The sequence below is a fragment of the Homarus americanus genome, unplaced genomic scaffold, assembly GCF_018991925.1.
Source record: "Homarus americanus isolate GMGI-L3 unplaced genomic scaffold, GMGI_Hamer_2.0 scaffold59232, whole genome shotgun sequence".
NCBI classification, from domain to species: domain Eukaryota; kingdom Metazoa; phylum Arthropoda; class Malacostraca; order Decapoda; family Nephropidae; genus Homarus; species Homarus americanus.
This window is the reverse complement of record NW_024717214.1, coordinates 6,786-150,964: the sequence shown is the minus strand read 5'-3', so window position 1 is coordinate 150,964 and position 144,179 is coordinate 6,786. Positions and strand designations below refer to the sequence as shown.

Genomic DNA, 144,179 nt, shown 5'->3' with positions numbered 1-144,179 from the left:
TGATGATGACCCCCACCCCCCCCCTCCCTCCCCATTTTATCTTCCCCTTTGATTAAACACCTTAACACTACTTACCTGAGGGAGAGGGTTTAGGTTAGGTTAGGTTCATCTTTAAAGTGAGAGGTTAAATCTCTTCTAGGTTATCGCTAGTTTGTGATTATTATATAAACTGGTGTTGTATTATTGTCTATGGATGAATCGTTGATGGGAGTGTTTTAGTTAAGGTACCGAGATGACTGTCCATCAACTGGCCATGTCACTCAACTCTATTGTACGTACCTGCCATCACAGACAGATCCTCGCTACGCATTGTACGCTCCTGGTGGGGTATAGGACGGCGTTCTCTGGGTATCTTATTGTTTACCTTGTGTTCCTTCCCTTGTAGAACTGAATTAAACTCAGGTAAGGATGAATCACTTTATTTTACTTTACTTGTGAGTTTTTGTGTGGCGGGAAATGATACAGGTGTGTTGTGTGAAGCAATTAGCGTTGTATCGTACGTTTGGCATGTAGGTAGTGGGGCACCACCTTCCTTGAACCAATCAGGGGTTAGTTTACACTGAGATCGTGTGGAGGTAAGTCTATGACCGACATCCTCCCGTGACACCTTGGCATTGTCATGTGTTTATCATAGAGATTGACTAACGTAGACACCTTCCTACTTGTTATCACCTGGGAAGAAAATATTAAGGTGGACGAGCGTGGGAACCTCTCATAAGTGTGCGGAAAACGTATCCTTGAACATTTAGTTTTTCTGGCTAGTGAAACGGTGCACTTTGGTGTGTGGAGGAGAGAGAAGGTGGACACGCGGATGCACTTGACGGCGGTGACTTGACGTGCGAATATAAAGTATTAGCCTTAAGTGGTGTTCTATAACCTGTTCGTCTCACCTAGGTGCTAAAGTCAGGTGTCACGTTGTCATACTGTGTCTAGAATTTTTAATCGGAGGCCACCGAAGCATAGTGAACCTTAAGTTTATTTGTTATTTTATTTTTTTATTACCAGGCGACGTGTCATCTCCCTCAAGTGCGAGGTGGAGTAGTAGTGTTGTCACTCCCTCACGCACACAGCTGCTGCTCAAGACCGTAAACAGGGATTGTTGACAAATCTAATTTTTTTATACTTTTTGACGACTGACATGAAACACTGTCACGCTGATGGTGTTAATGCTAAACGAGTTTGTGTTCGTCTAGACAGCGGGAGCCGGACATCTCGTGACGATTGTTGTTAACTAGACTAAGAAGCCTCGTTGGGTAACTTGGCTGTTGAGTTGTGCTGAAGACAAAACCCTTCAGTGTCCCGACGTCAGGCCCTACAGCAGCACCTAATTTCCCTCTAAAGGATTTTGGAAGAAAATTTCTTCCAAAATCCGAGTAAACTATCAAGTCACCCGGATGATTTTGAACACAGCGGACGCCAGTGAACAGGTAAGGCCATCATCACGTGTACTGTATATTACCTATTACCTGCGTGTGTGTGGTACCTGACCTCCTTTTAAGTTGTGAGGTGAGGCCACAACACGAATATAAATGTGTGAATTACTCTCGACAACAACAGCAGCAGCACCACACCATAACAATAACACCGTGTATACTAGTTGTTGCCGTGAGACAAAAACAAGCTTATTGTCTGAGAAGTTACGTCATCGCATATTTAACGCCATTATCATTAAGGGTAACTGACCACCTACAGATTACACACCTCGGCTTATTCCTTGGTGACCATACACGGAGCTCTATAGTGATTTGTGTATAGGGAGATAAAACCCAACAATAATAATAATACTAAAGCTTTTTCATCGGACGTTTTTATTTTTCGATTTTTTTTTACTTTTCGATTTCACTTATGTGCAATTTTTATCACACAAAGTGGTCAGGGCTTTGAAGTAGAAGGCAAATTGTGGAGTAAAAACGCACAAAAAACTGACGAAACTAAACCTTACGAAATCCAACGATTCAAATATCAGTAAACATGTCTAACCTAACCTAACCTAACTAAAGAAAGAAGGACCTGACCTAACCTAACCTCAGGAACCCCCCTTCCCCTTGTCCCGGTGTGTAAACCTAACAAGACAAAAAAATGGAACCCAAAGAAATCAAACTGAAATCGAGAAGTATAAAAACCCGACGAAAACGCTATGTAACAGGTGAAATAAGCTGAGGTGTTTGATCAGAGTGCGATACTAACCTCACGAGCTGTCAATAATCCCCCGGGTCATAAGTCGTTAACCCTCATCCTCGTTCTCATTGGATCGTTAATTGACCTTGACATGTCCTCTAACCCCCCCTACCTCCCCCTCTCACCCCTCCTACCCCTGGACGCTCCCCCCCCCCTTCCCAATACGTAAGGACACCTGAGTGTATGCTAAACAAACAGATATTCAAATCTTCATTAAAACACAAATCTTGAAAAATAGCCCCAATGATAAATAGCTCCTCCCATGAAAAAAATAGCCCCCACCCCAATGATAAATAGCTCCTCCCATGAAAAAAATAGCCCCCACCATTCTTCATGTAAAACCCAGTAGCGACGTGCCATATAACCCGAGGGAGGGAGGGATGGGGAGGTGAGGTAAGTACTGAAACAATTAAACCTCGACGTAAACCCATGACGCCTCTGTGGTGTTCAGGTTACCTACCAACCAAAGTGCCCGCGTAACCAGAGCCTTAATAAGTAAAGGAATTGTGACTCATGTTAATAGGTGGAGCCAGTGAGTCACTTGATACCAATGCATGCCAACCACAGGACTCCTAGTCGACCCTACTGAGGTGTGCCACCCTTGTATAGCTACGCGTGTGTGTCCAGCGGTTCTGTATACTCGTTGACGGTTTAATCATTAGTTAGATAATTATTCATTAAACTATACAACATTTTAATCTCAATTTTTTTTGTAAACATCATTTCACGACTAAATATTTCTTGTAGTTTATCCTTGGAATATAATATCAAAGGAATTATTCGTGTGGAGAGAGAGAGAGAGAGTATCCTTTAATTCACGTTTATTTCACTCTCCTTTCTGTCCACAAGTTATCTACCATTTTCTTTTATTATTTCCCGTTTCTCTCTCTCACTCCTTCATTCTCCATCGACTGTTGTTCTCTTCTACATTAGTTATCAACCATTCTATCTACTCCTTCCCTTCTCCTCTCTCTCCTCTACCTACACCAATTATTCAGTATTCACCCAATTATTCCCTCCTTCACTATTTTACCAATACAGTCAGATACCGGCGAGCTAACTGATAACGACGGAGAAATGAGCAATAATCTGAATAAATATTTTTCAACAATTTTCACCACCGAAAATTTAAACATGATACCCGAGGCACCGACTCTATACAGAGATAGTGAAGAAAATAAATTAAGCGAGATAGTAGTGACTAGTAACGATGTTAGTAAGCAAATAGACAAACTAAAGCCTAATAAGTCACCAGGTCCCGATGAGTTATTTGCCAGAGTATTAAATAAATGTAAGGAAGAGCTTAGTATGCCCTTAGCAAAGTTGTTTAACATGGAGGATAGCGAATGTAATACCGATTTTCAAGAAGGGAGATAGATCACCATCCTCTAACTACCGACCAACCAGTCTTAACATCAATTGTAGGCAAATTACTGGAAGCAATCATTTCAAAGTCTATTCGAAACCACCTGGAGAAGCACAAGTTGATCAATGATTCCCAACATGGCTTCGCAAGCGGGCGTTCATGTCTAACTAATCTATTAACATTCTTTTCATCTGTTTTCGAATCAGTGGACGAGGGGCACAATTATGATGTGGTATATCTCGACTTTTGCAAAGCCTTCGACAGAGTCCCCCACAAAAGACTAATAAGAAAAGTGGAGGCTCGTGGCATTAAATGAGATATTCTAAAATGGATTAGGGCGTGGTTACAGGACAGGAAACGGCGAGTGAGCATTAGCGGCACTAAATCCCATTGGAGCAACGTCACTAGTGGAGTTCCCCAAGGCTCACTACTTGGACCATTATTATTTATTATATACATAAACGACATAGATATCGGCGTAGACAGCAGCATAAGTAAATTTGCTGATGACACTAAAATAAGGCGTGTAATTAAATCTGACGATGATTCCGCAAAACTACAAGAAGATTTAAACAAATTTTTCGACTGGTCTGAAAAATGGCATATGAGATTCAATGTGGACAAATGTAAAGTACTCAGTAGAGGAGGTGTAAACAGGGATACCAGATGAACAACGATGTTATTGAAAAATCCGATTGTGAGAAAGATTTAGGAGTAATGATAAGTAGGAATCTTAAGCCAAGTAAACAATGTGTATTTGCTCGAAACAAGGCTAATAGAGTACTTGGGTTCATACAAAGGAGTGTTAGTTACAAGACTAGCGAGGTCATCTTAAAACTATATCATGAGCTTGTGAGACCCCACTTGGATTGCGCAGTTCAATTCCGGTCACCGTATTACAGAATGGATATAGAATCCTTTGAAAGAATTCAGAGGAGAATGACAAGACTAATCCCGGGCATTAGGAACCTTGAGTACAGAGACAGGTTAAAGCTTCTTAATTTGCACTCCGAGAGACGTAGAGTGAGGGACGATATGATCGAGGTGGATAAATGGAAGTCAGGGCTAAACAAAGGGGACATTACAAAGGTACTCAAACTATCCAACCAGGAGCGAACTCGTAACAACGGTTTTAAATTAGAAAAATTTAGATTTAGGCGCGAAATAGGTAAACACTGGTTTGGAAATGAAGTAGTGGACGAGTGGAACAAGTTACCAAATATCATCATTAACTCGAATACGATGGATAGCTTCAAACAGGTTGGATGGATATATGAGCAATAGGGGTTGGGTGTAAATGGGACTGCCCAGTATGGGCCAATAGGCCCGCTGCAGTTTCCTCCATTCTTAAGTTCTTATCCTCTCCTGCTGTGACTGGCCGCCCAACAGAGTGCACCACGTTCCCTTGTATGTACTGTATACACTCGGCTGTCTTGTATGTATACACTCGAGGTCATGTATGTAAACACAAGTGCCTTGTATGTATACACAAGTGCCTTGTATGTATACACTCGGATGTCTTGTATGCATACACTCGAGGTCATGTATGTAAACACAAGTGCTTTGTATGTATACACAAGTGCCTTGTATGCATACACAAGTGCCCTGTATGTATACACTCGGGCGTTTTGTATGTATACACTCGAGATCATGTATGTAAACACAAGTGCCTTGTATGTATACACAAGTGCTTTGTATGCTTACACTCGGGGCCTTGTATCTATACACTCGGGTGTCTTGTATGTATACAGGCGAGGCTTTGCATGTATACACTCGAGGTCATGTATGTATGCACTCGAGTGTATTGCACACACACACACACATACACATAAAGATAACAGGTTGGTGGTCAGGAACATGATTGGTTAGGTTAGGTTACTGTGATGAATCGTAATCGATTATTATACCTTGTAATAAATAAGAGATCCCGTACATAATGTTGTTTACCTCAGTGTGTTGACACGTGTGGAGGCACTTTTCTTTTTTCTACACCTTTCTTTTTTTCTCTATTTCTTTCATATTTCATTTTTTCTTTCTTGTCGTTTCTTTTTTCTTTCTTTCTTTCTTTCTTATCCTTTCTTCTTTTTTTTCTTTTTTCTTTCATTCTCCTTTCCCTCTTCTTCCTTTCCTCTCTTCTTTCTTAAATCATAAAAAATATCAAGTTCGTCTCCACATTAATAAACTCACACAGGTGTTAACAGGTGTGTGAGCCTAGCAGAAGTGCATACGACACCTGTAGGGGAAATACTCACATATTTTGCTCACTGACAAGGCTAATTAAGTGAAGGATTGATTAGTATTTACCTGAAGGCCACTGTTTTTTTTCACATACCTGTCCTGGGTTACGTAATGTCACACCTGTCATGCAGGAGGAGGAAGGGTGGTGGATGAAGAGGGAAGGGAAGGGTGGTGGATGAGGGGGAAAGGAAAGGGTGGTGGATGATGAGGAGGAGGAAGGAAGGGTGGTGGATGAGGAGGAGGAAGGAAGGGTGGTGGATGAGGAGGAAAGGAAAGGGTGGTGGATGAGGAGGAGGAAGGAAGGGTGGGTGGTGGTGGAGGAGGAGGGAAAGGGGACGGATGGTAGGAGTAGGGAAGAGGATAAATATAGGAATAGAGTGAAGGAAAAGGATGGATGGGTGTATATAGCGAAGGGAGGGATAAAGGGGAAATTTAATCTCCTGGTGAGGCGTAAATGTAGCTAGCAGAGAAGCTCCTTGTGTTACCAGAGCATCTGTAATACCATTTTCAATGACCTAAGAAATCAGCTTATGAGTTTGGTAGTGAGGGAGAGGGGTGGTGGTGGTGGGGAGGGGTAGGGAGGTGGGAGAGGGGAGGTTTTAAGAGACGTACCTGGTCCATTTTAATCTCACTTTAATGGATAAGGAATCGTGCTTGATGGTGGGTGGGGGTGTTGTGGTGGATGGAAGAATTTGATCTCGCTCTTGAGGGATGGTAAGGTCATTTATTTACCTACCTAACCCCCTCCCCCCCCCCATCGAGAGGAATAAAAGCCATTCAATCTCACTGGAATGGATAGACAATCGGCCAGGAGAAGACTAGAGGGTAGGGGAGGGGTAGCCTGTTTTTTTGTTAACGGGGAATAACCCACCTGGGCACAGGTCACTGACCCACATCGGGGCCTGTTTGGCGAAAATGTAATTGTAATAATAATAATAAAGAGCCATAAAGAAATACAAAAAAGAAAAAACAATCAAGAGTGAGAAACAATATATGTATGTTGTGTTGTCAAAGTAAGAGAAACAATTGAAACCCTGCAATTGCGTGTAAGTGAGGCAGAAAGCCAGATCAGCAACCTGGGACTTGGTCACAATTTTTGTGATGCCATATAGCAGCAGGGTCTACCATAAGACAATATATTATGCTTCCAATATCTTCCCAGGCGGTAGTACCTCCCTGTTTGGTAGCTGCCTATTACCTGTATGGTGAGGGTGAACATAAGAATGGAGGAAACTGCAGAGGGCCTATTGGCACATACTGGGCAGTCCCATTTACACCCAACCCCTATTGCTCATATATCCATCCAACTTATGTTTGAAGCTATCCAGCGTATTTGAGTTAATGATGATATTTGATAACTTGTTCCACTCGTCCACTACTCTATTCCCAAACCAGTGTTTACCAATTTCGCGCCTAAATCTAAATTTGTCTAATTTAAAACCATTGTTACGAGTTCGCTACCGGTTGGATAGTTTGAATACCTTTGTAATGTCCCCTTTGTTCAACCCTTTGATGTGTGGTGAGTGTATGGTGGCGGTGGATTGTATGGTGATGAGTGTGCGGTGGATTGTATGGCGGTGGGGTATAGTGACTGTGGTGGTGTGTGGCGGTATTGTGTGAACTCTACAGTATGTTAGTCCCGTTTACATTGTGTTCACCAACTACACAAAGGTAACGGCACAAACTTGGGCAAAATACACAGGAGTGGGCAAGAGGGCAAAAGACATAAAAGTGGGCAGACTTCATTGACACTGCCCAAGGGTACTGAGTCGCGTCCGCCTGAGAACGTCATCAGTCTGGCAATCGGTGACGTCACCCTGACCTTACCGGCGAGGTCAACACCAAGAGGCTTTCCGCAGGTGAACAGTGACGTAGTGGATCACCTGATGAGTCTCCATCCCAGCTTATTTCACCTGAGGAATAACCACCCTAACACTATTTGGGGAGAATAAGGTTAGGTTAGGATGGCTAATCTATAGGTGAAATAAACTGGGGGGAATAAGCTTCAGGTGAATCAACGTAATAATAAGCTGGCATCCACCTGTATGTGTGTCACCTGAAGATTAGCCCCTCCAGCTTATTTTTATCCTTAGAATTAACCACCGTAACGCTAATCTAATCCCATCTAACCTCTTCTTACCTAACCAAATTCCCCGAGACAGAGTTAGTGTTTAATCATCAGGTGAAATAATCTGAGGGGGGGTAATATTCACGTGACTTTCCTAGTTATATAATGGTGGGTGAAGGTCGGGGACGTCTGACTAAAGTGTTGACAAGAGTGTTTAAGATTTCTGACCACTCTGTCGTGTTTCGTAGCTCTTGCCTTGCCCTCCCTGCCCGCTGCCTCTTCCCCTGCCTCCAGCTCTCTTCCCCTGCCTCCTTCCTCCCGCTCTCGTGCCTCTCTACCAATTTTAATTTCGCCTTCAGCTCTGAGGATGATCGCCTCTTGACCAACATTCTCCCCCTCCAATAGTTATTAGTAAGGGCTGTGATCCCCCCTCCCCCTAGTCCCCCACTTTCCCCCCTTTCCTAATCTCCCGTTCACTCTCCTCCTCCTCTCTCCTTCCCCACCACCTTCTCACTCCCCCTCCCCTTACCTTTAGTCCTCTCCCTCACCTTCCTCCCCTTACTTACCATACCCTTATTCTCTCCCCCCTCCTACCTCACCGTTCACCCCCTCCCTCAAACTTCCTTCTCTCCCCAAACTCACCTTACCATCCCTCCGTCCCGCACTCACTTCACCTTCCTCCTCCTCCACGCCTTCCACCTCCTCCTACAGGTCCCCAGCCGTTACCAACACCTCTTCCCTCCCTGACCAGATATCTCTCCTCCTAGTGACAGGCCTGGCACTTGACATTATTCGGGACCTGCAACACTTTGCCATAAACAGATGAATTGTACCGGGAATTTTCCTCCCACACACTCATCATTCTGTCACTTTATGTAACTTGCTGATAAAGCCCATGACCCGTCAGGCTTTTACGCCCCTAATGCACGAGTCATGAAGGCAAGCATGAACTACGCATGCTTCCCAGATGAGCACTGTAAACGCTTCTGCGCTTCACCTTGCACAGGATGTAAGGGGGTGCCCGATAAACTAGCCACCTCGCGGGGCAAATTTCTAAAAAACCCCACTCATTTCCCACCACACCCTCCCTCACCTTCAACCCTCCCCCTCACTCCCTGGTCGATCAACACCCTAACACAGGTGAGCACTTCTGTTAAGGCCTGCAGCAGTGGGAGAGCAGGAACACAGCACAACACCCTAACCTAAAGACTACATAATTTCGATAGCCGCTCCAAGAAGTATTACTGTATGATGACAAATACAATACACAGGAGAGAGAATGATAACGGTAGATGTAAAGGAAATCGAGGTTAAACCCAGAAAGGAAAATAGATATAAAAATAAAAAGAATTGGGTGTATATTGAATAAGAATGATAAGTATGATAATAATAACAACAGTTGTTATATTGTACTAAATTTTTTTTTCTGAGAACTTGTAGCACATACCTTTGGACCCTAGTTTTAATAGGCCCCAGTTCTAAGGGGCCCCAATACCAATAGTTAAATCAGGCTAAGAATCCGACTAGACGTTCATTTCCTCGTGGTGATGGTCGTCGTCTACCTGGGTGGGGCAGTACACGTGTCCACTTTGTTACCTGACATGTGGGGCGGAGGTGTGTGCGTGGCCGGACATAGGAGAAGCTTCGCTTTCGTCAGGTAGGTCTCAGCCTAGGGTCATATTTAATGAGTTTGTCCAGGTGTGTGAGGTGTGGTGTCTCTCTCTCTCTCTCTCTCTCTCTCTCTCTCTCTCTCTAAGTGTCTTGAGGAAATCTTGCTCACATTTCTTACTTCATCTTTAAGATTCTGTTTGTTGACACTTTGTGGTGACTCTAAATGCACTTATTATCTTCAGGTAGACAGTGTGTGTGTGTGAAATAATAATAATAATAATTAACGATTTATTGAAAAAGTTCTGCAGCCCGAAGGCTGAAAATATACTTTGGACATAAATGACTTATTACATACATTGGTGGTTTAACAAAAGCCTTCATTAGAGAAAGGTAAAGGAACATACAGATTAATGTAGGTGTTGAACAGCAGCCACGTAGTGTAGGAACTCCCTCCCAGATGGTGTTAGGAGGGACCCCACGTGGTGTAGTAGTTCCCTCACAGATGGTGTTATTAGGGACCTGACGTGGTGCAGTAATTCCCTCACTGATAGTGTTATATGAGTGAGGTTTGGTCCCAAGCCTTCCTATCGTAGACGGATTAACACATCGCTGGTCGTTGTTGGGGCTCACGGGCAGTTATCACTGGGTACCTGGAACCTCATGGTGTGAAGATTAACTTGGATACGACTCGGCTGTTACTGTTGAATTGAATTGAAACAGTTTATTTACCCAGAAAAACACAGATACGTAGTGGATAATAATAACAATATTAACATGGCTGAGCCAGTTGAGAACCTGAGCTCTCTTTTAGGCATCTGATATATACTATACATTTATCTCAAGGAAGTATAATGTAACATTTAGTATCATCTGGAATAATACAATAGCTTGGTGGTAATAAGAACATCTCAGAATGTTACCACGGTTATCACTTCGATATTTATTAATTACTGTATATGTATTTATTATTATTTTTTTAGTTTATTTATTTATTTATTTATACATACGTAAATTACAGTGGAATTGAAAAACATAAGTATAATGGGGGAGCAGTACAACATGGGTTGTACAGTAATAAGGTTGAACAAGAGGACAGAGCTGTCGGGATTATGCTTAGTTGGCAATTATGTTTATTGCAATGGTAATTACTTATCTATTTACATGATAATTTCCGATAAAACGGTTTTGATGGTACAATAAAAGCAGGTACTATAAATGAGTAGGTGTTACAAGAAATATTAATACTTAGACAATAGATATTTGAGTTGTTCTCACTGACTTAATCACTGTTCACCTCTGTTCAACACCGGTTCCATTCCTTTGCTAAATGAAATTGTAACTTTTGGCGAGAACTTGATATTCCGGTGGGGAGGAGGGTTCAGGGGAAGGAGTTGGTATGGGCCAACTTAACAGTTGACCTGGCTGCTCCCAGAGGAGCGCCGGGTACGTCTTGACCCTTCGGTGGTCAAGGATGTGTGTGTGTGTGTGTGGTTGTTCTACGATGGATGGTAGTTGGATGACCTTAAAGGAGTTGTGGTGGTGTTGGTGGTAAATTTAATAGTGGTGATGGAGGAGATGGCGATGTTGGCAGACAGGAAATGAGGGAAGGAATGGAAAGTGGTGAGGGAGGATGCCATGGTTGGAGGGTGATGGAGGAAGGGAGAAAGGGGGAGGGAAGCTGTCATTGGTGGGGGGTGATGGGGGATGGATCAGCAACAAGAAGCAAAAACTTAAGGTGGCTCCTGACTGATGGTAGACAGCTGCCGCCACACCCCCTCCCAACCCCGCCCAGCTGTGTACACGCCCCCCAACACGTCTACCACGCCTCCCCCAACCAGGTCCAGCACGCCCCCTCTATGCCTTCCGTAGATACACGTCCCTCTCACACTCCCTCCTCAATGTGCTGCAAAGACACCCCCGCCAAGCAAAGATATTCGTCCTGCACGCCGCCCCCATGACCTGCACGCCCCCAAGACCTGCACGCCGCCCCCATGACCTGCATGCCGCCCCAATGACCTGCATGCCGCCCCAATGACCTGCACGCCCCCCAAGACCTGCCCGACCCTCAAGACCTGCACGCCGCCCCCATGACTTGCCCGACCCTAAGACCTGCACGCCCTGCCCGACCCCCAAGACCTGCATTATCCCTCGTCCTGCACGTCCCCCAAAACCTGCACGACGACTAAGACCTGCACGACCCCCATGACCTGCATTCTTCCTCGTCCTGCATGCCCCCTCATCTTGCATATATACACGCCCATGTTATTGCAGGACTGAGTGCCTACGTTTTGCTTGCTTACATAACTGGTTTACAACCTCCCCTTACGTCCCTTAATCTGATGGTGTAATAACACGCCCACACCCACGCCCTCCGTGGCTGTACACCCACGCCCTCCGTGGACACCCACGCCCTTCGTGGCTTTACACCCACGCCCTCCACGACTACACACCCATCCTATACGACTGTCGGGTGAGCCGTGTAATTCGTTAGTTTCAGTGCACCACTATCCTTACAGTGGCGCCCTGGTTACAGTGGCACCCTCGCTAATGATCCTGGGACTCCCACCGGGTGCCACAAGTTCCTGAGTGCCACAAGGTCCCAGGCCTACACCGGTAAGGATGACGGTGGTAGGCTGGAGGTACCCACTTCCGCCTCCACTCTGTTTCTGCCTCCCTTCGCCCTTACCGTCTCCCCTCCCCCCCAGCCTCCGCCGCCGCCACTTCCACCCACCGCCACCACCCCTCAGCTGCCGCCCCCGCCACCACCCTCTGATGAATGTTGATGATTGACCACGGCGGCAATGGCAGTAGATTGATGACGTATGATCCCATTTTGACTGTGAAGAGCTGTTTCGCTTCGTCTTTTATATATACCACACACACACACAAAACACAGACGACACACACACACACACACACACACACAACACAGACGACACACACACACACACGACACAGACGACACACACACGCACACACACAGACAAATAGATAGATGGAGAGATAAGTGGAGAAGGATGCGATTAATGCTCAACTGCAATTATTGAGTCTAGTGGGAGCAAAGTCTCCATCCTCTCTCCCTTCCTCTCATGATGTAAGAATATGGAGTGGTATGTGTGTGTGTGTGTGTGTGTGTATGTGTGTGTGTGTACATTGGAGACACGAAATCATTGAGGAAGTTGAAGTGGGGGGAGGGGGGGGTGAGGTGAGGGGGAAAGGAAGGTTGATGATTAAGGACGGCATTAGCGTTATGTTGCAAGTTCCTCTGCTGATAATGTACACTGCCCCCCATCCCCACCCAACACCACACTTATAATGTATGTATTGTTGCATTAGTGTGTGAAGGGTGTTGTGGTGTGTTATGTGGTTTATTTTGTAGAGTGTTGCGTTTGTGGGGGGTATTGTGTTCGTGTGGGTGTATTGTGTTCGTGTGGGTGTGTTATGCATGTTTAATGGTTGTGTTGTGAGTGTGTTAGGGCTGTGTTGTGGTGTATGTTGTGTGTGTCTCTCTCTCCTTCCTCCACTCCCCCTTCACTCCCTCCTTCACTCCTTCCTTCACTCCTTCCTTCTCTCCCTCCTTCACTCCACCAACAGGTTGTGCTCCACTACCTCACCTGTCACTCTACCTGTGGGAGGGGGGGAATCAAAATCTGTTTAATAAGACCTGATATTTTTTGACTTGACTCCCACGTGTTGAGGTGTGAGGTGGTAGGTGAGGGGTAAGGTGGCTGGTGAGGAGTAGGTTCGATAAAGTTCGGTTTTGATTAGGTTTGGTTAGGTCAAGATAGCATTTGGTCAGGTTATAGGCATCGTTGGGGGTGTCTAATCTTCCGGTGGTCCTGCTGTTGTTGTGTAGGATGTGGTCACGTGGCTGAGTTGTTTTCCTTCTTGATAAGTTATGGTCTCTCACGCTCCACGATAGAGGTGCCCAGTACGCAGTTAGGTTAGGTGCGGTTTAGTTAGGTTACGCTAGGCTTGATTAGGTAAGGTTAGTATAGAGTTGGCGTGGTTAGGTTAGGTTAGTATAGAGTTGGCGTGGTTAGGTTAGGTTAGGTTAGGTTTGATTAGGTAAGGCTTGATTAGGTAAGGTTAGTATAGAGTTGGCGTGGTTAGGTTAGGTTAGGCTTGATTAGGTAAGGTTAGTATAGAGTTGGCGTGGTTAGGGTAGGTTAAGTTAGATTAAATTCGGTTTATTTTCATTGTGTTAAGTTTAGTTAGGTTACATTAGGCTTTAGATTAATTCAATGATCCAAAAATCCAGCAATTTAAAACCAAACTTAAAGAAAGTGAGGACAAACGTTCATCCAATCCACGACATTTGTTTTGTTTACTTCATGACGTAACGTATAGAGCTGACCAATCAAGTAAACTCTTATCTCCTTATATTATACTGTACCCGCTGGAAGCATCAGTGTCGCAAATGTATCTGTTATTGATGATAGATTTGTGTATGTTTTCTCTCTCTCTCATTGCCTCATAAATAACGGATATGTTAGCTAGACTTCAGGGCTGCCAGCGAGAGCATCACCCAGTATGTATCTGTTTGCTATAATCACACTAGGCACCAAAGACTGGCCTTGTGGGACGCCCGGAAGCTCCCTCCCACAACACGTCTTACAGGAGAAACTGTCTTGTAATCCTGCCGCCGCTGTGATGTTGTGATGCGAGGGAGGATGGGGGGAGGGGAGGTCATCAATATGCTACACACTGCCACATTATCACCTCTCCAACACCCTCTTTCACACCCCTACCGGAGAAACACTAGATTCAGCATGACGCTGGTGATCGGGGAGGACAAGGCGCAAATGGTGTATGCATACTAAATCTGAAGGCAACATCAACGGGTGAAAGACGGAAGGGAGGATTTGATTGTGTATGAGTGCACTTAGAAACAGTTGGCCCAGGAAATTGGCTAACAATGTGGAGGTGAGGGGGGCGATAGATCAAAACTAATTACCTGAAAATTATATTACCTCAACCCAGCTTATTATTTCACCTTGAGATTAACCACCCTAACGCTACCTGGTGGGTTAGGTTAGAGTTTGAGCGTTTAATTAATTTTCTTCGGGTGAAATAAGCTAGGGGGCTAATCTTCAAGTGATCCATTAAACCCACTATAACTCTTACCTGTGGATGATGATATAAATGGGCAGGTGTGGTCGTTGGCTGTACACACCTGTGAAATATTTAGTAACACTTGTGAAACGTTTGCCAACACCTGTGTACATCTGAGACGATTACTAACACCTGTGAAACGTTGAGTAATACCTGAGACGTTTAGCATCATCTGTCAAACGCTTGTCAAGTTCTCAACACCTGTTTAATTTTTGACAACACCTCATTACAACGCAACGAACTCATTTAATTCTGTCACATGATTCTGAGGAGGAGGAGACGAAGAACTTGGTCATAAGTTTTGCAAAGTGTTACGTATAAGATGATGATATGCATTACCTGAAGATTAAACACCTCCAACTTATGTCACCTTCACGATACCTGGAGGTTAAGTTAGGTTACCTTTAGATTAGATTGAATTAGATTAGGTTACGTTAAGTTAGGATTGCGTTATGGTGTTTAATCGACAGATGAAGTGAAGCTGGGGCGTGTGATCTTCAGGTGATCCTCGAACACCTGAAGATTATCTCCCTTATCACTGCCTGGGGGATAGGTTAGGTTAGCGTTCAGTTTGCATTAAGTTAACGTTAGTATAGGTTAGGTTAGTGTAGGTTAGTGCTAGGTTAGGTAAGGTTAGGTTATTCTTCATTTGATCCCCCTAAAACACCTGAAATACGCTGGTTTGTATATTGAGAACATTTATTTACAAGTTTAAGGGAAAATTAACAAAACGGTGGTAATAACTGGTTTTGGTAGAACTTTTCCCAGGATTATTCTGTTACAAGAAAACGTGACTGAATTCTAGGAAGGTAAATATTGCTTGGGTGGGAGGTATGGGTGATGTTGGGGGTGAGGGGGTTGGAGGGAAGATAGAGGAGGGGGGACAGGGGAAGCGATAACCTGGCGGTGCCAACAGAGAACAGGGAGGTACTGTACGATATGTTTTCCCACCTCCTCCTCCTTCCAGAGTATCGCACGAGGTCAACATTCCTCCCGGCAGCCTCCCCCCCCTCCCTTACCACCCACCGACTCCCAACTTCCCCTCCCTCTCATTCCCACCCGCAATGCATCCCTCCCCCGCCTCCCCTCTCCCGGGCAGTCACCATAAAATACTAATGCCCGGACACCAATTTACTCGGATTCTTGAGAGCGTCTTACTTCTACCGAGCCTTATCTCTTGGGAGGTATGGTTGAGAACTAGGGTTTGCCTTCTATCTATCTATCTATCTATCTGTCTGTCTGTCTATCGTATGAACATAAGAATGGAGGAAACTGCAGCTATCCAACGTATTCGAGTTGATGTTTGGTAACTTGTTCCACTCATCGACTACTCTATCCTTCTGTTCATCCATCCTATTACCACCTAACCTAACTTAATCCAACCCATTCTCTCTTAACCTACCCCCCCCTGCCCTCACCTAACCTAACCTACCCACCCCTATGCTAATCTATCGTCACCTATCAACATCTATCATAACTTACCTTAACCTAGCCTAATCGAACCCAATCTATCTAGCGTAATTTAGCCTAACCTATTCTAACCTAACCCAACATAAACACAACATAAATGCCAAATCGCAATTATCATTATCGTCATCATCATCATAATCCAGTACTAAGAGGTAACTCATCATATTCAAGGGATTGTCATCATACTGAAGAAGTTAAACCATTGTACTCAAGGTGTTTTAGTCATCGTACTCAAGGGGTTAAATCTTCGTAATCACGGGGTCAAATCATCGTGCTCAAGGGATTAATTCATAGTACTCAAAGGGGTCACACCACATCATCGTACTCAAAGGGTTAAATCATCGTAATCAAAGGGTTAAATCATTGTAATCAAGGGGGTTAAATCATATTTTTTTTAAGTGGTAACCGAACCAGAGAACTGAAACGAATATACTATGAATGTGTCCACTTGTTTTCCTCACGTTTATCATGAAGGTAATGGCAGCGTCTAGGAATGCGTCACCAATCATCAGGTCGCCAGAGATTCTTGATTGGACGTGACCTGATTTGCTGACCAGTCTGTCCTCTAGGAAGTAATTTGAGATTCGCTGACTACTGCTACATCTTCTTCTTCTTCTTCATTTTCTTTCTTCTTTCTTTCTTCTTCAGTCCATCGTTAATAGGATATGTGATACCGAAGGAGGAGGAGAGGGAAAAGGAAGAAGTGAGGGGGAAGAAGGAGGAGGAAAAGGGGAAGAAGGAGAAGGAAAAGGGGAAGAAGGAGGAGGAAAAGGGGAAGAAGGAGGAGGAAAGGGGGAAGGAGGAGGAGGAGAGGGTGGAGGAGGAGTGTGTGGGAGGGGGGGAACTCTCGGGAATCAGCGTTTACAAAGTGACTCAATTCCAAAGATGAGATCGAAATAGACTGCGTCGTATCAGAGAGAGAGAGAGAGAGAGAGAGAGAGAGAGAGATACTAGTCCTTGAGTTTCACCGACTTAAAGATAATTTATTCAGTCCCTTTAATATGAAATCAAAACAAAAAACAAAATAACCTCTTCATAAAATCTTGACCACGTAGAGATGGGGGACTGGGGGCTAGGTTGGGCTGGGCTGGGCTGCACTGAGGAGTCTAGTGGTATGTTCTCTAAAAACAAAAATAATAATCCAAACTTTCCCCTACAATATAATGTGGATTTAAGTATAAAGACAAATCCATTACAAGCTATACGTAACAAGCTATAGGCCTACCACATTGAGAGATAATAGAGAGAGGCCTAGGGTCTTATTCTCTCACTCTTTCATTGTATCCCGTTCAGTATTTTGGCGATGTCAGATCTGAATTGTTTTCTTGCTACTCGAGTTGTTATCTGAGGACCACCACTTGGGGAAGCTGCTGCCCCTTGTGTTAGTGAACTGGTGACCGAGTGATGGTTAGTAACGTAACATTGAGGGGTTAGGTTAGGTTAGGTGACCGAGAAAGAGTCGTGTGTGTACTGAGTCTCCAAACTTCATCTTGCTTCAGATTCCTGTTTACGTATTATAATTATCATAAAATCTAGATACCTTAATTTGTTCTGTGTTATCTTCTTGTATCTGTAATGATGTTTACAGATTAATAGAATGAGACTTATTGATCCACATTCATCACAGATTAAGCTTTGGTTAATTCCCTGAAGATTATTCCTAAGCTTATTTCATCTTCAGATTAACAATATTCTGTTTGCCGTGTTATAAGGTAAGGTGTGTGTGTGTGTGTGTGTGTGTGTGTGTGTGTGTGTGGTGTGTGTGTGTGTGTGTCGTTGTTGTTGTTATGTTGACTGTCACTACCTGGGTTGGAGGATGTACTTGTGACCAGGGGGGGCGGAGGAGAAGTTTTGTTCCTGGGTGGGTCATTCATAATGTGTCAATACACTTTGTTTGTATGGGATGGTTCCTCTCCATTGTTGTGTTGTGACCTGTTCTGACTCTTCTCTCTCTCTCTCTCTCTCTCTCTCTCTCTCTCTCCTCTCTCTCTCTCTCTCTCTCTCTGTCACAACTTATTGAGTCGAAGAAGATACACGAGATGTAAAGAAACAATGGAGATAAGGTTGATCATCAGATAAAACAGAGAGGGAGCGTTAAAGTGGAGCTGATAGAGACGCCTTCACCAGAACTTACCCAAATCCAACATAGCAAGGAACTGAGGGCCACAACAGGAGCCGCACTTTGGTGGGGGAGTGTGAGGAGGGAGTGATGCTACACAATTACAGTACTATTATAGCACCTTTAGTACACTGAGGTACTTGTAGTAGATGGGAGAAAGGAAAATAAGTAAGAGGAGATAAGAAATAATTGAAGGAGTAACGAAGGACGGAGTATAAATATTAGCGGTGAGTGAGGGGCGGGGGGGGGGTCGATTCCACCCCAGGCAGCTCCACTACACGCACCGTCCAAGTGTACAAACACCCAACTTTGTACCCACTTTCATCCACTCAATCCTATCCTCTTGTCGTGTGGTATGAGTGAGGAAGAGTGGATGATAGTGGAGTGAATGAGTGAGTGAGTGGACAGTGATACCGGGGATGGGAGAATCAGATGTGGGAAGTGACGGAGGAATGAGAGGAGGAAGGAAGATAATAAGGAGGAAGATTGGGGGAGCATATGAGGGGAGAGGGAGGGGAAGGCGGTGGGGGGAGGAAGGGGGGTGGGGTTGAGTTGCGGCGTTGTGGTTGACTGTGTTGCACGCCCGAGTGGGTCCGAAGGGGAAGTCTCTTAACTCAGTACACTCTCATTTGTGGGGGGGTGGAGATAACTCTTACTGTGTTACATCCACGCTGTTCCCGGGGTGTCAGTGCCACTTGAGGTGTGAGTGCCAAGATCACACAAAGGTGCCTCTTAAACAGTAGGGTAAGGTAGCAGACGTTGCCCCGGTTCCTGATGAAGTAAAGTTAACACACGTAAAAATTTTTAGTTCAGTCCCAGACTACATACGCTTCTTATGTTAAACAGGAAGTGGGTCCCAGAAAAACAAACAGAGGAGGAGGTGGAGGAAGAGGAGCAGGAATAGGGTGGGAAGAAAGAGGAAGAGTAACAGGGAGAGGAGGAGGTAAGAAGACAGATGCTAAAACACACACACTCCCGAGAATACTCCAGGTGAGGGAGTGGAGGGAGGGGGGGGTCTCCTTCCGGGGGCTCTGCAGGCCATATTTCCCGTTCATACAGAGTCTTCCGGCTGGCCGATTACAGGAGTTCCTCTCGCTCTTATGTCCTGCGCTGGGTGGTGTAGTGAGGAGGAGGAGGAGAAGGAAGCTGTGAAGGAGGAAGAGGGTTGACTGCTATGTGGAAACGATCTAAATTGCTTGACTTAGAGACGGAAATAAACTGTATTTATTGCTGACTGTTGATGTTACCGGTAACTGTTGATCCTGACTGTTAATGTTACCGGTAACTGTTGATCCTTTATTGATGTTACCGGTAACTGTTGATACTGACTGTTGATGTTACCGGTAACTGTTGATATTACCGATAACTGTTGATACTGACTGTTGATGTTACCGGTAACTGTTGATGCGACTGTTGATGTTACACCGGTAACTGTTGATCCTGACTGTTGATGTTACCGGTAACTGTTGATATGACTTGTTGATGTTACCGGTAACTGTTGATACTGACTGTTGATGTTACCGGTAACTGTTGATCTGACTGTTGATGTTACCGGCAACTGTTGATGCGCGACTGTTGATGTTACCCGGTAACTGTTGATATTTACCGGTAACTGTTGATACTGACTGTTGATGTTACGGTAACTCTTGGCTTTGACTGTTGATGTTACCGGTAACTGGTAGTCCTGGCGTTGATGTTACCGGTAACTGTTGATCCTGACTGTTGATGTTACCGGCAACTGTTGATACTGACTGTTGATATTTTACGGTAACTGTTGATACTGACTGTTGATGTTACCGGTAACTGTTGATACTGACTGTTGATGTTACCGGTAACTGTTGATCCTGACTGTTAATGTTACCGGTAACTGTTGATCCTGACTGTTGATGTTACCGGTAACTGTTGATACTGACTGTTGATGTTACCGGTAACTGTTGATACTGACTGTTGATGTTACCGGCAACTGTTGATACTGACTGTTGATGTTACCGGTAACTGTTGATCCTGACTGTTGATGTTACCGGTAACTGTTGATACTGACTATTGATGTTACCGGTAACTGTTGATACTGAATGTTGATGTTACCGGTAACTGTTGATACTGACTGTTGATGTTACCGGTAACTGTTGATACTGACTGTTGATGTTACCGGTAACTCTTGATACTGACTGTTGATGTTACCGGTAACTGTTGATCCTGACTGTTGATGTTACCGGCAACTGTTGATACTGACTGTTGATGTTCGCTGTTGATGTTAACTGTTGATGCTAACTGTTGATATTAACTGATGATGTTAACTGATGATTTTAACTGTTGACGTTAACTGTTGATGTTACCGGTAGTAGGCAGCTACCAAACAGGGAGGTACTACCGCCTGGGAAAATATTGGACGCATAATGTGTGGTCGACCCTGCTGCCATATGGCATCACGAAAATTGTGACAGGTTGCTGATCTGACTTTCTGCCTCATTACACACAATTGTAGGGTCTCAATTCTTTCTCTTACTATTGACAACACAACATACATATATTGTTTCTCACTCCTGATCTTTTTTCATTTTGTGTTTCCTTATAGTTCTTTATTATTATTATTATTCCTCACGGACATTGGTGCCGCCTATTATTCAATCGTCTTATTAATATGGAAATTTTGAGCGAAAAAAGGAAAGGTTCTACAGGTATCTACAGGTAGGGAAGCTTCTACAGGTATCTGCAGGTAGGGATGGTATATAGATAGGGGCGGGTTCTGTAGGTAGAGGGAGGTCCTACAGGCAAGAAAAGTTTCTACGGGTAAGGAAATGTTCTTCAGGTACGACTCGACAGGTAGGGGGAGTCTCCAGGTGTGATTGGAGGGTAAATGGTACTTACATTATTCACGGAAGAGGCAAGGTTAGTGGTATTGCATTATCATCAACCTGCAATCTGATTAAGGTCAAGATTGGCCATTACCATATCTCGCAATGACATTAGCTTGAGAAAGAGTGAGAGAGAGTTATCTTAATTTTCTGCTCTATGCTTTCCCTTCCTGCCCAGAACGTGACATCCTAATCCGCCCAGTGTGTATCCAGTCATACTGTCTCGTGTCGACACAGGTGAGCGGGGTCATCTATACAAACACATCTTGGAGACTAATTAAGTCTCTCTCTCTCTCTCTCTCTCTCTCTCTCTCTCTCTCTCTCTCTCTCTCTCTCTCTCTCAGACGTATTGCCTCACTCTGCCATAACTGAGGGATTTTTTACTTAATTTAGCGTAAAGTGCGTCTGGCCTTTTGGAATCTGGATTGGTGTATGTGTGTGTGGTGGTGTATGTTTCTATCATACATACATACATACAAACATACACACATACATACATACATACATACATACATACACACGTGATAAATAATAATACAAAAACAGTATTTAAAATAATGTCTTTTGTTTACATATTTATTTACCCTTTCTAATGTTTGTTTTCTCTCCTGCAGGTAAATAAGGGTGAAGGTCCCCCGTCCACCAGCAAGATGAGTATGACACTGTCTTCACCCAATCTCCTTCAGCTAAGTCACCTCCGAGGCTTTTTCTTCTTCTGGGAGACGACTTTATGTCCTAGTCATTCTTGGGTGCACCTTACCTTACCTTAACCTTACCTTATTTTACCTTATTATACCTTACCTTAGCTTATTTTACCTTATCATACCTTACCTTACCTTACTTTAACCTTACCTTACCTTATTTTACCCTATTATACCTTACCTTACCTTACCTTATTTTACCTTATTATACCTTACCTTACTTTAACCTTACCTTACCTTACCTTACCGTACTTTAACCTTACCTTACCTTACCTTACCTTCCCTTACCTTACCTTACTTTAACCTTACCTTACCTTACCTTACCTTACTTTAACCTTACCTTACCTTACCTTACCTTACCTTACCTTACCTTACCTTACCTTACCTTATTTTACCTTACCTTACCTTTACCTTACCTTGCCTTACCTCACTGACTGAATGAGATATGTGTTTCCCCCACTTGACAACCTCGACAGAGAAGTAAACATTAAGGGGTTGTAAGGTTGTGACAGGTAGGTGTTATTAGAAAGCATTACCTGTGGTTTTCATTGACGCCTACCAGTGAAAATTGACAGCTGTTCCGTCGAGCTTGGGGGGGTGGGTGGGATGGGGTGATGGAAGGTAGAAAGGGAAAACGGGAGAGGAGGGAAGGGGAGAAGAGAGAGAAGAGGAAGATGAAGGTTAAAGAGAATACGGGGATAAATAAGAAGGCGAAAGAGAGAGGGAGAGAGAGAGAACAAGATAGGGTAGGGTAGAGGAAGGGAGAAAATAGGAGAAGAGAAAGAAATGAGAAAGGTTAAGGGAAAAGGATAATAAGAGAAGAGGAAAGCGAAGACAGTAGAGGAGAAGATCAGGAAGATGAGAGGAGGTAAAATAAACAACAACAGGTCACGTAAACAAACAAGATCTTCGAGAGTACACAATACTTTCACTTCATCCAGGTATGGTGGAGGGAGATGACTGTAAACATTACCCATTGTATCTATTGTTTATATGTGTTTGTACCTTAAGACACCTTCTGTTTACCCTTGAAGGTTGTTTATACTCTGTGTGGGTGTGTGGTTTAGGTGTGGTTTATTGTCCAGGAGTCGTGGTTTATTCGTCTCGTTATAGAGATTTGATTTGGTTTAACAAGTTTGTGGGTAAGATTGAGAGGTACAGTTTTGCCTCATGTGAGTCGTTCAGTCATGCAGGTGTTAACACTGAGGGTGCTGTCACTGTTCACAGGACTGTCATAACCTAAACTGTCATAACCTCCATTGTCATAATCTAGACTGTAATAACCTAAACTGTCATAACCTCCATTGTCATAATCTAGACTGTCATAACCTAGACTGACATAACCTCCATTGTCATAATCTAGATTGTCATAACCTAGACTGTCATAACCTCCATTGTCATAATCTAGACTGTCATAACCTACACTGTCATCTTCTAGACTGTCATAACCTACACTGTCATAACCTACTGTACACTGTCGTCACCTACACTGTCATAACCTACACTGTCATAAACTACACTGTCATAACCTGACTGTCATAACCTAGACTGTCATAACCTCCATTGTCATAATCTAGACTGTCATAACCTACACTGTCATCTTCTAGACTGTCATAACCTACACTGTCATAACCTACTGTACACTGTCGTCACCTACACTGTCATAACCTACACTGTCATAAACTACACTGTCATAACCTACACTGTCATAACCTACACTGTCATAACCTACACTGTCATAACCTACACTGTCATAACCTAATCCGCTCTCTTAGTCACTTAAAAGATCAAGAAGAAATAACCAAAGTACAAAGAACTTGAGTGATCACTGGGAGGGAAGGAGGGAAGGAGGGAGGGAGGGAAGGAAAGAAGGAGGGTGTAGTGTCACGTTGTTATAATGGCACCAGGCGGCGGATGGTCACGGTGCGTCCCTTCCTGGTGGTCACGGTGATCGGGGCTCCGTGCCTGGTGAAGCGCCAACCAGGATTACATTCACCATTGTCACACGGGGGACACGGCTGTAGCTCCTCCCCCTTTGTTATGGTAATTCTTTAAGGAAGACGAATATGCGTGACCGAGCCCTCTTGTGTTACTTGACCTGGTGACATCACGGTATAGGGGTTTGTATACCGAGCGCCACTGTAGGCAGAAGACGAGCGCCAGCAACGTCTTGTCTTCCTTGCTGCCGTACACATCTTCATAGTGTTACTGTTATATATTTTAGAACACTGGAGAACAGACGTCAATCACTGTTAATGTTTTATACTGTCGTTGTTCTTATTGTTCTTATTGTTAAGGGTATAAAAATTTACACCTAACTCCTATCACTCATATGGCCATCCAACCTATGTTTGAAGCTATCCAGCGTATTCGAGTTAATGATGATGTTTGGTAAACTTGTTATATCACCTGTGTTTAGCCCTGACTTCCATTTATATACCTCTATCAGGTCGCCCCTCGCTCTACGTCTCTCGAGGGAGTGCAAATTAAGATGCTTTAACCTGTCTCTATACTCAAGGTTCCTAATGCCCTGTTCTTGTCACTGTTTTTGTTCTTCTTTTTATTGTTACTACTGTTGTTCTTGTTGCTACTGTTGATGTTGTTACTGTTGATTTTACTGTAGTTGATGTTGTTTTTGTTACTGTTGTTTTTGTTACTGTTGTTGTTGTGTTTTATGGTTCCAATCCCTTTAAAGGTAGTGTTATCAGTGTGTGTGTGTGTGTGTGTGTGTGATCGTGTCCTCTTCCTTAATTAACCTTCCTTCCTGAATGATGTCACTTCCTTCTTCCTCAGTGTTATCATCCCTACTGACCTCCGGCCTATATAAGGTTAGGCCAGGTCAGGTGTACACGTGGGCTGTGTGTGTGTGTGTGTGTGTGTGTGTGTGTGTGTGTGTGTGTGTGTGTGTGTGTGTGTGTGTGTGTGTGTGTGTGTGTGTGTGTTCTCCTTCCGTCTTCCCCCTGTCCTATTCCACTTATCCACTGGGCGAATCAGGAAATATAGCCACTCCAAATAAATACAGGAATTAGTAGGACGTAAGAGTGTACAATAACCGTAGGATATATAAGAGGAATAGCGAAATATCCTCGAAAACTCACTCACTCATTCATCTCTAAGTAATTTTTCAAGATGGCGGTAATGTTGATGCAAGACTTTAGTTTGTTTTTCTTATCTCCTAGATTCTGTTGTCATTGTTTCTTATATTTTCTTTGTTTTCTTTATTTATTCTTTGTTTGTCTCTTCCAGTCTTTTTCTTCTGTTCTCTTCTTGTAGCTGTCTCCTCTTTCTTCGTCTTCTTACTTCCCCCATCCCTTATTTTCTTCCTCTTCCATTTCTTCTTGACCTTTCTCTTCCTCTCCATCTTTCCTTATTCCTCTTTTTGTTTTCCATCCCTTCCCTCCCACCTTTCATCTTGTTTTTTCCTCTGTCGTCCCTTCCTTCCCTCCTCCTTCCCTCCCTCCTTTCCCTCCCCCCTTTCCTTTCCTCCTTTTGACCTTCTTCAGATCTACAGGAGGTATAGGGAACATGGACTACTGTATCAGGACCCTCCGTCAGATCGACTTCCTGAACCTCTCCTGCTGCTTGTGGAATTTCTATTGACGTAGACATGACAGATACACGTAATACAAAAGCTATTTAAAAAAAAAAATGAAATAAACTCGCGTCTTCTGTGTGGTAGAATGATGGGTAAAGCGTGGAATGTCGCGTTGAAATGGCAGACAGGAGTTGAAATATCGCGTTGAAATGGCGGACAGTGTTGCCTTAGGTTGAAGTGACCTGTTAACTGGCAGGTAGGGATGAGAAGTCGTGATGGATGGAACACAGACGCCTCACCTTGGTAACCCACAGACTCAGGTGTTATGAAAGAGAGTGAAAGTACCATAGGTTATAATGAATACTGAGAGGCGGCAAGTAACAACGTTTTCTTAATTGACAAAAGTAACAACGTTTCCTTAATCTACAAACAAAGTAACAATAGTTTCTTAGTTGACAAACAAAGTAACTGTTTTCTTAGTTGACAAAATAACAACGTTTCCTTAGCTGACAAACAAAGTAACAATGTTTCTAATTCGACAAACAAAGAACCAATGTTTTCTTGGTAGACAAACAAAGGAGGGAGAGGAGGAGGAAGGGGGGGCAGTTGACTGGCTGCCTCGTGGGAACCGGTCCAGTCTAAAAACATGAGAACTTCCTCCACCGCCATTACCACTACTACCATCACTACCGTTACCACTACGACCACCATCACCACTACCACGACCATCACCACTAGCACAATCCCGGGACCACCACTACCACTGCCCCACCACCACTACCAACACACACCGGGCCACCACCACCACTACCACAACTATAACACATATCGGACCATTACCACCACCACCACCAAGGTCTGACGCCAAAATATATTCCTCTGAGATGAAAGGAAAGAGAAAGTACTTTTTGTTATTTTTGAAAGTTGTTATTTAGTGCTTCCAGACCTTACCTGGTGAAGCAAGATAATTATTACGTCAGAACACCTTGGCCTGTCAACCTTGGCGCTCCTCCTCCCCTTCCCTTCACCCTTCTCTATCACCCCTCTTTCCTCTCCTCTGCTCCTCTTCACTTTCACCCATTTCTTCTCCAATTTATCCTCTCTTATCTTCCCCCTCCTCTCCCCTCTCCTTTGCTCTCCTCCCCTCATCTACCTCCCTTCCCCTCTTCCCATCAGCCCACCATTACCATCAACTTCCCCTCTCCTCGTGTATGGTGGTGGTGGTGGTGGTACTTCTGTGGTGGTACTTGTGTGGTGGTTTAGTGAAAGTGCACAGTCATGCGATACTTCACCTCCCTCCCTCCCTCCCTCCTCCTACCCTCCCTCCCTACCCTCCCTCCCTCCTACCCTCCCTCCTACCCTCCCTCCCTCCTACCCTCCCTCCCTCCCTCCTCCTACCCTCCCTTCCCCTCTCCCTCTAGTTCAACATCGTCACATATCACCGGGTTTTATTGCCAGCATCACCCACGTGTTCTGATAACAACCTGTACTACTATTCGAGACACGATATGACCTGTAATTAGGGTGTTCAGGTTGTGGCAGGTAGTGTCTGGCTCACCTGGATTTTATCTGTTCTGTGGAGCGTTTGTTGTTTATCTTCTCCCCCTCCTCCCTCACCATCACCTCCTCCCCCTCACCATCACCTCCTCCCCCTCACCTCCTGCCCCTCCCCACCATCCCTTATTATTATTATTATTATTATTATTATTATTATTATTATTGTTTTAATTTAGAATAGTCGCCCAGTCTAGTGCCCCCCCCTCACTCACTCACTTAACGAACTAAATGAATGATAGAGTTTTCTTAAATACTTCGTCGTGTTAAGGGAGGTGGAGGAAGGGAAGGGGTGGAGTGGAGGAATGGGTGGGGGAGAGAGAGAGGAAGGAAGTAGGGGTGGGAAATGAAGGAAGGGGGATTGTGGTGGGGTGGCTGGTATGAGTCTCTCTATTGATTAAGATGGACCACAATGGGAGAGAGAGATGATGCTGACGACAGGTATCTCTCTCTCTCTCTCTCTCTCTCTCTCTCTCTCTCTCTCTCTCTCTTACACACACACACACCAAGCGGAAGGTCTAGGGTTCTGATTGTAGTGGTAGCAGCGGTGATGGTAGTTGTGATTGTGGTTATGAGTAGGTGGGGAGGAGATTGATATGTGGTTTGGGGGGTGGTTGGTTGGTGATAACGATGGTGGTTGTGCTTCTTTAGGTGGTAGTTGTGGTGGTAGGGGTGGTGGTAGTTGTGGTGGTTTTGGTTATGAGAAGTGAACTAAAATATGTACAGTATATACGGAAATAGTTGGATTAAATTAGGTTAGATTAGGTTTTATTGAGTTAGTCTTCATTAGGTTCAGGTTAGATTATCTTAGTTAAGGTTAGGTTAGGTTCCGGGTCCGTGTTTAATCAACGGCATCTGTAGAGCGGAGGTGACGGTCACTCCGGCACGGCTGACCAAGTAGTGGACCCACGAGTCTGTTCGTGGAGGAGGAGGAGGAGGAGGAGAAGAAGAGGAGGGGGAGGAGGAGGAGGGGGAGGAGGAGGAGAGGACAGAAACGTTTTAATTGATCAGATGTAGGAGTCGGGTAATGCTGAGGGAGGGAATGGTGACGGTGGTGGTGATAATGGTGATGCAGATGGTGGTGGTGGTTGTGACTCAGATGGTGGTGGTTGTGACACAGGTGGTGGTGGTTGTGACACAGGTGATGGTGGTGGTGGTAGTGATGCAGATAGTGGTGATGATTATAGTGACACAGATGGTGGTGGTGACGCAGGTGGTGGTGAACAAACTGGTCTAGTCAGGTGGTCCAGGAAGTAATGGTCGCCTTCCTTTGTGTGTGTGTGTGTGTGTGTGATGAATTAAACAAAACGCTCACAGGCAGACCACTGGATTAATGTCAACAACAGAGAACAAAACAAATTCACCTGAAACTTAACCCCCCCCCTCCCCAGCTTATTGCACCAGATAAATAAACACCCTAAGACTACCTGGGGGGTTAGGTTAGGTTAGCTTGGTTAAGGTTAGGTCAGGTTGGTTAGGTTAGGTTAATTTATGTTAGGTTAAGCTAAGGTAGGTAAGGTTAGGTTAGGCTAAGTTAGCTTTTGGTTGTTTAATTATCAGGTAAAAATGAGCTGGGTGCTTAATCTTCAGGTGATATAGCGTACCTGGGTTGATGAAAGGTGTGTAAGAATAAAGGGGAAATATACCTTCGTTACTGGAGACATTGTGGCTGACCTGACTGACTCACCTCACGTAAAACATAAGCAAATACGTTCAAATATGGCGTCAGAATTATCCAGAGACTAACCTTGACTAGATACGTTTACTTGGGACCACTTAGGGGATAAACTGACAGAGAAACTTTACCGTAAGTAAGACAGTGTAAGTAAAGGATAAGTGAATTTACCTTCGGGGAGCACCAGTGATTATTATTATTTTTATTATTATTGTTGTTGTTATTGTTATTATTATTATTATTGTTATTATTATTATTATTATTATTATTATTGTTGTTGTTGTTGTTGTTGTTGTTGTTGTTGTTGTTGTTGTTGTTGTTGTTGTTGTTGTACACACTACACTTGATGTACAGTGATGAATATTTATATAACATTTCAAAGGAAAAACACCAGCTGTGTGTTGCTGTCAGTTGACTCATCATACACACAGATGATGATAGCTTAGGTGTGTGTGTACGTTTATGTATTAATCTTTGTGTTATTGCAAATAAAAACACCTATGTATAACACTCTTATGTAAAACACACACACACACACACACACACACACACACTTGATAACATTGTTGCATAAGAAAATAATTTAAAACAAGTCGCTTAAAAAACATTATATAACAATATTGTACTATTAAAATACAGTAACAATGTTGCGTAAAAAACACGACCCGAGCTTTAACTCTGTGTACAGTACGATGGTTCTTTTAACCCTTTGATGATGGTGGTGGTTTTAACCCTTTTTGAGGAATGTTTTTTTAACCCTCTAGGGGACTGTTTTAACCCTTTGAGGAATATGGTTTTAACCCTTTGAGAACTGTATTTTAACCATGTGATGGCGATGGTTCTGACCCTTTGACGACGATGGCTTTAACCTTTTAAGGACGAATATTTTTTAACCCTTTGAGGACGATAATGTTTAACCCTTTGAAGATGGTGGATTTTAACCCCTTCTAAACACTTGGTCTTACGTTCTCAAGGGACGAAAATCATCCCCTGGCGTTCTTTAAACACAAAACTGTGCTCTAGCGTTTTGTAATAGCACGGACACATGCCCAAGGGTCCTCAAGTGACAAAAACACGTGCTTTGGCGTTCTCCTTATTAAGTTATGACCAAAACGAGCTGCGAAAACTTCTGGGGCACACGACGCCATTCACAGCCGATTACACTTCATCAGAGTACCCTATTGTGGCCCTGTTCTGTGTAAAGTGGGCGAAGGGAGGGTGGTGAAGCTGTGGGTGGGTGGTGAGGCGGTGGGTGGGTGGTGAGGGGGTGAGTGGTGAGGAAGTGGGTGGGATTTATGTTTCTTGGTCTTGGTGAGGATGAGTGGGGAAGGGGTAGAAGAAGAGGGGGAGGAGGATTGTGTGGCTGAGTTAGGTCTTGACACTGAGGGTGGTATCACTTCTCACTCCCACGTAGGACAGAGGTTCATACACAAAGAAATCGATCATATTCATTAACAGTATATATAGATCAGAGTCATGTGGGTGATGTCACTGTTCACTGCCATATAGGACAGAGGTTCATATACAGTAGAAGTCATATTCTATTTGACGACTAATCAGTGTGGAATAGCAAATTTTGGATACACAGCAAGAATGTCCTCAAGCACTCCTGATTCAATGTAGTATTTACTCGTACATAGTTCATGATACAATAAGCCAGGTGGCCTGAAATCTTGGACAGTGTCTCCTTCAATAATATAATGTTCAAGTGTATGCTTTAAAGGTTTATCACAAAGTTTACCTGCTGAGTGTTCCGGTATGGGTACAGCGTTACTAACTAACCAGATGTGTCTGTATCCTAGCCTAATTCTGGCCACGACTACATCACATTGTCTGGTTCTGTCCTTGTGCTGACCATACCGGTACCTCTTGTCACAAAAGAAAGGTGGAAGAGAGACTAGAGGGAGAAGGGTGGAAGGGATAGTAAAGGGAAGGGGGGTGGAAGGGTGACAGTGAGAAAGTGGAATTTAGGAGATGAGTGATGGTGAGTGAGGAGGAAGAGAGTTAGGGAGAGAAAGGAGAAGAGAAAGAGAGAATGAGTGAGAGGGAGGGAGAGAAGGAAGAGAGTGAGTGAGAGAGAGAGAAAGAAGAGAGTGAGTGACAGGGAGGGAGAAGAGAAAGAGAGAATGAGTGGTAGTGAGGAAAAGAAGGAAGAGAGAGTGTGGAAGAGAGGAGGTAAGACCCGTGTGAATAGGAGATGGACCTTCATTGTATAGTTCCTGTAACTCATGCTCATGTTGTGATGATGGCGATGAGGGGTATTGGTGGTTGTTGTGATGATGATGATGATGAGGGGTATTGGTGGTTGTTGTGATGATGATGATGGTGATGAGGGGTATTGGTGGTTGTTGTGATGATGGTGATGAGGGGTATTGGTGGTTGTTGTGATGATGATGATGATGCATCTCATTGATGGGAGGGAGAAGGAGTAAGGAGGGTGTTACTAGTGATAGCGATGACGGTAGTAGTAGTAGTAATAGTAGTAGTGATGATAATAGTTTTGGAGGAGGATGATAGTGCAACATAATTGAGAGTGGAGGAATGGTGACAATGATTGGAAACGATGGTGATGGCAGTATGGTGTTACGAGGCCCTTGTTGTGGAGAGAGAGAGAGCGAGAGAGAGGTTTTGTCACTAGAAACTCATTAACCAAGATGCTGTATTGCATCAAGATCTCATTATTAACATACAGCAATAAAAAGACTTTTGTGTAGGTCATGTCAACAACCTTTCAGTCATTTATGTCCCTGAAGACCTGCATCGCCTTCGTCAGGATAGAAAATACGGTGGTTGAGTGGATACAATGCTCAACTTTCATCCTAAAGATTCCTGGTTCGACCCCAGGGACGCTTTCACAGTTAATCTAGCTCGAAACGGCTACCTGGCTAAACTGTTGGGGGAAATGATGTGGAGTGTCGTGTGTGGAGTGTCAGGCGTGGAGTGTCGTGTGTGGAGTGTCAGGCGTGGAGTGTCATGTGGCACCCAAGGCTTATGGCACGGAGGTAGCTCACTGACCTCTCATCTTTGTACTGCAGTAATCCTCTTACGTGTTTAGTATCTTCACTGTACTGCGTCTAACACAAGGTGAGAGAGAGAGAGAGAGAGAGAGAGAGAGACAATAGCACAATACCTGGTCGTGAAGTTGGAGGGATGGGCTACCAGCTGATGTGTGGACTCTCACTATAGTGTCGACCCAAAACAAATGGTTTCCAGTTACATATTTTCAGGGTTGGGGGTGTTGCAGCTGCTGGGTGTATTATTGAGGGTGTTAAGTCAGCCGCCACCGGTACACCCAGGCTTACACTTCCACCCAACTCTTCTATAGACCTTGCTTCCACCCAAAAGCTTCCTGGAGGTGTGGTTGGGTCAGTTCGTGCACCTAGTTGGCTGAGGTACATGAGCACGACTCGATCAGCACTTTGTTGGAGTTTCTTGAAAGTCGTGAGGTGTTAAGGCAAGTCAGTGGTCACGGTTTAACTTCATCTGTATATGCCAATTACCTAAGTTAACCTAACCTTATCTCCCCTAACCTAACCAAACTTTACTTTACCTAAACTAATCTAACCTAACCAAACACTACGTAATATAAGCCAACCAATATTTATATCACTTAACCTAAGCCTAACCAAACTTTACCCAACTTAAGTTAACCTAAGCTAATTCAACCCACCTCAACAGAATTAACCAAACGCCTCCTGACATACTTCCCGTCGGCCAGGCAGCGCACACACTGAGTATGTGGTAGTGGGTATGTGGTGGTATGCATGTGGTGGTGGTAATGAGTATGTGGTATTGGGTATCTGGTTTTAGGTATCTGGTTGTTGGTATGTGTTAGTGGGTATGTGGTGGTGGACATGTGGTAGTAGGCATGTGGTAATGAGTATCTGGTGGTGGGTATGTGGTAGTGGTCATGTGGTGGACAGCTACGGGAAAAGGAGTGTACCCTGTATGACGAGATCATATTCTCCCTGAACCAGCTGGTGGGCAGACAAGTTACCTGTACCCACCTCTGGCCCCGCACCGCCATCTACACACCTGTATCTGAAGTAATTGGCGTCGTCTTGTGATATCACCCTAACGAGATCATGGAGTGAAACAGGTGTCTGGGGAACCCTCGGTAAACTAACGGACCACCTGAAGATAAAACCCCCAGCTTATTACTCCTGGTGATTAAACACACTTAACAGTACCTGAGAGGGGGGTAGTGTTAGGTTGTTTGGAGGGGGGGGGACGACTTTCCCTATACCCTGCTGAGTACACCCTCATCCTACACGTTGTTATTGTCTCCCTGGCACCGCCCACCGTCACTTCAGGGTGGTACTGTACACGTGACACTTATAATTCCGCCCCCACCTAACCCCTCCCACACGGTTAAGCTCCGCCTATTATACGTAGACGTTACTGAAGCTCCGCCCATTATACGTAGGCGTTACTGAAGCTCCGCCTATTTCATGCAGACGTCAGTTATGTTCTACCCACGACATGTTGACGTCAGTCAGACTCCTCCAACCACATGCTGAAGTCATAAACCCCACCCATCAAATGTCCACGTCATAAGCCCTGCCTACCACTTGTTGACATCACTCCAAAAGCCCCGCCTACTACACGTTCATGTCACTTAATATGGTCCTACCGTTACATGGTATAACGACATAAGCCACGTCCAATATAAATTAGATTGACGTCACAACATAAGCCCCGCCCTTTACATATTGACGCCACACCGTAAGCCCCGCCCTTTACATATTGACGTCACACCATAAGCCCCGCCCTTTACACATTGACGTCACACCATAAGCCCCGCCCTTTACACATTGACGTCACAATAAGCCCTGCCTTTACATATTGACGTCACAACATACGTCCGCCTTTACATATTGACGTCACACCATAAGCCCCGCCCTTTACATATTGACGTCACACCATAAGCCCCGCCTTACACATTGACGTCACACCATAAGCCCCGCCCTTACACATTGACGTCACACCATAAGCCCCGCCCTTTACATATTGACGTCACAACATACGCCCCGCCCTTTACATATTGACGTCACACCATAAGCCCGCCCTTTACATATTGACGTCACACCATAAGCCCCGCCCTTTACACATTGACGTCACACCACATATTGACGTCACATAAGCCCCGCCCTTTACACATTGACGTCACACCATAAGCCCCGCCCTTTACATATTGACGTCACAACATACGCCCCGCCCTTTACATATTGACGTCACACCATAAGCACCGCCCACTGCTCCCTGAGGGCCTTCCTTCAAGGATCAAGTCATACACTCTGGCCTGACAAAGGGACACAAAAGAGAGACTTGGGTGACCTTTACCTTGCCCCGTTATTCTTCAGCCTCGTAACAACCCAATTACACTTCTTATTTTAGTCATGGTTAACACGTGTCAGCAATTTGTTTATATACTGTATATATATATGTATATTCTCAAGTGTGTTATATAAACTTGCACTTTACAATTAAATTTAATTATGATAAAGACGTAGGCATTTTTTCCCTTACATAATAATGCGACTCTCATTCCAGTAATTAAAAATAACTCCGGTAATGAACAAATATTTTATCTGAAAACAATTTTTAAATCTTCATCATAAAATTCTGCGTTATTCTTGGTACTGATCTTATCATTGTAGAAAAAAATGCTTGATAAATTCTTGAGAGTAATTATGATTTGAGGGGAATTTTGTTGTTGTTGTTATTTTGTGACATGACTTGTACATGTTATTGCTGGTGGTGGACGTCTAGTTATTATTATTATTATTATTATTATTATTGTTATGACCTTGAACGCTAAGGAGATGAGAGTGGGTTGGTGGGGTGACACACACACACACACATCTGTCAGAACATTAAGCGGTCTATTGGCCGGTGTGGAATGTGAGGTTGACATTGCCTTACTGACAGCGTAGAAGGCAGAGTGGAGGAGAAGAAAGAGGGGTAGAAAGGAGAGGGTAGAGGAAAAGGGGAGAAAGAAGAGAGGTGAAGGGAAGGTGGAATAGGAGAGAAGCAAGAGGGAATAAAAGGGAAGAGGGAATAGAAAGAAAATGGAATGAAGGAGGAGGAGAGATGGAGTTTATCTAGCAGCTCTCCTCTTCACCATTTGGGCACCAGAGGGAGTACTACAACGTCCGTGTGTGTGTGTGTGTGTGTGTGTGTGTGTGTGTGTGTGTGTGTGTGTGTGTGTGTGTGTGTGTGTGTGTGTGTGTGTGTGTGTGTGTGTGTGTTTACTGGGGGAACAAAAGGGGGTGTTTGTTTTTACGTGTGAGTTGTGAGTATAGTGTTTGTCGTATACAAATATGCGTATCATACATAGAATATACACATGCAAACGTATACATGAATACATAAATACTTTACAATCATATAATTACGTGTATATATGAGTTATGGAGAGAGAGAGAGAGAGAGAGAGAGAGAGAGAGAGAGAGAGAGAGAGAGAGCATTTGACCTTTAAATTACTGTAAACGCACATTAATTCATATATACAGGTGTACATAATCATCAGTACATAAAGGTGTGCATAATTAGTTTTTTTTGTATATATGTGGGGATGACGTCAGCAGTATCAGGAATAGTAGTTGTTGTAGTTTTGTTGTAAATCCTGGCAGTTGAAGTTCTCTAAATAACAACAATAACAACAACAACTACTACAGTAAAAATAATAACAATAATAATAACAATGACATCAACAGCAATAGGTTTAGGTGACGTTAGATTAGGTTAGGTTAGGTTAGGTTTTGCTAAGGTAGGGTTAGATTATGTTATGAAAGGTTTTACAGGAGCACAAGTGCTTCTTACACCTGTGTACTGCGATCTCTCTCTCTCTCTCTCTCTCTCTCTCTCTCGTGTCTGTTGGCATTCATCTCTTCTCTTGCTTACCTGTTACCTTATTAACCTTATTTTTTCACCTGTTCTATTGCTCACCTTTCCATCTTTCACCTGTTATCCACCTACTGTTTTTCATTCTCCCGTTAACCTCCTGTTGGCAACGGTAGTGAGGCGATATAGTCATTTTATAATGCTGTTTATATATATCATGCTAGTCTGGTGGGGGGCGGGGGATCTAGGTGCCTCTCGGAGTCTTCCTACCAACACAACATTTACGAGTCAACCTGTGGGGCGAGACAGGGTAGGGTAGGACGCTCCATGACCTTGATCTTTTAGTTATGTTCCGAGGTGTAGGGTTTTCTTCCTTAAGCCTATGGCGTCTACCTACATGTTGCTTTGATTGTAGGTAGTTGGGATTGTGGTTTGGTGTGTGGTTGTTATCTATAGTGGTAGTTGTGGTGGTTTGTAGTGATGGTTGTTGTTGGTGGTGGTGGTGGTGGTGGTGGTGGTGGTGATAGTTAGTTATTATGCAGTAAGGTAATGTTAATAGTTGGTGGTAGTCGTTAGTGATGGCACAGGTTGACGGTAATAGTTAGTTATGGTGGGTATGGTGTGATAGTGATGATGGTGGTAGACGGATAGTTATTATCAGTCATGGTAATGGTAGTAACGATGATTTTAAAGGCTTTTGTTACTCTCCCTTTCTCTCCCTTCCTCCATTTCTCTCCCTTCTCCTCCCTTACACCCCCTCCCGTCAACAGTGCCTCTGAGGGTGCCAGCTTGGTGCCACGCTCCTCACATTCCGTGTTTATCGCCAACAGGTCACCTATCAACAACTCTTAATGTGTGTGTGTGTGTGTGTGTGTGTGTGTGGTGTGTGTGTGTTTCTCTCTCCCATTCCCATAGCTACACAAGACAAATAGGACATCTGTGGTTGATTTTATCGTATATGTAAACAAACATTAGCCTTGAGTTGCGTTCGAGTGACGTCATATGAATCCAATAGAGAATCCGGCCAGCAATCCATAAACAAATGATACACGGACGCCGACATCACCTTGAGCCTCGGTATGGTTCGCCTGTTTATCAATTCAAACCATACATGACCACAAAACCATTTATATTTCAGGCTACACGACCCGGCCAAAACCTAACCCAACCTTACCATAATATAATTTATCTTAACCTAACTAAATCTAACCGAATCAAACTAGAACTTAAGTTATCGTAACCTTACCTTACCTATGCTAACGTAACCTAACCAAACCACAACCTATCCTAACCTAACCTAACCCAACTCAACATTCCGACAGTAACAGTAAATAGCGTATGAACTAGCTGTATAACACCTACCAAGTACAAAGTCCAGTTACCAGACTTTGTAAAATAAGTCCTATGATAATTATTAGTCCTCGTGTCAAGTCCAGTGAATCTGTGTGGACATTTTCTTCAAAGTCCGTGTGAGTTTGAAGTCCCGATAGTCCACGGTAAGTCCGAGTTTCAATTAGGTTAGGTTATGGTTAGGATAGGTTAGAGTTTGGTTAGGTTAGGTTTTGGCTGGTTACATGCTGTACAAGTGTTACAGTTTTAGTAACATTGATAAATAGGGTACAGCTGTGTTGCAATTGAGTTATAGAGTGTTACATGTACAAGTGTTACAGCTGAGTAATCTAAGAGTTACAACAGTGTTACAATGGTGGACAACAGTGTTAACATAATAGTACATAGCATTATAGCATTACATGGTGTACAGCAGTGTTACAGTGTTACATAGATAATGGTATACAGCAGTGTTACATGGTATACATAGTGTTACATGGTATACAGCAGTGTTACACAGTGTTACATGGTATACAGCAGTGTTACACAGTGTTACATGGTGGACAACGGTGTTACATAGTGTTACATTGTGTACATAGATGTTACACGGTGGAATATAGTGTTAAAGCTGAGTTACATTGTTACAGGATTATAAATCTCGTTAGTGAGTGTTAATTAACCAGATTGTCTCTATTTACAGGTACGTGAGGGGAGGGAGACAGGAATGAACACCTCAGGTAAGACGATTTCTGACATCATCAAATCTACTATTGTCTTAAGAGGGGTGACGTCGCAATTCAGGTGTCGTCAATGATTGGATATGACGACTGCAGGATTGATGTCATTACCGCAGTGTCGTCACAGATTATGTACCCTTATAATTGTCTGTGATTAGTGTGAATGTCTATTGTTACTTCCGTACAACAAGATGAAGGCGCACTTATTACTTTCGTTCGTTGGTATTTTGTTATTGTTAAGTTTTCTCTTTTTTATATTGTTTTTCTCTTTATTTTGGGTTTTTTCTCGTGATTCTTGCGTTTGATCTATATTCTTACGTTTTTCTCTTTCTTCCTACGTTTTTCTCGATATTCTTAGGTTTTATTTTCGTTATTCTTACGTTATCTCTTTATTCTTATACGTTTTCCTCGTCATTCTTACGTTTGTTTTCGTTATTCTTACGTTTTTCTCTATATTCTTGGGATTTTTTCTTTATTCTTATGTTTTTTCTCGTTATTCTTACGTTTTTATAATTATTTGTGCTTTTTTTTCACTTTATTTCGTCTTTTATTTATTGTTTATCGTTTATCGAGTGTCTGTTGTGGTGTTGAAGTTGTATATCATTAGGGCGAGAGAACACCTGGTGGCAATTAGTTCCATGTCAGCTTGAGGTAAATATCCGTATGTGCATGACTTTGCCCCTCCTCCTGTGATAGATAGATAGATAGATAGATAGATAGATAGATAGTAAGAAAGATAGATAGATATTCTTATTATATATTCTGTCAGTCGCAAACACCGGAAATTACACAAGCACATATACAAGGGATTTCAAAACTAACTTGAAATACGGTAAACAAAATCTAAGTAATGTTTAATATCATCTTGCTCTTTGTTTATGTAAGCTTGCCAATGATTCAGTGTTAATATAAAGAAATATATATGTTATCTTGCGTTTTCTTGATTTGTTAATAATTTGAAAGCATTAAGCAACTGTATTAGATGTTGTGGTTTGTATCGTACGGCTGGCAGTAGAGTTTCAGGCCGCCATGGTGCTGCCGGCAGAACTCTCTCAGGCCTGTTATGTCGTACAGTCAGTCAGTTGCCGCCGAGAAGTGGTATTTGGGGGCGACTGCAAAAGAGAGAGAGAGAGAGAGGAATTTGTCTTCGAGAAATAAAAACCTTTTTTTTTGTATAAAGGCTTTATCTCACTCCATTACCTAATGTAAGAAAATGTATGAATCTGACAAGGCATATCCAGCAGTCTTGGGGGAGGGAGTCATTTTCTCTATCTCTCTCTCACTTTCCCTCCTTTACCAACCCTCTCCTCTACCACTCACCCTCTCTCCTCTATCCCTATTCCTTCCTTCCTTCACCATCTCCCTCTCTCCCTTTCATCCACCATCCGTCTCCCCCCCCCCTCCCTATACGTCTTTCTCACTCCGCTTGGAAGAAAGATTTTTTGTGTGAAAGTTATGAACTGAGATACAAGTCTGCCCCATCCTGAAGACAATTTTACAGACAGGAATTTTTACCCCACAAACATTATTTTACGGGACTGATAAGTGAGTAGGGTGTGTGTGTGTGTGTGAGGAAGAACTACAAAGGTGAGATTGACAGGTAAGTGACGTCTACCATAGTGATCAGTCGCCATAATGTAAACAACAAAACAAAGTGACTCGCCATATTGTAAACAAACAACAAAAACAAAGTGAGTGGACTCGGATATATACAAACAAAACAAACTGGTGCATTAATTTAACACCTTTTGAGTACGATGACTTAACCCTTTGAGTACGATGGCGCAACCCTATTGTACGATGGCGCAACCCTTTGAATACGATGACTTAACTTAACCCTTATGAGTACGATGACGTGTCCTTTGAGTGTGATGACAACCCTTTGAGTACGATGACTTAACTCATTGAATATGATGACCTGTCCCCTTAAGTATGATGATAAACCCTTTGAGTACGATGATAATCCCTAGAGTACAATGATATCCCCTAAAGTATAATAAGTTACCTGCGTTAAGTACATTGTTGTGTAGTGGGGGGGGGTGAATCATACGCCTGGCAGTGCAGCGCCTCGCCTCTCGGTGGTAAAGGAGAACAGAATTAACGAACATCATCGGGAAATCATATAATATCAATAAGTTAGTTGGGAAAGTTAATACAGCTGACTATGTGGTTAATATTATATAAATTAGATAAATAAGACTGATAAATAAAAAAGAGATCAAGTATATAATGTGAATGTAATGGGGTCGTTCCCGCCATCTCTCTCCTCACCCCCGTTGTCTCTCTCACCCTCCCTCCCTCCCTCCCTCCCTCTGCGTATGTTAATGGTCTACATTGATGTTTACGGGGACCCAGATTTATACAACAGGTGAAGTCAAGAACACAATGATAAACAGATACGCAAGAGTCCGGTGGGGTGTGGAGGCCAGCTAGGCAATGACGTCATGATGAACGCGCGGTAAATTTAAAAGAGAGAGAGAGAGACTAAGGGGTGGGTGGGGGGTCGCTATCACCCTGTTGTTGTGTGCTGCTGTGTGAGGGGTTGAAAAACATACTTATTAATTATGTCGTCTATAAATCCATATTCTTTTTTAGCGTTTGAATCGTTTTAATAAGAATTGAAGCTGTTAAAATATTTTGTTTATTTATTTTTTTCATGAGTTGTGTTTTAGTGTAAGTTATAAACATTTGGTGGAGTGTGAGGTTGTGTGGTATGGTGAGGATGGTGGTGTGTGGTATGGTGAGGATGGTGGTGTGTGGTATGGTGAAGGTGGTGTTGTGTGGTATGGTGAAGGTGGTGTTGTGTGGTATGGTGAAGGTGGTGGTGTGTGGTATGGTGAAGGTGGTGGTGTGTGGTATGGTGAGGATGGTGGTGTGTGGTATGGTGAAGGTGGTATTGTGTGGTATGGACTATGGTGAGAGTAGTGTTGTATGATGAGGCTCTTACCGTTATAACTTTCTCCCGTGTGCGTCTTGGGATATTCTGACTGCAACATACTGTCCACCCAACCTCCTTTTAAGACGCCAGGAGGCAACATGGCCGATACTGCACGGGACTACCTTCATCTACCCTCATTATAAAGTTAGGTTTACCAATTCACGAACCAACGTTGACCTTTAGTACATGAGGCGAGTGATGTAGTGAAGTTACGTAGCTACTGTCCCACCGCGCCTCCTCCCTTCAGCTGAACTGATAGATGTAGATGGCAGTGCAAGAACAAATAGTGAAAATAGTAATATATTGACGTTAATGGATGTTTTAACCACTAATAAAATATAATCACCTGAAGATTTACCCCCTCAGCTTATTTTACCTGAAGATTAGACACCCTAACGTTATATTTGGCGGGGTTAGGTTAGGTTAATTTACAGATAATCCCAAGTTCTTTATCTCCATCATAGCCTTTACGTTCCGCCTTTAAGCAACACATATTTATGACAGCGGTTAATGGCGCCCCCAAGTGGCCAGGTTTAGCTTTAAGCTCGTGTAAGCTGGACCCGTCAACAGAGCGGGAGAACTGCTGACTGTAAACAAAGATGACGTCACAGTTGAAGGCCTTTCCTCCCTCTCTTCCTCCTCCTCTTTCCTATCACTAGTATTCTTCTTCTGTTCATCCTTCTCTTCCACGTCTTTGTCTTAGAGGAGGAGGAGGAGGAGGAGGAGGAGGAGGAGGAGGGGAGTTCAGGAGCAATGTCCTCTCTGGGAAGCGACAAAAGACAGTGATTTTAGTTGTATTTCCAAGGGTGTGTGTGTGTGTGTGTGTGTGTGTGTGTGTGTGTGTGTGTGTGTGTGACCTGACCTAGCCAGATTAAATTTTCTCTGGTTAGGTTAGGTTAGGACACACACACACACACTTTTAAAGCATCCATACAAACAAAAACATGCTCATAAACAAACGCCTTACAAACACAAAGAAACACATCCAAACACGCCCTCTGCTTACAAACAAATGCAAACACACCCTACACCTACAAACAAACAAACATGCTCTACAAATACAAACACAAGCAAACAAATTACAACTACAAGCAAGCAGACAAACACAAGGAAACAAACACCAGCAAACAAACACCTACAACCACAATCAAACAAACACAAACAAACAAACATGCTTAACTCCCAATCAGGAACTATTACAAATGAAAGAGTAGAAGCGGAGCTAACGGTAACCTTGATGTGTACGTTGTTGTTTATATTAACCTTGTGTGTGTGTGTGTGTGTGTGTGTGTGTTGGTCTCTCTCTCAGCTAAACCCAGGTCCAGCCATTTCGTCTCCCCATAGGTATGACGTTAGTTAAGCGTTGATATAGTGGGATAAGGTGTTGGTGTGACGTTGGTGTGACGGGGGAGGAGGAGAGGGGGGGGGGTGTGTTGGCCACGTGCTGATAAAATAAATGTATTGTATTTTCATTTCTCACTTGCTTACCCACACACACACACACACGAGGCAGGACAGTGTGGTGAGGTTGTGTGGTGAAAGTGATGGTGAGAGAGGGTTGGTATTAATGGTGGTGAGGGAGGGCTGGTGTTGGTGGTTAAGGGGTGCTGGGTGGTTCAACGACCTACCACTAACTAGCTCTCGGAGTGTGACGTCACGATGATTTTTGCAAATATTGGTTGACAAACTTCATGACCTTCCTCACCTGATGGCGGATTAATTAGGTTAGGTTAGGTTAGGAGTGACGTTATTGGACTTAGGGGGTCAAGACGGCCTGGATGGAGGAAGTGGAGGAGGAAGAAGAAGAGATGGAGGAGGAGGTGGTGGTCTGGGTAGTGGAGGAGGAGATCTGGGTAGTGGTAGAGGTGTAACTGACTGTGTTAAGTTACGTGTTCACCTCACCAGTTGTGTCTCATCTTACGTGTAGCTCCTCACCAGAGTTACTTGAGAGTCCAGGACGATTTGTTTCTTAGGAGGAAATGCGTTTTAAAGTTTTCCCCTCCGATTGTGAGGTGTTTCAGTTTGTTTCAAGGCGTTTCAATATGATTTAGGGTGTTTCAAGACGTTTCAAGGTGTTTCAATATGTTTTAGTGTGTTTCATTATGTTTCGATACGTTTCAGTTTGTTTCGATACGTTTCAAGATATTTTAATATTATCCGTAATACAAAAAATATCCGCCAAAGGACTTGATTTTTTTTACGTGATATAAAATATTCATCAAAGACTTTTTTTTCCGTCGAACAGAAATTAATCAAAGGGGATTTTTATTTTTCGTAATACAAATTAATTATTCAAGGATCTTTTATTTTGTTACATAAGTTATTAATCTAACAAAAGTTTTTTTTTTAATAATAGAATTTATTTATTGGCCTTTGTATATTTTTTATGTATATGTAATGGTGGGTTATTATGGTTGAGTCATGGTGGCGTGTAATGGTAGGTTTTTAGGCTATTATGATAGATTTATGGTAGATTGTTATGGAAGACTCGTGATAGAATGATGGTATTTTATATGGTAGATAGTTAGGGAAGATTCGTGGTAGATATTATGGTAGAATGGTGGTAGATATCGTGGTAGATTGTCAACATAAGTGAGTGACAAGTGGATCCCATAGGCCTAACGACCTCATAGAGACAGAGTGGCCGGTACTGGATTAAGGTGGTCACTGGAGTAAGGTGGTCACTGTAATAAGGTGGTCACTGGAGTAAGGTGGCCACTGGAGTAAGGTGATCACTGGTAGAAGGTGGTCACTGGAGTAAGGTGGCCACTGGAGTAAGGTGATCACTGGTATTAGGTGGTCACTGGAGTAAGGTGGTCACTGGAGTAAGGTAGTTCACATATTTTTTTTTTGTAACCAAAAAAAAACGAAACTCAAATATCAAACATAAAAATCTGCATCTTTATGTTAATTTTTATTCCAAACTGATAAAGAGAAGAGTCGAGTCTCAGTGGAGTTTTGCTGCCCTTTGGAACACAGACATCACGTGTGCTGTAACTCAAGGGGCGCCTTTCCAAATGATACATCGCTATAAACTTCCTCTTCAACTTATGCGGAAAACTTGGGCGTAACGACACTTGAGATGCGTCCGTGCGTATCTTTTCACTCCAGGGGTTGATGTGTGTTATGCTTCTGATAGTATTCGGCTTCATTTTCTTCATCTGACGATCATCACGCACAGGAAGTAGTGAGTCAGGAGGAATATTGTGTTTGTGTAAGTCAGTCAGTCAGTCTCTCATCTGTGTACTGCGCATTAGTGTACAATATTATCGTCCATGGTAATTTTTCTAATACCATCGTAAATGTTAAAAGTTATCACCCGACAGTAACTTATAATGATGATTGTTGTTTGAACCACGTGAAGTTTGCCCCCCCCCCCCCTCCTCATCAGTTTATTTCACCTGCTGATTAAACAAACTAACGCTTAGGTTCGGTTTCGTTCAGTTATGTTAGGTTTGGGAGGTTAATGTTCAGGTGAAATAAGCTGGGGTGTGTAAGCTTCAGGTGGTCCGAAGACGCTTTTAATTTATATAAAGATATAATGGACGGAGGAAAGAGACTAATGTAACGCTTGTTGGTGAAGGACTGTCCCCTGTCTGTCCCGTGTTCACCTCGCGTCCTTGACTGTCACGTGGACGGCATCAGACTGTGTGCACCGTGCTTCCTTGACTGCCACGTGTACGGTTAGTTAGATTACGTATCTAAATACCAAAGGAGAATAAGACGTTTGACAGGCAAGACCTCCGTCCCTCCTAAGACAGTCACACGGATTGTCTCATGTCGCGCCGCTCACGCACGTGTCAGGGTAGCTGACTAGTTTGTTGACAGTCACAACTCTGGCATAAATAATAGATGTGGTTTTTGTTTACGAACCGGCCACGTTGTAGGACGCCATACGCCGAGCAGGTCTACTGTGCGAGATTTTCATGAGACCTGTGTTGTTGTTTTGGGTACCTCTGGCAGTCACGTGAACTATGGTAGAGGGCGGGGTGTGAATCGTACGCCTGGCTGACCTGGCCATGCATTATTCACAAAGTTACTTAGCCTTCTTAGCTTGTATTATTATCATGTGAATAGCAGCTCCCTTTAAACACAATTTTGACGAGAATTTGCATAGTATGAGGTGCACGTTTTCCTCATATTTCTCACACGAGAGGAGTTTTAACGCGGAGTTCTCTTGGACGACGTGAGGAGAAAGCCTCTCGCTCTCTGGGCCATTGTTGACTTCCTCCCGCCTAATAAAACAAAAGTCAACAGAGTCCCCCAAATAAGTTATCGTTTAATATCACCAACATGTTCCTTCTCTCTTCGACACTGAACAGAAGTCACTCCGTAGATGGCCATATGGTGAAGAATACAAACGTAAATATAAAAGTAAATTCAAATTCAAATATTTATCGTCTTAACTTTACCAGACCTTACCCGACAAACCCCAACCTCGATTTAGCAACACGGGCAAGGTTAGGTTAAGTTAAAACAATAAGCCCTTCTCTTAATTTGTGTTACCTTCTTAGTGCTCGCTTTTGGAGGGACTACGGACACATTACTGAAAGACAGATGCCAACAAACATTCTTCTTCACCACACCTACTCAGCCCCCTTCACCACACCTGTTCCTAGCCCCCTTCACCACACCTGTTCCTAGCCCCCTTCACCACACCTGGTCCCCACCGCCCTCATATTTACAGCCTCCCCCAATTTCTATATCCAGGTGAGACAGAGAGCCTGGCTGTTACCTGTCTGTGTTGGAGTATTGGTAAGGGTAGGAGGACCTTGTTGTTCTTTATTATTATTATAATTATTATTATTATTATTATTATTATTATTATTATTATTATTATTATTATTATTATTAGTTGACATTTTCATATCCATATTATTAGAGTATTGTTATTTCTTGGTAACACGTTTTGAAAGACTAATAATCAGTATGGTGATAATTCTTTGTATTTTTATATATTAACATTGATCATAATAATTCGTAGATAATTATTATGAATGTAATATTAGTTTTATTTAATTTGATTTGTTTTCTTGTGTATAAATAAAGGTTGACTACAGCAGTTAGTGAATGTCGAGATATTCGTTTGAAACTTAGACCTGAAGATTAGACACCCTAACGCTACCCGGGGCGTTAGGTTAGGTTTTTCAGAGAGAGCTCACTCATAATGCACAGTTATTTAATTCTCCAATCACTAAGTCTTTTCCAAAACTAAGCCTTTAATCTGTATTATGAGTGGTCAATATTATGGGTGGCATCAGAGCCAACAGGCACTGGACACAGCGGGGTCACTGCCAACAGAGAGGGACGGTTGGCTAGACTAATCGTGTAACAATTATGTTTGACAGGAGTTATAAACACATCACCAAACCTCTCTGCCTGTGTGCGTGGAACGGTTAAACCCTGGTGTGTGGGCGGCCCCTTATGCTACGACCACCACACCTGCGATTACCACCACCATTACCACACCTGCGATTACCACCACCATTACCACACCTGCCAATACCACCACCAGGTCAGGGAGTACGTTTAACCTAAAACGAGCAGGTCTGGTGAGAGAGTACACACACACACACACACACACACACACACGCTCGCTCGTCGCCCCTCCAATTAAAAAATGAGTCAGGAATGTAGGGAGTATTGCCAAAACAGACATGGTGCTATGGATGGGTCTTGTTTTTATTGGGTTAACTCAAACTTTTTACCCACACCACAGTAAACGTCGCATATTTTGGACTGGGTAAATTTGACTCCAGTATCCACAAAAAGTTTTTATTTTTTAGTTTGTTATTATTATTTTTGTGACTGTATTATTATTATTACTGGCGCTATATTTAAACGTTTCGTGAGAGAAAACTTTTAAAAGGGGAAACTTAGATATTTTCTTATTCTATGGTGAGTCGTCGCATATTTTCTAACGATTGAATTTATCTATAATCAGGTTTAAATTAGCGTGTTTGATCATCAGGTGAAATAAGCTGCCCGGGGTGTTTAACCTACTGAATGGAAGAGGTTTATCTTGGCTGAATAAAATCATTTGGTGTAAGTCGGAATAAAATATCAAAGGGTTAGTATTTTCGTGATACCTTATAAATTACTTAAAAAACACATTAATGACTCGGCGAATTGAAGAATGGAGAAGAGACATTGGTTATGTTAGAAGAATATTGTGAGGGAGTGGACCAAGTAAGGAGGGTGTGGGGAGGAATCACTGAGGGGAGGGAGGGTGTGGGGAGGAATCACTGAGGGGAGGGAAGGTGTGGGGAGGAATCACTGAGGAGGGGAGGGTGGGGAGGAATCACTGAGGGAGGGAGGGTGGGGAGGAATCACTGAGGGGAGGGAGGGTGGGGAGGAATCACTGAGAGGAGGGTGTGGGGAGGAATCACTGAGGGGAGGGAGGGTGTGGGGAGGAATCACTGAGGGGAGGGAAGGTGTGGGGAGGAATCACTGAGGGGAGGGAAGGTGTGGGGAGGAGTCACTGAGAGGAGGAAGATGTGGGGAGTTATTAAATGCGTGTAACTATTATCTTTAGTAAGGAAGGAGGGAAGAAGGAGGTTGGGGAGGTGATGGGGAGAAGACATGAGAAGTAGTTAGTAGGTAAATATTATTATGACTGCGTGGTGGAGAGAGAGAGAGGTGTGTGTGTGTGTTGTTGATATATGATTGTACGTTGGTGTAAATTAGGGTGACATGGGAGGGGTAGTCTGACTAAATTTCTATGGGTCGTGTGCCATCGGTCTGTGATGTGTGGGTAAGGTGTGGGCGAACAGTATAGGTGGGACTATCGTGGGCGGCGCCGAGGATAATATGGGCGCGTCAACATGGGTCGCCCACCCACCAGCAGTGAGCACGAGGAAGCAGATAGGCGGAACTAGAGCCTGGTCGACCCACCCGGAAGTGCTGACTCATTCTCTGACCACACCTACCCGACAACACACACCTACCCGACAACACACACCTACCCGACAACACCTCTGGACAGGAGAAAACACCGTACCCATTTAACACACTGTTTACACCGACGGAAGAAACCTGTTTATATTAACCAAAGTCAACACTACCATCGATAGCCTCAGTAATGGCAAATGACAGCTAGGCCCGAGTGAAACCAGCGTCCCGTACAGAGCCCCGTCTAGTGCCCCGTCTAGTGCCCCGTCCAGTGCCCCATCCGACGCACCAGGCCATCAAGTTGCACAAGGGGAGTCTGGCACTATCGGCACCGTCTTCTGGGGCCACAAAACAAACAGATGAGTCTTTTCCTTGACATTATCTCCTCACAGCCACAGACGACATACTGGATCAGTCGTCAGTGGGCGTATTCCGCGTCAGTGACTGGCTCCTGGGGCGGGCTGTAAACGGCGGTGTGGTGCAGGAGACGGGGGTTGACACCTTGTTGACACCTGCAGGTCCTAAGACAGATTTTCTCACCTCTGTAACTTACCTGTTGTTGACGCTGTTGAGACATTGTTAACACTGTTGGGGTACTGTTAACATTGTTGGGGTACTGTTAGCACTGTTGGGGCACTGTTAACACTGTTGGGGTACTATTAACACTGTTGGGGTACTGTTAACACTGTTGGGGCACTGTTAACACTGTTGGGGTACTGTTAACACTGTTGGGGTGCTGTTAACACTGTTGGGGTGCTGTTGGGGTACTGTTAACACTGTTGGGGTGCTGTTAACACTCATTAGTGATGTTAACATTGTTAGTAATTGTTAATTGCTAGTGCTGTTAAGATTGCTAGCACCGTTAACACTAAGTTAAAGTGGGGATGTTAAGACTGCTGTGTACTTGTTAATACTTGTTAGCAATTGTTAACACTGTTAGTACTGTTAACACTGTTGGGGCAATTGCTAACATTGCCAGTACTGTTAATCAATTGCTAGCACTGTTAACACTGCTAAGTACTGTTAACACTGGGTTGTGGGGTGATGTTAACACTGTTGGGGTACTGTTAACACTGTTGGGGCACTGTTAACACTGTTGGGTCATTGTTAGTACTGTTAACACTGCTTGGAACACTGTTAACACTGTTGGGTCACTTCAGCTAGTACTGTTAATACCTGCCAGTACTCTGCTAACACTGTTGGGTTACTGTTAACACTGTTGGGTCACTTCGTTGGGGTAATTAACACTTGCTAGTACTGTTAATTAAGTTAGTACTGTTAACACTGTTGTGCTGCTAACACTGTTGTGGGCACTGTTAACACTGTTAGTACTGTTAATTGCTAGTACTGTTAACACTGTTGGGGCACTGTTAACACTGTTGGGGCACTGTTAACACTGTTGGGTCACTGTTGGGGTACTGTTAACACTGTTGGGGTACTGTTAACACTGTTGGGTCACTGTTGATACGATTCTCCGTGTGCTGTTGGTAGGTCAGCCTAACCAAGGTCCTTGAGCCTAACTCACTCACCCGCCCACTCATCCACTCACCCGCCCACACACCCGCCCACTCATTCGCTCACTCTCTCAATCACCCACTCACGTGCCCATTCATTCTCTCACTCACCTGTCCATTCACTCGCACTACCTCGCCCACTCATTCTTTCACTTACTCACCCAACCACTCGTTCACTCACCCACCCACCCATTCATCCACTAGCTCACTCACTCGTCCCATTCAGCTACCCACTACCCACTGTCCACACTCAGCCACCCACCACCACCTCGTCCCACTCCAGCCACACCCACCACCACCTGTCCACCTCACCCACCCACTCACTCACTCTGTCCCACTCACCCACCCACTCACCACCTCTGTCCCACTCCACCCACCCACTCACTCACTGTCCCACTCAGCCACCCACCACTCACTGTCCCACTCACTCACCCACCCACCACCTGCTTGTCCCACTCACCCACCCATCCACTCACTCGTCCCATTCAGCTACCCACTCACTCACTCGTCCCACTCACTCACCCACTCACTCACTCGTCCCACTCACCCACCCACTCACTCACTAGTCCACTTAATTATTTGATTAACTGAACATTTACAAGATAACTGAAGAGTCGTTTTGACATTTAAGACTCGGTTAACTTTTGTATTTAAAGACAATTAAGTTAGGATAAGTTAGGTTAAGTTCGGTTAGGTTAGGTTAGGTTAGGTTAGGTTAGGTTGGGTTAGGTTAGGTTAGGTTAGGGTAAGTCAGGTTAGGTTAGGTTAGGGTAAGTCAGGTTGGGTTAGGTTAGGTGTTGTCAGGCTAAGAAGAAGTTGTGCTAGGTTAGGCCAGGCTAGGCCAGGTTGCTAGGGTTAGAAGTAGTAAGTCAGTTAGGTTAGGGTAAGTCAGGTTGGGTTAGGTTAGGTTAGGTTAGGTTAAGTCAGGTTGGGTTAGGTTAGGTTAAGTCAGGTTGGGTTAAGTTAAGTTAGGTTAATTAACAAACTTAATCTAACCTAATCCCCGCAGGTAGCCTCAAGGTTGTTAAATCATGAGGTGAAATAATCTAGGAGGGTAAACTTATATAAAAGAAAATTACAAATATAATTTCCAAGGAATTTTCACTCTATACCAGAATATAATTGAGAATAAACTTGGTGTTAGAGTATAATGTTTTCTTTATTTATTTACTGATTCATTGTTGAGAAATAATTCGTTTGTAAGGGAATATAATATTTAATGTGTGTTTAAATACCCGAGTCAGATTGAAGAGCTTTGAACGGTATCGGATAACATGATGATTTGGCAGGCTAGTTTATTTTATCTGATGGTTAGACACCCTAACCTAACCTATCCTATCCTAACCTATCCTATCTTATCCTAACCTATCCTATCCTAACCTATCCTATCCTAACCTATCCTATCTTATCCTAACCTATCCTATCCTATCCTATCCTAACCTAAGCTAACCTAACCTAACCTAACCTAAACCGTGAAGTAGTCTCTGGGTATTTAATTCCACACTCTATACCGAATTGACCACCATTAGTAGGTTCTCAAGCAGTTTTCTCTTAATAGCCATTAAATCCGACTTTAATGTGAGGTATAACTTTGTAATCTTAAGTTATATGTGGATTTTTTGCGATATATCAATATTAATCGAACATTCGTATGAGCCAATGAGCTGCAAGGGGGGCGGGGCTTCAGAGTCTATCGCTGTCAGGCAAAAAAAAAAAAAGTCTGGAGTTTATATTTCTTCAACAGATGAATCACTTAATAACCTAACCTAACCTAACCTAACCTAACCTAACCTAACCTAAATTGGGACATTGGCATCGATAATTTGACCAGGCCGAGAATGATGGTGGAGGCGGCAACTTTTCCTCACTACAGACAACAGCAACACAAGTACATTGACTGTAACTCTGGTAAACTGTTCACTGTCCTTCAAACTTTATCAAGAGATTGTAACTGAAGCCCGGGAGCCTACAATACCTACACCTGACCTAGCCCGGGAGCCTACAATACCTACACCTGACCTAGCCCGGGAGCCTACAATACCCACACCTGGCCGGTACCCACTTTTCGATTGCGGCATAGAATCAGTCCCTCGTGAACGGTAGGTCAGAGGAATGCGGAAGGAAGAGTAGGAGGAGGAGGAGGAGGTCGATGCTTATATGTCCACCATCTCATAATGCATACTCCAATCTTGCCTCATTTGTACCGTACGAGGAAGTGGCGGCGTGTAAGACCTACCAACTGGTGTCTCCATTAGGTGTGTTATGACTCCTAACCAAAACACACTATTGAGATCATCTGAAGATTGGACCCCAGCTTATTTCACCTTACGATTACCCATCCTGACGGTAACCTAACCTAACCCAACGACCAGACCAGGGTCCACAATCGTCATAATTGCGGCCGGCTGTTGTTAATAAAGTTAAGATAAGGCTGCTTAACACTTGACCCAGCAAACATTTGATGTATCTCTTTGTAATACTGGGAAACATTATACCTGGCAGCTGACAATACATACAAGTACATAAAATAATTGTAACGAGGCATTTAAACCCATCCACGCCGGTCAACGCCTCTCACGACCACATAACGTAAGGTTGAGTTAATGAAGGAACATATTGTGGGGAATGTTGTGGTAGGGAGGGGTGGAAAGGAGGGACAGGTGATAGCGAGGGAAGAACGGAGAGGTGGGAGGAAGAAGAATGGTACAGGGGAGGGGGGGTAGAAAGACAAAGAGGAAGAGATAAAAGGGAAGGGAGGAAGAGCTGAAGGGAAGACAGAAAGAGAAGAAGGGAGTGACGGAAGGGTGAGAAGAAAGGAAAGGAGGAAAGGATTGATGGATCAAGAGCTACCACCTTACCACTACCCTACCACCACCCAACTACCACCCAACCACCACCCTACCACCACCCTACCACTACCCTACCACCACCCTACCACCACCCAACTACCACCCAACCACCACCGTACCACCACCCCACTACCACCTATCCACCACCCAACCACCACCCAACCACACTCCTACCACCACCCTACTACACCCAACCACTCAATTCCCACCACCAATCTCTACCACCACCCCAATACTACCACCCAACCACTACCCCACCACCACCCTACCACTACCAATCTCTACCACCACCCTACCACACCCCATCATCAATTCACATCATCTAACCACCCACCCAACCACTATCTCTACCACCACCCCTACTATTCACCCCTACCACCTCATCACCAGCATCAAAATAAAAATAAAGTAAAAATCGTGAGAACCTAACCTAACCCAATGTGTGTGTGTGGGGAGGGGTTAACTATATATACATCGTGTCTAATCTATCTATGTCATCTGTCTAATTTATTCATATGTATATCCATGTATCAGTGTCCAAAATAACCGTCATCTGAAAGAAAAGGACAAAAAAATAGTAAATAGTAAATAAAAAATGATAGAGATAATTAAATAAATGAACAATAGCTAAATAATAAACTAAATAGATGTTAAGAATTTATTAAATCAACAGACCTTCACGTGAGCTTGGAGTAGTTAGTGACGAACACGTAACTTTTAATGAGTTGGTCCGTTTGGTGAGTGACGAGGTGGTGAGTGACGAGGTGTGGTGAGTGACGTGGTGTGGTGAGTGAGGAGGTGTGGTGAATGACGAGGAGGTGTGGTGAGTGACGTGGTGAGTGAGGAGGTGTGGTGAGTGATGAGGTGTGGTGAGTGACGAGAAGATGTGTTGAGAGTGACGAGTTAAAGAGACCAAAAAAATTAAAAGAAGAACTTCACAAGAACAAGTTCACCTAAATGCTGTGGCCATCTTCACACACACACACACACACACACACACACACACACACACACACACACACACACGTCTTACAGATTCTCATAATATTTTGGAGGGAAACTTTTTGTTTTCTTTAGGGAGGAAGAGACTACAATTTCTCTTCTTCCTCCTCTTGAACGATAATCCCTAAGAAGAGGAAAAAAAAAAGAGTTCTTAAATTTTAATGTTGTTGTGAATGCATAGTTAGTTGGTTAACGAATGCGATGTTGTTTTGTTTACACACATAGATCAATCATTCCCCTTATCATCATAATATGGGATGTCATATGGAGAAAAAAATAAAATCTTAATGGTATTTTTTTGTTTAGTTATGAATGCTTATTTCATCTGTTTGTGAATGTTTGTTTTTGTTGTTACTGTATATTTGTCAATGAAGTCTTATTATTGTTGTTTGTGAATGTAATTTTTTGTTTATATTTAGAGATACCTCCTCCCCCTACCCTCTTCCTCCTCACCCCCCTAGCACCCCCATGAGAACTGGAATGAAATCTCACCCTCCACCCAGCTTCCTTCCTTCCTTCCTTTCCTTTCCTTTCCTTTCCTTTCTTTCCTTTCCTTTCCTTTCCTTCCTTTTCCTTCCTTCCTTCCTTCCTTCCTTCCTTCCTTCCTTCCTTCCTTCCTTCCTTCCTTCCTTCCTTTCATCGCACCCTCTCCACTTCCATATCTCCGTTCTTCTCTATCTTTCGTCCCTTCACCTCTCCTTCCCTTCTTCACCTCTCTCTTTCTTCCCTTCTATCTTTTTCTTTCTATCTCTCTCCAGTCACTACTTTCTGGGTCTGTTTCTTCCAGGACCCCCTAAGCCAGGTGGTCCCTCGTGGTCTTTATATTTTCCCCGCCATAAAGACCCCATTTAAGGACCCTCTATTGGTACATACATCCAAGACCCCTTTTTGCGTTGGGGAGGAGCTCTCTAGGACCCGTCAAGTCCTTTTAGGTTCTAGGCTCCTTAAGGAAATCTCTGAGGACTATTACGTCAGCCACATAAGAACTATTGGGGTGGTCCTATTTCCCCCCTGAGAACCTGCATAGGATCCTATAGGACCCCCCCAAGAAATCCTGTAGGACCCTCTGTGACCTTGAAATCTTATAGTACCCTCCTGTGTCTCTGTAAAAATCCTGTAGGACTTTCTCTGACGCTTCAAATATCCTGCAGGACCTATAAAAAACAGAACCTATAAAAAACAGAACCGGGACTTCCCAATCCTTGAGGAGGTCTGGGAAAGGTGACCATATTGGGTTTGATTACAGGTGTGTACGGGGGCTGTCAGGTGAGGGGGAGGTGACAGGTGTACACGGTGACTGTCAGGTGAGGGGGGGGGGATGAGAGGTATACACGGTGACTGTAAGGTGAGGGGGAGATGAGAGGTGTACACGGTGGCTGTAAGGTGAGGGGGAGATGAGAGGTGTACACGGTGGCTGTAAGGTGAGTGGGGGATGACAGCTGTGCACGGGACTGCCTCATTTGCGCTTTGGAATCTCAGGTGTGCCCGGAGCTCTCTCAGGTGTGCACGAAGCAGGTAAGTGAGGTTGTGAACACCTAGAAGCCAGTAATGATCTTGTTGACCATGGCTTTTTGACGCTGACCAGTCCTGTTACCGTTGTTGCTTTGTGGAGTTACTGTTGTTTCTGTTGTGTTGTTCTGTTGGCGTTACTGTTGTTTATGTTGGCGTTACCGGTACTTCCGTTGTTGGTGTGCTGGTGTTACTGTTGCTTTGACATTATTTTGACTAACGGTACTGTTGTTACGTTAATGTTTATGGTTGTGTTACGTGTTCGTCGTCACATATCAAGGTGTTTGTTTGTTTATCTTCCGGTGCTCTGACGTAACTACCGACACCACCACGTTAGGTTAGGTTAGGTTGGATGTTCTGGTCCTGTTCAAGAGAGAACTGGATAAAAATCTTCAGCATTGCTCTGAGAAGTGCATTCCCCTCTTAGATATCCAGTTTACACCAGGTAGATGTCAGGAGGAGTTCAGGAAGATTTCAGGTAGTGTATGTTGTAGGGAGGGAAGGGGAGAGGGAGGGAGGGAGGGAGATGGAAGAGGGGGTTGGGAAGAGAGATGAACGGAGGGAACCGATTGTCTTGATTGTGAGTCATTGTGTGAGGGGGGGGGGGTGGTAGAGAAGGAGCAAGAGGATTTGGCAGGGAAGGAAGAAGGTGTGGCAGGGAGGAAGGAGGAGGTGGGCAAGGAGACGGGTCTGGCAGAGATAGAGGAGGAGGAAGATCTGACAGGGAGTGAGGACGAGGGTCTGACAAGGAGGGAGGAAAAGGGTCTGGCATGGAGGGGGGGAGGAGGTGTGGCAGTGAGGAAGCAGGAGGGTGGAATAGGCAGGCAGGTAGGGAGGAAGATGATGTGGCAGGGAGTATATGTCTTCTAGGGAGTGTTTCTAATTTAGTTATTATTGAAGGGAAGATCAGTGATAAGAGTTAGGAAGAGGTGCTGTTATGATCGCCTGAACCAGCACCCGATCAAGCGACAGACGACACAAATTGACCCCAAAATGTGTAGGGACTCGTACGTAAACTTGGTGCGTAAGACAAAGGAAGTTCTAAGTATTTACAGTTTATTATCGTAATAATATAATAGACGGTGATGCCTCCCTCGTCTATCACAAAAAAAAATTGATTTATCTTTCGTAAAGTCAGACAAACATGGCGATATATATAAATTGGGCGACTCCCGTGTTGAGCGTCTCGCGTGGGTTTGTTTATGTTGACATCACAGTTTGGGGACTTTGACGCACTTATGCAGACTCTTACATCCTCGCTTTTAAATATTTACTTTTCCTTATTTTTTTATATATAATATTTACTTTATGCGTAGCTGTATATTATATTTACCTTTATGTGTCTGTAATATTTCATAATAACGAGAATTTTGTTATTATGTTAGTCGTTTTGACATCTGGTGAGAAAAAATAATTCACATTGTTACAACTTTTGCATATCATGGAAATATATCTCTTTTTTTTTCAAGTTCAATTAATGACGCAGATGTTGATTTATTATAATATTTGAATATTTAACATAATAAACAGAGGAAGCTTCAAGAATTCAAATATTTTATCATTGTGTGTACAGTATATTGAGCAGAACAATGGTGAGTGGGGGGTGAGAAGGGTGAGTGGGGGGTGAGGAAGGTGAGTGGGGGTGAGTGGGGGTGAGGAGGTGAGGGGATGAGGAGGGTGAGTGGGGTGTGAGGGGTGGGGTGAGGGTGAGTGGGGATGAGGAAGGGTGAGTGGGGGGGTGAGGAGGGTGAGTGGGGGTGAGGAGGTGGGGTGAGGAAGGGTGAGTGGGGGTGGGAGGTGAGGGGGGGTGAGGAAGGTGGAGTGGGGGGTGAGAAGGGTGAGTGGGGGGTGAGGAGGGTGAGGGGGTGAGGAAGGGGTGAGTGGGGGTGGGGAGGGTGAGTGGGGGTGGAGGAGGGTGAGTGGGGTGAGGAAGGGAGAAGGTGAGTGGGGATGAGGAGGTGAGTGGGATGAGGAAGGTGAGTGGGGGGGTGAGGAGGGTGAGTGGGGGTGAGGGGGTGAGAGGGTGAGTGGGGGGTGAGGAGGGTGGAGGGGGGGGAGGAAGGGTGAGGGGGGAGGAGGGGAGTGGGGGGGGAGGGGGTGAGGGGGATGAGGAAGGGTGAGGGGGGGTGAGGGAGGGTGAGTGGGGGTGAGGGGTGAGGGTGAGAAGGGTGAGGGGTGAGGAGGGGAGGGGGTGAGGAGGGGTGGTGGGGGGGAGGAGGGGGGTGAGAAGGGGTGGTGGGGGTGAGGAAGGTGGTGGGGGGTGAGGAGGTGGTGGTGGGTGAGGGGGGTGAGAAGGTGAGTGGGGGGTGAGGGAAGGGTGAGTGGGGGGTGAGGAAGGGTGAGGGGTGGGGAAGGGTGAGTGGGGGGTGGAGGGTGGAGTGAAGTGAAGGAAGGTGAGGGGGGTGAGGGAAGGTGAGTGGGGGTGAGGAAGAGGGTGTGTGAGGGGGGGTGGGGAGGGGGGTGAGTGGGGTGAGGAGGGTGAGTGGGGTGAGGAAGGAGTGGGGGTGGGGTGAGAGGAGGGTGAGGGGGTGGAAGAGGGGGTGAGGGGTGAGTGGGAGGTGAGAAGGGTAAGGGAGGGGGGAGATTTCAAGGTTTCATGACGAGTCCAGGTGAACAAGGCTTTAAATAAGAACATAAGAATGGAGGAAACTGCAGCGGGCCTATTGGCCCATACTGGGCAGTCCCGTTTACACCCAACCCCTGTTGCTCATATAAGCGTCCAACCTATGTTTGAAGCTATTCAGCGTATTCGAGTTAATGATGATATTTGGTAACTTGTTCCATTCATCCACTACTCTGTTACCAAACCAGTGTTTACCTATTGACCTGTACAACACCAGTAACACACACACACTTACACTTACACATACACCACGTGATGCCCCTCATAACACCATCTGTGAGGGAATTCCTACATCATCAGGCCCCTCATAACACCATCTATGAGGGAATTCCTACATCATCAGGCCCCTCATAACACCATCTGTGAGGGAATTCCTACATCATCAGGCCCCTCATAACACCATCTATGAGGGAATTCCTACATCATCAGGCCCCTCATAACACCATCTATGAGGGAATTCCTACATCATCAGGCCCCTCATAACACCATCTGGGAGGGAGTTCCTACACTACGTGGCTGCTGTTCAACACCTACATTAATCTGTATGTTCCTTTACCTTTCTCTAATGAAGGCTTTTGTTAAACCACCAATGTATGTAATAATTCATTTATGTCCAATGTATATTTTCAGTCCTCGGGCTGCAGAACTTTTTCAATAAACCGTTAATTATTATTATTATTTATTATTTATACACCGTGAGTCTTCGTAAACAAACCTTCACAGTGAGGGAGTGTGACCACCCAACACGGCACTCGGTTACTCCCTGCGGTGTGTTGATGATGAGTGACGGGTGTTTATCTATCTATCTATCTATCTATCTCTCTCTCTCTCTCTCTCTCTCTCTCTCTCTCTCTCTCTCTCTCTCTCTCTCTCTCTCTCTCTCTCTCTCTCTCTCTCTCTCACACGCTCAATAATTATGATTTTTCCCAACAGGTCCAGCCTAAACATAGATGGTAGGCGGTGTGAGCATATTTATCGTGAGGCTGACCATGTTTAGAAGGTCGTGGGGGAGTGTGTACAGAACTGGGTGAACAGACAAGAGTTGCATCACACTGGCTGGGCTGGCTGGGTTGGGTTGGCTGGGTTGGGTGGCTGGGCTGGGAGGCAGAAACGACGAATAGGAGGTGAAGGAAAGATTCAGTGGTGATAACAAATGAGGGAAGAGGTGGAAACAATGAATAGTAGACAGAGAGAAGAGACAAAGGGGGTGGGGGGAGAGAGACCGTGTTATTGTGTTGTAAACGACCAGAAGATTGATGTTTGTGTGAACAGAATTGCTTTTTCACGTACCATTTATTTATTACACGGAGCAGGAGAAGGAAGAGGAGGAGGAGAAAAAGAGGAGGAGGAGGAGGAGAAGAAAGAGGAGGAGAAGGAGGAGTAAGAAAAGAAGAAAGAGGAGGAGGAGAAGAAGAAAGAAAGAGTAGGAGGAGGAGGAGAAGAGAATGTTGTTGATAACTGTTTTGTGGACGGGGAAAAAAAGCAGGATATTAGAGTTAGTTAAGCGGAGGACGGACTGAACTCTGAGGTCAACTGACACGGGGAGAAGGGGGGTAGGGGGTAGGTCAGCTAACACGGGGTAGGTGTAGCTCAGCTGACACAGGATGTATGGGGTAGGTCAGCTGACACAGGGTAAGGCAGAACACTTTACCAACAAGGCAGGTTGGGCTTTAAGCGGCTCGACTTACGTTTATCACTCTTCGTTGATTTATTACTGAAGTGTTCTGCTCTCTGAAGCCCGTTGGACGAAAACAGCTTCATACATGACGCGTACAGTGATGTCCCCTAAGCGATGATCACCACTGTCAACATCTAATTCAACCGGCAGATTATCCAACTGCCTCAATCTCCGACCCCCACAACAAAAAATTCTTCGTATGCAGATCCTTGGTCAGAATGTCTACTGGATAGGGGACAGTTCCACTTCTCTCCAGTGTTCCTCTGGCAGGTGACGCACAGTTTCCAGTCCATAATCTGGAAATAAAGAGAAACATTATTAGCCACTTTGTTGATTGTCATGTTACTGTGCGTAGGACGACATGTTATCTGCAAATAAGAGAGGCATCAGACAACTCTAGGGTTGTGCACCATCGCCTTGATCATCAGAATAAATATATGTAAATTGAAGTTATTATTCGAAGCCGTTTATGGGTGATGTAACAGTCTGCAAGAGAAAATGACTTGTAGACGAGACAATACCTTAGGGTAAAATTAAAACTTCAATAACAGACCAGAGGATATAATACGTAATTCCATATATTACCTTTTAAACCTTGGTTGACATGAAATGATCTCTGGGGGTCATATGGTTGACCCCACCACTCTATACCTCGAAATAGAAAAGTTTTGTCTTTGAAAGAATTTTCATTTAACACCACCACGGCCCCGTTGTGGGTCGGTGACCTGTGCCTGGGTGGGCTGTTCCCCGTAAAAAAAAATCTTTGTGTCAGTTTATGTCATAGTATGACCCTGAATGACCTCTAAAGGTCAATTTAGTGACAATTTGGAGTTAGGTTATTGGAGCACCTTCGGATTCGTGTTCCTTTGGTCAAAATATATAGGATCACGTCGAAAAACTGCGTTTCACAAGTAATAAAACAAACGATGGCGCCGCCGACCCTATTAGGTTAGATGAGGTCGCTAGGTTAGTGTTTAATGAAACCTGTTCTTTTATCGGTTATATGTGCAGTAATCGTCCAAACTGTTTCAATATCAATATAGACGAGTAAAGAAAGACGAGGCAACCCTCTAATGCTCCCTCCCCGTGAGAACCTGTCTAGTCTACCGGACTGTACAGTTTAGTTTTGTCCCCATTTGTAGTGGAGTTCACAGGGTTTTTCTCAACATATCTTGATAGAGTCAGATAAGTGATCACTTTAAGATTGTCTCCTCAACCGGCTTATTTCACCTTAACATTAACCTAGCCTAGCCTAACCAAACCAAACCTATCCTAACCTAACCTAACCAAACTTAACGGTAGAGTGGATACAGAGCTCGCTTCCTGTTTTAGGGGTCGGTGGTTCTATTCCCAGGCGCTCCCAGTTCACCCAGCTGTAAATGGGTACATGAGTTTACAGTTTGGGGAAGTGAAGGTAGCTGAGTGTAATACCGGCCGTGCTGCCTCCTTGTGTACCGAAGGCTTAGTGTACAGTGTGCTGCATCCACACCTAACGACCAGACATGCCTTTGGAACCCACTTTCACTTCCACCACCACCACCTCCTCCACCACCCACCTCCTCCTCCACCACCCAACTCCTCCTCCTCCACCACCCACCTCCTCCTCCTCCACCACCCACCTCCTCCTCCACCTCCACCTCCACCACCACCAACCTAATTACTCCTCCTCTCCCACACACCAGCCTTGAATGCCTGTATCGATCCAGCCTCGAGGGTTAGCTTGCAATTAATGGCAATCCTGCAATAATTTTGTTGTTGTGAATATTCGTATTTTTTCTGTACATGAGAAACATCTCTCTCTCTCTCTCTCTCTCTCTCTCTCTCTCTCTCTCTCTTCTCTCTCACCATTCACCAAGGGATTACGGTCATGTGGGCGGATAAACACCTTCGCCATACACGTCCACCCCTGTGTGTGTGTGTGTGTGTGTACACTCTTCATTCCTCTTGTCCTCAGGTTAATAAACTCTTGATGCGACTGTCGGAATGTTGAGCTGTGTAAGGTCAAAGGGAGGGCGTTCCAGGGGGTCCCTGACCTTTTGTGACCTCTAGAGTACCAGTGACCTCGAGTTAGTTCTAGAGTACCAGTGACCTCGAGTGACTTCTAGAGTACCAGTGACCTCGTGTGACTTCTAGAGTACCAGTGACCTCGAGTTAGTTCTAGAGTACCAGTGACCTCGTGTGACTTCTAGAGTACCAGTGACCTCGAGTGACTTCTAGAGTACCAGTGACCTCGAGTGACTTCTAGAGTACCAGTGACCTCGAGTTAGTTCTAGAGTACCAGTGACCTCGAGTGACTTCTAGAGTACCAGTGACCTCGTGTGAGTTCTAGAGTACCAGTGACCTCGAGTTAGTTCTAGAGTACCAGTGACCTCGAGTGACTTCTAGAGTACCAGTGACCTCGTGTGAGTTCTAGAGTACCAGTGACCTCGTTTGCCCATTCTAAAGCGTTAGTGAACCTTGCTTTACCCTTATTGATTGACGAAAGTTTTAAAATGTCGGCCATGTTGAGTAACTAAGGCAAAGGTTTTTCGTGACTTAATTCACATTTCTCAGTTTGAATTGTTTTTTCAAGCTTAAACCCATGACGCTTTAGCATTTTTCAGCTTAGTCATGATGTTTCAGCTGTTCTCAGCATAATATCAAGATGTTTAAACGTATCTCAGCTTAATGGCTATGGTCTTAAAGTTTATCAGTGGAAATTGATCGCTTCAACAATTCTCAGCTTAATGTCGTTTTAATATTTGTCATCGTAAATTCATACAGTTTAAAATGTTCTCATCTTAGACTAATATACTATAGTTTCAACTCTTCTATTCTTAAAATGATGTAGTTTTAAGTCTCCTCAGCAGAAAGTATTGACGTTACAAAATTTCTCATCGTTAATTGATGTAGTTTCATCCTTTCTCAACTGAATATCATAACGTTTCAACATTTCTCAACGTAAAGTAAGGTAGTTTTAGTATCTCTCAGCACTAATGTGGCATACCTGCCTGGTGACACTCACTCCATCTGTTATCAGTCTATAATATCTCACAGCAGCCGATTGTGGAGCAGCAAGAATCTTTGTTTACATGTGGCTTTTGTGACCTTGACAGAACAACAAAGGTATCCTGTGACCTCGATATAACAACCAGATTTTCCCGTGACCTCGATAAAACAACCAGATTATCCCGTGATCTTGTGATGAAATGACGGGAGAATGGGAAGGAGAGATGGAAGGGAAGAAAGAAGAGGGGGAGGAAGAATGAAGACGAGGAAAAGAGGATGATGATGGAGAAGGAGAAACAGAAAGAGGAGAAACAGAAAGAGGAGAAACAGAAAGAGGAGAAACAAAAAGAGGAGGAAGAATAGAAGAAGGTGGAGGAAGAGGGAAATGTGGAAGAGACTGAGGAATAGGAAATGGTGGAGGAAGATTAAGTGGAACAAATGGAAGAATAGAAGAGGAGGAGTGGGACCAGAAAGAAGATGGATAGAGAGAGGGATGGTGAGTGGTCCAGTGGAGGAGGGACTCAGTGAAGCTCACCTATGCCTCCCCCAGGATGTAAACACCTAGAAAAAGTGCAAAAGAGGGCATGCAAGATTATTCTCTCCCCTTCCTACTCCACATATCAAGAAGCGCTCAACACACTGACCCTTTCGACTCTCACTGACCATCACACGGCCTCATCTGCAAATTTGGTAAGAAGCTTCTACACCATCCCCGACACCGGCCCCTACTACCACCTGAGATCCCCTGTCCGAGAATTGCTGTTCGACACCACAACCGCATCCAGCCCATACGTGCAGATCGAGAACAGCCCAGTCCCAACCAGATGTAATAAATCAGGGACACACACACACACACACACACACACACACACACACACACACAGAGCGAGTCTACCCAGCTGCGAGGTTGTTTTTGCGGGGCGCTGTAGACCCCAGAATTATTATTTTTTTAACCTGACCAAAATCATGGGCATTTTAAGGCCATTTTAAAGCCATGTGCACTTGATATTAAGAGATATTCTGAAGTTAATAGTAAATGCTTTTTACTATACAAAAATGCTTGAGTACAATACTGCATTAAAGAAAAGGTATTGAAATTTTTTGTTAAAGAGGGGCGGTCCGGATCCCCAGCACCCTCTTGGATCCGCCCCTGGATACATACATACATACATACATACATATTTTGATAGATTGATAGATAGAGTGAACTATGACCTTAGTGTAGCAACAAGGGTGTCGACAAGCTGTTGTTGTTTATGTGACAGGCCGGGGGTGGCCAGAGTGTCAAATATAACATTACCATTATCGTGTGTGTGTGTGTGTGTGTGTGTGTGTGTCTGTCTGTCTGTCTGTCTGTCTGTCTGTGTGTGTGTGATGTGAATGTCAGGTGAATCTGTGTGTCTGTCTGTCTGTCTGTCTGTCGTGAGTCAATGCAAAATAATAGAAATCACGAAAGAGAAGAAGAACGCAGTCAGATGCCAATGAAGAACGGAACAAGAATGTCAAGGGTTAGGTGAGGGGAAGGGGAGTTTAGGGAGGGGAATGGAAGGGTACCCAAGGGGAAGGGGAGGTTAGGTGAGGGGAATGGAAGGCTAGGTGAGGGGAAGGAGAGGGTAAGTTAGGGGAATGATGATGCTGAGACCCCATTAAGTCCCTCCCCCCACCAAAAAAGTCTTATAGGAGAGGCTTAAGACTGTTCAGGTTATAATCGGACTCAAGTATAATAACCTCGAGATATTAAGAACTTTCTGAGTCAGTTATACAAAGTTATACAGAGTAATACAAAGTGACACACACACACACACACACACACACACACAGAGCGTTATAAGAAACCAAACAGGATTATACAACGCCATTCAACATACACAATACAAGATCCAGTATTATACAGGATCCCATACAATAGTCCCCATTGTATAAACTACTCAAGGGTATCGAATGAATAAGTGAATTAGTATTGACACTTTGGGTAATTTATCCTCCCATGCCACTTATGGTGCGGGGGAAGAGGGGGACGGGTGTTACAGCATCCGGGGGTAGTGGGGGGGGGAAGGTTTAAAGCACATTTCTCGGACGGGAGGAGACAGGCACCCGTCTTAATGTGTCTGTCTTGTTGTTGTTGAAGTAGGAAGGAAAGAAAGACGGAAGAGAAGGAGGAAGGGGGGGGGTGGTATTTTGCTTACTTTGGGAGAGGACAGGGAGGGAGGAGGAATGTCTTAGGGGGGAAGGATGAAGGCAGGGGTTCAATGGAGAGAGAGAGGCGTGGGGTTGGTCGGAAGTTCTATAAGTGTTTGTTGATGTTGGTTGCCTTAGTCTAGTTCACGCCTTATCTTCCTTATCACTACCAGCTCTTCTTCCTTCGCTCTCTTATTACCAAATCCATCTTTAACCTCCTTGTACTGCTGTCTCTCTTCTCTCTCTCTCTCTCTCTTCTTATTCTTCTTTGTTCCCATCCCTTCCTCACTGTCTCTCTCTGTCTCTTACGTTTCCTCTTTCTTTTGGTTGTGTCTGAAGGAGAAGTAGTGGTGGTGGTGGTGGTGGTTGTTGTTTTGCTGCCCTGCCAGACGTACGGTAGCATTTGTTTATGTTTGGATTTTGATATTGTTATTGATTCGTGGTGGTGTTGTTATTGATGTTGTTGTTCTGTTATTTTTTTGCGCTGGGTGTGGGTGTGTGGGGGGGGTGGAGGGTGTTGCTGTTTATGTTGGAGGTATAGTGGTGGTAATGATGCTGTGTTATTTTTTGCTGCTACTCATTGCTGTTAATGCTGTTGTTGGCTCTTGCTGTTTTTATCATCGTCTCCCATCAACTCTGACCTTTTCGGGACAGTCGTGATTGATGTATGCTTCCTTCTCCTTCTTCTTCGTTACTTCCCTAAACTAAATTCCCTTCTCTTTCTTCCATCTCTCCTCTTCCCCATTTCCTTTGCCCCCTCCACTTCCTTCTTTCCCCCCTTTCTCCTCCGCCTTGTCGTCTTCCATCTTCTTCCTAGGACATGGGGGGCGGGGGACTGACAGTTGTGTTGGATGGAATGAATGAGTAAAGGATCATGTTGGATGGAGGAAGGAAGGAAGGAAGGGAGGGAAGGAGGGAATGTGTCGTTTGAGGGAAGGAGGGTGGAATCGTGTGGAAGGAAGCAGATTCACGTGGATGGAGGGAGAAGGGAGGGAAGGAACAGGAGTTGAAGCAAGTAGACAAGTGCAAACAAGACTGGTGGAGGTGAAGGGATATGTGGCAGAGGAGGAGAACATTTTGACGTCTCCCACGAGTAGCTTATCCTTAATGAACTCTTGTGCCAGACATACCACACACAGCATTCCCCGTGAGGACAACCCAGTGATCTAAACCAGTCACCTCGGAGGAACTCGATACAGCCGTCTCTAAAACAAAAAACAAAGCTCCTGGCTACACGGGCATCACCAAGAAGGTCCTCAGCCACATAAACAACCCGGCCATGGAGAGACTGAGAACCACAATGAACATCTGCCTGGCGTCGGGATACTTTACAATTCAAAGAGGCCATTATCACCTTAAACACAAAAAACAGGGTGGAAATCATGTTGCACCATTAAATTACAAACGGATCGCCCTCTTCGATGTATCTGGAAACTTTCTGGAAAATCTCATCAATGATCGTCGGAGAACTTAACTAGAAACGACCAAGTGGTAAAGAAGTCTACCACCAACAGCGATAACCCCTGGCATGTGAGAACAGAACCGCAGCGAGTGGTAGCCAATGTAATCCAACTCTCCGTGACGTCGTGAAGGCGGTTGATAAAGTCTGGCATGGCGGTGTAAACTACAAAATCAAACTTCCCTCCAACATCGAAAAACTACTGCACAATTTTCTGGATGGCAGGAATATTAACTAAGAGCGGGACAACACACTCACTAGCGGAGTGTCTGAAGGCAGCATCCTCTCCCCTACGCTATCCATCATCTACACAAATGACATCCCACCTCCTACCAGATTAGGAAACGAGGATGTCATGTATGCAGTTGACTTTACTCAATTAGCAACACAGCGAGGAAAATCACGAGCACTATAGGTCGACAACAAGAAGCGGGATAAAGAGAAGGTGAGAAACTATGAAAACAAAAATGGAAAGACCTAACCTCTTTCTAAACTTCTTCAATTTCCGAACTATTAACACCTTCTGCTTCTGCCCAGTAGTTTAACCTAACACACACCAGTAGTTATAAGATATGGTTTAGTGTCTAGTACCTTGGGTCATATATGCAGTTGAGTGTTTAAGTACTCAGCGACCTCACACACCGGACTGACATTTTCAACTGAAGTGTGTCCGCGAAAATACAGTTGTCAAGTGCTTTGCAATCGATAAACACACCTTCAACCTCAATGTCGAAAGTTGTCTGTGATATTGAAAAATGTGATAACTGCTAAGGAGAATAACTTTCGTATTGTATTTGTGTGGATTCCGTCCCTTGTTGGAATTAGGAATCATGACCGTGCTGATAGACTGGCCACTGAGGCATGTAAGAAAGAAAATGCTGACCGTGACCTTGGCTTGTTCAATGCTGTACAGTACTTAAAAACACACAAGTTAAAATCATGAACTCTGATCTAGAAGAACTGAGAAATGACCAAAGGCAGAACCAGACAGTGTGATGTTGAATTATACTAAGATACTATTGAATGTGACACTAACAAAGACCTTAGGCCACCTGGCTTATTGTATCATGAACTCTGTGATCACTACATTGAATTAGGGGTGCTTGAGGACATTCTGGCAGTCTATCCTAAATTTGCTAGTCCACACTAATTAGTCTTTAAATAGGATATAACACTAATGAATATGACCTATACTATTATCGCCTCTTGTGTATGAACCTCTATCCTGTGTGGCAGTGAACAGTGACAGCATCCTTAATGACAACACCTGCATGTGTGAGCTTCTTAGAAAAGGCAAATTGTACCTCAATCTTACCAATAAAGTTGATAAACTAAAATGAATATGTGAAAGGAAGGCGGGAATAGTCATATGGAGGGATGGATGGAACAGTAGTCATTGGGAGGGAGGGGGGCAGGTAGGAGTCGTGTGGAAGGGAATTTTTAGTTTAACAAATTTATTGACAAAGCTTGGACTACAGTTTGCCTATTCTGAGTAATTCAGTCAGGTCTTGACACTGAGGGTGGTATCAAGAAGAGACGGAGGGAGGAGAGTGTCGAGTTATGTTTAGCCCCGCCACAGTTCCCACGCTGGCCTGGTCCGCCTCACTGCCCGCCTGGTCTGGCAAGGTATCACATGACCTATCTGCTGCTGCCGTGGACGCTGGGTCATGTTGAGACACGCCCATTGGCCACGCCCCCACACTTCTTCTCACACCACCCTCACTTCTGGCCACTCTCCCGTCACCCCTCTCAACACTTCCACACTGCTGGCCACATCCCCATATCAGTGGTTATCATCGTATTTTTCTTGGAGTACTTTGGTGTGTGTGTGTGTGCGTGTGTGTGTGTGTGCGTGCGTGCGTGCGTGCGTGCGTGCGTGCGTGCGTGCGTGCTCCCAGACGACTCGTAATCTTCACGACAACAAGACCGAAGTGTCGCATTTCTGACCCGTCGTCGCCCTCTTTCCATTCCTCCAACACTGTGTCTCTCCACCACTCTCTCCCTTCACCTCTCCGTCTTTCATTCCTCCCCTCCTTCTCTCCCTTTCCCCTCCCTCTCTTCCTCTACTCTCCCCATGATCTAGGTGTTCGAGCTCTGCACCCGTCATCACCCCCCACGACCCTTCCGATCTCATTCAAAGTCCTATCTTTTCCATCCACCTCCACCACGACCCCCCCTTCCTCCCATCTCCCCCTCGACTACCATCTTCCACTCATTCAATCCATCCACTCTCTCAGTCCATGCACTCAATCCATCCACTCACTCAATCTATCCATTCACTCAATCTAGCCACTCACTCAATCCGTCCACGCACTCAATCCATTCACTCACTTAATCCATCCACTCACTCAATCCGTCCACTCATTCAGTCCATCCACTTAGTCCATCCACCCACTCAATCCGTCCACTTAGCGTTATCAGACAGACGCTTAGGTAGCCTCCCTCCACACCTGACACGCGACACCTGCCTCAGTAATGCCTTAGATTATTTAGGTCACGTGAAGATTAGCCCCTACCCAGACCCCCCATAAAAACAAGACCCCCGTTAGCTTATATATATCCTAACCCATCCTAACCCCTCCTAACCCATCCTAACCCATCCTAACCCATCCTAACCCCTTCTAACCCCTTCTAACCCATCCTAACCCATCCTATCCCATCCTAACCCATCCTAACCCACCCTAACCCATCCTAACCCACCCTAACCCATCCTAACCCACCCTAACCCATCCTAACCTTACCAAACCTAATAAATCATAACCTCATAAAGTTCAGGTTTTATTGATATCCAAAATAAGCACCGCCTACCGATATGACGTGTCGTTTTGTGATTGGATTATGTAACAATATGCCCAGTGGAAGCAAAATTTAGTTTATTAGAGTACTTCATTATCTGTTCGTTTTCTAATTAAAGTGTTGTGAAAATGATATCGTTAATGTAGCATCATTATGCCAGATAATGTAGCTGTCAAATGGATGAATACAAAACACTCTAATCAATTAAATAAAAATCAGGACTAAGGCTGATGAGAGATGTTTGCCTGAAAAGTCACACAGTGGTGCTTACATTCGGAATCATCTGGACTACGATGTAATGAACAAGATTATCGAAAGTATAATTACTGTAGATAAATTGGGCTCGTACACTGTAGTTTATTAAAACTACACCATAAAAAACACAAGTCAGAGCTAGAATGAGGAGCTGTGCTTATTTTGGACAGCAATAAAAATGAACTTTCAATCTTTCCGTAGTACTCATTGCGCGGCTCAAGGTTCACGACGACTTACTTGCGGCTCTCGAAAAAAAAACCACTTATTGTATATGTAAAGGCTACAACAAGCAGTGTCTCTTAATAATGTATTACGTTAATTTGCGGTAGATGCGGCGCTCTCGATGAATGTGTTTTGCCAAAGTGAATAGACTTACTAATTCTCCACTCTCATTTCTATTACCCAACCCATGTGGTCCTACTTCTGGGCCCACTTTCCCTTTCCCTACTTTTGCGTTAAATTCATCCATTATAATCAAACATTCATCATACTTCACGATGTCTTTAGCGTTCTTTAAACCTTCGTTAAAATTTATTAATAATTCATCCTCACTATCATTTGTTGGCGCATAAACCTGTATTATTACCAAATCAATGAGTTTAGCATTAAAATCGAAAAAAAACTCTAACACGGCCCAATATTCCTTTACACTATAGCTAACATAACCTAACTCTAACCTATTCTAACCTAATATAAGGCTACCCTAACCTACCCCCCCCACCCTATAGATAGCTTTAGGTGTTTAATCATCAGGTGGTGGGAGGCCAAGATATTTCTTTACACAGTTACCATCGGAATAGAATAGTCTACCATTATTTTACTCCTCTAGACCCCGTCATTTACCGAATTGGGGGTACAAATTGGATTTAGTTGAAGGGGGAGTTAAGGGGGAGGGGGTAAGGGAGCCTGCTATATCATGCTGTTATTTGTATTTCTGAAATTTATCGAGTTGGTCCAAATTTGATTTCTGAATTTTTTTAATTTATTTTTTAGATTTTTTTTATCCCGTTTTCTTTAACTCGACTTAATGGAGCACGTAGGGTGATGATAACCCCCTAAAATGAACCACCCTTAAAATGAACCACCCCTAAAATGAACCACCCCTAAAATGAACCACCCCTAAAATGAACCACCCCTAAAATGAACCACCCCTAAAATGAACCACCCTTAAAATTGAACTCCCATCAAAATAAACCCTTCATATGTCCCCCTCATTCCCCTCCCCTTAACCTTCTACCTCTCTTCCCCCTTCATCCCCCTCTCCCCCTAATTTCCATCCCCTTCTCCTAATTCCCCCCTTCCCCCCTAAGGCAGGTCAGTGAGAGGAATTGATCAATTTTTGTTTCGTCACCTGCTAGTTAGTGTAGGCGACCACCTGCCACTCCACCTTCCCGTGTCTGGCTCTGTGATTCCACCTCTCCCCTCCCCCTCCACCACTGATCACCCCTCCACCACTGATCACCCCTCCACCTCTAAAACCTACATCAACTGGCTGTAGTGGCGTATAATGGTGAAAGTCTGATTTAGCAGTGTGTAGGTGCCGTGGCATAGCGGCGTGTAGACTGACTGGGGGGTGGAGGTGGTTAATGGCTTGGTGTAGTGGCGTGTAAGATGTAGTCAAGAGCCGTTACTGCTCCATAACGAGCCACATTCCAATATATTTTTTTAACAAGCACGATAACTTGAGCTAGTTAGGTGAGGTTAACCCACACACCCCGAGGACCTGCTAATGGTGAGTGGTCAGCAACACACACACACGCAGTTCCTCCTCCAAAGATGCAAACGTGTGTGGCCAGACATATGGCCACACACTTGAATATTACGTACTAGACTGTGAGAAAATAGAACCTTTTAGGGACAGGTCCAAGCACAGTGTGTGTGTAGTGAGACGGCACTTTATCTCTGATGGCAACGTAGCTAATATAACAAGACTCTATCCACTTATTGCACCGAGCAGCTAAATCTGTTCATATATAGAGAACTAAACACACAATGGACACCCACTAAAATTTATTCGGCTCCCTTACGGCGTGATACAATATTACACGAGTGCCGAATAATTTTTTAGTGGGTGTACATCAATGCTTCTCCTCATGCAGATGTGAGTAACATTAAATGCAAAGTGTGTGGCTAATCTGTACTGGGAATATTCTGTAACAGTGCCACAATATCCTGACCACTGGGGTCTGATAAATACCCTCTGTGACCTCTGCTATGTAACCTTTTTCTGCTACCGGTCACAGGATGAGTATGGGGTGCACAATAAACTAGCTGTTCACACACACACACACACACACACATACACACACACACACACATACACAGTTTCTCCACCCACAAAAAAAATGCCTGCGTGCTTGAGTGAGTGAGTGAGTGAGTGAGTGAGTACGGAGGCGACACAAATCCTAGAACACGGTTACACAGACGCCTCAGCCTCCTGCAGCTCACCCCAGGAAGGGAGATGGACCGTGTGGCATGGCACTCTATTGCCCCGAGGAATAATATTTTGAGACCAGTGACCATGAGCTTTGTTTATTCTGGTCAGTCATATTGTACACACACACACACAGAGAGAGAGAGAGAGAGAGAGAGCACTTTTTAACCTAACCTAAATTAATCTAATCTGACCTAACCTAACCTAACCTAACCTAACCTAACCTATAACCGTTACCATTAGAACCAAAGTACTAATGGGTCCTTATGTTAATGGCTCTCAATCTTCAAGGGTAGGTTAGGTTAGGTTAGGTGTAGGTTAAAAATAAAGTTGGCTTAGCAGTCTTGTTCGTCACTTGTCACTCTTTTCCCCCTCACCTCTCCCCTCCCCCTCACCTCTTCCCTCCCCCTCACCTCCCCCTTCCCCCTCACCTCTCCCCTTTCCCCTCACTTCTCCCATTTCCCCTCACCTCCTTCCCTACTCCCCATCCTCCCTTTCCCCTCACCTCTCCCCGTTCCCCTCACCTCCTCTGCCAGCTAATCTCTCTTTTCCGGGGAGAAGGAATGGGGAGGAGGGGAAGAAGTGAGGGAGAATGCTGTAGGAGATGCTTAGTATTGTGGCCAAGCATAACATCTTACCCCTCCCCTCTTTTCTCACCCTTCCTCACCCCCTCCACCCTTCAAACCCTTCCTCACCACCCCCTCCCTCCCTCCCTTCCTTCCTTCCTCATCCCCTCCTCACTCATCCCTCCTCCTTCCTTCCTTCCTTCCTTCCTCCCTCCCTCATCCCTCACTTCTCCATCCCCTCACACCTCTCACCCACACTGCCCCTCACCTCTCACCCACACTGTCCATCACCCCCCCGTCACCTTCACTCTTAACCCCTCATATCCTCCCTAGTGGCTGGTAACGGTGATAAGAAGTTTGGATTTACACACACACACACACACACACACACACACACACACACACACTCACTCACTTGGTCTCAGTGTAAGAAGTCACGTACCAGATCTCAATGGTGTCTCAAGTCATTTTTATTTCTGCTTCTATAACAAACTGTCTGTATCTTCAAAAGTGTACATCCAAAATACCTCTGACTCCTCTCACTGTATCCACTGTTCACAACCCCTACACTTTAATAATAATAATAATTGAGTTAAGTTGTCATACAGGTTTATATTTGGATAAGCGTGTTAATAAACTATGCAGTTATACATTTCTGCATGAATATTGACAACGTAAGTACGGTAAACAGTGAAGGGAGACCGTGGGGGTATACAGTCCAGTGTGCCGAGACAGTGTACAGTAGGTAAACAACAATGGTAAAAAAGTATAGCAACTTGATTAAGGATAACTGACCAAGCTCCCAGATGCTTATTTCCAGGAGGGTCCTTTGCTTAGGCTTGTTCTTGGTCTCCAGTCAGTAATAGTATGTTTACAGAAGTAATAGTGAAAGTTTATTTGATAAAACTCAACAAACATTACATCGCTCTTGGACCACCCGCCTCACATTCTGTGGTTTAATAATATAGTAACTCGTTCTCTTCTCTTGTTTTAGCTTCATCTATTATGTATTTCTTTGTTTTTGCCCTGAATTACTTAATACCGTAAAGGGTTTTGATGTGGTCTGGTAACTTGGTCTAGTCTATTATAACAAGAAAGAAGTGTTTTTCGCTTGATCGTGGACACTTAGGTATTACCATATGTTCACTCCCTCTTGTGCCCTGCCTGTTCATATACCTTGTCCTTGCTAAGGTTGATGTTGATACTCAGGGCACAGTCCACTGAATATTTTGTAAGCGTGGTTCAGCCTCAGTTGCTTCACTATCCGCCACACTTAACACGTTTAGTGATTGAATTTTAGCTTCTGTGTCAGGGCAGAGTATCATGACGAGCAGGAATAGTCCAAGTGATATTGTATGAACGCCAAACAAAGGGTCCTACAGGCATCTGCTGAGAGGAATTTAACACATCTCTATAGATAATTTTTAATTACTTTTTAACTATATTTATCTACGATTAATTCGCCGGATAAACAAGAGCCAGAGTTAGTCCAAGATATTTCACTGAGGTTACAGATTTGTTGTCTATGAGCCACTGTTTACATGACTCCAGTTAAGATAACTCGTTAACTATATCATTTGCATCTTTACCTGACATTAAAAGAGCTCTGTCATCAGCATACAGCAAAAGCTTACAATTTACACTAATGGACATGTTGTTTACTGACACAGGGAGAGCAAAGGTCCCAGGACTACTCCCTTGTGGGACTCGACGGGTGATGACTCAGTGGTATTTACAACAACAATCTGCTTCCTGTTGCTTAGATATGATATAAACCAGTCAACAGACCCAATGCCAAGAGCCTGCAGTTTTTCACATAGTATATCAGGATCAACTGAGTCGAAGCCTTCTAACAAGTTTAGTGTTACCATGTCTGAGCTGTTTGGGATCTGATGTAGAGGCCGACACTGTACTCGACTCTTCATTTCCCCAACATGCACAATTAGGTGTTCATTACAACTGGGTAACTAGGGCAGGAGATAAGCCCTTTATCCGTGGTCCACCATACCATCACCACAGGACCACAGTGGACCATAACATCACCACAGGACCACAGTGGACCATACCATCACCACAGGACCACAGTGAACCATACCATCACCACAGGACCACAGTGGACCATTACATCACCACAGGACCACAGTGGACCAACACATCACTCCGAGTTATATATATCGCGGTACAGTGTTGGTGGACCGGACAAGAGACAGAAGATGACAGTATGTTTGTGTTTCTTTTTCCACCGCCAACACCTTTGTCGGGGGATTATTACCCCTACCCCAAGACACCCCTCCCCCTCCCTCACTCGTGTGGCAGATGGTGATGGGTGGCAGCAGAGATGGGTGGTTGGAAATAGTGGGTGGCAGCAGAAGATAGGTGGTAGGAGAGGGGTAGCACTAGGAGGTGGGTGGCAGCAGAGATGGGTGGTAGGAAATAGTGGGTGGCAGCAGAGGATTGGATGGCAGGGGATAGTGGGTGGGTGGCAGGAAGGAAGCATCTTTACATATAACTAGCTAACATTACCCAACCCAAGAGGAGAGAGTGTCATAACCCTGTAGTCACCTCCTGGACCAGGGTTACGTGAGGCCTCATCGGTGGTTGTAAGAGAGACATTTCATGGAGCCTGGAAGTATATTGGCCATATCATATAATACTTTGGTGATTATAGATCGTTTATTAACCATTTTCATGCAGTTCTCGCACTTTATTCTGGCTATGGCCGTAAAAGGTTGAAGTCAGACCCACTGGCTTATAGGCCATGAGATCCACAGTACCCGAGAGATGCACCTGCACCATCCTCCTCCTCACAAATCCTTCCTTGTATATCTTAGCTGACTCATGTCCCGTCAATGGCTTAAATTAATGCCCGTCCAACATGACTTTTATTTCTCTGTCGTAAAATTAGCGCCAGCATGAGTTATCGACACCGTCCAGACTTACCCTCCAAACTGCTTGTCACTGTTCTCTATACCTAACGACCTTTCGTATACCTTGTGGCAGTGGCGATGTTTTATTATTGTTTTTAAATTAATATAGACCGGATGAATTGAATATTAATCCCCAGGGTTTTTTTTTCACCTAATCCTTATAAAACCCCTAACGCTACCTGTGGGGTTAGGTTAAGGTTAATCTTCAGATAGAATTAACCTGATTGTCTATTCTTCAGGTGATTCCCTCCAAACTACCATCAAGAAACACATTAACCGAACACATCAGTTTACACCTGTGATCATCTCCCCCATTCCCTCACTCCACCCCAGGAACCAATTAATATGTTAAGGTGTTCTAATGAGGTTATTACACACCTGTCAATCTTCTCCCTCTACCCGGTGACCTTAATCGTGGTTTTGTTCGAATTTTTCTAATATATATAATTTTTTGCACTGTGTATATTATTTTTAGATTGTAATTAATTATATTTGTGTATTTTTGTGTTGCCAGATTGTGATGGGAGGCATTAGGACTGGGTGGGGCCCTATTAGGACTATTAGGACTGGGTGGGGCCTATTGGGACTGGGTGGGGTCTATTAGGACTGGGTGGGGCCTGTAGTGGGAGGACTGGGTGGGGCCTGTGGGACTGGGTCATGGGACTGGGTGGGGCCTATTAGGACTGGGTGGGGGGACCCTATTTGGACTGCAACCTCTTAAATATTTGCCGATATGTTATTTTTACTCTAAGTGGCAGCAATGGAAGAACAAGTTAGATCACTACCTCCCGTCTACCCCCCCTCCCTCTTCCCCTCCTCTTCCCCCCCCTCCCCTCTCCCCCTCCTCTTCCCCCTCCCCTCTTCCCCCCTCCCTCTCTCCCTCCCCTCTATCCCCCTCCCCTCTACCTCCCCCCCTCTCTCTACCCCTCTCTCTCTCCCCTACCCCTACTCCCCTCCCCTACCCACTCCTCCTCCCACCACACACGCGAGCCAATAAAAACAAACAAACAATCACTTCTTTATGTCTAATTTTAGGAGAAGGGAATAATAATAATAATAATAATAATAATAATAATAATAATAATAATAATAATAATAATAATAATTCCTTGGTAAAAGCTCATTGGTCCGTTCTTGTTAAAATAAGGATATAGTTAAAGAGTTTGTTTACTTTCGTTGGACCGTAATGAGCAGGAACTATCATGCCGCTTCATAAGATCATTCAAGGTAGTGTATGTAATTAGTGAATCTCTACAGGTGCTTCGGTAATGAACACGCCTTGTTAGATTATTTTTTAGTAGAGGTTCAATTTAGTATCTAAGTTTGGGTTATGTTAGGGTAGGTTAGGGTAGGTTAGGGTAGGTTAGGTTAGGGTAGGTTAGGTATATCCCGGCACAATTCCGGTATATTAGGCTGTATGATGGTCCAGGATGTTAGTACTACTTACTCTTTTGTTTAGTTTTCGTGAGAGACGGATGCTGGTATACCTCGGTTAATGCGGTCTATTTCTCGGTTAACGGAGTCTATTTCTCGGTTAACGGAGTCTTTCTCGGTTAACGATCTATTTCTCAGCTAACGCAGTCTATTTCGGGTGTTTGAATGCTCATTTGACCATCATCTCTTGAAGTTTATTTTCGTATCAACAAGTTCAGCTTATTTTAGTCTTTTTTTTTTAACAATAGCCGCTGTTGATCGATCTCGCTCCTCGACGTCTATTTGTAGTGTTTGGACTCTCATTTGATCTTCTTGTTGTTGTTGTTGGGATTTTGTTCCGAGTGGTGAGGGGGCAGACCACAAGAGAGTGTTGTTGGGTGGTGGTGGTGTAGTAGTGGTGGGGGAGGTGTTATTGGTAGACGGATGTATCAGTGGTGGGGGTGTGTTGTAGGGGGTGTTGTGTTGGTGGGGTATAATGGTGGGGTGTTGTGTTGGTGGGGTATAATGGTGGGTGTTGTGTTGGTGGGGTGTTGTGTTGGTGGGGTGTATTTTGGTCGCTACTCCTCTTATAACGTCAGTCTTATAGATCTATTCATGACTCGCCATCACTGCTTATAATTAGATGCTGTGTTTACCAAGGTTTGAGAGGAGGGTCTCTCTCTCTCTCTCTCTCTCTCTCTCTCTCTCTCTCTCTCTCTCTCTCTCTCTCTCTTGATCCTGTTAATCACCAGGCTAACCTAACCTATACCCTATACATAGCGAAAGATTAGGTAAGTTAGGTTCAATTACAGTTAGGTAAAGTTAGGGTAAGTTAGGTCAGGTCAGGGTGTTTAATATCAAGGTAAGATGAACTAAAACAGGAGTCATCTTTTAGTGATTAACAAGTGATCGCGAGCGCCTTTGTGCCCAGTGAAAGTTTGAACGTTCATGCTTGGCTAGCGTACAGCGAATGAGGGTGCGCCAAGTCCGTAGACTTGCATGGTTAATTAGGGTGCGCCAAGTCCGTAGACTTGCGTGGTTAATTAGGGTGCGCCAAGTCCGTAGACTTGCGTGGTTAATTAGGGTGCGCCAAGTCCGTAGACTTGCATCGTTTTCCGTCGTAAATAAAATGGTTAATTAATGCCTTCCTAAAGAAACCATCGACATGGGACCAGGTTTGTTCCACTCTACGAATTTTTTGCGATTTTTCCACTAAGTTTCATGAAAAACGATTGTGCCGTTTCGGCTGCCCAGAACAGACACACACACACACGCCTAGTCCTATAGTATATTACATATTCCACCTTGTCTGGGAATGGATGAATGTACTTACTTACTTACTTACTTTACAGCCTAATAGCCCCCTAATGTGTAATGTGATAATAATATTCGTCGACAACATTTGTTTCGCGTCTGGAGTAACATAGCAACACCCTAACAGAGAAAGATTCATGTAATTCCTGGAGTCTATATTTACGGCTCGTGTCCAAAGGTATAATATCAAAGTTGTGTTTATCAGTGAATGTTTTTAGTTAAGGTTGAGTCTCAGTGTAATATGGATGACATTATTAGACTTTATTAAATGTTTAACTTGAGATAGAAGTGTTTTATAATATTTGTTTTTCTTGATGAGGAACTTATGTGACACCGGTACCTCAGTATGGCTCAAACGTGATGGTATTTTGTTCGTGGCCAGCGGCTAGTTTGTCGTACACTCTATCCGCCTGTGTGTGCGGTAGGGCAAAGGTGACAGAGGTAACAAAGGGAGTCTCTTCACAGTGGCCAGGTTATTGCAGCATTAGGTTAGGTTAGCGTTAGTGTTAAGATGGTTAGGTTAGCGTTAAGATGGCTAGGTTAGCTTAGGTTAGCTTAAGTTAGCATTAGGGTGTTTAATTATCAGGTGAAACAAGCTGGGGTGGCTAATCTTCACGTGACCCATTGACTTGCCTACTTGGTGTAAAACTTTGGACACTGGTTTAATACATCAGCCATCCGACCATGAGTAAGAAAGCTCTATGTTATGGTATTTCAGTGTCCTTGAACCTGTCCCTAAAACGCTCTTATTTTCTCTCAGTGTGTTGAAGTGTCTCTCTCTCTCTCTCTCTCTCTCCATGTTTTTACAAGTTGATGACGTCACGGTTGACCTTGACGTTATGTTGATAGATGAAGTCCAGTGTGTGTGTGTGTGTGTGTGTGTGTGTGTGTGTGTGTGTGTGTGTGTGTGTGTGTGTGTGTGTGTGTGTGGCAGATGGCGAGGCTCTCAGCTCATGTCAACAATGACTCACTAAGGTGGATACTAATGGGGGGGAGGAAGTGTGTAGGGGAGGGGGAGGTGTGTAAGGGAGGGGGTGTTCGTAGGGGAGGGGGGGGTGTGTAGGGGATGAGAAAGACAGGAGAAAAGGGCTGATAAGACTCTCTCTCTCTCTCTCTCTCTCTCTCTCTCAGTTTAGTTTCCTTTCATACTAATTCACTAAATCAATTTAAATTCCCGTTTCATTAATCTAAATGTAAGTTATGTATGTATGTATGTATGTATGTATGTATGTATGTATGTATGTATGTATGCCTCTTCAGCAAAATCTTTATTATCTATCTGTTTTAATCTATTTATCTCTCTCCATTAATTTAATTACTCCCTCCCTTCCTCCCCCAGTCGTGTACAGAGATCGGCTGCTGACAGGAGGCCACTTAAAGCGTTCTCGGGGGTTTAAGAAAGAACCACTTTATGAATCTAGTGCGGCGGGGCGGGGCGGGGCGGGGCGGGTGGTGGTACTACAATGAACGCGGCCATGAACGGAGTCCTTGGGGGGAAGCGTGACGTCACCAGTCCCTCAGATGTTTTGCTACCCGCTGCTGCCCCCCCGCGGCGACATTTGTAACCACCTCAGTCATCGCTCAAAATCCCTTGGGTGTTTAAAAATAAATTTATCTTTGAGTTGATTTTAATAATGAAGAAATAATGAATTCTTGATGTGAGATTATTTTGTAATGGTAATAACTGACGCCCAAATGAAAATTTAATGAAGTATCTAAAAAGTTTGGCAAAAACTGTCTTACTTCCTGTGAAAAAAATGCAAAGGGTTCACTGGACACATCTCTTTAGCACTTCTTGTGGTCTCTGTTAGCACACACAGTTTACACGGAATTCACGAGAACTATTAGGGTTAAACAGTTGTGGTTTATCCGTGAAGCATTGTACCATACTGGGAAATTAGAGGTAAATAAATCTGATACGGTGTCTGTGCTTGTGAGGAGGGAAAGGGGAGGAGTTTATGGCGTCAACGGGTCATCCCCCCCCCCCCCTTCCTTTCTCCTCTCCACGGAAGCTTCTTATCTTATCAACGTTTCGTAATGATTTATGTAACTGCCACAGAGGAGTCAATGTATTATTATGTTCGCACACTTGTGAAAGCCTTGGTTGATCACATTGATGCTCTGCTTTGAGCCTGCCCCACCTAAATGGTGTGAAAAATCGTCGAAAAGTAAATTACAAACATTTTTGCTGACTTGGATTTGGCGGGGGAAAAGGATGTAAATACGGCGCGTTTTGTCACTGTAGGAAACTCAGGTTCAGCTGTTCTCTAATACGTAGGGTTATCAGTGAGCTTGCACTGTTCAGCCAGCATGGCAGTCGCTCTCTGGCCGTAGTGCGCATTGGTACCGCCTTACATTGTGTGCGTGCACTAACCAACTGAGAGTCGGGATTCATATATATTTTGTGCGTTAATTGTGTCTTCTAACTGTGATAAGTGGATTCACTAGATGAGGTAGAGTTCCAGTACAATTCCAATATTATTTTAGTGTAAATAAACTAATAAACCTTGTTGTTACATCTTTATTTATGAGGAACTTTCAGCGTACGAAGTTTTGAGAATCGTAAGAAATAGCCAGGGTCTTCGGGACCACGCACGTCTAGTAGGCTTGGGTGATTCAAGTACACTTAGCGTACGGTAACGTTACACGCAGGGAGGTCAGCTGGGAAATCCTGGTGGGTGGGAGTCCTCGTGAATGAGTGTGTGAAGTGGGGTGAGAAGGTCCTGGTGCTCGGGTTCTTAAAATGATCCTACGTGAAGTTTTCCTCGAACAGGCGACGACGTGTGGAATATCATGCCTGGCGATGACACCTCTCGATGGTTCTTGGGTAAATCTATTTTTCCCGAACTGGCTGCTGGAGGAAGTCCCTGGAAGGGTCTTATATAAGATATTCCAAAACACTGATGGCAGAAAATGTATTGAGAAAACCTGTACACTTCTCAAAATGATCTTAGGTTATTTGTTTTTTCTCTCAAACTGGAGAAGTGAGGAACTGTCTTCACCGCCTCACGTAAACTTACAGGTAGATTCTGAAAACTTCTTACGAAATTTACTTTCCGATACTTTGAAGTACAACACGAATTGCATGGGGATTAAGCATTCAGTTTATTACACCTGATGACTTAACACTCTTATGCTTACCTAACCTAATTAAGTTAATACTAACCTAACTTAATGTAATCTAACTTAACCTAACCTATTGAAGTTAGTAGTAACTTAACCTAACACTGTAATGTAACTTAACCTAACCTATTTTAAGTTAATGCTAGTTTAACCTAACCTAACCTCCCTCCAGGTAGCATTCGAATGTTTAATTAGGTGAAATAACTTGTGATGGTTGTCATGTGATCAGTAGTGACTGTAGAATGACACTTAGCATTACTGTAACCATTCTTCCTTGCTACACTCTGGGATACATAATCATACAGGTTATTAGCAATACTGTAGTACCTGTAGTGGTTACAGTTATGTAAATCACAGCGATTTAACTACAGAATTCACTAAAAGTTGAATATTACAAAGATATTTATTACAGCAGCGAGTTACAGTACCAGTGTTGATACAGAAACTAATGATAGTTACTGTAAGACAGTTATGTAACAAAATATTGAAAGTTATTACACTGTAGCGAGAGTTACAGTGACATGTAGCGGCTACAGGTACATAGAAAACTGTGGACGTCTTACAGTTAACAGTGACGTATCATAAGGTTACAGTGATGCGACAGTGATTCTAGTGAAGGTACAGAAATGAATGGGAAATACAACAGTTTCGGCAGTGAAACGTATAGGCGGTACAGTGACCTTTGAGGTGAGTTGAAATGAGAGATGAAGATACAGTGATGATACAGTGATATCTGTTACAGTGATCACACACACACACACACACACACACACACACACACACACACACACACACACCCACACCCACACACTATCACCTTGGCTGCCACCTTAGACAGATTAACGTATTGAAGAAACACTAATGAATATATCTTGTTTATTATATAGTCACGGGATGTTGGTACGAATTCTCAAACAATTTTAAGTTATTTTTTTATCTTAAGTAGAGTCCCTGTGTAGTCTCGTCGCCATGTTAATGAGTTAAATTTGCTCTTTTTTAACTTACGATCTATTAAAAAATTTGTCTTTATTGTTGTCGCTTGATTAAATCCTTCAAGTGAAAATTTTAATCTTTGTATATTTGAGAATTTATTTGATGTCTTTCATATCCAGTTAAGGTGTAAAATTTAACTTATGAATCTTTTAAGAATATTCTCCCTGATCTGTGGGAGTGACGTTACAGGCAAGACAAAGCTAAAGGTAATTTCTTTTTCTTTACAGGTGAGGAAGTACAGTGTCTACAGGTGATGGTGCTTGGTGATCTGCCATGTACACAGAGATAATGTAATGTACACCGAGCAACACTAGTACAGTTGGTAATATACAGTACACGTACAGTCGGCAGTAGTAGAAGCAAAAGGTGGTAGAGTATAGTACGGGTGATATAGTACATGTACAGTACAGTCTAAATTAGTAGTAGTAACAGGAGGTAGATTATTAGGGGTATAGTACATGTACTCTATAGTTGTAACACGATATAGGGCCATTTGATCTTCCTGTTTCACGCTTCCAAAACAATTACGACCTAACCTAACGCAACCTAACCTAACGCTACCTTAACCTAACCTAACGCTACCTTAGCCAAACCTAGCCTAACCTAACGCTACCTTAACCTAACGCTACCTTAACCTAACCTAACGCTACCTTAACCTACCTAACCTAACCTAACGCTACCTTAACCTAACGCTACCTTAACCTAACGCTACCTTAACCAAACCTAACGCTACCTTAACCAAACCTAACCAGTTTTCGAACAACCTGAGTGATGGACGAGTGGTGTTGGTGGCACATCGGCAAGGCGCGTATCGCTCACCATCATGTCCAGGGTTCGAGCCTCGGCCCAGACACTGAGAAGGGCGTTATCCAGTATCACTACCAAACACCACATGTTTCCCGATCTCCTCCCGTATTTACGCTGGATAGACCAACCTCCCGAACTGTTAGTAAGCTGATAAGAGGTGAAATAATAAAAAAAAACTGGCAGGGTAACTTACGGTAGGTCGTCCTGTAATCCTCCCCAAAGTCGTACCTGACCGCGTCCGTGTTATCGTGTAGTAGGGAAAGACGACCTGCATCTCGGGTGGTCATCTGTTGCTATTAGAGTGGTAAGTGAAGCCTTTACTGGATTACCTGAAGATTAGGCATCCTAGCTTACTTCATCTGATGATTAAACACACTAACGCTGCCTGAGTGGGGGTGGGTTAGGTTATGTTATGTTAGGTTACGTTAGGTTAGGTTATGTTAACTTCATGTTAGGTTAAGTTATGTTAGTTTCATGTTAGGTTAGCGTTAGGTTATGTTAGCTTCGCGTTAGATTATGTTAGGTTAGCATTAGGTTGTTTAATCATCAATTGAAAAAATCTGTGAGGGAGACTAATGTTTATATGATTCCCTTCGCTTGTCCATCTTAACACAGACGATAAAGTGTGACCCGTTTAAGTGAGGATCCGAATCAAAGGAGTTGGTGAATGAACCACGAGACGAAACTGCTTCACAAGGGAACCGCGTGAAACTTGTCTTTACGGAGAGACCTGTTGAGACAGAGGCTGCCATTGTGAATCTCGCACACAACGTTTACTTCTCTCCACTCTGAGACAAAGTTGCAATCTAAACTTTGATACCGTATAGTTATGACCTCATAAACAACACGTAATTGACCTGGCGAGACAAAGGTGACTCTGACCTCCTACAATAGACAGTGGCGTCGACGGGTGGAGTGTAGAGGTGGCGGTAATAAGTGCCAAAAAATGAAGCACCACTTTGATCGTCACTTCCTGTTGATATGAACCCACCTTGACGGCGAGAGAGAGAGAGAGAGAGAACTCGCCCTGGGAGCTACCACAAGGCTGATATCATCATTACTTAACACCTGAAACACAACCCCAAAGGTCCTAGTGGTCGAGCACGGCTAGGCAGTAACTCGATTCACCTGGAGGAGGAGGAGTGGGGTGGAGTCTTTAAGGCAGAAACGCCCGGCGAATTCCCATGGTTTTCGACTCCATGTTAATAGGTTTATGGGTGAGATTATGTGCTTAACGTACTCTTTGCAGTCCTCTCTCTCTCTCTCTCTCTCTCTCTCTCTCTCTCGGGTTACATCATAGGTCATGGAATAGTGTTGCCAGGTCCTAGAGGAGGCTACTTATCGTTAATGGATCGTCTTGGGTTGGTAACAGTGAGGCGGGAGAGCGAGGTCGGCGTTCCGCAGGTCTGGTTGCTGTGACCTTTGGTGTTTTTTTTTTTTCCTCACTCTGTTTTTAGTGAGAAGCATTATACCATGACGACACCTTCCAACCTGATAGTTCCTCTCCCTTCTTTTTACAACCATTACCTGAGGAAAATAATAATATTCACCCAGGTAATCACACTCACCTTGAAAATAATCACTGTAGTTTCTCCCAGTTAAAAAAAAAATCACGCCAGCTCTGAGTTTCTCCTCCTTGAACTAATCACGAAGATAGTAAACTCGGAATTAATCACCGTTAAGAACTTTGGCTGAGAAGTGATCACGCACATAGTAACTCCCATTTACCTGACCATAGTGACGTGTAAAATGAATCTTGGCAATAAGACTGTTGATAGGTTTGGGGTATGGAGGAGAGGGAGGAGGTTGTAGGGAAGGAGGTGTATAGAAGGGGAAGGGGAGAATTATGGAGGGAGGCAGACAGAACGGATCATAAGAGAAGAGGGAGGGAAGGAGACTGAAGCGTGGGAGCAAAGGGAGGGAGGAGAATAGAGGTAAGGAAGTTTAGAGAGGAAAGGAAGAATAAGAGAGAGAGTGTTTGTACTGATCGAATCCCACTACACAATCTCCCACTCCACAAAATTCTAACACCTAAGCAATGAAGTGTACTGTACAGTCGCCTAAATGAATGATGTCATGGTTTCCAGAAGCTTTCAATCAAAAAGTGGTATCTGGCAACTGCAAGACTCGTTTTATTTTCGCTTTTGTTTTTGGGAGGTGCAACAAAATTCTGTAAAATAGTAAGAGAAATTAATTAATAAATGTTAAAGCAGTTTTCATCAGCATATTTAGAGAACAAATCATGTAATTAAGATTTTGTATGTTTTGAAACGAAATAATATGACATGAATTACCGCCCAGGGACGTTCAGGAATAATTTGTGGAGTTATAATTGGACGTCAAAAATAGGAATTGAAATAATAGTCATACTCAACACGTTTATGCCATATCTTAAATGAATAAGACCCAGACGCCTTCATTGTCATGAGTTCTGAGTCAAAATAATTACCCACTTGTCACTCAACAGTCAAGTCGATCGGAGGATGAACGATGCAGCTCCTAGGAGATTAATGTTTAGCCTAACGAGTCTCCCCCACCCACCGACCCACACACACGCATTTCATATATACTGTATAATTATATTCAATGAAGTATCACACTGATAGAAACTGCGCACTTAACAGTATTACAGTATAACCAGAAGTGTCTTGCTTAACTTGGAGTCATGAGTTATGAGGTGAAAGAAGATTATTAGGGATTGAAGCAAAGTGAACTGAAATACAGTAGGAGTAGAAAGAATCTGGGCTCAACCAGATCCTGCTTAATTATTTGTGGACTAGGCTAACAGTAATAGAAGTACTGCACCCTACAGTACTGTTGGCAAAATGTCATAATGTAATTGGTACGACTTGGCAGCTCGATAGACGTTAGTGACTTCGTTTGTTTATATTACAATGTCTTTAACCTTTACACCAGGTTGGTTTAAAAAAGGTTGTAACAGGTTTCTCCTAATCACGTACAGATATAATCATATTCATAAAACACCAATAGAATCCTGACAAGAAAAAAGCGGGTCTGCTCAGTGACAGTTATGTCACGACTTGCATAAGTTGAGAGTGAAAGTTCGTCTATTTATAGCTCTTGATGTATCACTACGAAAGGGAATTTTTTATATATTTAACCCTTTCGCAGCGGGAGGTTACCCTAAGCTGAATAAAATCGTCTGGCGGTAGCCAGAATAAAATGGCAGGTGCGTGACACGCGGTGAAAGGGTTAACATGATTATACAATAAATTTTATGAGCGTAAAATTTATTAGTGAATGTCTTATCATAATAATTGAAAAATCTTGAAAATTTCTCCTGTAGCAGCGTTTGGCAGCTAAACTAAACTCTCCCAAGACAAATTTCCCGCCAAATACAATGATACCAATCAATGTTTATCTTATCTTATTTTAATAACATCTAATTGCTAATTAAGATAAACTAAGTAAAATTGTGATAAAAACTTGTTTTTTTTATTATGTATATTTAGTAAGCTACAGTGTATCAACCCGATTTATATAATTATAAGTTCGATGTGCTCAAGCTTGGATATAACTGGAAGTATCTGTCAAATTGTTCACTACGTCGTCGTCCAGAAGACCTAATGTAAGCACCACTGTGTAACCTTTTCACGCAAATCTCTCTCGAGCTTTTGTCCTATTTTTTTAAATTTATTACCGCATTCTTCCTATAACATAAAAGTCCATTTTTATTCATTCATTTGATAGCTACATTATCTGGCATGATGATAATAAATAAACGATATCATTTATGCAAAGCTTTAGTTCGACAGCAAATAGATAATGAAGTGCCCGATTCTAGATTGAGCACTGGGCATACGGTCATCATCAATCACGAAACGTCATATCGGGTAGGTCGTCCAGCCCTTGTAGTCAAGGTACAGACAGACCGCCAGTCACTCGCTGTTCGAACTAATCATACTGAAAACCGTGACATCACCTCGTTGGTCGATTGTACAATCGACCTAAAATAAAATACAGTTTCACAATAATCTTTTTAAAAAGATTTATTTTTTTAAACAGATAAAATCCCGGAACAGTTTGCAGTCTTTATTCTTTTTTATATGCCAAGCTTACTGTACGTGTTTTGTGATACTTTGTTATTATAAGAACATAAGAAAATAAGGAGTCTGCAATAGGCCGGTTGGCCTGTGCGTGGCAGCTCCTGTCGAGAGTTACTACCACTCTCTATCATCCATGAATCTATCTAGCCTCCTTTTGAAACTTTCCAGAGTTCCCGCACTTACTACAAAGTTGCTAAGCTTGTTCCACTCCTAAACCTAACTTACCCAACTTGAATCCGTTGCTCCGAGTCCTATCCTGCTCGGATATTATAAGAACTTTATCTATATCCCCTTTATTGATTCCTTTCACCCACTTAAATACTTCTATCATATCTCCCCGCACTCTTCGTCTTTCTAGGGAATGCAAGTTAAGTTTCTTTAACCTATCCTGATATGGAAAGTTTCTAAGTCCCGGAATCATTTTTGTCATTCTTCGCTGCACCGACTCAAGTGAATTTATATCCATTCTATAATAGGGGCACCAGAACTGAACCGCATAATCGAGGTGCGGCCTGACTAGCGCAAGATATAGTTGCAATAAGACCTCTGCACTCTTGTTACTTACACTTCTAGATATAAAACCCAATACTCTGTTTGCCTTATTTCGAACATTAACGCACTGTTTTCTAGGCGGTAGGTCCGGGCTTACAGCCCTTTGGGTCTCTTTCACAAGTCGACTTCTCTAGGTTGATGTTGTTAAGGCTGTATACATTATAAGTATTTGTTCTTCCAATATTAAGTACGCTGCACTTGCTGGTGTTGAATTTCATTTGCCATTTTTCAGACCACCCCTGCAGTTTATTTAGATCCTCCTGTAATGCATTTGCATCCTGCCCTGAATTAATTTGCCGCCCTATTTTGGTGTCATCCGCAAACTTGCTTATGTCACTGCTGATCCCAGTATCTAGATCGTTTATGTAGATTATGAACAAGAGTGGGCCTAGTACTGACCCCTGGGGAACCCCACTGGTTACACGGCCCCACTCAGATTTAACACCATCTACGCTGACCCTCTGCGTTCTATTGGTGAGCCATGATTTTATCCAATTTAAAACTTTCCCCTTGATACCATGAGCCTTAATTTTTCTCAGAAGCCTCTGATGCGGTACTCTGTCAAATCTGACTTAACAAATGACTGAGAGGAGGTTAAGTTAGGTTAAGATAAGTCCTAACCTAACACCCCCCCCCCCAGGTAGCGCTAGGGTGTTTAATCATTGAGTAATATATGCTAGGATGCCTAATCTTCACGTGATCAATCACACACACACACACACACACACACACACACACACACAGACTCATATAAACTTCAGTAACGTGGTAGACCAAAGTTCATTTGAAGCCCCAATCAAGCCTCTTTTCATCTTGGTGTAAAAAGTTCAATAACCTATAGAAGGAACTGGACTGATTCATCAAAGGCATACACAAACTACCTGATGACTGTGTGTGTGTGTGTGTGTGTGTGTGTGTGTGTGTGTGTGTGTGTGTGTGTGTGTGTTCAAGAGACCTGTAAACAGACGTGTCCTGGGGTCGGGGTGCGATGGTTGGGTATGGATGGAAGAAAATATGATATTGTCTTAGTCTGATGTAGCTCATACACTTACACTGCTTCCATTCACTGTCCAAACACTTGAGCTGATGTCGTAATATTGTGCAACACACTTCAGCTCTCAAAGGAAAATGACAATGAAAAAAAAATGTATTGGAAGGTTTTTATTATCGCATAGGTCGTCGTGTGTGTGTGTGTGTGTGTGTGTGTGTGTGTGTGTGTGTGTGTGTGTGTGTGTGTGTGTGTGTGTGTGTGTGTGTGTGTGTGTGTGTGTGTGTGTGTGTGTGTGTGTGTGTGTGTGTGTGTGTGTGTGTGTGTGTGTGTGTGTGTGTGTGTGTGTGTGTGTGTGTGTGTGTGTGTGTGTGTGTGTGTGTGTGTGTGTGTGTGTGTGTGTGTGTGTGTGTGTGTGTGTGTGTGTGTGTGTGTGTGTGTGTGTGTGTGTGTGTGTGTGTGTGTGTGTGTGTGTGTGTGTGTGTGTGTGTGTGTGTGTGTGTGTGTGTGTGTGTGTGTGTGTGTGTGTGTGTGTGTGTGTGTGTGTGTGTGTGTGTGTGTGTGTGTGTGTGTGTGTGTGTGTGTGTGTGTGTGTGTGTGTGTGTGTGTGTGTAAATAATTAACGATTGAAATATGATGAGAATCTCTTGATGACAATCTATTAACCCAGCCTTCTTCCTCTTCCTTTCTGCCTTTCCTTCCTCTTTCCCCTCCTCTTCCTCTTCTTGTCCTCTTCCTCTCTCTTCCCTCTCCTCCCCTCAACCAGGCGGCCAGCGACCTCTGCCAGTCAGTCATGTGCACAACAGAGCAACCATTATTGTACACCAGTTTTATGTGTAGTCTTAACCCATGAAGAATATTACTCTCTCTCTCTCTCTCTCTCTCTCTCTCTCTCTCTCTCTCTCTCTCGATATACACATCTAGGGTACACACAGAGGCAGTATTGACCGGGCACTACACTCCACCACCTTCGTTCCCTCATCTGTAAAGTCAGGTAAACCCATTCATACCCCAGGAGTGCCCCGACCAAGAACTCGCGGGACTCCTAGGCCAGTAGACGCGTGGTTGAGTAATTACGATACGGATTATCTAACGCAAATACAAGTATCTCGGTTTTATGGTGAAGGAGCTGGGTACTTTAACGCCTTTAACTGCCGCTAAACGACGGTGGTGGTGGTGGTAGTGGTGGGGGTGACGGTGGTGGTTGAGGGTGATGGTAGTGGTAAAAATTGATGGTGATGGCATAGATGGTGGTGATAGTGGTAGTAATGGTGATAGTTGAGAGGGCAACAACCACACCCAGCAACAGTGTAATGAACCTGGTGACACGTAGCGAGGGGTGAGCTTATCCTAACGTGTATACCTGACCGACGGTGATTCAGGGCCATTAAGGGCGTGTGGGCGTCCTCCTCCCCCCCTCCCCACCACCTTCATACCCTTTAGGTCTCTCTCAAATTAAGGGTCTTGCTAATCCTCAAACCCAGACCCTAACTTCACCCCTACACCCAGACCCTAACTTCACCCCTACACCCAGACCCTAACTTCACCCCTACACCCAGACCCTAACTTCACCCCTACACCCAGACCCTAACTTCACCCCTACACCCAGACCCCTATCACCCAGACCCTAACTTCACCCCTACACCCAGACCCTAACTTCACCCCTACACCCAGACCCTAACTTCACCCCTACACCCAGACCCTAACTTCACCCCTACACCCAGACCCTAACTTCACCCCTACACCCAGACCTAACGACATCACAAAAAATATCATGACGATGCAACTTTTAATAGAAATAGATCTGAGACTTTACATACAAATTAGTAATTGGTTCATTAAGATTTTTTGGTATAGTGCCAATTGGGCAGTGGCCCTGGTGACCTACAGTGGTCTCTGGTGACCTACAGTGGTCCCTGATGACCTACAGTGGTCCCTGGTGACCTACGGTGGTTAGGTTAGGTTAGCGCTAGGGTCGTTAGGTGGTTAGGTTATCTTAAGTTAGGTTAAGTTATCTTAAGTTAGGTTAGGTTAGGTTGACACTAGGGTGGTTATTCTTGAGATGTAATAAGCTGAGTTACCTATTCTTCAAGCGAACTCCTCCCGCTGTGTTTGGCTGTAAGTGTAAACAGTCCAGTGACCCGTTGCAACAGGAGTGGTAACGTTGCAACAAGTAAGAACGATGCAACAGTTGCAACAGGTGTCTTGATAATAGAGGCGGCTCACCCGGAGAACAACAACGTGAGTGAGGTGTGTGTGTGTGTGTGTGTGTGTGCGCGTGCGTGCGTGCGTGTGTGTGTCCAACTTTTCGTCTGGACAACTTAGCGTTCACCTTAAGATTAATTACCCTAACCTAACCTCACTCTAACCTAACATAGCTTAACCTAACGATCACGTAATTCAATGCTAACTTAAATGTAGGTACCTTACTTGACCTAACCTAACGCTTCCCTAACCCAACGTTAACCTAACCTAATACCAACTTAACCCTAACCTAACGCTTATACCTAACTCTGATCTAACCTAGGAGAGAGAGAGAGAGAGACTCTCTTTGGCTGGGTCGTGAATACTTTATCAAGGTGTCTCAGGTCAAGCGCAAATTATGACAGGTCAGGTAAAAGGTCAAGTCTCCAGTGGCAGATTAGGTCAAATATAAGTGACGGGAGACCCGGTTCAATAAGTGACGGCAGACCCGGTTCAATAAGTGACGGGAGACCTGGTTCAATAAGTGACGGCAGATCCGGTTTAATATGTGACTGTAGAATCCGGTTTAATATGTGACGGCAGACCCGGCCTAATATGTGACTGCTGACCCGGTTTAATATGAGACGGTAGACCAGTTTGTATAAGTGAGGGCAGACCCATTAGGTTTGGTCCCTCTAATTAAGGTACTGTACCACCAGGTAAGTGAGTGAGGGAGACGGTGATTATTGCGTGATCTACCTTGGGCCAGGTGGCAGACAGGTAGAATGGCTAGCTGGCTGGCAGAGAAGCGGATAGGGTGTCTGGCAGGCAGTTATTAAATTCGACATATTTAGATTTAGGCGTGAAATAGGTAAACACTGTTTTGAAAATATAGTGGATGAGTGGAACAAGTTACCAAACATCATCATTAACTCGAACACGCAGGATAGCTTCAAACAACGGTTGGATGGATATATGAGCGATAGAGGTTGGGTGTAAACGGGACTTGCCAGTATGGGTCAATAGGTACACTGTAGCTTCCTCGTTTCGTATGTAGATTATCACTCACGGAAGCTGGCAAGGAGCATGCCAGCAGTTAGTCAGTTACACAGGTAGGCAGTCAGTCAATTACACAGGTAGGCAGTCACTCAAGCTATCACTTAGGCAGGCTGGCAGTCACTCGGTCATTCACGCACTCACTCACTCACACTCCCTCCCTCCCTCACTTAGGCAATCACTCACACACACACACACTCAGAGACAGGCATTCACACAAGCAGTGGACGCCTCACCACTCACTATCAGTAAGGGGGCGGATCCGTCACACAGAAAGACGGGCACTCAGGCAGGCAGGCAGGCAGTCACACAGTCACACAAGCACTGGACTTCACGCCACTATCGGTACGTCAGCAGACCACCGTGGTAAACATCCTGTGCGTGGTGACGTCGCAGTTGATAAATTACTGAAGAAGGAAACACAACAGTACAGCGGCGTATTATAAGTCACCCTACGAGTTTAACCTCCGATCATCTTCCGACCTTTCTTCCGATCCGCCTCCGACTTCCGACCAACCCTCTACCGTATGCCGATCATCTTTATACTACGTCGTGATTCTCTCTCTCTCTCTCTCTCTCTCTCTCTCTCTCTCTCTCGTATAAAGGTTAAATGGAGCTTTATAAAAGGGTTGAATCCGATTAATGTTTTCTTTAGGAGGACGATCGTGATCTTAACCCCAAAGGTGGGTTTACAGAGGTGACAGATCATCCCTTACTGACCTTTAAGCTTTGGTGTACATCAGGTCAGGGTTTATGTAAGGTCAGGGTTTACATCAGGTCAGGGTTTACATCGGGTCAGGGTTTACATCAGGTCAGTTCCAATGTTTGTCTTGTATTATTAACGCCTCATTTCTTCTTATTACAGGTAAGTTTGATGACAGGTGGCCTGACCAGGTAACGTCGACGTCTACGAAGGTGTCTTAATAGAGGTGTCATAATAGGGAAGGTGTCATAGTACAGAAGGTAATGGAACTGCAGCTACCATGGCTTCACAAGTGGGCGTTCATGTCTTACAAGTCTGTTATTATTCTTTTCAACTGTTTTCGAATCAGTGGCCGACGGACACGATTATGATGTGGTATACCTCAACTTTACCAAAGCCTTCGACAGGGTCCCCCATGAAAGACTAATACGTAAAGTCGAGGTACATGGAATTGGAGATGTTCTAAACTGGATTAGGGCTTGAGTACAGGACAGGAAAGAGAGGTACTCCACTAGTGACGTCACTAGTGGAGTACCCCAAGGCTCCGTACTTGGATCATTACTATTTATTATATACAAAAAAGACATAGATATAGGCGTAGACAGCAACATAAGTAAATTTGCTGATGACACTAAAACAGGGCGTGTAATTAAATCTGACGAGGTCTCCGCAAAACTACGTGAAGATCTAAAAAAAAAAAAAAGATCGCATGGTCTAGTCTAGGAGATGTAAACAGAGAAACCAGATATTAATTGAACAACGTTGTTATAGAGAAATCCGACTGTGAGAAAGATTTACAGGTAATGATAAGTATGAATTTTAAACCAAGACAACAATGTGTATTTGCTCGAAACAAAATTAACAAAGTACTTGGATTCATCCAAAGGAGTGTAAGTTACAAGACTAGCGAGGTTATTCTAAAACTATATGTCGTGCTTGTGAGACCTCACTTGGATTACGCAGTTCAGTTCAGGTCACCGTACTACAGAATGGTTATAGAATCCTTGGAAAGCGTTCAAAGGAGGATATGATAAGGCGATATGATAGAGGTGTGTAAATGGAAGTCAGGGCTGAACACAGGGGACATTACCAAAGTACTCAAACTATCCAACCAGGAGCGAACTTGTAACAATGGTTTTAAATAAGACAAATTTAGATTTAGGCGCAAAATAGGTAAACACCAGTTTGGAAATAGAGTAGTGGACGAATGGAACAAGTTACCAAATATCATCATTAACTCGAATATGCTGGATAGCTTCAAACATAGGTTGGATGGATATATGAGTGATAGTGGTTGGGTGTAAACGGTGCTGGCCAGTATGGACGAATAGGCCCGCTGCAGTTTCCTCCATTTTTATGTTCTTATACCTACCCAACTTCTCTCCCCTCCCTCCACCATCATCCCTACCCCCACCCCACCCTTCCCTCCACCACCACCCGTCCATCCCTCCCTCCTTCTCCACTTCTCTACCGCCATCTCTTCCTCTCCCCACATCCTTCCTCCCCTTTCCTCACCACGTTCTTCATCATATAATTTCCTTGTTCCTCTTTCTTCGTACTCTCTCTCTCTCTCTCTCTCTCTCTCTCTCTCTCCAGAATAGTTGCCGAGAAATGGAGATCTGAGAACTGAAAAAACGAACGGGAGTTTTTGGTGGAAATGAATGAGATTTCCAGTTTTTTTGTCAGTTCTTATAATATCAAATGTTCAATTCCAGCGGTGAAATCATTACTAAAAACAATGATATATTTTTAGAATTCTTGAATGGCCAATTTAATATTTGTTTATATAGAGTAAGCCTCCTGCCTCAGCGATTCGTGTCGATAAGGTGGATTGTCAAGCTACCAGAATTTCGTGGATAGGAAATACAGAAGCCGCATTTGTTTTTTTTTTCACTCCTGATTCTCATTCTTTGTCTTCTCGGAGTGTGACTACTGTGCCTGGGATCGAGGTTGTTCACGTAGGTCTGAGAAATGAGAGGCGGAAAATTTGACCACTGTAAGAATGTAGGAAAAATGGCACCGGAAAAAATAACACAGGAAAAAATGGCAATAGGAAAATATGGCACCAGAAAAAAAGGCATAATCACCAGACTATGAAAAAATGTCACATTATTTTTTGTTGACATGTTTTCGCTAAAATTTTATAACGTTTGTTACTGAAACTTACTTGGAGTTATATCAACGTCATAATATTAAATGTTTATTGCCTTTAACTGAAACATTCTACCGTATGTTAGTGAAAACTCGTACAGAAATGAATTACAAAATTAAAAATGTCACTTTGCATATTATTGCCTAAGATTTCCGACGACTGTTATAGCCAGCGCCTTGCACAAACTCTTGGACTGACTTGCGACTAGCTTGGCGGTCCTGGTAGAGGGTCTTCAGCCTTGTCTGGAGGTTAAATTTGTACCTGTGTATATTGATATTTTTTCAAGGAAGTAAAAATCTGGAATCTTAAATCTGATGAAAAATTATGGGTAAGGGGTATTGTGCTTCCCCTGAAATCTGTACTCATTCCCGATTACATCATAAACCCCTCCCATCACCACCACAACCACACCATCACCACAACTCCACCATTACAACAATTTTACACTGCCACTCTCTCTCTCTCTCTCTCTCTCTCTCTCTCTCTCTCTCTCTCTCTCTCTCTCTCTCTCTCTCTCTCTCTCTCTCGGCTGGGAAGCACCTCAAGATGGGGTGAACTTTGATCTGTCATTTCCTCTGCCCTAGTGCCTGCACGTTGAGGGGCAAGGTGAGGTTGTGGTGATGAGGAGAGAAGAAGGTCGCCCAGCAACAAGAGTAATCCTATGATAAGACGTTTACGTAATGGAGTGTCGTAAGGCGAGGTTTTGGGTCTGTCAGTGTTTAATGAAGGTGACGGAGTGTGAAAAGTTGACCCAGATGCCGAGACCTCCTCCTCCTCCTTCCCGGCCTTGGGGCATGTTAGTGGGACGACGAGGAGGAGGATGGAAGGAGAGGGAGGGGTAGTTTGGAAAGAAGAGGAGGAGAGGAGGGAGGGAAGGTAGTATGGGAAGGAGGAGGAGACGAGGAAGGGTAGAGAAGAGGTAATCTGGAAAGAGGAGGGAAGGGCAGTGGAAGGAAGGAAGAAGGAGAGGTAGTCTGGAAAGTGGAAGAGGAGGGAGGAGTCTATGGTAGCCCACTTTACGTATCCTGGAAAAATAAGTGTAATGTAAGGTGTAAGTGTACCAGGTGTAGGTGGACGAACAGAGGGTATCCATAAGTGTCTTGTAATTAGGTGAAGTGGCCTCCCCCCCCCCGTGACATTATCCATCATCACACCTCAGGTAGTCGGCAGCTTTCTCTAATAAACGTATGTGTGTGTGTGTGCGTGTGTGTGTGCGTGTGCGCGTGTGCGCGTGCAGATAAAAGCCCCCTTGGACAAAAAAAAACCCTAGACAAAACCCCCAGTTAAAGTACAAAGTAGGTTGGGTTGGGTTTGGTTAGGTTAAGTTCGATTAGGTTAGGTATATAAATTGTTAACTGTAAATAATAAAGAATAAAAATAATTATATACAAATTCTTATTATTATTTGTCCTTGGGGGCTTTTGTCCAAGGGGAGCTTTTGTCTTAGGAGAATTTTGTCCGAGGGTGATTTTGTCTTTGTAAAGATGGAAAAGTAACGATATTTGTGGGGGGGGGGACTGTACCTGCCTCTTGGTGATGGTGATGGTGGTGATGGCGGCGACGGTCAGTGTTGATAAATTACAGTTGTGTAGTGAACGACTCGCTGAATATTATTGTGAACCTAAATTGTGTTTATACCTGATGAATCATTGTAAACCTGCATGATGATTTTACTCCATCTCTATCTGTCTATCCGTCCGTCCTCCGTCCGTGTACAATCATCCAGTAGTTAATGAGAGGAAGCCTTGTTAGGACACGTGTTGCAACTAGCCATTACTTAACGGAAGCCACCTTGGATTTTAATTTGGTCTCGCCGAATGAAAACGTCGGAAAAAAGAAATAGGAAATTAGCTCAAATTTCTAAGTGTGAGTTAGTGTAAAGAAAAATGCAACTTTTGTCCTAGGGTGATTTTGTCCGAAAAGGATTTTGTCTTAGAGGGCTTTTGTCCCACACGGGAGAAAGAAAGAAAGAGAGAGACGGTGCTTTCATGTTCTTGTTAACGGTAGTGACGTTTTGTTGTTATCTGTTGTGGCTGGACGGGCCCCGGGAGGTGAGGTCACAGGAGCCAGGGTGAGCCACACACACACACCTGCTACGTACATCCCCCAACAACACCGGAAAAGTGTGGCGTCGCAGGCCCGGTGACATCAGTGAGCCTTCTTCACTCATCATCATTACCGTCAGTGTGTTACCGTCGTGAGTGTGGACAACAGCGCTGCTTCACCCGGGTCCTTTTACCCCTCTCTCCTGAAGGTGCCCCCGTGTTCCTGCTTCGCATCACACACTCCAACTCCCGTGACTGAGGTGTGACCGTACGCCAGAAACAACACCACCTCGCCCACGATATAGTTCACCCTTCCATCTCAATCTTGGGTCGTATTTACCAACGCACTATGGTGAAACATCCCCTAAGAGGAAGAAATTCTGACTATTGGGGTAAAAAACACGTGGAAGTGAGGCTGGACGATGGGTTGTTAAGGCGACAGGTGAAGGTGTTAAGTACCTTCCAGCAGCCTGTTGGAGGACACACTCAGGTGAGGAGGACCGGGTGGAGGACAAACCACTTGTTGCTTGTTGTAAAGTTTGTTAATGTGTTAAGTTCTTCACTGGGAGGCCTCACTGGGGGGTCTCTGGCCGTCCAAGGAAGGCATAATATTTCGGCTATATCTGTACGTACGTCACCATTAACTCTGACACACCTTTATAAACAGATACTTACATAAAAAATACTTTATACTCACGAGAAAAAAAACATTGAAACATGGTACAGACTATCCATGGTATCTAAATGTGCCCAGAAATAGTAAGACGTAAATTTCATCGCATTTTAGGCTGGTACCTCCATGCCGATAACCTTAATTAATGCTCTTATGTCCATTTACTCATTCCTGAAGTAAAATTTCGTAAGTAAAGTTAATCCAGCAGAGTCAGTACAGGTTTGATTAGGTAAAACATAAGACGTGGCACCAAACACACTTCACTTGATTACCTACTACCCTGATGATGAGTCCACCGTCTTGCTTATATCAGACTAAAAACTCGGGCTTTAAGAAACTCTACATTATTGACGACGAAAAATACAGGCGGTAAAAGGTAACGTTAAGGTCCCGTTAATCTAGAAGACATCATGATCTCCTCGGGGCCGTGATTAGAGCGAAAGTTCTATAAATATGGAGATTTTTTTAATCGGAACTTCTTTGGCATTTTTTCTTCTAAGTCAGGACGTCGCTTAAATGAGAATCAAACCCTTTTCTTAATTGTACCTTTTTTAAGTAATTTGTTACGATTTTTATTTTTTTTACGTTTAAATGTGAGTTTTATTCTAAGTGAATGTCAAGTGTAAGTTTGTGAAATTTTATTGGGATCGTCTACTCAGGGTGAATGTTCGTTTATGTGATGCTCTTCTGTTTTAGTGCTGGGTAAGTTTAGTAAATAGTGATGTACCTATGTTTTATACTCCAGAGGTTTAATAAATAATGACGTTCTTTTTTTCGGCCCATAAGTTTAGTAAATAGTGATGATCTTATGTTCTCGTGATGATAAGTTCAGTGAAAGTAACGTTCTAAAGTTATTATGGGTATAAGGTTAGTAAATAGTGAAGATACTCTTTTGTTTTTATTTCCATAAGTTAAGTAAAGAGTGGCGCTCATATGGTTTTATCTCTGTACGAGTAAGTTGAGTAAAGAGTGATGCTTTTTTGTTTTCATCTCCATAAGTTGAGTAAATAGTGATGCTTTTTTGTTTTTATCTCCATAAGTTGAGTAAATAGTGATGCTTTTTTTCATCTCCATAAGTTGAGTAAATAGTGATGCTTTTTTGTTTTCATCTCCATAAGTTGAGTAAATAGTGATGCTTTTTTTCATCTCCATAAGTTGAGTAAATAGTGATGCTTTTTTGTTTTCATCTCCATAAGTTGAGTAAATAGTGATGCTTTTTTGTTTTTATCTCCATATGTTTAGTAAATAGTGACACACTTACCTCTTTATACTGGCGACTTTAACCAGAATTTATACTTGAAAGTTATACACTCAGATAAGTGTTTGTAAATATTGATGTTCGCGTGTTTTTACCCTGGCAATTAAACTTCGATAGAACCCTGGCGCTCTCCCGACACCAATAACTTATATACAGTCACTCGCTTCATGCTCACAGATATCTCCTTCGTTCACTTATTGTGCTTTAATTACCTCGTATATTTACTTAATGGTTCATTTATTTATCTGCGCTCGAGTATTCTCATTTTGTGTCTGGTCTTATGGTGATAATGGTGCTTGAGGATGGTGCTGAGAGTCATCTATTGGTGCACTATCTTAACGTGAGGATGGTGGCGTTGTGGAGTATGGTGGTGATGTGCGAATGTAAGGGTGGGTAGTTGTGTGTGTATGTATGTATGTATTTGGTTATGTGTAGGGGTATATTTATTTTTATGCGGTTATGAAGACATATTTCCATCTGTGTGTGTGTGTGTGTGTGTGTGTATTTACCACCATTCACGAGCAGTTCATCTCCGCCTAATCCACTTAAGATATCAAAATAAATGTCTTGCCCACCACTTGAATTCCTGGACCTCTGGTGGCTGTGTTTTGATTGGCTGGCCCGGTGGGAGGAGCTGTTTACCTGTATACATTAGTGGGTGCCTGGCAGGTGCCCCTCCACGGATGTACGAGAGGGGGTGGGGGAGAGGAAATTGAGGTCAGGTCAGAGGTCAGTGTCAGAACCCGTCATTACTGATGTTAGAGGAGGGGTGTGAGGAGGAGGAAGAGGAGGAGGACGAGGACATTTGGTGAGATATAGGTAGAAATAAAGTTAAAGAGAGAGAGAGAGAGAGAGAGAGAGAGAGAGAGAGAGAGAGAGAGAGAGAGAGAGAGAGAGAGAGAGAGATGCCCACTTTAAACACTTCATCCTGACTTTAAATCATTAATTAAATTTTTCCCCATTTAACCTAACCTAACCATTGTTGCGTCTCCCCTCCCTCCCTCCCCCTTTATTAATCTGGTACCAAAGCCAACACCTATCAAACGCCCACCCTACAGGTAAATACTCCCTGACACACCAATATAGAGTTTGTTGAAATGAATCCTTAATTATTCTGTACCAACGTTACTCAGAGGGCGAAATTTTGATGGAATTGGATCACTTACATTAACCTAACCTAATCTAACCTAATCTAATCTAACCTAACCTAACCTAACCTAACCTAGCCTAACCTCACCTCCCTCCACCCAGTGTATATAGCATTAGGTGTGTTTTAATCATCGGGTAAAATAAGCTAGGGTGGGGGCTATTCTTCAGGTGATCCAGGAAATTAACATGTATTCAGTAACTAGTTGACAGTGGGGAAGGACAGTGAACCGGGAGTTGTTTTTTGTTAGGGAGTGGTTCCTACGTCTTACAGCTGGTTGGGGTGGTTCTACTGACGTGTGGTACTGGTTGAGGTGGTTCTACTGACGGGTGGTACTGGTTGAGGTGGTTCTACTGACGGGTAGTACTGGTTGAGGTGGTTCTACTGACGGGTGGTACTGGTTGAGGTGGTTCTACTGACGGGTAGTACTGGTTGAGGTGGTTCTACTGACGGGTGGTACTGGTTGAGGTGGTTCTACTGACGGGTAGTACTGGTTGAGGTGGTTCTACTGACTGGTGTTACTGGTGGTTTTACTCACGGGCGGTAACGGGTGGTACTGGTTGAGGTGGTTCTACTGACGGGTGGTACTGGTTGAGGTGGTTCTACTGACAGGTGGTACTGGTTGGGAGGTGGTTCTACTGACAGTGGTACTGGTTGAGGTGGTTCTACTGACGGGGCAACAGTTGAGGTGGTTCACTGACAGGTGGTACTGGTTGAGGTGGTTCACTGACAGGTGCAATTGCTGAGGTGGTCTCTACTGATTTTGGCAGCCTGGTTGAGGTGGTCTCTACTGACGGGCAGTACTGGTTGAGTGTGGTTCTACCTGACGGGTGGTACTGGTTGAGGTGGTTCTACTGACGGGTAGTACTGGTTGAGGTGGTTCTACTGACGGGTGGTACTGGTTGAGGTTCGTTCTACTGACGGGTGGTACTGGTTGAGGTGGTTCTACTGACAGGTGGTACTGGTTGAGGTGGTTCTACTGACAGGTGGTACTGGTTGAGGTTCGTTCTACTGACGGGTGGTACTGGTTGAGGTGGTTCTACTGACTGGTGTTACTGGTGGAAGTGGTTCTACTGACGGGTAGTACTGGTTGAGGTGGTTCTACTGACGGGTGTTACTGGTGGAAGCGGTTTTACTCACATTAGAAGGTCCGAGGTCGAATCCCGGGATAGTTTATATCACCTTACACACACACACACACACACACACACACACTTACTTTAGGATGGAGTGGGTCGAGAGGAGGAGACACAGATAGAGTCTTAATTCATTTTTGGTCGTTATTTTATGCCTCTTTAGTATCGTAGTTGAATGTTATTGCAGTTGCATCATTGGAGTTGTGTCTCAGTGCAATTTCGTCGCCATTTGTATTTACTTCTTTAAGTGTCGTATAGTATGAGTCTTAGCGTTGTTTCGTCGCCATTTCAGAATTTACGAACATGAGATATGAGACAAGGCCGAAGTTTTTGTTGTTGTGTATACGTGAGGCGGTATCTGGTATCATCAGAGGTAAGGGAGCGGAAAGTGAGTGTTTTAAACTGGAGAGAAACTGAGTGTTGAGGAGGAGGAAGAAGAAGAAGAAGAAGAAGAAGAGGAGGGGGAGGAGGAAGAAGAAGAAGAAGAAGAAGAAGAAGAAGAAGAGGAGGGGGAGGAGGGAGGAGATGGGCACGTGTATTGGGCATAGGTGAGTTGTTCGATGTTAGATGGCGGAGTTTAGCAAATGACGTAGTTTAGATAATGGCGCAGTCTACCAAACTGCTCAGTCTATCAAAGGCTTAGTTTAGCTAATGGCTCAGTCTAGCTAATGGCTCAGTCTATCTAAGCTCCCAGTCTAGCTAATGATGCAGTTTACCCAATGGGAGCTAAGTAACAGGGATGGAAGAGGTGGGGGGGGGGACGTATAATTAATGGGGAATGGGTAGGTGAGGACGGTACTGAGATAGACAGATAAGATTGATACACAGGGAAATGGGGAAGACACGAAGGTAATGGGGTGTGGAGGAGAATGGGTGTTGTTTGACAGTCACTGGATAGATAATAGATGGGAGGATAGAACCAACGAGGGATAGAGGCAACTGGTTAATGGAGGGGTGAGGAGGGTAGAGGGTGAGTGAGGGGGATGAGGAGGGGCAGCAGACGGATGTGGGGGGGGGAGGGGTAAGAGGGGTTGGCGTTGATTTCTCTCCAGTTAGTAGGTCGTGGGCACTCCCAGCCTTCCTCTCTCTCTCTCTCTCTCTCTCTCTCTCTCCTGATTATCCATTTATGCATATTATTTTCTCTCCTTCTTTCATCCCATCCCATCCCCTGTTGTATGTCAGTTCATTTCATGGCAGGTAGGGAAGGACGGGTGGGGAAGTGGTAGGGGAAGGACGGGAGGGGGAAGTGGTAGGGGAAGGACGGGAGGGGGAAGTGGTAGGGGAAGGAAAAGAGAGGGAAGTGGTAGGGGAAGGAAGAGAGGGGACGATAAGGAAAGGAGGCGAGGGGAAGGGGGGAATAGGTGGTAAGGGAAGGGGATAAAAGGGGAAAGAGAGGGGGAGAGGAGGAGAGGAAGGAGGTATATATGGATATTACTTATGACACTGGCGACGTTAAGGATAACTATGACATTACTGGTGGCACTCTGGCATCCAAGGTCTCATTAGTGACGTCCTATATGGCACTTACGTCACGGGTGTTACCAGTGTCACCTTTTAGCACTGTGACGTTACACTTGGCATTGGTGACGTGAGGTGTGGAAGCTTGGCACTGAGGCGGCCCCCTGGAGGATGGTTCTGTGCCACGCCTATCACTGCCACTCACTGAAAATAATCATCAGTCTTCAGCCGACATAAGAATTGGACGGTGCTAAAAATGCATTTGTTGTTCGGTGTGTGTGTGTGTGTGTGTGTGTGTGTGTGTGTGTGTGTGTGTGTGTGTGTGTGTGTGTGTGTGTGTGTGTGTGTGTGTGTGTGTGTGTGTGTGTGCGTGTGTGTGTGTGCGCGCGCGCGTGTGTGGGTGTGTGTGCGCGTGTGTGGGTGTGTGTGTGTGTGTTCTAAACAATGAATAATTAACTGACATCAAAATACACCCATTCACGCCCACTCACACCCTCCCTCGCCCACTCACACCCTCTCACACCCACCCCTAGCAACGAGAAAACTCAGACAAACAAACTGATCGGTTGCTAGGGTGATCAATGTACAATATTAAACACATTTTCACCATTAATACTCATGGACTAAACAAGACTCACTCCCTCACTCCAACACACTCCCTCACTCCAACACACTCACCTCCCTCACACCAACACACTCACCTCCCTCACACCAACACACGGTCATACTCTAAGGGCTATAACAGGTAGTAAGGAACCACACTTGTGTATTTAATTTAATACTACATCTTTTGTGACATGACTGGCAAGGTGAAGTGTTCTTGGCTTGTGTTATGGGGGGGAGGGAGGAGAGGGAATCACTGTCAACGTTTTATTTACTTTATACTTTTATCCTCTCTCTCTCTCTCTCTCTCTCTCTCTCTCTCTCTCTCTCTCATACACCCCTATACCCCCCTTAACAACCCCTCCACCCCCACCCACAACACCCCCCACCAACAAACCCTCCACCACCACCAACAACACACACCTCCACCCCCACCTTACCCCTCCCTGCCCCTCCCACCCCCACCAACACCCTCCCCCCCCCACCCCTCACCCCACCCCCCACCCCCCTCCCACCCCCTCACCCCTCCACCCCCACCAACACCCCTCCACACACATTCAGTTATAATGAGTGTTTTACATCCTGTTGCGTGTAGACAGAAGCCTTGACGGGGGAGAAAGGGCAAGATTGAAGGGGAAGGTATCAGTAATTTGCCCTTTTTGTGCTCTTATTGCCCTTGGGTTAGGGTGTTAAGGGTGTATGAAGGTTCCTCCAGCCCTGATCAGGAGAGAGAGAGAGAGAGAGAGAGAGAGAGAGAGACTCTGACTTTATTGTGTGTGTTTTTGTATTGTCTTACACCCTGTCCAATATCTCTCTCTCTCTCTCTCTCTCTCTCTCTCTCTCTCTCTCTCACACACACACACACACACAGTTTTGAAATATTCATCACGGTAGAGCGAGAGAAAGGCGTTTTTATGCTCGTGTGTGTGTGTGTGTCTGTCTGTCTGTCTGTCTGTCTGTCTGTCTGTCTGTCTGTCTGTGTCATAGATAAGAACGAAGGGACAGAAAGAAGAGAGATAAAGAGGAACAAGAGAATAGAAAGGAGACAAAATAACAATGTTTCAGCGAGGGAAGGAAAAAGATGATGATGTATACAAGGAATACAACAGGGGGAGAGGGGTGAGGGGGAGGGGAGGGGAGGGGTGAGGGGAGAGGGGTGAGGGAGAGGGCTGGAGGGGTGAGGGGAGGCTGAGTGGGGGGAGTAGGTACCATGAGCGACTAATTAACCTACAGCTGGACCTGTGTACAGGTAAGATAGGGAGGGAGGAGAGGGGTCTATGGAGATGAGGGAAGGAGGGGGTGAGAGGAGGAAGGGCAGTGTGTAGGTGAGAGGAGGAGGAGCATCTGCAAGAGGTGACGGTGTGCCTGCCTCCCTCCCTCCCTCCCCCTCCCTCCCTCCTCCCCCTCCTTCCCTTCCCTCCTCCCTCCCTCCTCCCCCCCTGAGACTGACCAAGCTGGTTTCATCACCCCCTTTTCCACCCCCACCTTTTCAATCCTCACACACCTGATGCACCTTCACGGGTACACACCTACACCTCCCACACCTGCTCAGATACACCACACACTTACACCTCCCACACCTGCTCAGATACGCACTTACACCTCCCACATCTGCTCAGATACGCACTTACACCTCCCACACCTGCTCAGATACACACTTACACCTCCCACACCTGCTCAGATACACAATTACACCTCCCACACCTGCTCAGATACACAATTACACCTCCCACACCTGCTCAGGTAGAAATTTTGAAGCCTCCAAAATCAGATATTTCTAAATCTCTTAAAAAAGGCGTCATCAAATTTCAGAAACTCTAAATTAAACCAAAAAAATGTAATTAAATAAGAAGATGAAGAAGAACGATACTAATTAAGGCCCAGAAGAGAGAGAGAGAGAGAGAGAGAGAGAGAGAGAGAGAGAGAGAGAGAGAGAGAGAGAGAGAGAGAGAGAGAGAGAGAGAGAGATGAGGAAGAAAGGAAAAACATAGAAAACAAGAGGAAGGAAATGAAGATGATGAGAAAAATAGTAAAGGAAGGAAATAAGATTAAGGAAGAGAGAGAAGGAAGTAATTGTGGTAGACGATGTTAGATGTCATTCACCCCTCTCACGCACTGCCCTCTCCTCCCACCTCCCCATTCTCTATCCTCCCCTCTCACTTCCTCACATGCTCTTTCATTCCTTTCACTCTATGTTTTCTCCCTTCTCACCCCACTCACTCTTTCTCCCACCTCTTTCTTCCTTCTCACTTCCAACTTTCCCTCCCTCTTTCCTCTCTTTGCTTACCTCTCTCACTTCCTACCTTTCACTCTCCAGAATCTCACAAGGTCTCTAGGTATTATAAAAAGAATAAAAGGTAAAAACCATCGCTAATTCATGACACGCTATCCCGGTCTTGTCCTTGATTATTTAAGCTCCTCTCCACCACCACCACTACTACTACCACTACCCCTTCACCACCACCTATCTCAGGAAGAGGAACAGTAGTGTATGAGTAAGGGAGGTGAATGAATCCCCCTCCCCCATCCAAGTCCCATTACCTCCTAATATGGATAATGTCAACAAACATGGGTGTTGGTAGAATGATCTTGAAAGGTTCGCACCAAATCCTCGTCCTGTGCGCCATATCCCGCTAGTGTCGTCCTCCGTGACCTGCGACATGTGTACAGTACCTTCTCCCTCCCCCTCCTCGCTATAGGCCAGGGTTGTGTGGCTGTGAGGTGCAAATTATGAGACTGCGGAGAAGATAACGTGTGAGTGTGATATTCTGTGTCTGATGAGGGAATGTAATATATCTGTAATAGTCGACTTCCTGGCCATGAGAAAAAATTACGTGAGAAACTGGAGAAATAATGTCGACAGCTTTCCTCCCTCTTACACGAAGACAAAACTAACTAATAAAATAAGATTCATTCATCACGAGTAAGTAATAAAAAAACCCAGCTGATATAGAGCTTACATAAGTTGTTTACATATGACGTCATGCAAGAGTGAACACCCTCCACACATTTCCCAGTACTTGGTCCAGTTAAAGAAGATAAATAAATAGATAATATTCCCCGAAGTCGTCTTAAAGTTCACATTAACTCGGTAGGTATACATAACACAATGTAGTTAAAATCAGCAAGTCGACTCATCCAAGGATAAACCAAGAATGTCATATATCTATAGTATATTATTGAACGGGAGTTGGATATGACTGCGGAGATGATTTACTGTATAGAATAATAGATGATAGAAAGTACACTGTGGTGGTGGTGTGGTGGTGATAGTGGTTATAATGATGATAGTGGTTATGATGATAGTGGTTATGATGATAGTGGTTATGATGGGGGTGGTAGTGTTTGTTTTGTTGATAGTGGTGGTCATGGTGGTGGTACACAGCTAGGCAGGAGTGTACGCAGCTAGGTAGGAGTGTACACAGCTAGGTAGGAGTGTACGCAGCTAGGTAGGAGTGTACACAGCTAGGCCAGGGTGTTCACATACCTACAGAGCCGCGGGCATGAGCGAGTTGGCGCCGCTGTGTCGGGCCGTTCATTAGGTGGTTGTGGAGAGGCAAGTCCAGCCCTCCACCCTCACGCAGCCTTCCACCCACACCCAAGCTTCCACCCACACCCAATCCTCCACACTCACGCAACCCTCGGACCCTCCACCTACATCCATCCCTCTACCTACATCCATCCTTCCACCCACACCCATCCCTCCACCCACACCTATCCCTCCACCCACACCCATCCCTCCACCCACACCCATCCCTCCACCCACACCCATCCCTCCACCCACCCACCCTCCACCCACACCCAACCTTCCACTTATACGCAGTCTTCCACCCACACTTTTCCAATTAATCCAATGTCATCCACCCACACGCCATTCTCACCCAAATTACACCCAGTCCCATCCACTCCATCCACGTCCCTCACTCCGCCCACACCCTCCTCCCTCTCTCCCCCGCCCACACCCTCCCCTCCCTCCCCCACCCACAGTTCCCCAAACATACTATAAGCTTAGCTAGTTTGTAGCAAGTGGTCAGCCCGCCTCTTTCTGCCTCCTCCTAAATTTCTCTAATAATCAATTTCCAAACTATTGACCCTCTCTTCCACCTCTAATCTTCACCCCTTCTTTCTCTACCCTCCCCTAAAAAATAAACTTGGGGCAACTCACCAGGCCTACACAGAGCTACCTCATACCTATGCCGTGGTTCCATGGGGAGGCGACGTTGCATTACTATACTAGGAGGATAGCCGCCGCCCGTTGACTAGACCACCCATCTATCATGCGTCCGTCCGTGAAAAAAAAAAGATGTTCTCGGTACCGTTTTAGTGGATTATTTTAAACAGCTGAAGACAGGGTCGTGTAAAAGAATATTGATAAGAAAATTAAACGAACATAATGTCCCTCTTTCTTCTGATAAGTTAAATTTACGTAAAATGAGAAAACACTGAAAACATTGTGAGTGAAGCGACGTGAAAATCGCCACATCTTACTGTTTTTGTCCATGTATTGTCGTATGTCTGATTAGTTTCCTCTACAGTACTTCAAGCGACATTTTCTTTGATTATGAATTTTGTCTTAGTTTGTCTCTGATAGATAGATAGTTTAGCAGTTTCGTGAATACATTATTTTCATAGTATTTTGAGCTTTATTATTATTATTATTATTATTATTATTATTATTACTACTATTATTATTATACTGTTATTTTGTCATTATTTATTTATTTACTGTTATAAGTATGATGATGTAATAACCGTAATGTTACAATGATTATATTATTAATGCTTTTAATGGTAATGGTAATAATAATAATTGAGGAATTTGTGTAATAGGGGCAATAGTTGTATAAGGTTGTAATAGGGGCAATAGGTATGCAAGGGTGTAATAGGTATTTTGTCGGTGTAATAATTGTGTAATAATAAATGTGTTTTCGTATTTCAGCGTGGCGAAGGTGTGGCTCTAGACAGAACAGAGCAGAATGGTCTACTGGTGCGGATGTTAGGTGAGTCACTCTGCCTTATGATCCCCCCCCTCCTCCCTCCCTCACTCACTCACTCACTCAAACTCCTTCATTCACTCACACTCCCTCATCCACTCACTCACACACTCATTCTATCTCCCTCTCTCTTTCAAGCTCTCGTGGATTCTTATCTTTCTCACTCTTCCTCTCTTCTTCCTTCCTTCCTTCCTTCTCTCTCTCTCTCTCTCTCTCTCTCTCTCTCTCTCTCAAGCTCTCGTGGACTATCTTTCACCCTTCCTTCCTTCTCTCTCTTTCATGCTCTAGTGAACTCTATCTCTCTCACCCTTCCTCCCTTCCTTCCTCCCTTCACGAAAAAATATAACCCTGTCAACTAATCATACACAAATAATTCTTATATATTTTATTTATTATATAATAAATCTCATTTCATATGTTTTTCACCCATATGGAAGTACTTTTGAAATATATTTGTGAAGTAAGAAACAAAAAAGAGACGATTTTGTATATTTCGCCTGTTATTAAGACAATTTTATCGAGAATAATAATTAATAGAATTTTCGTCGTTCTTATTGATGTAGAATTGGAATTTAATAGTGTGTCAAGTCCTTGTATGGTTGTAGTATGAAGCTGAGGGAAAAAATAACTATCTTGCGTTTCTTACAATACACTAAACTACTGGATAGGTTTCAAGTCCTCCTTACAAGATGATATACGGCTTTTTTTAATCTTTAAATGTATGAAATTGTATTTATTTTTTATTTGTACTGTTCACTATTATAGATGTTAGTTTATACACCAGGAAACAATTATATATTTAAAAGAACCCCCCCCCCCAAAAAAAAATATGGTCATTCTTTTTCATTTTTAGCTCCCGTTTTCTCTTACAAAGTGAGATGGATAACTTGTGTATTTTATAGTAGTTTATACACCGGCTAAATTGCTTTCACGCGTTTAGTGCCTTCAATGGGAGGGTATTTAGTATAGCAGAAAGGGATAAAGAGAATGAATGGCGCCTGTTATGACAGTTTCAGCAGGTGATACATCATTATTTTTGCCGGAGTGGTCTTAATTTTTTTTTTTTCATTCTTTTATCTTTTGGGATCGTGAGAGATTGAATGATGTGTTTGAGAACGAACTGCTGGTGTGTATCTTGAGGCTTTGATCTCGAGGAGTGGTTTCTGTGATGTGTGTTTATGTAGAAAGGGGAGGGAAGGAGGTGGATATGAGGAGGAACAAGGGGAAGGTAGGAGCGAAGAAACAGTGGGGGGGTGGCGAGTATATTTAAATATCAAAGACCACAGTTCCCACAAGTATTTCCGTATTGTTTTATGTTATTAAATATACCGTAGAGCTCATATAGGTACAATACAGTATTTATTTTCAATTATATATTTACTTATTCTAGTAAAGTCAGTATTGTTTGTATTATGGTAAGATAATTTTAACACTGTTCTTATAAATTCTCAGTATAGTAAAGTCTTGTGTGGTGGTGATGGTGTTTGCCTCCTACGCTCTTAAGAGATCAATTTGCATAATTTGTCACGCTTCTGAGCGCTATGTTACACCCGAGGATTATTGAGTTTAATAAGAATATTCGAACAAGAGCCTTGTGTAGTTATGGATTCACTTTTATATTTACAGTATTCTGATTTTTTTAATTTCTTAGGAGATTATTTTTTTTTCTTATTTCAAAAATGTCTGTGACTTCCTCTTGCCTCCCAGTGTGTGTGTGTGTGTGTGTGTGTGTGTGTGTGTGTGTGTGTGTGTGTGTGTGTGTGTGTGTGTGTGTGTGTGTGTGTGTGTGTGTGTGTGTGGCAATTCAGAGAGAAAAAGTAGAAGAGTTATTACATATTGCAAGAAGTTTTAAGCTATTCTAATCCTTTTTTATAGAGAAACGTCATGTAAACTTTGTGCTGATCCACTTAGCAGCGCTACAGAAGTCATATCCAATTTTAACATTATTTTATATACTTATTATTTAAGATTTAAACATAAGAACAAGTATTGGTCTTTATACATTTGTTTTGGATCACTTGAAGATTAACCTCTCATGTTATTTCAGCAGATGATTAAGCACCCTAAGTCTTCTTTTAGGAGGGGGGGGGGGAGATAGGTGTTCAGTTAGGTCAGGTTAGCGTAAGGATGGTTAATCTTAAGGTGAAATATACTGGGTGATCAAATCTTCAAGAGATTATATACTTTAGTGTCTTGTCTTGAAGCTGTAGGTACAATGCAGTCAGGGAAAGATGCTTCTATACCCCGTATGGTCCCCAGTCAGGATGTGGGGGAGGTATTCGACTTGTGTGTCATGGATCGCGCTTCGAGTCATCCATTGCAACCGTACATGGATATAGATTCATGCATGGCGCGTATCTTGGCTAGGGGATATAGAAGCACATTTTCCTTGCTGTACATAAGTGTAAATCACAGGGTTAGGTGGTTTAAATTATGGTTTAAATACAAATATTTTTTAACAATTAATTAAAATCACTTTGGTTTTTGTATGTTAAATGTAAAAGGAAATAAAAATTAAATAATTGCTTATGTAGTGAATTGTTATAAACTAATTAGCCAAAGAAACAAAGTATACTATGCCTATATCACAGTAGCCTACATAATAAAACACAAAAAAATACAATAATTGTTTTGTAACTGAAAAAAAAAAACAAGTTTAAGACAAGTGAGATCACTGTTTACCTGACATGTATTATTGTACTGTACTGTAGGGGCTGTAGTTTACTGTAGGGGCTGTAGTGTACTGTAGGGGCTGTAGTTTACTGTAGGGGCTGTAGTTTACTGTAGGGGCTGTAGTTTACTGTAGGGGCTGTGGGCTGTAGGGTTTACTGTAGGGGCTGTAGTGTAGCTGTAGGCTGTAGTGTAAATGTGTAGGGGCTGTGTGTACTGTAGGGCTGTAGGCTTGGTAGGGGCTGTAGGTGTACTCGGTAGGGGCTGTAGTTTACTGTTTTAGGCACCAGAGTAATGTAGTTTACTGTAGGGGCTGTAGTTTACTGTAGGGGCTGTAGTGTACTGTAGGGGCTGTAGTTTACTGTAGGGGCTGTAGTTTACTGTAGGGGCTGTAGTTTACTGTAGGGGCTGTAGTTTACTGTAGGGGCTGTAGTTAAATATTAAAGGTACTGATAACTTGTTTTAGGTTTACTTCAGTTATAAAACAAAAAAATCAACTAAATCACAGCACTTTGGGATACATCATGATATTTAGTATTTATAAAATACACTAATCAAATTCTCTCATCTCTTAAACCTTTGCTACATCACGCATTACAAACACCAAGTTCTGATTTAATTAAGCATCTTCGTAACCATGACCAGAGTCTGCATTCAGAGACATAAAAAGAAAGACAAGTCTGGCTGCTTATTCTGTGAACGGCTCCATCGCTTCAATGAACACGTCCATCAGAGAAGACTGGGAACAGTAATTTGTCAACCAGGGAAAAGATCTGATTTTATTTTTGTTTTCAAATATGATTGAAATGCGAAAATCCTATTTATATCAAATAAACCAGATTGTTTTACTTAAAAAAATCAACAACCCTGGTGCCGAATCAACGCCTCCAGTGAGTTAGTGTGTTAGGTCTTCACCATATCACTCGAGGTAGGTGAGTGTTGGAAGAAGGTAAATCTAGTAATCCAAGATGTGCTGCAAAAAATATGAGACCGATTTTACAACAAAGAACAAAATCTGGGACGTTTAAACACTCCAAAACCGAGATAGAAGTTTATATTTCTTTTGTAATTAATATTTTATGCGCCGTCTTACTTTTGCAATTGTTTTAATATAGAATACGCGTTGTCAAAACAAAACAAGAATATAATAGTTTGGGATGAGACGATACAAAGAAAACGTCACTGTTCCTTCCTGTCTCGACTCCTTGTTATGTAAATGGTGTATAATAGACGTTGTCCTTGGGAATCTCATCTCCGTGGCTTCCCCTCTTGTTTCCTTCCTTGAACACTCCTTCCCTAGTTTCCCTTTCCTAAATTCTTCCTCTCTACGTCTGTTTCCTTTCCTATCATCTCCAGTTCCCCTTCTCCTCCTCTCCTCAAGTCCTCCTCTTCCTCCTTTATCGTCCTTCTTTCCAACCTTACTTACCTTTCCAGCTCTCCACTCCTTCCTCCTCCTCTTCTTCTTTCTCCTCCACCTTCACCATCCCTGCTCCATCGACTCCCACTTACCCCTCCTGCCCCCTCCTCGCCGTCACCCCCCTCCCTCCTCCAACAGGTCACGAGAAAGACGGTACTCTGAGACTTTCACCGCCGTGTAGGTGGAAGCGACCAAGGAGCGTCGGGGCGTAACGGAAGGGTACACACTACTCTCCTCTGTTCGTACACACCCATCAACACGTGTTATTCTCTGCAAGACTCAGGGGCGGATCCAGGAATATCAAAGGGGTCCAAGATGTTGTGGGTAGGGGAACATGGCGAGCCCACCCTGCTGAGGGGTTTTAAATCTGGCTAATATCATGGGCATTTTGAGGTCATTTTGAAGCCATGTGCACTTGAGGTTAGGAGATATCCTGAGGTCAATAGTAATTACTTTTTCCTATACAAAAAAAAAACGCGTGAGTGCCCCTGCAAGTGCGTCCCTATCATAATCTACCCCTTATTGTACGTGCGTGTCTATCATAACCAGCCTCTTTCATACACACGTTCCGAGCATAGAAAAAAAGGACAATAGAAGTGTTGTAATTAATGAGTAGCTCCCTCGGGTAGTGGGTCTTAAATCTGACAGGTAACGTAGACTGTGAGTATAATGACTGTAGGCTTTGGGAATTGTATACAAATTAACCAAGCTAAATATAGGTTTGGTTTGGTTAGACATAAGTTAGGTTATGCTTGGTTTGGCTAGTTTAGGTTAGGTAAGATTAGATCAGATTAGGTTAGGTATGATTTGGTTTGACTAGGTTCGATTAAATTAAATTAAGTTATGTTAGGTTTGATTAGACTACACACACACACACACACACACACACACACACACACACACACACACACACGACCAACACGACCTTCGAAATTAGATTTTACAATTAACAACTGACGTCATAGACACTGAACCAATCATCGCTGGTCTTTAGAGAACAGTGAAAACCAATCACCGCACACCATTCAGCTTCCCATCACAGCCTACCTCTCAACCCTAAACCAAGCTCATCTCCCACCCTCTCACCCAATCAGCGTGCAACTTGAGGCCCCCCCCCCCTATTTGTTACCCAGTCAAGAAACTTCTTTACTGGCTCAATACAGATAATGTTTACTAAGTGGTCGGAACTGGGGAGTAATCTGTAACACGAAGGCTGGGGGTAGCACAGGGTGAGAATGTAACCCCGGTGTTCAACATGGCTAATGCGTGTTAATGACTCTTCAAGGACCAGTATAGCTACTCTGGAATACTGAAGACGACAACTTCTTACGAACACATAAGCATTTCAATGATATGTTAAACTGTCTCTTTTATTGACGTCATATGCAAGGTCTCGATACGTGTGTGTGTGGGGAGTATACAAGACACACCTCTAACGTGTTAGTTCCGGCTTCCTTTCTCGACTATCATCCACTTCCTCTTCCCGTCTCCCCTCCACCTTTCTTTCTCCCACTCTCTCTTTCCTTCTGTTTCTCTCTCTCTCTTTTGATCTTCGTCCTTCTCTCTTCACCATCCCTCGACCCTACCTTTCACTCTCGTTCTCCCTACCAATACTCTCTCCTTCCCATCTCATTAAGTCTTGGTATTTTTTTTTGTAGAGAAAGGAGGGTGAAAGAAGATTAGAGGTGGGGGAAGGAAGTTATAGTTCGGAAGTGAAGAATTTAGGAGGAGGTAAGAGAGGGCGGGTTAATAGTGTGTTAGGGTTGTGTCATGCGCTAGTTATTGTCTGTCGGTACAGGCACTAGACATCCAACCCTATCCCATACATGGGTGTTTTAAGGGCCTTATTTCATATTCCGGCGACCCTACTGGCGGATGTTGGTCTAGGGAGGCTGTCTATTGCCTGGCCGTGTAGATCTGGGGTGGTAATGGACCTTTTGAGATTTGGTAACTTTTTGGGAACCATGTATGGTTGTTGTCGTTATCTGGTGGGAGTCTTTGAAGGAGTTCTTGCTCTGATCGCTCTATCTTTTGCCAGATTCTGCTGGCCAGGGTGTGCAGCTACTGGTTGATGGGTTTCATTCTCAGGTCTCTATGTATCTCGGCTGTGGTTCTGGTGAAGGGGTATTTTTCGCCTGTGATGAATCTTAGGGCTTCATTTTGAACCACCTGTAATTTTAATATTTGAGTGGTGCTCATAGTATGAAGAGGTACTGCTGGGTAAGTTAATATCGGTGTGATAAATGATGTCACCAGGTGGAGTTTTTATTTTCTCAGGAAGCGCTTTAAAGCGGTATAGTTTTCTCAGCTCTCTTCTTGCCTTTTCCTTCCTGGTGTGGACATGATGGGAGTAACCTGTCGTGGATATATACAGGCCCAGGAGGGTCCCTCTGCTTTTGTATTCTATCTGGGCATTATTGGTTACTAATGGATGGGTTTTCCTTCTGCATAAGGGTATCACTGTGAATTTCGGGAGACTGGTTTGGATTTTCCATTGTTTTTCATAATTATTTACCCTTTCTAATTCCCGCCTGGTGTTGTCGGCCTGTAACGCTCGCGATTTTCCTTGATGTGTTGTTATTTGAGTGATGTCATCTGCATACATAACATCTTCGTTACCTATTCTAGTGGGAGGCGGAGTGTCACGTGTCACTCTCTTTCTCTCTCATTCATATACTTTATCTCCCTTCCTTTGATTGTGTGTTTCCTCTTCGTCTCTCCATCGCCAACAAGCCTTGACATCAACCCTGGCGAGCTCGTGCCAGCCAACCCAGGAACTGTGAAGGAGACGCCGTCAGGTTGAGCTAACTGGGTGAGGAGTGACGGCTGTTGGCGGGGACCCACTCAGATGGACAGTGACGGCTGTGTAAAGCGCGTTCTTGTGGGACAGTGACGGCTGTGTTGTATATTCCCGTGGACGGTGATGACTGTGTGGTGTTATTCAGGTAGACTGTGAATGAAGCGCAGTGCATTCATGTGGACAATGACGGTCATTTAGTATATTTTGTGGACATTGGTGCGGTGTTTGATCACGGGGTGTACTCGGTAACCAAGGATTGAATCGAGGAATAACTTGCCTACCTCATCGGGTTCCTACAATCCCCCCCCCCCTCACACATTCTACCTCATCTCTCAATGATTTACATCCTATCAGAAATATACTATACGTTGAAACTAAAATAAAATAAAAAGAGGATTCACACTTCACCTAAAATGGGAGAATAACGAGATCATCGTGTGTGTGGCGTTCTCTGGGTTTATCTTCGTGGGAGAGTTGGAGGAGGGGCTACAGACTGTATTGGTTTGTCTTTGTGTGAGCGTTCGAGTGTCATGGAAGCGAGTGTGTTTTATAACTCTGTGGTGTTGTAATGTAGGTAAGTGTTTTAGGGAGTGTTATATTTATTACTATAATTCTGTAAGTGCTTGACTAACACACAGAGATAGATGGCAAGCAAATAGGTATACGTGGATTTATATTATTTCTCTGTGTATTATTGTTGTCATTCATTTTGCTGTGTTTGTCTTTACTTCGCTTATGTTATGACTGAAACTATTGATCCTTCGTTGGGTTAATCACGAGTCACAAAATAAACTGGTCCCTGTTTGGGCAATAGGATAGATAGATAAATAGATATTTACAGTATTAAGTTAAATCGTCATGCAAGTTTAAAATTGGTTCAGCATGTCTGTAGACAATTCAGGTATATAGTTGAGCATTTATATAGACTTAATAATAATAATAATTAACGGTTTATTGAAAGAGCTTGGCAGCCAGAAGGCTGAAAATATACAGTTACATATTTGGGGAATGGGTTTCGAATTACAAATAATATACAAGTAACATAAGTGATACAAATAAGATATATAATAACTAGATGGGGAAAAGCTCAAACTACAGTGCATTTCAACATAGTGACAGTGCAAGAAGTAGTATTTACTGGGAGTGAATACACTGGTTTATTACAAGTTATTGATAACTTTTACAGTGGTTGGGACTGGGCTGTTCTTATAGCGATCAGTTCGTGCACGTATGGGCTGGATGCGGTTGTGGTGTCGAACTTTGCAGGAATACAGTGTACATAGACCGTGCAGGTGTGCAAATACTGTACCAATTTACTTACAGACTATGGCTAACAAGCAATGGTTTGTATACCCACCTAGGATAGCCAACAATACCGCCAGATGCTTGCTTCCAGTAGGGTCCTTTGCTCAGGCTTGGTTACTGATCATTTAGAGAAAATATTCAAGAATAAGTTATTTTTTTATGAATACAATATTGCATTTAGAGACCAATGTTTTTTTTTTTTTGCCCCGCGCCCTCTAACAAGCCAGTTCTGACCCCCCCCCCTTCCTCTCTACCCCCTGATGTTTAAGTGTACAGATTTTTATTATAATTTGTTAAATGCGATATCAGTATAAGAACGAAATAAAGACATCTTACACTTGCAATAATTTTATTTAGTAATCCAAATGTTGTGCAAAACAAGGCAGAAAATATTCGCAGGGCTAACACAGCAGGTACTCGGTAATGAAATGGATTATACTAGTCTTCTATACCTTTAATTTCATATAACAATAAAAACAAAACGCATGAACACATTCTACAGTATATATAAAATTTTGGGGTGTTCTCTTTTGGCATAGATGTTCTCGTAAGGTGGCGCCCTCTGGCTTAATACATCAGAACCACTGGAGGCTATAGACTATCCGAGCTTAAACTAAGTTACTCTCACTGACTTCACTTCTTGTAAGATGACGTCACTGAGCATAATTACCGCTTGGTATGAGTCACTGATGACCATAAATGAGTGCACGTGATTTTTGTCCATGATTTATCTTCACTTAATTAGAAGTTTGTTATTGGTAATTTAGTTTACATTTAATCAGGCCGTGATTAACAACCAGGCATATTAATAGGAATTGTGATATCTGTAATAAATACGTTACTAATGATGGAAATAAAATGGAAAGGAAAAAATTTAAACTCTCCATTCTCATGATCGCAATACACACACACACATACACATACACACACACACACACACACACACACACACACACACACACACACACTAAACTGAATTTTAATTTTCCCGATGTAGTTTCGGCAATTACGTATTTTGTTAATGTATGACCCTTGTAACCGCATATTTAGTAACGCATACAAATTGCCGATAAGTATTTCCTGTATACAGCGCTGAGCATTACGCCTTTACTTGTTTCTCTGTGGTGCAAGTTCTACACCTTAGTAGTTATGATATACTTTAGTGAGTAGCAATAAGCTGTTGTCTATTAAAAAGTTTTATTTACAGCGGTGTGTGTGTGCGTGTGTGTGTGTGTGTGTGTGTGTGTGTGTGTGTGTGTGTGTGTGTGTGTGTGTGTGTGTGTGTGTGTGTGTTTCACAGCCACGTGAGGGAAGGCTGTGTTGCAAAGTATGGCGGTGTAAGATGTTTGCAAGGTTTATAGACCGGAACACAGGAGTGTCGTCATCTGATTAACACACAATTGTGTGTTGCTTGTTGTTTTTAGTAGCTCAAGTAAGCATGAAGTCTTGATACACACACACACACACACACACACACACACACACACAGATCTGATGTAAGAATTTCTTAAAGGGTTGGTGAAGCGTTACCTACGGCAGGACGTTGTTAAGACGAGACAAACACTGGATTTCAGATAACATTCTTCCACAGGATGTTGTAAAGATGTTGTAACTACATCTTACGAAGTAGCGTTGACGTTATAATGTTATTGCGCTTCGATAACTTTGGTGTTTAAGCGCGTAACAAGGTTAGTAATCACACTAGTCCATCAACAAAAATCCAAATATTATGATGGGTGGAACTAGCAGTTACACCGAACGATATTGCAGCTACCAGTAACATTCTATTTCAAAACGTCAATATATCACAACAGTCCTTGTTCAAGTGTTCGTGTACCCGGTGTAAGCATTCCTAGGAGGGGAGGAATGAACCACTTCTCTGATATAATGATTCTTGGAAATTTCACCAGACTTAAAGCCTTGTTTCAGTACTCACATTGCATTCATTTGCATTGGCGCAGATTTGTTGTGACTGAAGGGGGGGGGGGTGACTTCCTAGACCAGTGAGAACATCGAATACCATCTTTGAGATTGTTGCATCACCGGTGCTTGAGACATTAAACAATCCAATGATATCGTGGGTACCAGCAACACAGACAGCAAAAATCTGATGCCGTTGAATGTCGCTTGCAAGTTTTCTCAATATGATGTGGCAGTAAATTTGTCTTTCTCTCCATATAAAACCGTAAATCAGGGTCATTATGCCCCAGAAGCTTCAGTTACTGTAAGAAGTTTCCTTCCTCTTCTGTATGACCGAGAAATACGAGTCCGCTAGACTTTGGTTGAGTAAGTAGCTCACCGAGTTGAAGATTTTGACGAGGCTTTTACAGGCTGCTTCTTGCTGCTTCTTATTGTCATCATCCAGTAGGACATTAATGGAGGGCGTTTTCATTGAAGCTACTTTTGATAACATGTGTTCACTAAACTTCCTTGGCCTTTTTCAGTTGTCAAATCCAGTCGAAATAAAAGTAGGCTCTTTAGTCCAGTCAAATTAAGCTTATTTTAATTAAATAAATGCACTAATTTATAAAAAAGCTGTATGGAAGTTCTCTAAACCTGTAGAAGCAATATATCAAACTCCCCCACATAAATCCACCCTGAGCTCCGTCCGCCATCTTGGAAAATGACCGCCAAATTAGTTTTTTGCCATTTACGTGGAAACGGTTGGTCTGATGACAAAAGCAGTGGAGAGCGAAATTGCAGAGTGTGAAATTTCCTACAAAAAGAATCTTCTGCACTTTTTCTCTAAGAATGACTGTTTCGAAGATATAGTGCCTTTGTTTCTTTATATTCAAATTACAGCAACATTACAGTACAGCAAAAACACAACTATTGTTTTCGATGGATACAGTGACACAATACAAAAAAGGCTGAGGCAACGAAGATCTTGCTTACTGCGAAACACTCACATCATCTTCCAATGTGAGACAAATGTTGATCAGGAAAAGTTACTAGGAAATGAGCATAACAAATCAGGATTTATAAATCAACTATCAGAAAAAAAAATAAGTAATAGCAGTTTATCAATGAAACAAGCAACTGATGATGTAGATTTATTAATTATTCAGACAGCTGTACATCAGTCTTTAAACTGTTCAAAAACTGTTGCTGTTGAAGATGGAATTGCAATGGTACAGTATTATTAAGAATTACGTTAATATTGTCGTGGAGGGGGGGGGGGGTGATTATATAGGAAATACAGTAATTCAACTCCATGTAAAGGGTGATGCATTCCCTCCACCCCCCCCCCCAGCATCTCAAGTTAGCATTTTCTATTGGTCTATTTCAGCCAGGTTGTTAAAATGTAAAATATTTCCAAGTTCATCGTGTCTCAGAATCAAGTACTAAAATGAAACATGTATATGTTGGGATCAAAGGCCGAAAACGACCACAACGCGTTGTGAATGTTTTCAAAAGAACCAGAAAATGAAATTTTGCGTCTTGGGTTTTACCCAAAAGATACAACCTAACCAAACCTAATCAAACTCAACCCAAACAAACCTAACCTAACCTAACCTAACTTTACTTTACCTTACCTTACCTAACCTGTAGCAAAATTTCGCTTTCTGGTTATTTTCCAAACAAAGTTTTCGGTCCTGAAGCCCAACACATACATTATCCTCACCTCACGTGATCTCACTGCCTAGTGCCGCACATAACCCTCATATGGGACACCCCTCATGGCAGCAGCCAATCATTCGTTTTTTACTTTTTATATTATGTTACCCAGAGGAGGGGAATTCCATTGCCCATTGTGTAATTTATTCTCAAGTCAACAGGAAGCAAAAGCTTGACTTGGCATATCGCTTGAAAGTTAACCCTCCGAATATACAGTTAACAAGGGTGAATGATGGATGGAGTCATGTTTAGTGTTGACTCATAATCACAACACAGTGTGTGGTCAGCCACTAAGACCCATTTGATGGAGTGACCCAAGTATTTGGTATACATGTCAGCTAGATTATTGATATTTAAAAGTCATCTGCGTTTCAGTAAGGTATATTATGTGCGTGTACATGTTTCAGGTGATGTAAAGGGCAGTGCCACAGTTGAGACATCCCTCACCCCGAGCGTGGGAGCTCCTGGGTCTTCCGATGCCTGGCGTAACTCGGCGGGCAGCGCCAGCAGCAGCGTGGCGGCCAGCACTGGGATGGGCAGCAGCAGTGTTGGTGGGGACATGAACGTGGGTGAGGCAGAGGAACGACTCCTGCGGGGTGTGGTGAGGGGTACTTCCTCCTGCAATAGGTTCATGACACTCCATCGTCGGCGCCGCCGCAAGCCACCCACCAGGCTGATAGGCTTAGAGCAGCATCACCAAGCCCTCCTTGACGACCTCTACCATGGACCCACACAAGTGAGTTACTGTGTGCTTTCTTCATCATGTACTAATGTTTTTAATAATGTCTACGTATGGTATATTTTGTAAGTAGTAATTATTTAGTAATTATTTAATTATTAATTGTTTCCAGTTATAAAACTTCAGTACAATACCTTGACATGTACTGATCAAGATAAGTCATTATGCCATAAAACTACAACTGTTGTATATATAGGCCCTATACAACAAGGAACTTTGATAATTAAATAAGCATCCTTCTTTTAGATTATTTTGTTTACGTACTGTACATGTGTATGTACCGTATACATGGGTGTACGCGTACCCTACATGTTATGAATAAACACTCATTAGCACACGAATACAGTATGCTTCTGGCCGTGTGTGTGTGTGTGTGTGTGTGTGTGTGTGTGTGTGTGTGTGTGTGTGTGTGTGTGTGTGTGCACGCGCGCTATTAAAGGGGAGAATGAAATTTGTATATTTTGTCAAGACTGGTAAAGAGTACACAATGGAAACATGGACAAGATAAATTTCGATAAAACCACAGGAAAGGGGAAACACTGGAGCACCTTAGCTTTCATCTTCATTCAAAACATCTTCAGATATACTGTGTATATATATATATATATATATATATATATATATATATATATATATATATATATATATATATATATATATATATATATATATATATATATATATATATATATATATATATATATATGCCCATGGAGAGACCTAATCAGACAAGAATAAATAGATAGGCATGCAGGATGAGGTATTAGGGAGAGAGACAGTCTGTCAACCAGGAAGAGACTTTACCTTTGACCCATGTGACCACCACTAGTGACCCCACTTGGACTTACCCTACCTTAGGTAATTCCAAAGTGATCCACTGCCACATAGCAGTTAATCCATCAAGCAGACCGCGCCGAACTGGGCCCGTAAACTCACACAAGTTAAAATGTTTAAATTGTTGACTATTTATACTTATTTCACTGTTACATTTTTGTAGTTACCTACTCTTAGGTGAAGAAACAGTCATGAATTGTGTGTGAAGACTAACTGGAAAGGTAAACGGGTAGATGAAGGAAGTCCAAGCTCTGTCAGAAATTGCTAAGACTGAGTCACATGTGTAATTGGGAAATTATGTTCAATCTAGGAAAATGTTTACATCTTACTGGGAAATTTCTGGTTTGACTGTGTAGGAGCCCTGGCCACGATGTCTCAGTTTGTATGAAAGACTGTAATGTGCAACTGCAGTACTCTAAGTGAGGGAGCACTATACTTAAACTGCCTTATGTGACAGACCAAACATAATGTGGTGCTCACTCACATAGTTTATAATACTGTACTATACATACTGTAATTCTCTTTGGCGTCCAAGATATACCAGTACTAAAGACTGTTAATTGATTGAGAACTACCAAAGGAGGGCCCACTAAACCATTTATTGGGAGTGATTGAAACATCTATGGTTACCTAGTTTATACTATAGAAGGGCAAGAGACAATTTAATAGAAGGTCACAAATACCTTATAGGGACTACTGTACTCAGTCAAATGTACCATACGTTTTTGTAGTTGACAGATGGCATTTGCTCCAATAGAGATCACAGCCCTAAGTTAAAAAAAGATACTTGTATTAGTACAGAAAAAAAGGAAAATCTATGTGTTGGGAGCTTGTAAAATAACCTACCAGAGAAAATTTTAACAGACTTGAACAACACTGACACACGTTCAGGTACAGTATTTAAAAAAAAAGTATCTGTCCACACTGTGTGAAACATTATGAGACCACAGATGATAGATATTGGGACATGCATTTGCTTTTGTATACTGTATAGTTTAACATAAGTAATGCAATGTTTATATATTTAGGCATAATTAATATGATGTTCAGTTACTGTAACCGCCCAATGAGCGACTGTGGGATAATGAGACCCTTGCACCTAGGATTCGATTGTTCTTTATTCGGTCAAAACCTGCAGAGTACAAATTACATATGTTGCATATGAGATAATTAATTCACTCGTACGTTCCTTCACTATTAACAAATACATTTGATATATTTGAGTAGAGTAGGGTGTTAAACCATATAAAAACTTATGTGTTTCGGGTCTAATATAGGACTTAGCTCCCTGACTTGTTAGCTCACTGGACGGCTAGAGACTATCTTCTGAACCCCACAGGGTTTGAGACAGCCAGAGGCGAGGGCCATCTGTTTCACATTTAACACCTCAGCAAAGTTCTTTGTCAACACTCTGTCTCTCTCCTGTCTCCCTTTCTCTCTCTCTATCCCTCTATTTCTCTCTCTCTTCTATTTTATCCTACTGTGGCGGTAACAATATTCCACACAGCCTTGCATGTCAACCCTCCCGGAACATCATGAGTTGCATGTAGCATTTCGATAGTCATTGGGCCGATCCTGGCAGTTACTTTTTTGAGCTACTGTATATTAAGAGTTCATACATGCCCATACAGTACTTGCCAACAGACAACAGAATGACTGCCTTACCAGGGTCAAAAATTATAAGTATACCAATGTTTCCACACTGTCTTTATTGGGTCATGAGGACTCTGACAACCACTCACTTATTTATGAAATATAAATTTTTATTTAAGCCTTCATATTTTTGTGATTTCAGTGTGTCCTATCTCATGTTGGCGTGTGGAGCTTCAATGCCTTTGCCCTGGACAGCGTGTGTGGGGGTCGTCCTGTATCAGTGCTGTGCGTCTACCTTCTGCACAAATATGGTCTTATACAACATTTTAATTTTGACACAGTTACTGTCTGGAAGTGCTTTAGTAAGTACTATACCTTCTCTTACTTGCGCTTTGTGGTCATACATAGAAAATTCGGTATCTTGACACCTTACCTACAACGTACTTCTTTGACTTAGAATTAATGGTAGATAGACTCTGTACTGCTAGAAATTGGGTATGAAAATTGAGAGGATTAATTAAATAATGATATTAATACTATATACTGTACATATTAGAATATGTTAAGGTTAACAGAACTTTAGAACTATAAAGTAGTGTAATAGTGACTGTAGAAAAGGATCATGTTAGATTTAACTTAATACTTCATATGCACTGGACTAGTACATGAACATCCCTTGTAATAAACATCATGATAAACTATTTTGCAGAAAAATTACTGTTAGACATATATTTTTTGCCTCAAGAAATACACAAACTAAGAGATACATAACTTGTGTGTTGAAAAAGCATTGTGGAGTTGGTTATTAATGTGTATATTATTTTTTATTAGGTGTTTTGAACTGCATTCAGTCATTTTAAATGCCATACATTACTACTAAAGTACAGTAAATGCACAAATTCCTCACTTTAGAAAAATCATTTAAGAATTAATGACACATCTAAACTGGTCACCATATCAATTAATCAGTCCCTGAACTTCTACGTGTAAAACCTTTGACTAAAAGAAACTTCCAACTGGTCAAGAAAGAATTTTGTGAGGTCAAAATTTATTTCCACTTTATTAGTTCTAAAACAAATAATTTGTCCATACAGTACAGTATGTTGAAGAATATTGATGTAGTTTTCTTTTTAATCCAGGTTTAATTGAGGACGGGTATCACTCATCCAACCCTTACCATAATGCCATCCATGCAGCTGATGTGACCCAGGCCATGCATTGCTATCTTCAGGAAGACAAGGTATTCCTTATATCTCTCTCTGTTTATGCCTTAGGTTCTGTTTTCATTTATGTTCCTTCATATCTGTGGCACCAGCATCCACTCTCCCTTCCTCTCTCTATACCCTAGTTAGCAGCACAATACCATATATTTACTGTATCTAGCAATCATTTTTTTATATGAGTACAGATCCAGTTCAAGCAATTATTGGGGGGGGGGTCCAAACTGATATTGAAGATATAAATAACTACTTACCTGTGAAACACAATCAACCCTTTGCAACACCATAAGACACCTGAAGATAACAAACAATACTGTGCATGTACCACATTGATCTTTAAACAGAAATCCCACTGTTTTCTTGTTTTACTGGGGTTTATTTTCTCCTACAGTGGTACTTCAGGGGACTAATGTTAAGAACGTCACCTAGCATGGCTGGAGGTCAGGAAAGACATCCCTCGATTAGATTTTTGTTTGTGAATTTTATGTTGGTATTGGTGAGGAGATTAAATGTGTGTAAATATTTGCTTTACCATCAATAATTTATATGTCAGGTTTTATTTTTATTTGTTTATTTAATATATTTTTTTTTGGGGTTGCATCTTACTGTGGACCCTACACCGAGGACTTTGTCCTTTGACCCTCTAGACTCCCTTCCCCACTTTGAATCTTTCTTCATATTTGCTGTTCACAAGACTAATTACAGTAATGTATGTACAATATATATTTTTTAATAAATGACCCTTTTTTAATAAGTAACATACCGTTTGTATTCTCTTACTCTGTTTTTATCATCTGTAATGGATGGTAATAGAAAAGAAAACAAGTAAAGTGTAATATCTACAACCTTTCTCATGCAATTTTTATTTGGCAGATTCGTGAGCACATGACCCCCTTAGAGATGCTGGCAGCTCTGGTTGCTGCCGTATGTCACGATCTAGACCACCCAGGGGTGAACCAGCCATTCCTTATTGCAACAGATAATCATTTGGCTGCACTTTACAAGGTACAGTACTGAAAGTTACTAAAGCCTGCAAGTAGGTTTTGTGGATATGAGGTATGAAGGAAACAGTCAAGCATTACTGAAGTATTGGTTTGTGACATTCAACATAAAGAAGAATATCATTTTTATTATCTCAACAGGATATGATGAGACTGTGCATTTCCCCTTTTCTAGAACCTAAGTGTGCTTGAAAACCATCACTGGCGGTGTGCAATGGGTTGCCTCTGGGAGTCTGGATTATTAGACTCCTGGGATCCAAAGGATGTTTCATCACTGCAGGACATGATCAGATCTCTCATTTTGGCCACAGACATCACCCGCCAGCAAGAGTTTCTCTCAAAATTTAAGGTATATTTGTAATCAGTTTTACAGGATACCGTTTTATTGACTTGTGTTTGCATCATTATTCAGAGACTGTTTATGTTACGTACGCAATTATATAATTTGGATTTGGGTTAGTAATTTCTCTTATTTTTTTTAGTACATTTGCAAGCCTTCCAGTGACTTGAATTACTTTGTTGACATCCCCTGCCCACCACCCCTCACTGTCCTGTCCACCTCTCTGCCCTGCCCACCACCCCTCTCTGCCCTGCCCACCACCCCTCTCTGCCCTGCCCACCACCCCTCTCTGCCCTGCCCACCACCCCTAACTGCCCTGCCCACCACTCCTCACTACCCTACCCAGGCTATCATCCTCACTACCCACCTGTTGCCTTAACTAGTACCTTTGTTTAGAGAATATTTTACCCATAACTACTGCAAGTTCTCATGAATTGTCTGTTTAAATATTACATACAGAAGGATGAAGTTATTATTATGTGAAGAAATACTCCAGAAATGATCACCATAAATTAATCATACTGTTTCTTGCTCTTTATGATGACTAAGTTTCCATGATTACAAAAGTTTCCATGATTACAAATGCTTCATGGTTTTTATGCTGGACTATGAAGTGTAATAATTTTTTTCAGCACACAAATAGCAATGCATTGTAAGTCTGTAGTGATGTTGAATAATTGTTGAAAATTATTTACTGTATACAGTATCTCGTGACACAAAAACGGGGTTTGTATGTATGAGAGTAATTTAATCATTGGAATTTTACAGAGGTACTTGGACGCTAACAGCTTTGATATGAGGGACCCAGACCATCGCCACTTCTCTCTTCAAATTGGTCTTAAGTGTGCTGACATTTGTAACCCCTGCCGACCCTGGGACATATCACAGAAATGGTCTTACAAGGTAAAGTTTCTAACCCAATTTTACAGTATAGTACAGTATATTGAAAAACCTCATTGTTTTTAGTAATTACGTAGTTGAAAATGACATTATCATCTACAGTATATTATGTACTGTATAACTGCAATTATGTAAATGAGATACTCGAAGCTTTGTACAGTACTTTGATATCAGATAGGTACTATACTGTACTGCACTATGCTTAGGTGAGAACAGTTTGGTGGTTTTATTTAAGCTTGGTGTAGCAAGTGTTTGTTTTTTCAGGGGATAATTATGTCCTGTCTTCACAGATATGTGACGAGTTTTATCGTCAAGGTGATTATGAACGCCAGCTGAACCTTCCCGTCACTTCATTGTGTGATCGTTATGTTATGTCAGTGGCCAAAATCCAAACAGGTATGTTCATATTTGAATATAATGAAGATGTAACATAAAGAAGAGTGATAGATATTTATTCAGTAGAAACATAGATGCAGTAGATTTTATTCAGTTAAATCATCATACAAAATATAATGTTAGGAGTTAGATGGGGTAAATCATTGGTACCGTAACTATCTTAAAAGAATAACCTTCATGCTGTACAATGTGTGTTTTTTAATGATTCCTCTGAGGTGGTCATTTTGTGAACAGAAAGTGTGCCAACATGCTCGAGTATGTTTCTTATATAGAGGTGCTGTATAACCTTTAATTTCTGCCTGTATGTTTCTCGATCTACTGTAGTATGTACAGTACTTCTCTTCCACTTTTGTATGTGTTTGAACAAGAGAAACAGAGACCTCTTGAAAGGAGAGGAAATTGTAGGGGAGATTTATGTGAGAAAAGTGTAAACAGTGACAGGAAAGTGGTGAAACAGTGTGTGTGTGTAAATACTCCACATACTGTACACTTTTATCTAATGTACCGAACAGATCATAATCTCAACATATTTTATTGTCACTGATACAGGCCACTATTCAGAGACATGAAGGGTGATAAGGTTTTGACGGCCTCATTTATTGTTTTGTAAACATGCGTAAAATTACAGTATCAGTAAAAAAGTCACATTTAGTTCCTATTCTTGCATAGTTTCAAACACTCCTCTCTGTTTTCTTCTTTCTCACTTATTTGCTTTTTCTTCTTTTTTGGAATTTACAGTATCATCATCTTCTTCCACTAAATTCAACAACAAAATATTTTTTTTGTATAAATTGTTGTTTTTGACAGTTTTCTTAACACTTACAATTACTGTACTGTAGTCTAACTAGAATGTTATTTGACTGAGCTGTCTGTTCTTGCTTCACACATCTTAATAATGAACTGTGTGGTGTACTTCTTACCTTCATTTTACTCTGTTTTTACCAAATCATTTAATTATTATGAGGAAAAACATCTCATCACCTTTCACAATTTTCAGGATTCATCAAACATGTTGTCTCACCACTATTTGAAGATTGGGACTGTTGGTTAAGAACAAAACTATCAACTTCCATGGTAAACAACATGAATAAAAATCTTGCTCTGTGGGAGGAGCAGCTCGCTCAGGAAGCTGCTGAGAAAACGACCACGGATATCCCCATTACCTCACTGGACTCCCCACAAATGGCAGAGGAGGGTACAGAAGAGGACCCAGATGAGGTGGATGGGGTTACTACTCCTAGTAGTAGTGGAGATAGTCATCAGAGTGTGTTAGGATCCTTAGAAAATTTATCAAGATCACTTCAACTTGGACGAAGACACTCTGTGCCCTTAAACCAGCCTCGCCTGGTTCCCCGCACAGTTATAAGGAGGGAAAGTTTACCTGAGGTTGGGGGCCAGCCTCTTGTGGTGGAAACTGTGATGATGGGAGGTCTTTCACTAACCTCTTTCTCATCTCACGTTTTTGATCCCAATACCACTTTAACTGCTGAATCCCTCCTACCTGACCCTTCCATCACAACAATGGGTGGGGTGAGCAATGGACGATCACGCCTCACTTCTAGACTCACTCGCCGAAAGTCCCTCCCTCCACTGTGGTCACAGCATCCACGTTCACGACCTTTGCAAATATTGAAACCAATGTCACCTACCCCCAGTGAGGATTCCACGTCCCCTCAGAACACTCAGGAAAATTCCCCACCCTCTGATGAGTCCGAAAAAAGAACAGAAGTTGTGGGTAACTCTGCACAGGGTAGTGGTGGGGACAGTGGTAATGATTGTGAAGATAGTGGTGGTTGTGGTGGGAGCAATAATATTGGTGATTGTTGTGAATCCAACGGACAAACAAACAGGTCAACAAGGGGTGATGCTGTGCCCTCAGTGCGGGAAAGTGGTGTTCACAGTAGGAAGTCTGTTCAAAGTTATCAAGGTGCTACATTCCTTCACTCTGACTGCTCAGATGGTCTTCATTACCGAGCTCTAGGCGGCAAGGTGCTAGTACGTCGAGCTTCATTAGATAGTACGAGCATCAGCAGTAAGCGTGAGTTCCTGGACCGTTTAGCACACGAAGGCAGTAAATTTGCTCGTGTGGAACGATCAAACAGTGAAATGGATAAAGAGAATAAGGCACCACGGGAACCACTAATCACAAGGGACCGACAGGTACCTTTATGGAAAACTCGTGCTTGGCGAAGCCTCAACTATGAAGATGAGAATACTGGTGATCCAAGAGAGAAAATGATCAAGCCCGGCATATACAAGCTCAATCAAACTCAGGTACAGTACAATTTCTCTTTTATTGATTAACCTTAAATAATTACATATTTAACCCTTAAAGTGTGGGAGGTAGGTTTTCCTAAGCTAAATAAGATTGTCTGGCAGTAGCCAAAATATAATTATAAAGTGTGGGAATCGCATCGAAAGGATTAATAGTTATAAATTCAGAGTTGGATAACAAGATGCCAGACAGTAGGAATGAGTAATGGAGTCACCTGATGTAAATGGGAAAGAATTCGAGGAAGCAGCAGTGTGAGTAGTTGAGTGGAGAGCACAGTGGATGGACCTGCTACTGGTGGGGGATCTTAAGTTGTGTGGATTGTGAAGTACCTGTAACATATAGATCTCTGGGGCCTTGATATAAGAAGGGGAACATCTTACCATGAAAAACAGCAGAGGAAGGATGAGTCTGTGTTTACTCTTGATTTTGTCCATCCTACATAATAGTTTAAACACAAAAAAAGAAGATTCATTTGCTTTCCTTATTTTTTATTGAAATGTACTTCATGCTCATTCTTCAGTATTCTTCACACAGTAACTACCATTTCTCTCATTTCTGTGGAATCCACTTAGCTATATGTCCAGTTGTATGTCCCTGTGTCTGTTAATTACCACCTTTATTAAAAACTTAAATGTAAAACAACATGTGTGGTGTCATTATATGCTGTTGGTGTATAAAACGATGTATGAGCACAATAAAAGTCAAACCTGTAAAGTGAATAGAAGCTAAAGAAAAAAATCCCCGTAGTTTTTCCTAGTTTGTTACCTTACCCCTTATTGCTAGTAAACCCCATACAGGGTTTATAGTTTATTTAGAATTTCATAATTATCATGTTATCCCAGCGTTTCCTTAAAAATGCCAGCAGTATGCAAAGACTTTCTCCATATTACTGTTGTTAAAATGTCAGTCATTGTTTTTTGCTCCCCAACTATTTTCACCAAGGTGTTAGTTCAGGTATGTATCCATGAGATGTCTTGTTATGTGGTGAGATCCTGCTGTTAGGTAAGGCACCTGGGGACATAATTGTCTGTGTCATCGTTGTAACTAATAACTGTTTACCTTTACTTTCAAATGAGGATGTTTTCCCTGAATATTGGCTTTTTGCAATAATTTTTGGAATGCTAATGACCAGTACAAATCCACAGGGAAGTATGTTCGCTCATGGTCGCCGGGGTTCGGCTCCACTTCTACGGCCTGAAGAATTATGGGGTGGTCTCAGAGGGGGCGCAGAGAGGCCAGATCAGCGTTACTTGTCCACTCGTAGGGGATCAGCACCATCACAACCAATCCATCAAGGTAAGTTATTATGAAGTAATTGATTACTTAGTAGCTACAGTTTAGGAATTTCATGCTTTATTAGATTTACTAGAAGTTGTTAAAAAGAGATAGTGTATGCTTTTACCATAAACAAAACCTAGTCCTGATTGTTATGATTTATGCTACACCACATTTTTCCCACAGTATTGTACTTTCTGCAGTCCTCTCTTTTTTCTTATCTTTTTTATAAATAAAATTTCATAGTGTAAGTAGATGTAAGTGTAGAAATAAATGCAATACACCTCCATAGTATTCAAAGAGGATTTAGTTGTATGGTCTCATGGTTGTCTTGAGCAAAGGATTTTTTTAGTTTTTGGCTGTCATGCTGATTTTATGGGGGTAGGTATTGCATGTAGAGAGACCAGGTCTAGCATGAGAGTTAGTGTTAATTTCCTTGGTTATTCAAGATCCTCACTGGGCAATCTTTATATAAACAATGCATTAGTACCACATATTTTAGCCATTTTCATTTGTTAGCAGTCCATTTAAGCTTTACTGGTCCCCTTAAAGAAATAAGGATGATATTTTCTTTAGATTTATCTGGGTTTAATATTTTTGTTGAGGGAAAGTTCATATGATATTCCAGTGCTTATGTGTTTCTGTTTCTTTCATATGTTTACCATGATGTTTGTTTACTTCTCATATCATGAAGTACAAGACAACTATATTGTAAATTAACCAACTAAGAATTTGGTAGAAGGTCATCTTTGAACCTATACTCTGTAGTTAATTCTTGAGCTGAATAAAAACTGATTTTTTATAAAACATTGTCTTTATTATATTCTGTCTAGTAAGGCTTGAATTCTCTGCTCTCTCTTCCTTTATGTCTACAATGCATTATGGCTTATCACTAGGTAGCACTTAATGTGTAGTGTATTGGAAAATGTTAAGCCACACAAAATTATTAGTGACCACTTCTTCATTGTTCTACCTTTCAGAATTTTGCCTGGACATTACTAACCTGCCATTATCCTTTCCTGTCTAGGGCTTAACAAGCTGAAACTTGGTCATGCTGGTGGTCTGCTTGGGGCGTGTGGTGGTGGTGGTGGTGGTGGTGGTGTAGGAGGTATAGGTGCCGGGAAGATTGGCGGCCTACCCCCATTAAAACGACAGCGCGCTTTTCCTCAGCCACTGAATCGCACTAATTCCTTTTCTATCCTAGAGCCTTTCATTGCTTCCATATCAGGTATGATTAAGATATCCCATTTATATTAGAATTGTTGTGCTGTGAAAACTAACTTCAATTTTATTAAGCTTGTAAAACATATAGGCATTCCCCAATTTATGAAAGGGTTTCATTCCTAAAACCTTTCGTAAATCAATTTTCATAAATTGGACCACATTTTCCGTAGGCTCCCATTGTAAAAGCTGAGACACTTTCCTACAAAAAATATACTTAAAATGCCAGAAAACATTTTTAATTAAAATTTTTGGTGTACATACTGTAATCTGAAATAATGCAGTACAGTACAGTACATTACAGTAGTAATTTTATAGCTGTACGTACTTCAAGAAACCGGATGAGATTTGAAACCTTGAACAGTATGAAACACTGAGCCAACGTCTCTTATAAATATGTTGCTTTAGTAAGGTAAACTTTGATAAACGATGGGACTAGGTTCCTGAAAACCCATAGCTAAATGAAATATCATAGATAGGGAGCATTATAACATGAGGTTTAATGGGATATGTTCCCAGCCAGTCTCCAAACACACATGTATCACCTCCAAAAAAATTCCTACACTCATAAAATCAATAGAAAACAATTAAACAACACTCACCACATCATGAAGAACAAACCTGTTCATCATCACATGTCCCCTTCGAGGCTAAGAGGACTGGAGACATCACTCTGACTCCCACACAGCCTCTGGGGAGTCTCATGCCGCTTCAGTGTCAAGCTTCACCTCAGAGACACAGTTGTCTTGGATGCCTTGGCCTTCCCAGACATTTTCAGAGTTACACTGCTTACTTCACATTCACAAAAACAGAGCAAAAGCACTTGTCACATCATTTTCACAACAATAATCACAAAAACACAAAATATCACTTCACAGTCAACATAACACAGTTCAATCTAAATGTTAGTGCTGTCCTTTCACTATAAGAAAAAAAAAACACCTATGATTAGTACAATGTACGATGCTGATCCGATAATTGTGAAGCAATGCGATGGCAGGTTTTTGATCGACAAAGAACCAAGTGCAGGGCTGTAGTGCGCGGGTTGGCCATGTGACGGTGTGTGGGTAGGCTTACAAGTGAAGGGAAAGATGCGTGGTGCATAGGGTTAAATATTGTTCCCTTATAAAATGTCACTGACTTAACGTAGAAAAATATAATTTATATTGCTGGAATCCTTGCAAGACAGTGATTAATTTGAGTATTGTATATACAATCCATAGTTTACACTAGAGATAAAAAAAAATTATAACCAATGGATATCGATGGATATTTGATGGATATCATTAAAGCGTGTATAGCGAGATGGTCTTAATTCGTGACCATCTTTAAAGTGAAATATAGCATTGCTGAACGAGACATCGTTTATCGAGGTTTACCTGTACAGTACATTGCAAGTGACAAATAATAATGATGGTGAAATAACTGAGCATTTTGGAAGTAAAAATAAATGTATTATTTTAGTAGTATACAGTATTTTCAGTACTGTACAGTGTCACAGTACTTTGGAAAAAATAATTATGAAAAAAATGTATAGTATATATATTTTTCGTTAATAAATCAAATCAAATGTTACAAAATATTTTGTATTTAACTTTGAATTTTTGGAAATTGAACCTTCAGGAGTAGGGGACTGCCTGTAGTTCTAAATGCATGTATGGCAAATTGTTAAAAATTCTGCTATTTTATTATACACTATGGTTATTAGTTCTGGAGAAAGTATCTGTTGATAACAGTACCCTTTCACAGCACGAGACAAAAAGCTATTCTAATGATTTTAGAATTTGATCAAGTTTCCTTCAGAGTGTGGATCAGTTGGCATGAGTTACTTGTTGAAATATGAGTAGGTGTGTGTCCTCTCTCTCCCATAGATAGTTATAATCTTCAGCTTGTTTCTGCCACTGATGGTCACTCTCTCTGGTAATTTTCTGCCATTGGTGGTCCTTCCTCTTGGCTATGATTCCATTATAGTTTTGGGAATTTTTCTATTTGGATTTGTTTTTTAGTTAATCTTTTTTCTTTCTCTTTGTGTGACTTTCCTGTAGTATCTCTATATATAATGGAACCCAGTTATAATGGACACCCTAAACCTATCGGGCAAACCCTCAGTATAATGGACAGGTGTCTGTTATCCCGAGAAGTTGTCTGATAGTTGTACTGTACTAGCTGGGGAGGTTTTCATTCTTCACAGCTGAATGACAAATTTTATTCTTCATTTGAGTGACATAAATCTGTACTCTAATTTATGTAGATGAATATCAGTATACAGTATGTTCAAGGGTGCTGCAGAATCCTTTCTTTGCATTCTCTATCTCATTCCTGTGATTTAAGGAATTTTACTGCTACTGTATATGTATTAAAAAATAATTAAATAACAGAGGTCAGAAACTGGATGGTGGTAAAAAGATTCTGGAAGTGAAAATAAAAGTTACTCAGATTTGAAAAAGAGGAAGAAGGAAATAAATAAAATAGAAAAAAACACTGCAGAAATATTGACTAAAGCTCAGCACATAGTATAGGTAAGCTAGGGACTTTTACCTCCTGCACTGGTAAACAAAGTCATGGGAACTGCCTTAACATGAAGAAAAGTAAAAGGAAAGAAATTCAAATTAGATGGGAAAAATATGCCTTGGGTAATTGATGAAGAAATAAGAAACAGAAAAATAGGATCCATGTTGACTTCAAGAAAAGTTTTGCAGGACATTAGGTGTAGTCGTGGCCTCGGTGTACTCTACCTATCATAAGAAGGCTTTCTAATTTACTGTTCCCATGTTGCTCCTTACCCCCTGTATGACCAAAGCCAATTGTTGTTATCTTATTTGTTTTACTCATTTTAAAACAAGACATATGGGTAATTTATTTATTTTCTTGTTAAGTGATTTTGCATGGAATACCATAATGTTATTTCAAGAAGTACAGTAAAGTATGGTAAATAGAGATTGAGGATTTGTCAGTAATATTTATATAAGGAAGTGTGAAGAAAAGAAAGAGAGGGATGAGAGTAAATTTGAAAGTAAGGTCAAATCTTTTGTCAGCCATTTCATGTAGTTTTTATAGTAATGGACGTCTGAGCTGCTGCTTTGGAACTCTTTGATATGGTTTAGATAATTGAGGAAATGAATGGATACTATTTACAACAAGGATAACTGAAACTTGAGTTTGAGCTTATAATTATAATTTTTCTCAGGGTCGGATACTGATAGTGGCCCAGAGATGCCTGGGAGTCCTCGCACACCCCTGACATCAACTGAAAATCTTCCAATAAGTGACACTCCATTCGGCCACTCGAGACTGAGGGGACGACGAGGCTCGGTGCCTTTTGATGTTCCTGGATCAGATGTGGGTTTTGAATTATCACTGATGAAGGACCATTCTGAAAAGAGGTAATTTAATTTACCTGTATTTATCATTTAACCTTTTATCAGCTCCCTAGCCATTCCGATGGTTGGTCTCTTCTTTATTACATTGTCATGACCTTTTTGTCCAGTGTAAAAACAGGAGATCAGAGTACTACTGTACCCACAGAAAACCTGTGATGTTTGGTAGGGTCACACTGGGTAACACTCTTCTCACATCTGTCCCAGGCTGGGGGTTGAGCCCAGCACACAATAGCAAGAGATACATACACTACCACTTTACCACTATGGTTATATACATTTGTTGTACATTTCTAATGAATCACTGTAATTCTGCATGATTGTTTATGAGTATCTCATGTCAAATTTTCGATGTAAAAATATACCATACGTAGATACCAGGATATTATACTTTTGGGAATGTGAATATTAACTAGGTATATAATGTTAACTTTATCATCAGTTTTATAATTGTATCTTCCATATTATTAATAGCTTTGGATCTAATAGATTGTGCCATTGATTTGTAATAGATTTAGTCGACGGGGTTCTGGTGGTTCAGAGATGCTACCGTCCCTGGTAGCTCGAGCACATTCTTCTTTGTCTGCCACTTATGGAGGCCATGGGGTGTCTGGGGGTGGCTCAGGGGGAGCTGGAATTCCCTCATCCATGGGACATCATCACCAGGACTTCCACAGGGGATCTGGAGGTCTAGATCTATTTGCAGGATTATGGAGGTTAGTGAAAACTTGTAACTCAATAAAATCTTTCAAACAATAATAATAGTAATAATAATAATAACAATATTAATATTTATTCAGGACTCACACTACCCTATTCTTGATCAAATTACATTGGTTTCCAATTAAAGCTAGGATAGAATTCACTCAGTCTAATGACTTTTATGGCACTACTGTTTGGTGAGCCTAAATATTTGGCCATCTTACTAATTCCACTGGTTACACATTCTAAAATAATTTGGCGTAGTAGTGATGATCCTTTACGCCTTGAGGAGCCTAGAGCAGTATGGGAATGTTCTTTTACTGCCCGATCCTTTCCCTGTATAGCACCCAGATAATGCCAGATTGTACAATCTGTTGCCTGCATCCCTGAAGCATTTGACTTCTGTGGAGGCCTTTAAGAAACATCTTAAGACCTATCATTTCTTAAAGCTAATAATCTTGAACAGAATATGGTGATGGAGAATTACAAGGTTTAGGAAGTATTAAAAATTATTTTACTTTTTAATTTTATCCTCTTTGCCACTTAAGGGTCTATAAATGATAGAAGTTGAACTGCCACTTTTTGTGATCTTTTATTGTAGTATACAGTATTTCTTTATATTCTCAAATCTTTGACTATGTAGTGTTTCGAGCACTAGTGAATTCTTTAGAAGAACTGACGCTTTTGAGAAACAAAAGAGCAGCTATTATTATTATTATTATTATCATTATCATCATCATCATCATCATCATCATCATCATCATCATCATCATCATCATCATCAACCTTATTGTTATTAATTATAAAATCATCTTACAATTTTACAATTGGTTTGGCATGTATATAGACAATGTAGTTACCTGTACAGTACTGCATACACTTCAGTATGTGTATAAACAATTCGGCTAGCTTTTTGGTGTGCACAAACTGTGATGATGTATAATTTCCTGTGTGCCTAAACAGTGAGGGTATATACCAGAAACAGTAGTGAGCAGTAAGGAAATTCAACCAAGATAACTGACAAAGCCAAAGTAATTTTACAATTCAGTTCAGTTTTATTCAGTAAAATTGTCATACAACTTTACATTCATTCAATTTGTGTATACAGTATACAATTCAGCATGTACAGTCCTCTTCACAAGTGCGTTTAGGGGCTTGTCAGATTTTGTGCAGTGTGACAGCTTAAATTTGTTTACATTCAAAAGAAAAAACTTGCAACAGTAAACATGCTATGGAATCAAAGTAAAACAAAATTAAAACAAATATCTCAGTGGAATGATTTGTGGAATATTTATATGATGAGCCCCTTTAAACACACTAGTGAAGAGGACTGTACACACACATTGCAGTTACACAATATACATGTAGAGTGCAGGTATACAAAAATTATACATACAGTGTGAGTATAGAATTGCCAGTAAGGCAATTTGACCAAAGCCATCAGATACTTATTTGCAGTAGGGTCCTTTGCTTAAGCTTGTTTGCATTTCAGTAATAGTAAATCTTCAAAAATAAATGTGAAAATTTGTGGTAAAAATTTGAAATAAAATATTCCATAAATATTTTGTACACAGGTCTCATCTAGAAACAGGAAGTTCATTACATGATGACCATGACCTCTTTTCTCAATCGTCCGGTGGCATGACCCCCAGTACCCCAGGAGCATTGCCTCCCCCCAGAGCGGCCATGCCACATACCCTCCACAGACGCGGTTCACTGCCAACTGACCTCTTTTACTCAGGTCAGTAGTTTTTCCCATTGGTTCACAAAATTTTGTAAACTGTGCATTGAAAATTTTGAATATTACTTAGCAAGGTAAGTTATTACTGTGTACAGGGTATATAGCTAGAAGACACAGTCTCATATTATTGTACTGTATTCATAGTCATTTCAAGGATCAGAAGGTAAACAGTGAGAGTCTTGGGCTGGGATGCTAATGGGTTGTTTGAGGTCCTACAGTGTTTTTTTTTATGGAGAATAGCCCACCCAGGCATAGGTCATCAACCCACAATGGGGCCTTGGGGGACAAAAAAATTAAATATAGTGAATGCGCATAAAGTGAGGGGTCCAGTGTATGTGATAAATCAAACATTCTCTTATGTAGATGTATTCAGCTGTGGTGGTAGTTTTTCTGTTTGTGATTGAATTTGTAATTGTTAATATAATGGAATCCTTAGAAAGAAACATAGATGAATAATTGGTGCCATGTCTTTTTGTATTGTGGCAGGGGACCTCAGTGTGTGGGATAGTGAGGGGACATAGCAACATCAGTGCTCGGGCCCAGCGCTTCCGCCTCAACCCTATCCTTCTGCCAGCCTCCAGTGCCAATCTTCCAACTACACCACCGTCAGCCCATCTGTAAAAGTATATATTAATAGATAATACCTCCTCCAGGGTGCAGAGAAAGGGGATCATCTTTCCAGGCTTATGGAAAGGGGACTTGAAACATTGTTTGTTTCAGGGGAAGAAAAGATTCAAATGGTTTTTATTTGTTCTCGTCTTCCTGGTAGATGAAGAGATCACCTTTCTCATTTGCGCTTTAGGGGTCCAGCCCCTCTTTATATATTTGAAGGACAAGTTACCTACGCTGTACACTTTATATAGAAGTGGTCTTCTCAGACTCGGTATTAAGTATGGCGTTGAACATTTTTCAACATTAGATATGCTTCTGACAGTGGTAAAAGCCATTTTGTTTTGAAAATATGATGCGTTTAATAATTTTCCAAAGGTACTGTACATATTTTGTTATTGGCAGCAAATTATGTGTGCCCCCAAAATGGATCTTTCTTTATTCAGAAAGGAGTCAAAATAGAAGAATGTGTGTGTGTGGAACCTGTCTTTTATAGTGTAAGTGTCCAACACTGATTGCTGGAGCAAAAACCTCCGATCATCAAGGCTGTGATGAGGTCCAGTTTACCCAAAAGGGTTTGAAGAAGCAGTCATCAAGGATGGACCATTTTTTTGTAATGGATTCTGTATATTCATGGAAATATTAACATATTTTGGTGAGAATGTTATTTTTAGATTACCATGAATATAGAAAAGGATCAAAATTTTATCCCTGCTAAGAATTAGTTTTTCATGAATCTTTAGAAGTGTGACCCTTGTCTTGATGCATTGTAGTTTTTATGAGGGCAGGAAAATATTAAGCTCAAATAAGCTCAATTTAGTACTAACGTCCAATTATAGCCAATGTCTTCATGAGAATCCAGCTCGACAATCCTGGTTCATATTATTATGGAACATTATGTATAGATTTAAAAGGAATTAATAATAACAGGACTTTGTATTCAAGGAATGTATTCAAGTCAGTTGATACGCTATAGACAGTGAGCTACTTTTTTTTATTTAGGCATATTACAAGGTATGTCTCAGACCTCAGTTACACTTTTCCTTAGTTCTATACATACTGTACTTCTTTATGATGAAAAGTATCTGTACAGCATAATGTGACACTTGACAGTACTATTAAAAGAGTACTAACCCAAGTGCCTAAGTGCATTATAAAGTATTTTTTGTATCAGAAGTGAGTTAACTTACTTGAGTACATCACCTGAGTACAATCCTTAATGTATACAGTATCAGAATAAATGAAATTATTTATAATTATCTGCCAATTAGTTACTTGTGTCACCTGTGCCACAAGTAACGTGTCCTCCTGTGGTGATCCAGCCATTCGTTAAGGTACAACTCCCTAGAACTTCCTGTGTCTTGTTTCTTCTATGAACTTTGTAGGAGACAACGTTAACACAGGAGTCTATTCTTACAGCGTATTCCTACTTACAAACTCTACATCAATTATCCGTCACTTGTGGACTGTAAGTAATACTGGACTTTGGCCCATAAAACAAGATAAGGTAGTTATTGAATGGGGTGTGTGATTGAAGGGTAGTGTGGAACTCTTTCATCAGATGGGGTTGGTGAGTTTAGGTACCAACAACTTTGAGTACAGCAAAATAGGGTTGGGGGGTGGGGGTTGACTCTTGGGGTTTTTGTAACTGTTGTAGTCTTATTAAAGATTTTTACATCTGAAGTGCAATACATGATAACTTATATAATCCTTTTGTGTGAAAATTCATCAGTATTTTCTGTGGTTATATGTGTATTGTAAGAAGCTCTTGACCAGTACAGTACATATGACGTGTACATGTTATGTCTTCGAATATAGGCTGAGCTTGTGATGGTTATAAAGATAATCAAAGTTGTATAGCACAGTAAGTTTTGTTTGTATCTATGTATGGATCCTATGATAAATACATATGTTTATATGAATAATTATTTGATGTAATGATTTTTGAAAAAAAAATTTTTGTAGCTATGCAATCCGCTAGTTTATATGGAATGACAGCTTTGGTGTAGTTAGTACATACTGTCTCAATTTTTACATGTTATTGTTAGTAGAAGTTTATGGAAATAACTTGTAGGGATTCATTAAAGTTTATATTTTGCATTATAATTTATATACTGTACATTATAATTCATGAAAGCACTTTGAAGGTGAGGCGAAAGAGAAGTTACTCTGTAAGCTCTCTTGATGGGAGTAAATTTCCAGTTTTTAACATAAGATAAACCGTACCATAAGTTGCAAGAAAGATCTCAAATCTACCAAACTGCCTTAACTACCACTTATATAACATCATTTCTACAGTTAATTCTTCTTGGTTACATTTGAGATGCGTAGCTAAAGTGGTTGTGGAAATTGATGCTATAGTTTGGCTAGTATGGGAAAGTAAAATTTTCATGGTTGTCTTGAATTGCCATTTATTTAGTGTACCGACTAGAGTACTGACAGCCATCTCACAAGTGACATCTTGATAGTGGCAAACTTATGGTTGAATACTAGTGAATGGGAAGACAAAGACCACTGTATATTGTAACTTTGGTATAACAGAAATTGGGTATAACAGTAATAAGTTCAAGTTTCTTCTTAAAAAAGGAACATTTTTACCCAACGTTTTGTTATTGCTTTGTACAAATTCAAACCAATTTTTGTAAATACAGTACGTGTATGTCAGATTTTTTTCATACCCCCCCCCCCCTACTACTATAAGGCAAAATTCTTATTTTTCTTGCTCTATGCATACCCATGTTTCCCTAAAAAATGAAAGTACAAATTGGTCTTTAGAATTTATTTCATAATCAGGTTGTGTAAAACTTATCCAGTTATGGTCATTATTATTTTGCAGCCATGATGCCGATTCACTATTTATAGATGCTACAATAGATTCAAGTACAGTACTCAAGTAGATTGGCTTTATAATATTTTTTCATTTGAATTTTTATTAATAATATCTATGGTATTCTGTAGTGCATAGGATCATGAAGCCTATGTACTGTACTTGTGCAAAAACGACAGGGAGGAGTTATACTCCCAAGATTATTTACCTTGTAAACTATGTACTTGAGAACTATTTGGTAATCTTGGCCATGTGTCTGTAAATGAGACATGACAAAAAATTATGAGCTACAGATGAGACTCTAACAATGCTCATATGGTAGCAAAAACATTAAAATATGACCTTTATTGGATATGACACAAGCTCAACATTGCTGACCACCTCACATGTTTGAGTGACATCAGACAAAGGTGATTTTGGCAATGGCAGTGCTCAACAGTTACTCAATACAAATATTTGGAATAGCAACCAAACAAAATATTCTTGGTTTGAATGTTTGCTACTAATGGGCAGAGGAGGTTACAGTATGTACTGGATCACTATAATTTTACTCAAATTTCTTATGGTAAAGAAATGAACATAATAACATAGAGTTTTACAAATCTCCTTTGCTTATTGTAACATTCTATCCAACCCATGAAGGGCACAATTTTAATTTTTGTATAATGTATTATATTTTGGTGTTAATACTTTAATGTAGGCCAAGTTGGCTTATATTTTTATGTAAGAGTTCTTGTATAGTTTTTTCTTTTACCCCTGGATTTTGTGTTTTTGTTTTGTTTTGTTAATAAATAAGGTATTTAGCAACAAATTAATGTATGGTGTGCACAGTTCATACATTTCCTTTAAATACCTCATTAAGTGGTGCGAATTTTCCAACACAAGCAAATGTTTTGTTCCGAGTCGCAGCTGGTGTACTGTGTTGTGCTGTCGACCATTGATGAATATATTCACCAATACATAAAGAAGTGAACTATGACTACAAGAGTCTTCCTGTTGTCTTATAATTTTAAATGTTACGAGATATTTTGTATCATGATTCCATTGTCCTCTGTCCCACTATCTGCCAATTACTGTACTTCTTAGTGAGGAACCAGCCAAGATGATAAGCATGTGGTGTTAGCAAGGTTGTTGCTGAACAAAGTGTGGGGGATGTATTTTATGTCAAGATGATAAAAGTTTGTGTGCTATTAACTTCTGTTGAAACTTCATCAGGAAAGCAGTATTTTGATTGTACATTTTCATGTAGAATCATTCATAAATGGTCTAAGATAAAAAATGCTTCTGAATATTCCAGTGGTCATATATTCTTTATTGGTAATGCTTCGTAGAGGGAGTATAGGCATGTATTTACCTGTGGTTCTTGTCACTTAGATTGCACTCTTCAACACCTTGATTATCAAGAGCTAGTAAACAGAAATGATCATCTTACACAATAAGTAAGATATTCTAAACTTTGTAGGATTCCTTCATTACCTCATCATAAATAAGTAAATCATGTATGTGAACTTAGTTTATTATATATTCAATGATTAACTAGATCCTTGGTAATCAAAATTCTCTTTAACTGGGTCATGTATCAAAATTATTTTTAATTATGGTAAACTAAGGTGCAGTATTGAAAAACTTTAAGTTTTAATAACTAATGCCCCGAAAATTAACCGTAAATTAACTGAGCATCTTAAGATTCCAGTGCATATGACACCCCTTCAGTATGCTTTGTTGATGAAATTGAGGTAGTGCTCAGGGGTACAGCACTGTGTAAGTGAGTTTTCTGGAAGAATGTAAGAGCACAAGGCATGGCATGATTGTAATAAGTTGAGAAATGTAGTTTTTTTGGGGGGTGGGGTGGATGAGTCAATAAATGTCTTAGAGTACAGTAATTTAATATTGCCCCAAAAAATGTTAAGCAGTAGTTTTGCAATATACAGATAGTACTGTGATGATTGATACTCTTGGCTGCGAGCTGTCATCCTTCCGTGGTTGTGAGAGACAGCACAAATACAAATGCGAGGAAACAAGTCTTAAAACTGGCGGTGCATTTATAGTATATGATAAGGTAAGTACTGTATATTATTTCTCAGTATAACTCCAACTAAAGAAATTGGTTGTACATCCACGCATTTTATTTGTACTGTTCAAGTTCAAATTCTGTACTGAAAACTATACTACAACAGTATTACATCAGCAGGCCCACATTCATATGTAATCTTTAGTTTCTGTTAACGTGAGAGAACATGATAAAGGTATTGTGATTAAATGTGAGTTGCTTTGAAATTATTATTCTGTAAATACACAGGCTAAAGAGAACTTAAATACTGTGTACTGTACAATACAAAAAAAATTAATACTGTATGTACAGTACAAGATGACATGGAGAAATTTAGAGATAACATGATAAAAAACAATTGTCATGACACTGATTCATAAAGAAATTATTAATGGCAACATTTTCAATGATTCAACATAAGGTCTATAATAAATATTTATCTTTTAATTTCTGGTTGGAAAATGTCAGTGTTCTATAAGTTTTCTGAAATAATGTGGGGTTGCCTTCCTTAAGGCCTGATGCTTTATGGGTCAACAAAGATGGGTATAAGAACGATGCCTATTGCACATACACTTCTAGTTTGTACAGTCATTCCCCAATTTATGAAAGGGTTCCATACCTAAAAAAATCTTTTTATAAATAAATTTTTCAAAAATTGGATTACATTTTTCTGTGGACTCCCATTATAAAACCTGAGATACATCCTTACAAAAAATGCACATCCCCAAAATGTCTTAAAATGCCACAAAACATATTTTTAATAACAAATCTTGGTGTATACAATGATTAAGTCAATAATAAACATAAAAGGTTAAATACTGTACATGCAGTACAGTATACCGTAGTAATAATCTTACCTTTGTTTACAAGAAACCTGATGGGAAAACAAATTTCATAGCTTCAAATAGGTCCAGTATTTTGCCCATAAATTAACTGAGGCAAATTTTATTTCTTAGTAATTTTTTATTTTTGTAAACCAAACCTTCGTAAACTGGGGACTATCTGTATAAAGTGCAGTTTGATTACTTAAAAATTTAATTTTTATTTTTTGAAACCTTACAAATACCATAGGCTTGTCTATTTGGTAAATGGTATTTAAAATTGGTAAATCTAAAATGTCACCACTTTGAGCTACACTCTAGAGTACGTACATGGCAATTTTTTTATTTATTCTTATTTTTTTCAAGAAGCAAACTACAAAATGTATGCATTTATTTTCTTGCATGTGAAGCTAAACTATCAGATGGACAAATTGTCTTCTTGATTCATAATACTGTAGGCTATTCCTTTCATTTTGTCAAAGGCATCTATACAGAACAGCTTCTGCTTTATCATAGTATATACAGTACAGTATCTGCTTTGAAGGTAACCTTTTTGTCTATCTAATTTGTACATAGAATTATCTGTGGTTAAAATTCAACATGCCGAAACTTATGGGTAATATATGTATATAAAGATTTTTTATATGCATCTGGGCTTGCTGAATATGCTGTGATATAATATGTCCTTTGAATAAATATATAAATCATACTTGGATGTTTCAGTGCACACAAGTGTTTCCTTGGTGTTGTCACAGTTAAATTTCTCAGTTTAATCCAATTAGTTCTTAACTGAGGAATATTTTAACCATAATGTTTGCCATATGTGGTTAACACTGCAGGGGGCAAAATACTTGGTAATGTATCTTGTCATATTTGTGCCAGAAGCCCTAAGTGAAAAACAAATACCGTACAATACAGTACTACTAAAATTACATATACAGTAGTATTCTTTGTGATTTATTGGTACAGTACAGTAATTGAAAAATAGACTTTGTTATTAATATTTGGAAACTATTTTGCCCTTTGAACTGTTTTCCTGTGTTGATTTTTATTTATTTTTTAGTTTATGATGCATTTAATAAATTAAAATCTGATCACTGATGATACACAGGTGCCTGGTAATAGATCATAGAATCATATTTTAATCTGTTTACTATCTACAGTGGAAGATTGAACTTTACAAACTCAAAGAGTAAAAGCTTCATTAACCAGCATGAGGTTGGAAGACCTTCACAATAACAATGTTTTTAATTTCCTTTAAGCATACTGTACCTACATCTGCTGTTTTAGGGTTTATTGATTAGATAAAGTAACTTTTTAAGTGAATAAAGCATCAGAAGTCCACTGTTACAGCACCAGATGTACAGTACTATACCTTTACTGTACCTCCAAATAATAATACTGTGCAGTACAGTACTTGTACTGTAATAATAATTGGGAGAGAATAGGAGATGCCAATTAGTCATACAGTATGCCAGTTACCAGAGTTATTCCCACCACAGGAATACAGTACTGTAGTAGAGTACTATTAATACAGGTACTGTACAGTAAGTACTATAGTGGTAATAGTGTAGTTTTTGTTTCTTGAAGGTTTTATTCATTATAAACGTTAAATTATATTTAATCTAATGTAGGTACAGTAGTCACTGACGCCCGGAGTTTTGGTAATCACCCTCTTCCGTTGACGGGGGTCGTCGTGTTTACCACCAGAGTTTTAACAAAATTAAGTCACGAAGGGCACAGTACTGCAGTGCTTAATGGGGAGGTGTGTTGGTAAA

At 42.3% G+C, this 144,179-nt stretch overlaps 1 protein-coding gene across 5 annotated transcripts; it reads left to right on the top strand.

Annotated features, from left to right (window-relative positions):
* Positions 1-79,054: 79,054 nt before the first annotated feature.
* On the top strand, positions 79,055-143,110 carry LOC121858828. 5 transcript variants are annotated; one of them, XM_042355463.1, is made up of 16 exons: positions 79,055-79,184; positions 106,616-106,676; positions 118,888-119,216; positions 121,849-122,008; positions 122,786-122,886; positions 123,740-123,871; positions 124,043-124,216; positions 124,976-125,110; positions 125,398-125,503; positions 126,501-127,777; positions 128,924-129,074; positions 130,081-130,281; positions 133,462-133,657; positions 134,164-134,367; positions 135,928-136,094; positions 136,591-143,110. In XM_042355463.1, the coding sequence occupies exons 2-16, from the start codon at positions 106,670-106,672 to the stop codon at positions 136,713-136,715; spliced, it is 3,465 nt and encodes a 1,154-aa protein (XP_042211397.1). In that variant the 5' UTR covers positions 79,055-79,184; positions 106,616-106,669; the 3' UTR covers positions 136,716-143,110. The 5 variants fall into 5 exon arrangements, with proteins under 5 accessions (XP_042211397.1, XP_042211395.1, XP_042211394.1 ...); XM_042355461.1 differs by lacking the exon at positions 79,055-79,184 and adding an exon at positions 80,295-80,541; XM_042355460.1 differs by lacking the exon at positions 79,055-79,184 and adding an exon at positions 95,520-95,891.
* Positions 143,111-144,179: the final 1,069 nt, after the last annotated feature.

Coding starts and splice junctions, on each gene's coding strand:
- LOC121858828 (XM_042355460.1), top strand. CDS start 95,751: ATGGTGAAACATCCCCTAAGAGGAAGAAATTCTGACTATTGGGGTAAA. Junction 129,075..130,080: donor ATCACAACCAATCCATCAAG/GTAAGTTATTAT, acceptor TTTCCTGTCTAG/GGCTTAACAAGCTGAAACTT. Junction 130,282..133,461: donor TTTCATTGCTTCCATATCAG/GTATGATTAAGA, acceptor AATTTTTCTCAG/GGTCGGATACTGATAGTGGC.